The sequence below is a fragment of the Somniosus microcephalus genome, unplaced genomic scaffold (genome assembly GCF_052327205.1).
Source record: "Somniosus microcephalus isolate GS21.2 unplaced genomic scaffold, FLI_Smic_1.0 unresolved_chr2, whole genome shotgun sequence".
Lineage (NCBI taxonomy): Eukaryota > Metazoa > Chordata > Chondrichthyes > Squaliformes > Somniosidae > Somniosus > Somniosus microcephalus.
The window spans coordinates 11,676,248-11,820,426 of NW_028225180.1; the positions used below are offsets into that span (position 1 = coordinate 11,676,248).

The 144,179-nt window shown below is 51.2% G+C and overlaps 1 protein-coding gene across 1 annotated transcript; it reads left to right on the top strand.

Annotated features, from left to right (window-relative positions):
- Positions 1–1,589: 1,589 nt before the first annotated feature.
- Positions 1,590–100,529, top strand: LOC147092114 (T-cell differentiation antigen CD6-like). The gene is made up of 16 exons (XM_085975555.1): positions 1,590–1,660; positions 1,779–1,838; positions 3,145–3,227; positions 25,664–25,975; positions 26,815–27,129; positions 31,830–32,129; positions 43,679–43,726; positions 45,542–45,676; positions 57,254–57,364; positions 58,784–58,894; positions 72,844–72,933; positions 82,003–82,122; positions 86,223–86,342; positions 89,257–89,364; positions 93,248–93,369; positions 95,709–100,529. The coding sequence occupies exons 1-15, from the start codon at positions 1,590–1,592 to the stop codon at positions 93,343–93,345; spliced, it is 2,082 nt and encodes a 693-aa protein (XP_085831681.1). The 3' UTR covers positions 93,346–93,369; positions 95,709–100,529.
- Positions 100,530–144,179: the final 43,650 nt, after the last annotated feature.

Consider the following 144,179-nt stretch of genomic DNA (forward strand, 5'->3'; position numbering starts at 1 on the left):
TTGTAGGGCTGGAGGAGGTTACAGAGATAGGGAGGGTGGTAGGGCTGGAGGAGGTTACAGAGATAGGGAGGGTTGTAGGGCTGGAGGAGGTTACAGAGATAGGGAGGGTTGTAGGGGCTGGAGGAGGTTACAGAGATAGGGAGGGTTGTGGGGCTGGAGGAGGTTACAGAGATAGGGAGGGTTGTAGGGCTGGAGGAGGTTACAGAGATGGGGAGGGTTATAGGGGCTGGAGGAGGTTACAGAGATAGGGAGGGTTGTAGGGCTGGAGGAGGTTACAGAGATAGGGAGGGTTGTTGGGCTGGAGGAGGTTACAGAGATAGGGAGGGTTGTGGGGCTGGAGGAGGTTACAGAGAATGGGAGGGTTGTTGGGCTGGAGGAGGTTACAGAGATAGGGAGGGTTGTGGGGCTGGAGGAGGTTACAGAGATAGGGAGGGTTGTAGGGCTGGAGGAGGTTACAGAGATAGGGAGGGTTGTTGGGCTGGAGGAGGTTACAGAGATAGGGAGGGTTGTAGGGGCTGGAGGAGGTTACAGAGATAGGGAGGTTTGTAGGGGCTGGAGGAGGTTACAGAGGTAGGGAGGGTTGTCGGGCTGGAGGAGGTTACAGAGATAGGGAGGGTTGTAGGGGCTGGAGGAGGTTACAGAGATAGCGAGGGTTGTAGGGCTGGAGGAGGTTACAGAGATAGGGAGGGTTGTAGGGGCTGGAGGAGGTTACAGAGATAGGGAGCGTTGTCGGGGCTGGAGGAGCTTACAGAGATAGGGAGGGTTGCAGGGGCTGGAGGAGGTTACAGAGATAGGGAGGGTTGTAGGGCTGGAGGAGGTTACAGAGATAGGGAGGGTTGTAGGGCTGGAGGAGGTTACAGAGATAGCGAGGGTTGTAGGGCTGGAGGAGGTTACAGAGATAGGGAGGGGTGTAGGGCTGGAGGAGCTTACAGAGATATGGAGGGTTGTAGAGGCTGGAGGAGGTTACAGAGATAGGGAGGGTTGTAGGGCTGGAGGAGGTTACAGAGATAGGGAGGGTTGTAGGGCTGGAGGAGGTTACAGAGATAGCGAGGGTTGTAGGGCTGGAGGAGGTTACAGAGATAGGGAGGGGTGTAGGGCTGGAGGAGCTTACAGAGATATGGAGGGTTGTAGAGGCTGGAGGAGGTTACAGAGATAGGGAGGGTTGTAGGGCTGGAGGAGGTTACAGAGATAGGGAGGGTTGTAGGGCTGGAGGAGGTTACAGAGATAGCGAGGGTTGTAGGGCTGGAGGAGGTTACAGAGATAGGGAGGGTTGTAGGGGCTGGAATAGGTTACCAAGATAGGGAGGGTTGTTGGGCTGAAGGAGGCTACAGAGATAGGGAGGGTTGTAGGGGCTGGAGGAGGTTACAGAGTTAGGGAGGGGCGCCAATGGTGGAGTGATTAAAATCGGGGAGTGGGTATGCGCAAAATGCCAGAATTGGTGGAGCGCAGAGATCTCGGAGTGTTGTAGGGGCTGGAGATGCTTACAGAAATAGGGAGTGGGCCAGGCCATGGAGGGATTTGAAAACAAGGATGGGAATTTTCAAAACCGAGGCAGGCTTATGATACCAGTTTTGCTGCCAGTAAGTAGCATGTGCGATGGAAGAGATGTGAGCCATCCATGCCAGCTCAGAGTGCATTGCGAGGTCAAGAACGTCAACAGGTGAAGGAGGTCACAGGGCAGGGGTAGAAAGAAACCAAGGATGGTCTTGATTGGTGAGAGCTGCAAGAGAGAGGAATTCTGCTTCAATTCCCTGTTCACGCCAGATCTTCTCTTTCAGATTTGAATTCTTTGAACACAATGGATTCACCGACTGTGACCCCAACCATCCCACTTCCTGGTAAGAATGTCCTATCAACAATCTTTCCCCCCCCCCCTCCCACCCCCGACTCTCTGCTTTGCACACGAGACCATTCTCAGCGGCGCTCGGGGTGCCAACAGCAATACCAGTGCAGGAAACTCTCGATTTACCAGCACCTAAATAACCGGAAATCTCGGTTAACCGGCAAAATTCAGGAGTAGGTTCAGGTAAGTTTTACTTCATATTAGTGGCCGTTCCTCGATCTGTGGCTGTGCAATCAGGGTTCCTGCACATGTTGCTAAGCAACAGGGAAGCCTGGATTTGTTGCTGTGTACGGAGCTCTCGTACTTTTTAACTATACGTCTCTGTAATCCAGACTTTTTGATAAACCGGCACCACGCCGGTCCCGTCGGTGCTGGATAAAAAAAGAGTTTCCTGTACTAACATCAGCAGTATGGAGGCAGGGCCTAGCGTCGCAGCGGGGCCCTGTTACGGAGGTGGAAATAGGCGGCCCTTGGCGATGGGGGGCGGATGTGTGTGGTCGGAAACTCATCGCGGGGTCGGGTCCGACGCCGAGGCTACGAAAGGTCCGGCCTCAGCTTCAGGCAGTTGCCAGGGAGGAGGGGGTGGAGTCGGTGGCCAAGGAGTTTGTGGCGGGGACCAAAAAAAAACAATGGGCCGTACATTCCGATGTCCCTACGGGCGGGTACGAGCTGCGTACACAAGAATGCTCTCGACAGATCGGACGCCGGCCCGGGAGAAGGGCCTCTGCGGGCAGAGAGTTCCGCTTCCTGGAGAACCTCCGCCTGCAAGAAATCCTTAGAAACCTTACGCCTGGTAAAGAGTTGAAAAAATAATCAAAAAAAGTAAAAAAATGTTCACTCATTTATAATTTTTAAATACTTTTAAAAAAGGTAAGTTTATTTTTAGCCCCATAAAAAACGCGAATTATTTTTTTCACAAAATTAAATTTTTGTTTAAGATATTTAATTTATTGTAATTTCAACTCGTTTTAAAAATGTGATGGTTTTTAAAAACATTTATTTAATGTTTTACTGTGTTTTATGGGGTGATCTCCATTCATATATTGGACAGGTCTATCTGTCAAAGTGTATGAAGGGAGATTCCCTTCTCCTATTGGCTCCCCATGGCCCGCGTGCCCCTGGGATACCTGGGCCCTGCGCATTTCCAGTTTGGAGAAGCCCAGGAGCGGAAGTGTCCGGACCTCAGCAGCCCTCGGGTAAGTTCATAGATTTTTATCCAGATCGGAGGCCTCCGCACGCAGGAAGCCTCCGATCAGAAAATACAGGCCCATGGCTTCGGTTTTTCCAATGTTTAGTTGAAGGAGAATGCTGCTCATCCGGTACTGGCTGTTGGACAAGCAGTCGGACTGTGGAGGGGTAAACACCATTCTCTTCACTAATGCAGGTAACATTCGCGCCACAGAAGTGCCAGGCAATGACTATCTCCAACAAGCGAGAGTCTAACCACCTCCCCTTGACATTCAATGGCATTACCACCGCCGAATCCTCCATTATCAACATCCTGGGGAAACCATTAACCAGAAACTTAACTGGACCAGCCACATAAATACTGTGGCCACAAAAGTAGGTCAGAGGCCAGGTGTTCTGTGGCGAGTGTCTCACCTCCTGACTCCCCAAAGCCTTTCCACCATCTACAAGGCACAAGTAAGGAGTGTGATGGAATACTCTCCACTTGCCTGGATGAGTGCAGCTCCAACAACACTCAAGAAGCTCGACAACATCCAGGACAAAGCAGCCCGCTTGATTGGCACCCTATCCACCACCTTAAACATTCACTCCCTCCACCACCGGCGTACCGTGGCTGCAGTGTGTACCATCTACAAGATGCACTGCAGCAACTCACCAAGGCTTCTTCGGCAGCACCTCCCAAACCCGCGACCTCTTCCACCTTGAAGGACAAGGGCAGCAGACGCATGGGGACACCACGACCTCCAAGTTCCCCTCCAAGTCACACACCACCCTGACTTAGAAGTAGATCGCCGATCCTTCATCGTCGCTGGGTCAAAATCCTGGAACTCCCTCCCTAACAGCACTGTGGGAGTACATCACCACACGGACAGCAGCGGTTCAAGAAGGCGGCTCACCACCACCTTCGAGGGCAACACCCAGATGCCATAAGCGAATAAAAAATGTTCAAAAAAATTCTAAGAAAGGGTTAACCGCGGTTCAACAGAGCTTAGCACTAAAATGCAGCCTAGCAAGGCGCAATACTGGAAAAACTATTAAGTGGAATTAAACTTGACAATTAACAATCATTCTTTGCTACGCATGACCACAGCTCGAGAGTGAATAGCGAGATAGCAAGTTTCATATCTCGATGTTCATCTTGTGGTTTCAACAACAGAATAATCATGACCATTGGTCATGCTACACCTGCGGTCAGTCAACCGAAAAACAGTGTAGGTACTGTTCCGGCCAGCGCTGTATTCCCTTAACCCTGTCGAGCCAAGTTGCCCCAAATACTTTCGAAACCCACAATGCTGGTCGCCACTTTATAAAAATGATATAGAGGCACTAGAATGATTTACTAGAATGATACCAGACCTATGTTATACCTATCAGGAAAGGACATAAGAATATAAGGGCCCAGAAATTCCAGAACGGGGCTTGCAGCGCGTGCAAGCCCCGTATTTACACTTAGCCCGCGCTACTGCCGATCAGCTCCAGGGACGCCTGGAATTGGTGTTTCCAGAAGAAGAATCCCGGGCAGCGTATGACGTCACGCCGCCCAGGAGTGCAGCCAGCGCGAAGCCAGGAGCGTGCAGTGTAAGTGGGACACGCCCCTTGAGGTCTCCGTTTCACTGGACACGCCCCCAATGTTTCTGTCAAGCTGCTTACCATTTTTACATGCAAAGCAGCAGTTTAAATAGGTTTTTGGAAGTTTTTTGAAGATTTTGGTAACTTTCATAAACTTTTTAAAATGTTTACATTATTTTGAGTAATCTGAAGTAGTTTTAAAGAGAATTAAAGCAATTTAAAGACTTTTAAAAGCCCTAAAAGAATTTTTTAAATTCCATTTATTTATTTAGCAATGTCGTCGTCATACGTGTCTTCACACTGTTCCCTTTGGGGAACTGCATGAAGTGGTGGAAGGATTTATGGCCATGATTAACGCTCATTCCGTGACCGTAACCATCTTTGAACCAGCCATTAGGGCGCTTAGTCCTATGGCGGGAGGGTTTTACGGGCTCTCACAAGCTATACAAGGAGGGGGGGCCACCCACACCCACGGACGCAAATATCCCACTGGATGTCAACCCAGAATTTAGAGCCGGAGCTCCGACTCCACTTGCCGGGACTGTCTGGAGCGGGGTTCGAAACCCTACCCTGATCTGGCCCAGCGGCGGGGATCCTACCGCTATGACAAAGGCCCAATCCAATTAGCAACGTGAAATGGCAGCATAGGGCTCCAGTCACGGGGAGGGAAAAGGCGCAGGAAACGTATGGGTGTCACCTTTTGTGCGGAGTGGGCCTTTTGCGTAGCAGTAAGCATCCCCGCCGCTGGGCCAGAAGGAGTAGGGTTTTGAACCCCACTCCAGACAGTCCCGGCAAGTGGAGTCGGAGCTCCAACTTTAAATTCTGGGTGGACATCCAGCGGGATGCTTGCGTCCGTGGGTGTTGGTGGCCCCCCCCCCTCAGATGGGTTGTGGGAGCCCGTAAAACCCGCCCGCCATAGGACTAACCACCCTAATGGCTGGTTCAAAGATGGTTACGGTCACAGAATGAGCGTTAATCACGGCCATAAATCCTTCCACCACTTCACACAGTTCCCCAAAGGGAACAGTGTGAGGATACGTACGATGATGACCTCTTGCGCAATGCACCTCCTTGGACCCTCAGTCGCAGATGCGAGGGGGCAAGTTGTGCAATTGTTAAATTTTTTATTTTATTGACATGTAAAATGTTGGCCCAGTAATTCCCTTCCAAATGCGCTAGTACGGTTGGGGTACTTACGCATCTGGCCGGATGAAATGCCGGTTTTCAGCATGCACAGTGCATGTGGGGAAAACCGGCATTTCATGTCCTCTGAACGAAGGGGTTCAGAGGCAGAACGCGTGCGACTGCACAGGCAGCGCGTGCGCAGTATAATTCGCCGCTTTCATTAATGCTTTCAGTGAGGTCCAGTCATTACAACTTACACATGAAAAAAGCATGGGTACAGTTGCTCCAGAGGCTGCGGAGGAAGATATTTCTTATCGTGGAGCTTCTGAAAGTATGTATGTCTGTATATATTCCTTTGCATGTTATGTATATATTCCTTTACTTATGTGTATGAATGTATTATTTAATTATGACTTTCAGAGAAAGTAACTTATTGGAAAATCATAATTAAAAATATACATTCATACACATTAGTAAAGGAATATAAAACATACATACATATACGTAAAGGAATATATGTGGACATACATACATAACTCATTCTCACATTCCATTCACACAGCCACAATTGCTCCTTCTACCTACCGTTCTGAAAACCCGTTTAAAAAAAAAAAAAATTAAAGTTTAAAACTTAGTTAAAATTTCTTAAAATAACTTCCCTCCCTTTCCCAAACCTAAATATTGCATTTCATAAGCTCCTCCATAAAATATATCTCCTTCCCCAGCCAATGAAAAACTTTACACTTGCTTTTTTTAAGTGCAAGTTCTAGGGACTTACCCTCACTGAATCCATCAGTGAAATCTACAAAGTTCACTGCGCAAGCGCTGCCTGTGCAGTCGCACGCGCTGTGAATAGACCTCGGGTCTGGAAATGCCGGCGTTCCCCGCATGCGCTGTTCCTGCTGAACGCCGGCATTTCCAACGGCCAGATGCGTGAGTAACCCGACCGTACTCACGCTTCTGGCCTGGAATTTCTGGCCCAATAAATAGGAGCAGGAATAGGCCCCTTGGCCCCTCGAGCCTGCTCCGCCATTCAATAAGATCAGGGCTGATCTTGGGCTCAAAGCCACTTCCCAGCCCGCTCCCCATAACCCTTCACTCCCTTATCTTGCAAAAATCTGTCTATCTCCACCTTAAAGGTATTCAATGACCCAGCCTGCACGGCTCTCTGGGGCAGAGAATTCCACAGATTTACGACCCTCTGAGAGAAGAAATTCCTCCTCATCTCAGTTCTAAAAGGGTGACCCTTTATTCTGAAACTATGCCCCCGAGTTCTAGGTTTCCCCACGAGGGGAAACATCCTCTTTGCGTCTACCTTGTCGAGCCCCCTCAGTATCTTATATGTTTCAATAAGATCACCTCTCATTCTTCTAAATTCCAATGAGTATAGGCCCAGCCTGCTCAACCTTTCCTCATAAGTCAACCCCCCCCCTCAGGAATAACCGAGTGAATCGTCTCTGAACTGCCTCCAATGCAAGTATAGCCTTCCTTTTCTCTTGAAGGGGATGACCAAATCGAGGTCTTTAAGATTATGAAAGGTTTGGATAGAGTAGATACAGGGAGAGTGTTTCCACTTGTGGGGAAGAGCAAAAGTAGAGGCCATCGATACAAGATAGTCACCAAGAAATCAAATAGGGGCACTCAGGAGAAACCTCTTTACCCAGAGAGGGGCGAGAATGTGGAACTCGTCACCACAGGGAGTGGTTGAGGTGAATAGTGTAGATGCATTTAAGGGGAAGCTAAATAAGCACAAGAGGGAGAAAGGAATAGAATCATAGAATGATACAGCACAGCAGGAGGCCATTCTGCCCATCGTGCCTGTACTGGCTCTATGAAAGAGCTATTCAATTAGTCCAACTCCCTCTGCTCTTTCCCCATAAGCCCGGCAATTTTCCTTCCCTTTCAAGTATTTATCCGATTCCTCTTTTGAAAGTTACTATTGAATCTGCTTCCACCGCCCTTTCAGGCAGCGCGTTCCAGATCACAACAACTCGCTACCACCAGGAGTGGTTGAGGCAAACAGCATAGATGAATTTAAAGGGGAGGCTGGATAAACACGTGAGGGAGAGAGAGTGCAGCGGAGGTTCACCAGACCGATTCCTGGGATGGCAGGACTGTCGTATGAGGAGAGATTGGGTCGACTCGGCCTGTATTCACCAGAGTTTAGAAGAATGAGAGGGGATCCCATTGAAACGTATAAAATTCTGACAGGGCTAGACAGACTGGATGCAGGGAGGATGTTTCCCCTTGGCTGGGGGGGGGGGCGGTCTAGAACGAGGGGTCACAGTCTCAGGATACAGGGTAGGACATTTAGGACTGAGGTGAGGAGAAATTTCTTCACTCAGTTGGTGCTGAACCTGTGGAATTCTCTACCACAGAAGGCTGTGGAGGCCAAGTCACTGAATATATTTAAGAAGGAGATAGATTTTTAGACACAAAAGGCATCAAGGAGTATGGGGAGAGAGCAGGAATATGGTATTGAGATAGAGGATCAGCCTTGATCATATTGAATGGCGGAGCAGGCTCGAAGGGCCGAATGGCCGACTCCTGCTCCTATTTTTCTCTGTTTCTATCAGGAATAGAAGGATATGCTGATAGGATGAGATGAAGAGGGGTGGGAGGAGCCTCGTGTTGAGCATAAACACCAACATGGACTGGTTGGGCCGAACGGCCCATTTCTGCGCTGTGGGCTCGATGTCATTCGATGTGAGGACTTCAAGCTCGCTAATAGTAACACAGGGTCCACTCCCTGTAGCAACACAGGGTCCACTCCCCTTAGCAACACAGGGCACTCTCCCCTTAGCAACACAGGGCGCACTCCCCATAGCAACACAGGGCACTCTCCCCATAGCAACACAGTGCACTCTCCCCATAGCAACACAGGGCCCTCTCCCCATAGCAACACAGGGCCCACTCCCCATAGCAACACAGGGCCCTCTCCCCATAGCAACACAGGGCCCTCTCCCCATAGCAACACAGGGCCCTCTCCCCATAGCAACACAGGGCCCTCTCCCCATAGCAACACAGGGCCCTCTCCCCATAGCAACACAGGGCCCTCTCCCCGTAGCAACACAGGGCCCTCTCCCCGTAGTAACACAGGGTCCACTCCCTGTAGCAACACAGGGTCCACTCCCTGTAGCAACACAGGGCCCACTCCCCTTAGCAACACAGGGCACTCTCCCCATAGCAACACAGGGCCCTCTCCCCGTAGCAACACAGGGCCCCCTCCCTGTAGCAACACAGGGCGCACTCCCCATAGCAACACAGTGCACTCTCCCCATAGCAACACAGGGCCCTCTCCCCATAGCAACACAGGGCCCTCTCCCCATAGCAACACAGGGCCCTCTCCCCATAGCAACACAGGGCCCTCTCCCCATAGCAACACAGGGCCCACTCCCCTTAGCAACACAGGGCGCACTCCCCATAGCAACACAGGGCACTCTCCCCATAGCAACACAGTGCACTCTCCCCATAGCAACACAGGGCCCCCTCCCCATAGCAACACAGGGCCCTCTCCCCATAGCAACACAGGGCACTCTCCCCATAGCAACACAGGGCCCTCTCCCCATAGTAACACAGGGTCCACTCCCTGTAGCAACACAGGGTCCACTCCCCGTAGCAACACAGTGCACTCTCCCCATAGCAACACAGGGCCCTCTCCCCATTGTAATGATATCAGCAAATAGTGATGTTATTTGCCTGTTTGATTATCATGTCTTACCAGCATAGTTGCCTGATTGATTACTTATGCCTGATCAGCAGAGGTCATGTGACAGAGACAAGCAGTTTGGTTTAGTTTCAGTTTCGTTCTAGATGGATTTCTAACATGATGTCTCCTGTAAATGCTGTTAACTGAGTTGAACATACTTCAGATAAAAAGTCATTCTCTTTCATAAATGTCTCGTCATTGAACCCACAAAGAAATCAATACACAACACAGGGCCCTCTCCCCATAGCAACACAGGGCCCTCTCCCCATAGCAACACAGGGCGCACTCCCCATAGCAACACAGGGCACTCTCCCCATAGCAACACAGGGCCCTCTCCCCATAGCAACACAGGGCCCTCTCCCCATAGCAACACAGGGCCCACTCCCCATAGCAACACAGGGCCCTCTCCCCATAGCAACACAGGGCCCTCTCCCCATAGCAACACAGGGTCCCCTCCCCATAGCAACACAGGGCCCCCTCCCCATAGCAACACAGGGCCCAAACGCCATAGCAACACAGGGCCCACTCCCCATAGCAACACAGGGCCCACTCCCCATAGCAACATAGGGCACATTCCCCATAGCAACACAGGGCCCAATCCACATAACAACACAGGGCCCACTCCCCATAGCAACACAGGGCCCTCTCCCCATAGCAACACGGGGCCCTCTCCCCATAGCAACATGTAATGTATGTACCTTCAAGGGGGAGAACTACTTTTTACAGCTCCTGTATCCTGTAGTACCGGCAGTGACCACACCTGTATATAAGCCCTGAGTAGTGATCTGTACAGTCAGTTGCAGCTTGAACCCTCATTCAGTAAACACCTGTTGATCGTTCCCTGCAGTCTGTTGTCTGATTATTGAAGGACACAACATTAAGATACACGGATATAACATTGGCGACGAGGCAGATTCGAACCTACCTGCAACTCTGCATCACCTCCCAGGGATTCGCTCCTGGAGAACAGTGGAAGGAGGTCGAGTCCAGAAGCACAGGCGTCGACCACGGGCAACCGCCCAGTCATCCAGCGGAGATTTGAGCATCACAGGGGAGGCTGTCGAGAGCCAGGCTTGGCTTTCCAGTCACGGTGGTCCAGCGAAACGGGCTGGCAACAGGTACTGCGCAGACCCTTCCCGGACAGCGGCGGCTAGAGCCGACCGAGCGGCACAGAAAAAGGCTGAGCAGCGTCGACGGGGGAGAGAGAGAGGGCAGAGCGCACAGGCCGCAGCCGGTGTTCAGGACCGAGCGGCGTCAACGGGGAGAGAGATGAGAGAGAGCAGAGCACAGCTGGTGTTCAAGGGCCGAGCAGCGTCAACGGGGGAGAGAGGCGCGCAGGAAAACGCGAGGCGCTGCCATTGCCACGAGGACCGCAGAGAGCGGCGTTGGCAGCAGCGCAGGAGCAGCGCACAAAACCCACACGGCGTCACCATTTGCCACGAGGACTGCCGAGAGCGGCGTTGGCAGCAGCGCGGGAGACGCCATTTTAAGCCGCAGCGGGGAAGAAAGGAAAGCGCGGGAGACGCCATTTTAAGCCGCAGCGGGGAAGAAAGGAAAGCGCGGGAGATGCCATTTTAAGCCAGTCTAACCACACCCAAAAATGCCGAAGAGTGGCAGTATCACAGCGTTCGACAATGAAGTCGAAGATTGGATGACATATGTCGAATGCATAGAAGTGTACTGCAAGGTGAATGAAATGCCAGATGACAAGAAAGCTCCCATTGCACCCATTGTTGAATTCAATGGGTGCAAAAACGTATGGCTTACTATGAAACCTAGTAACCCCAGAGAAGCCAGTAGAAAAGGATTTTGAAAACATAGTGTCAATCCTACAGGACCACTTAAACCCCACACCGCTGCTGATAGCAGAAAGATTTAAGTTTCACGAAAGGAACCAGCATAAAGATGAAAGTAATGCTGAGTATTTAACGGAACTGCGCAAGCTATCGAAACATTGCCAGTTTGGAACGGGACTAGCAGATACTTTAAGGGACAAGTTTGTGTGTGGGCTTCAAAGTGAAGGAACCCAGAAACGGCTTCTATCAGAAAAGGATCTTACGCTGGACAAGGCTTTCAGCATTGCAGTATCACACGAAGCAGCAGCACGGGGCACTGCAGAGATACAATGGAGACCACAAGAATATGGCACAAATGAAATGTCATACGGAACAGTGAAGTGCTATCGCTGCGGCAGAACAACACACGACCATAATGATTGCTGGTTCAAGGACAAACTGTGCAGACAGTGTGGAAAAGTAGGACACAGCAAGAGTCTGCAGGTCGGGAAAGAAAACCAGCAGCAAGAAATCTCCACAGGAGAAGTACAAGAAGGTACATAAGGTGACGGAGAGTAGTTCAGACGAACAGAAGAGTGATACAGACTCCGGAAGCAAGGAGCTGGGTTGTCTGAAACTACATAATGTGATCAAAACGGAGGATCACCAAACTATCTGGGTCACGCTCAAGATAGCAGGAGTCCAAGTGAAAATGGAATTGGACACAGGATCAGCCCTAACAGTCATAAACTGAAGGGATGACAAGCGGCTATTCTCACATATACCCTTGAGAGATACAAAGATTGTCTTGAAGATGTACACGGGGCAAAAAGTCTACCCCAAAGGAAAAATAAGGGTGAACGTTATATATAATGGCAAGGAAACACCAAAAATGGACCTATATGTATTGCCAGATGGAGGACCACCACTACTAGGACGTGAATGGATCTGGAAGATACAGCTAGATTGGCATTCCATACAAGCACTGACTGTAGATGCCAAAAAGGATGACGATGTCACACCTGGTCGACTGTCAAAAATGCTAACTGACGCACAAGAAGTGTTCCAGCAGGGACTCGGAACACTAAAAGGCATAACAGTGACGATCAAAATAGAGGATAATGCAAGCCCAAAGTTTTTTAAGGCCAGACCGGTACCTTATGCGATCCGCCCAGCCGTCGAAGCAGAGCTGGAAGGTTTGGAACGTTCAGGAGTACTGTCCAAAGTGGACTGGAGCGAGTGGGCTACACCCATTGTTCCTGTAATGAAGAGGTCGTTGAGTAATACGCCTGGGGAACCAAAGAAGGTTCGCATCTGTGGGGACTTTAAGGTGACAGTGAACCCAGTCCTTCACACTGTACAATATCCGCTTCCACGGATTGAAGATATTTTCGCCTCGCTATCTGGAGGGAAACGCTTCACTAAGATTGATCTGGCCCAGGCGTACCTGCAAATGGAGGTAGAAGAAGCCTCGAAACAGTACCTCACGATCAACACTCATAAAGGTCTCTACCAATACAACCGGCTGGTGTTCGGGGTAGCATCAGCTCTGGCTATTTGGCAAAGGGCAATGGAACAAGTCCTGCAAGGGATTCCAGGGGCCCAGTGTTATTTGGACGACATCCTGGTCACGGGCAAAAATGACAGTGATCACCTCGCCAACCTGGAGCAGGTGCTCACTAGATTCAAGAAATATGGGCTCCGAGCTAATCGCCACAAATGCGAGTTTTTCCAGAAGCAGATCTCGTATTGTGGCCACGTTGTTGATGAAGAGGGGTTACATAAGTCCCCTGAAAAGATTGAGGCAGTAGTCAAGGCTCCAGCACCAGAAATTGTGTCACAACTGAGGTCGTTCCTCGGGCTGGTGAACTACTACCATAAGTTCTTGCTGAATTTGTCTACCGTAATACACCCACTGAACACCCTACTGCAAACGGGGGTACCATGGAAGTGGAGTGATGAATGTAAACGAGCTTTCCAGAAGAGCAAAGCATTGATCACATCAAAAGAGGTGTTGGCTCATTTCAACCCAGCACTACCAATTCGGTTGGCGTGTGATGCATTGGAGCGGTGCTGTCGCACAAATTCCCAGACGGGTTGGAGAGGCCAATAGCCTTTGCGTCTCGGTCACTAACCTCAGCCGAGCGTAACTACGCCCAGATTGACAGGGAGGCCCTCAGCCCAGTGTGGGGAGTGAAAAAGTTCAATCACTATCTGCACGGGCAGAAGTTCACCTTGCTGACTGACCACCAACCACTTGTCTCCATCTTTAATCCAAAGAAGGGCGTTCCGGTGATGACTGCGCAATGGCTACAAAGATGCTCCCTTTTTCTAGGGGCGCACCAATATGAAATCGAGTATAAGGGCACGAAACTGCATGGAAACGCTGATGGGCTATTGTAGGGGGATTTTCCTCTCTCTCTTGCCCGTTCTGGCCCCCTGCCAGGCTTCGTGCAAGAATTACCCTTGAGTGGTTCGACCCACCCCCCCCTACGGTTCTAGACCTTGGACTTAGATGCAGAGAACAGTAGTGCAGAGAAGAGGACTCAATAGACCAGGCTAAATAGCACGAAATGGATGCTTTTATTTTTGAACAGTTTGAAGCATTACAAAATACATGTCATAGGCACAGATTAAAATAACTACAATCATGCACAAATTTATGAACTTGACTCTATGGAAATGGGGAACACACGGCACATCGTAAAAGGGGAAACACATTACGATTTCCCTTAACTCCCTCCCCTATACCTAAACTAAGTTTCGACCTGGGGAACTTGGGATCATGCTCACCACTCTCGAAATCGCGAAAAGGGGTTCGCAGACCTTTTGACACCGCTTCCCGTCGTCACGTGGATTGCGAATCTTCTGGCGCAGTCGATATTCTCTCCTCCCTCGAGGCGGTGGGGTAGACCTAGCCTCGATGAGCGCTCGTCAAGGTTGAGATCCACTAAGTCGATTTGGGTTCATGGAGCAGACCCAGATGCAGGCTATGCACATGGGAGAATCTTGTGGCCTAGATCGCCAGTCCTCCAGAGGGTTTCTTCTCCGTCGGCCTGGGTCGTCGATGATCTCCCGACCCCAGTACCCGGGCCACCCTCGTCGCCTTCTCGTCGTGGCCGAGCCTTGTTTGGCTGAACACCGGCCACGTTGTCCTTTTTCCGAAACCGTCCGTCTTTAAAAAGACAAAAACGTTTTCATCGATCTGCCGAAGTGGAAGAGGCGCCGATCCGGGCACCGTCCGCCCTTCGTTCGTTCCTCGTAGAAGAAAGTTCTTGAAGAAATGGAAGCCTGAAGTCGCCCAACAGGAAGCCGTGGCAGTGAAGAAGAAGTAACTTAGATGGACTTTCAATCCATAGTTATACTCTTTTGGGACAGTCTTATCTCCCGCCAAATCATAGTCCTGTCTTTGTATTAATTTTGGCGGGCAGAAATCTCTGCAGGGGCGCTTTGTCTTGTAACGGAGCCGGTGATAACTTGAACTGGCCTTCCTGGCCGATAATGTCTGTTAATGTCCTTTGCATTGTCACCGCGGCTCGGTTCGCATATTGATCGGTCCGGACATTTTCCTTGATGGCTGCTAAACGGTTTTTCCTTTGTACGATAAATGGGTATAAGTGTTTTTACATTGTCCGCCCATATCTTGATGGGCCCCATCCTGTACTTATAATCCATTGAATATGTATGCTGTTGCTCTGAGTTTCGGTTCCCAGATACTGGCTTTCGTGGGCTCACTGTCTTCAATCCACAAGCCTGTCTGGCTTGCAGTAACAGAAATAAAATGGTTCATAAACTGATCACGGGGCCTGGCGGCCATTTTGTATGCCCTTTTTATCAAAGGTTTTTCTGTGCAAGCTTACTTTGGTCAATAAACAGTCTTATTTTATCCAGTTTTCTTGCGTGATTTTTGCTGAAAATTGCGAATCTTACAGCTATCACGCCTGCCACTGCCTACTGCGGAGGAAGCACCAGCAGTGGATCCAGTCGAAATATTTCATTCGACTATAATTGAATGCTTGCCAGTAACTAACGCTGGTATAGAGAAGGAGACCCGAAATGACCCGACACTGTCTCGGGTATATGATTTGACGGTGAAGGGATGGCCAGCACATGGCGACTCACTGTTGCCAGCATTCTCATCCAGAAGAGAACAGCTGTCAGTATGCCAGGGGACCTTGATGTGTGGATCCCGAGTGGTAATTCCACCCAAGTTAAGGGAGAGAGTGCTCAATGAGCTTCACGAAGGTCATCTGGGAGGGGTGAAAATGAAAAGCCTTGCTAGGGCTTATGTGTGGTGGCCGGGGATCGATCAGCAAATCGAGGACCTGACAAAGAGCGGCTCAGGATGCCAGAAGGTCCAAAATGCACCACCACATGCCCCTCTACACCCATGGGAGTGGCCCTCATCTCCATGGCAACGGGTGCATATTGATATTGCTGGTCCATTCATGGACTCAATGTTTTAATAGCCGTGGATGCGCACTCTGTGGTAAACCACTGTTATACCTGCCTGTGTGGGTGTTTGTATTCCACTGTGTACATGTCTGTACATGCCTCGGCTGACTCCTCCCACGAGTCCAGGTATAAAGGTGACTGCTCCACAGTCCCTCTGTATTCTGGACTGGCCGACCACTCGAGGCACACCTTCGTTCTCTTGTTAATAAAAGCCTGTTAGTTACTCGCTTAACCTCAGTCTTTTGAGTAATTAATAGCGCATCAATTTTATTAACAAGATTTTTATAATGGAGAAGATCCTCACACCAGCATGCCTGGACTTAGACCATCGGGAGGCGGACGCATCCATCAAGTTTGCTCACTGGCTTAGGTGTTTTGAAAGATTCCTGATCGCCTCCGCCGCAACGGTCAAATCGGATGAGGACAAACTGGATGTCCTGACCTCCAAAGTGAACCACCGAGCGTACTCGGTCATCCAGGACGCGACCTCGTACACGGCTGCTCTCAAGCTCCTCAAGGACCAGTACAGGCGCCCAGTGAACGAGGCGTACGCCAGGCACCTCCTGGGGAGTCGTAAACAACAACCTGGGGAATCGACCGAGGAATACCTTCAGGCACTGTCTGTGCTTGGCCGGGCCTGTGGTTGTAAGGATGTAAAGGCCGCCGTGTACACAGAGGAACTTATCCGGGACGCTTTTGTAGCGGGCCACAGATCCAATTACATCTGACAGCGACTGTTGGAGCAGAGTGACCTCAACCTCAACAAGGCCTCTGAACTCGCACTATCATTGGACGCAGCCTACCGGGGCACGGATGCCTACTCCTCTGCACCGTGGACGCCGCGGGGAACGACAGCCTGGGACACGGTAGGACCGTCTCATAGCGCCGTGCCACCCCAGCCACATCCCAGCAACGGCCCAACTACCGCAGCAGTGTCCCAAGGCCAGAAATGCTACTTCTGTGGCCAGGCCAAACACCCCAGAGCGCGCTGCCCGGCGAAAAATGCGATCTGCTCGGGCTGCGGGAAGAAGGGACACTACGCCAGCGTCTGCAGGGCCAAAGCCACCCCGATCCCCAGCAGCGCCGCGTGTGGGCCATGCGGGCCGCCATCTTGGGCCTCCCCAGCCATGTGCGAACCACCGGAACAGCAGCCATTTTGGACGCCTCCAGCCACATGGGGATCATGGATGCCGCCATCTTGGACACCAGCCGGGACGCAGCAGGCCCCCAACACCGCCTCATCTGATACCCGCAGCGACACACCGACCCCTACGCTGGCCTCCATTACGCTGGACCAAGCGAGACCGCACCAACTGGCCCGGTCCACAATGGACATTAAGGTAAATGGTCACGAAACAACCTGCCTTTTTGACTCTGGGAGCACGGAGAGCTTCATCCACCCCGACACAGTGCGGCGTTGCTCTCTCCCAGTCCTGCCTGCGCACCAGCGGATTTCTATGGCCTCCGAGTCCCAGTCAGCGGACATTGGCGGCTACTGCGTGGTGACACTCTTAGTAGACGGGACCGTGTACGATAATTTTAAACTTCAGGTCCTGCCCCACCTCTGCGCTGCCGTTCTACTGGGGTTAGATTTTCAGTGCCACCTTAAAAGTGTTACGATGGCGTACGGTGGACCCCTCCCCCCACTCACAGTCTGCAGCCAGCAGCTTCCAAATTGCCCGCCGCGCACCAGGTGCAACCTCTCCACACTCAGAGTCACCCCCCCCCCCACTGTTTGCTAACCTCACCCCCGACTGTAAGCCCATCGCCACAAAGAGCAGGCGATACAGTGCTGGGGACAGGGTTTTCATTAAAACCGAAGTGGAGCGGCTCCTGAAGGAGGGGATTATTGAGGGCAGCACCAGCCCCGAGCGAGCCCAGGTTGTGGTCGTTAAGACCGGCGAGAAGCAGCGCCTGGTCATCGACTACAGCCAGACAATAAATCGCTACACCCTGCTGGACGCTTACCCACTCCCCCGCATAGCTGATATGGTCAACCAGATCGCGCAGTACCGCGTCTTCTCGACCATTGACCTGAAATCAGCGTACCACCAGCTCCCTATCCGCCCTGAGGACCGCCAGTATACTGCCTTTGAGGCAAACGACTGCCTCTATCACTTCCTTAGGGTTACCTTTGGCGTCACCAACGGGGTCTCCGTCTTCCAAAGGGAGATGGACCGGATGGTCGATCAAAATGCGTTGCAGGCCACTTTCCCATATCTGGACAATGTGACCATCTGCGGCCATGACTTGCAGGACCATGACGCAAACCTCGAAAAATTCCTCTGCACCGCCCAACTCCTGAACCTGACGTATAACAAGGAGAAGTGCATATTCCGCACAACCCGCCTCGCCATCCTTGGCTGTGTTGTGGAACACGGAGTCATCGGTCCCGACCCCGACCAGATGCATCCCCTTATGGAACTCCCACTGCCCCACTGCCTCAAGGCCCTGAAGAGGTGCCTAGGGTTTTTCTCCTATTACGCCCAGTGGGTCCCCTACTATGCGGACAAGGCCCGTCCGCTGATCAAGTCCACCTCTTTTCCCTTGACGGCAGGGGCCCGCTTAGCCTTCCACCGTATCAAGGAAGACATTGCCAAAGCCACCATGCACGCAGTGGACGAATCCATCCTCTTCCAGGTGGAAAGCGACGCATCCGACTTTGCCCTGGCCGCTACCCTTAATCAGGCGGGGAGACCCCTGGCCTTCTTTTCACGAACCCTCCAAGGCCCGGAGACCAGACACTCCGCTGTTGAGAAGGAGGCCCAGGCTATTGTGGAGGCTGTGCGTCATTGGAGGCACTACCTGGCCGGAAAACGATTTACCCTGCTCACTGACCAGCGTTCAGTTGCTTTTATGTTTAACAACAAGCAGAGGGGCAAAATCAAAAATGACAAGATCTTGAGGTGGAGAATCGAACTTTCCAACTACAATTACGAGATCTTGTACCGGCCCGGGAAGCTCAATGAACCCCCGGATGCTCTATCGCGTGGCACCTGCGCCAGCGCGCAGATCGATAGACTGCGGGCCCTCCACAATGACCTCTGCCACCCGGGGGTCACCAGGTTCTTCCACTTCATCAAGGCCCGCAACCTGCCTTACTCCATTGAGGAGGTCAGGACCATGACCAGTGATATACCTATCAATTCATCCAATGAAAAGCGACGAGTTAAGAAAGTAACTATAGGTTTTTATTGGCTAAATAACAGAGCCCACCCTCGTGGGTGATCGGATCCAACAAGGAGGAATACCAGCCAGTCGACCACCTTTATACCTGGGCAGGTAGGTGGAGCCATGGGCGGAGTCAGCAGTGGTCAGCCCAGGTATAACAGCGTGACAAGAGGCGACCTCGTATAGTGATACAACAGTGTGAACAGTGATAACGATATAACAGTGATAACTATAGTGTAACGATAGTGAACTATAAAAGTGGTTTACCACATTCACCCCTTGTTTAGATTTGAGTCCGGCGGGGTGAAGTGTACTACCAGTTCTGGTAAGTCAGTCTGTCCGGAGGCCTCGTAAGCCTTTCTGATCGTCGCAGCGGCGGTGTTGCATTCTCCGGTGTTGATGCTGGTGTCTGCGTGGTCGGCGGAGGCTCGTGGGGTTCCGGCATGCCGTCTACCTGAGCTGGAATTGGGGGGGTGTGGGGGGGGGGTAAAAGGTGGTGTCTCCGGAATGCCCGAGGGTAAGGAGACTGTGTCCTCCCGCCCGTCCGGGTAAGCCACATAGGCGTACTGGGGGTTGGCGTGCAGGAGGTTCACCTTCTCGACCAGGGGGTCCGTTTTATGGATCCTCACGTGCTTTCGCAGCAGGACGGGCCCCGGGGAGGTCAGCCAGGTTGGTAGTGTGGTTCCCGTAGTCGACTTCCTGGGGAAAACAAACATTCGTTCATGGGGGGTGGCGTTAATGGCAGTGCAAAGTAGTGACCGGATGGAGTGCAGGGCTGCCGGGAGGACTTCCTGCCAGCGGGAGGTTGGGAGGCCCTTAGACTTTAAGGCTAAGAGGACGGCCTTCCATACCGTCGCGTTCTCTCTTTCTACCTGGCCGTTCCCTCGGGGGTTGTAGCTGGTGGTCCTGCTTGCAGCAATACCTCTCGCTAGTAGGAACTGACGGAGTTCCTCGCTCATGAAGGAGGAGCCCCGGTCACTATGTATATAGTTTGGGAACCCGAACAAGGCGAAGAGGTCGTTCAGGCATTTGATGACCGTGGTACTGGTCATGTCTGGGCAGGGGAAGGCAAAGGGGAAACGGGAGTACTCATCAACAATGTTGAGGAAGTACACATTACGGTCAGAGGACGGGAGGGGCCCCTTAAAGTCGATGCTCAGGCGCTCGAAGGGGCGGGTGGCCTTGATCAGGCTTGCTCTGTCCGGCCTAAAGAAGTGCGGTTTGCACTCGGCACAGGTCTGGCAGTTCCTGGTCATGGTCCTGACCTCCTCGATGGAGTATGGCAGGTTGCGGGCCTTAATGAAGTGGTAAAGTCTGGTGACCCCGGGGTGGCAGAGGTCGTTGTGGAGGGTCTGAAGTCTATCACTTTGCGCGCTGGCGCATGTAATTCGTGACAGAGCATCAGGGGGATCGTTCAGCTTACCTGGCCGGTACAAGATATCATAATCATAGGTGGATAGTTCGATTCTCCACCTCAATATCTTGTCATTCTTGATTTTGCCCCTCAGCTTGTTATTAAACATAAAAGCGACCGAACGCTGGTCGGTGAGGAGGGTAAATCGTTTGCCTGCCAGGTAATGCCTCCAGCGTCGTACCGCCTCCACAATCACTTGGGCCTCCTTCTCGACCGACGAGTGTCGGATCTCAGGGCCCTGTAGGGTCCTTGAGAAGAAGGCCACTGGTCTCCCCTCCTGGTTAAGGGTAGCGGCTAGGGCGAAGTCGGATGCATCGCTCTCCACTTGGAAGGGGATGGACTCGTCCACTGCGTGCATTGTGGCCTTGGCGATGTCTCCCTTAATGAGGGAGAAGGCTGCGCACGCTTCCTCCGTAAGGGGGAAGGATGTGGACTTCATGAGGGGTCTGGCTTTGTCTGCATAATTGGGCACCCATTGGGCATAGTAGGCGAAGAGCCCCAGGGTTCTCTTCAGAGCCTTTGGACAGTGGGGGAGGGGTAGCTCCATGAGGGGACGCATTCTTTCGGGGTCGGGGCCGATGACTCCGTTCTCTACTACACAGCCGAGGATGGCAAGGCGCGAGGTGTTAAACACACATTTCTCCTTATTGTAGGTGAGGTTCAGCCATTGGGCCGTACGGAGGAATCTCTCCAGATTAACGTCATGGTCCTGCCGGTCGCGGCCGCAGATGGTGACGTTATCTAGGTAGGGGAACGTGGCGTGCAGCCCGTTCTGGTCAACCATCCGGTCCATCTCCCTTTGGAAGACCGAAACCCCGTTGGTGACGCCGAAGGGAACCCTAAGGAAGTGGTAGAGGCGGCCGTTCGCCTCGAAGGCTGTATACTGGCGGTCCTCAGGGCGGATAGGGAGTTGGTGATAGGCCGACTTAAGGTCGATGGTGGAGAATACCCGGTACTGCGCAATCTGATTGACCATATCAGATATGCGGGGAAGGGGGTATGCGTCCAGCTGGGTGTACCTGTTTATGGTCTGGCTGTAGTCGATGACCAGGCGGTTTTTATTGCCGGTCTTAACGACCACGACCTGGGCACGCCAGGGGCTGGTGCTCCCCTCGATGATGCCCTCCTTCAGGAGACGCTGCACCTCAGAGCTAATGAAAGCTCTGTCCCCGGCACTGTACCGCCTGCTCTTGGTCGCGACGGGTTTGCAGTTGGGGGTGAGGTTAGCGAACAGGGAAGGTGGCGGGACCTTGAGGGTGGATAGGCCGCAGATGTTACGCGGTGGGCGGTTTAAAATCTGTTGATTGTCGATTGCCTGTATCAAAGATGGCCGCCCCATGACTCACATGTGGGGATGCTGGCCTCTGTTGCCTTGAAGGAAGATGGCCGCCCCCACAGCTCGCATGAGGCACTGCTGGCCTCTGATGATCCACCTCTGCAGGCCTTAGCGAAGTGGCCTTTCTTCATACAGTTTGAGCAGGTAGAGTTCCTGGCTGGGCAGCGCGACCTCGGGTGTTTCGCCTGGCCACAGAAGAAGCAGCCGGCGGCCCGATCGCGGGCGCGGGGGTCCGATGTCGGAGCCGGTACCGGGGGTGGCGGTCTCGATCGGGTCCGGGACGCCGACGCTGAGGTAGGTCCCAGGGGGGGTGCTGCGGGGGGTATCGCGGTCGGGGTCGGTCCCAAGTCCCAGGGTCGCGAGTTACAGTACCTTGAGTAGGCCTCGAGGTCCCGATGGGCCACTTCTAGAGAGAGAGCGAGGGCTGCAGCTTTGTCCAGGTCGAGGTCCCTTGCTTCCAGTAGTCTTTGCCGTGAGTAGTCGGACCACAGGCCTTTCACGAAGGCATCGCGGACATTGTCTTCAGTATTTTCTGCCGCCGTTACCGCTTTAAAGTTACAGTCTCTGCCGAGTGCTTGTAGCACCCGTAAAAATTCCTCCACGGGCTCTCCTGGCTGTTGCGGGCGGGATCTTAGGAGGTGTCTGGCATACATGGAATTTACCGGGGTTTGGTACTGTCTCTTCAGCCGGTTGATGGCGTCCTCGTATGTTTTGAGGTCCCGGATGAGTGCGAATACTTTAGGGCTCACTTGGGCGTTCAGAACTCTTAGCATGGATTTCTGAGGCATGCCGGATTCTCCCAGGTAGGCTTCGAAGCAGCTCAGCCAGTGTTCAAAGTCGAGGGCTGAGTTTGCTGCCTGTGGATTTAGATCCAGGTACGGTGGTCTGAGGGCTCGCAGCCAGGCAGGCTGCTGTGGCTGTTGTAGCTGGGCGTCTGGCTGGTCGCTTGGCTGGTCGTTTGACTGTCCAGGTGTCGACATTTGAAAATTTAGCCAATAAAATTGATATACCTATCAATTCATCCAATGAAAAGCGACGAGTTAAGAAAGTAACTATAGGTTTTTATTGGCTAAATAACAGAGCCCACCCTCGTGGGTGATCGGATCCAACAAGGAGGAATACCAGCCAGTCGACCACCTTTATACCTGCGCAGGTAGGTGGAGCCATGGGCGGAGTCAGCAGTAGTCAGCCCAGGTATAACAGCGTGACAAGAGGCGACCTCGTATAGTGGTACAACAGTGTGAACAGTGATAACGATATAACAGCGATAACTATAGTGTAACGATAGTGAACGATAAAAGTGGTTTACCACAACCAGGAACTGCCAAGTCTGCGCTGAGTGCAAACCGCACTTTTATAGACCAGACAGGGCTCACCTGATAAAAGCCACTCGCCCCTTCGAGCGCCTGAGCGTTGATTTTAAAGGGCCTCTCCCCTCCTCCGACCGCAATGTGTACTTCCTCAACATTATTGATAAGTACTCCCGTTTCCCGTTCGCCATCCCCTGCCCGGACATGACCAGTGCCACGGTCATTAAATGTCTGAACGACCTCTTCACCCTGTTCGGTTTCCCCAGCTATATCCATAGCGACCGGGGCTCATCGTTTATGAGCGACGAATTCCACCAGTACCTGCTCGCTAGGGGTATTGCCACAAGCAGGACCACCAGTTACAACCCCCGGGGGAATGGACAGGTGGAAAGAGAGAATGCGACAGTTTGGAAGGCCGCCCTGCTAGCCTTAAAGTCTAGGGGCCTTCCGACCTCCCGCTGGCAGGATGTGCTCCCCGATGCGCTCCACTCTATTCAGTCACTGCTCTGCACTGCCACTAACACCACCCCTCATGAGAAAATGTTTGTCTTCCCAAGGAAGTCCACATCGGGGACATCGCTACCGCCATGGCTGACGTCCCCAGGGCCGGTCCTACTGAGAAGACACGTGAGGACCCATAAAATGGACCCCCTGGTCGAGAGGGTCGACCTCCTCCACGCCAACCCCAGTATGCTTACATTGCGTACCCGGACGGGCGGGAGGACACAGTCTCCATACGAGACCTCGCACCCTCGGGGGCCGCAGTAACCCACTACCCACTACCACCCCCCCCACGATCCAATATCCAACCCCAGCAGACGGCACGCCTGGGCCCCGCGACCCGCTCGACACCCACGAGGACTACACACCAGTGCCCCAGCCTATGCGGGACTCGACGCCGGAAGCTTCACTACCCCTGCCGTCGCCACGTCGATCACAGCAGCAGACAAGACCTCCGGAGAGACTCCAATACACAAACTTTTAATACACTTCACCCCGCCGGACTCATTTTTAAACAAGGGGTGAATGTGGTAAACCACTGTTATACCTGCCTGTGTGGGTGTTTGTATTCCACTGTGTACATGTCTGTACATGCCTCGGCTGACTCCTCCCACGAGTCCAGGTATAAAGGTGACTGCTCCACAGTCCCTCTGTATTCTGGACTGGTCGACCACTCGAGGCACACCTTCGTTCTCTTGTTAATAAAAGCCTGTTAGTTACTCGCTTAACCTTAGTCTTTTGAGTAATTAATAGCGCATCACACTCGAAATGGCCTGAGGTGATCAAAATGTCCTCCACCACCACGGAGAAAACTATTGTAGTCCTACGGACCATTTTTGCCAGGAACGGCTTGCCAGAGCAGATTTGCTCTGATAACGGACCACAGTTTGTGTCCGAAGAGTTTCGAACATTTATGAAAAGGAATGGGGTAAGGCATTACACATCCGCCCCGTATCATCCAGCCACAAATGGATTGGCTGAGAGGTTCGTACAAACCTTTAAAAAAGCAGTAAAGGCCATGTGCGATGACGACATTCCACTGCAGCATAAGGTGGACAATTTCCTGTTAACCCACAGAAATGCGACACATGCAGTCACCAACCAGGCCCCGACCATGATGTTCTTTAACCGAAGGTTGAGATCTCGTCTGGATTTGCTCAGACCAAATGTATGAAGAAATGTTGAGAGTAAGCAATTCCAGCACATCAATGAGAAGCCGACAAGGAGCTTCAATATAGGGCAACCAGTCTTGGCCTGCGACTACCGAACAGAGAAATGGCAACCAGGAACGATATGCACACGGCAGGGGCCATTAATGTACACAGTGGATGTTGGGGAGAACATTGTGAGACGCCATGCTGACCAGATCCTAGAGTCACAGGAACGAGTCAACCCCATGTCTCGGCCATACGTACCTGGTGAGGAACCCGACCTACATGTCGCATCTATCTCAGAAACAATAGCATTGGAAGCTGATGAATCAACTGACGACAAGGTGTTAGAATCGCCTCCGCACCAAGAGCGAGACACTCGGGAAAGGCGTTATCCAGAAAGAATCAGGAAGCCTCCCCAAAGACTGAATTTATAAATAGACTATTTTCAGTTAATGTTGCATGTTAAAAGTGTTAATTGTAATTAGTTTGATATTTAATTGTTAAATGAGTGTTATGGTACTGTTAATCTAAAAGGGGAGGAATTGTAATGTATGTACCTTTAAGGGGGAGAACTACTTTTTACAGCTCCTGTATCCTGTAGTACCGGCAGTGACCACACCTGTATACAAACCCTGAGTCGTGATCTGTACAGTCAGTTGCAGTTTGAACCCTCATTCAGTAAACACCTGTTGATTGTTCCCTGCAGTCTGTTGTCTGATTATTGAAGGACACAACATTAAGATACACGGATATAACACAACAGAGGGCCCACTCCCCATAGCAACACAGGGCCCACTTCCCATAGCATCAAAGGGCCCACCCCCCGTGGCAGCACTGGGCCCAACCCCCATAGCATCACAGGACCCTTTCCCCATAGCAACAGAGGGCCCACTCCCCATAGCAACAGAGGGCCCACTCCCCATAGCAACACAGCACCCATCCCCCATAGCAACAGAGGGCCCACTCCCCATAGCAACAGAGGACCCACTCCCCATAGCAACACAGCACCCATCCCCCATAGCAACACAAGGCCCACTCCCCATAGCTTCCTGGGTCTGTCTCGGATCCCATCCCTCCGGAGCACTGACCTGGTTTAACTCCGATTCCTTTCAGAGGTGCCGGTGCGGCTGGCGAATGGAACGAGTGAGTGTTCGGGAAGGGTGGAGCTGTTCCACGAGGAGGCCTGGAGACCCCTGTGCCGGGAGTTCTGGGAGACCAAGGAAGCCAACGTCATCTGCGGGCAGCTGGAGTGCGGCTCGGCCTCGACCCTCGACCAGAGAGGGAGCGGAGAGGGCCTCGTCCCCTTCTGGGTCGTCCTGATGAACTGCACGGGGCAGGAGGAGGACTGGAGGGAGTGTCCCACCCAGATACTACCTGCCTCAGCCAACTGCGACAGGAACCTCGCCGCGGAAGTCAGCTGTACAGGTACGTGAAGTGGCCTGCTCTTGTGGGCTACCAGTAAAGGGGAGGAAATGAAAGAAGGAAGGAACAAAGGGAGGAAGGGGGGGTTGGCTGCCTGTTGCTATGGAGGGTGCCTCTGTTGCTATGGGGGTGTGGGCCCTCTGTTGCTATGGTGGGGGGTGGGCCCTCTGTTGCTATGGTGGGTGGGCCCTGTGTTGCTACGGGGGGTGTTCACTGTGTTGCTATGGGGGGTGGGCCCTCTGTTGCTATGGGGGGTGGGCCCTCTGTTGCTATGGTGGGGGGTGGGCCCTCTGTTGCTATGGTGGGGGGTGGGCCCTCTGTTGCTATGGGGGGTGTGCCCTCTGTTGCTATGGTGGGCCCTCTGTTGCTATGGGGGGTGGGCCCTCTGTTGCTATGGTGTGGGTTGGGCCTCTGTTGCTATGAGGGGTGGGCCCTCTGTTGCTAAGGTGGGGGGTGGGCCCTCTGTTGCTATGGGGGGTGGGCCCGCTGTTGCTATGTGGGAGGTGGGCCCTCTGTTGCTATGGGGGGTGGGCCCTCTGTTGCTATGGGGGGTGGGCCCTCTGTTGCTATGGGGGGTGGGCCCTCTGTTGCTATGTGGGGGGTGGGCCCTCTGTTGCTATGGGGGGTGGGCCCTCTGTTGCTATGGGGGGTTGGGCCCTCTGTTGCTATGGTGGGCCCTCTGTTGCTATGGAGGCTGGATTGTGTCCTATGTCTCTACAAGATGCTACCTTCCTCCTTCCTACGTCCCTGTCGTGTCCTATGTCCCTCGAATGCCCTCTGTCACTATGACCCTATGTTGCTACGACCTATGACCCCGGCCCCCGTCTCATTCCCCTCCTCAGAGCACAAGGAGATGCGCCTGGCAGGCGGGGGCAGCCGATGCGCCGGGAGAGTGGAGATCCTGTCGCACGGGAGGTGGGGGACGGTCTGCGACGACTCCTGGGACCTCCGTGACGCCGCCGTGGTCTGCAGGCAACTGGGCTGCGGCTTCGCCATCGCCACAGTCAACGCCTCGGGCTTCGGGAATGGCCAAGACCCCATCTACCTGGACGAGGTGAGCTGCAGCGGGACGGAGGCCTACCTGTGGACCTGCCCATCGGAACCTTGGCTCCGGCACGACTGCGGCCATAAGGAAGATGCTGGGGTGGTGTGTTCTGGTGAGCGGCCATTTTGTTCATTCGCCCCCTCCTTATTTATCTATGCTGCCTTAGTAACACGTGCACTTCCTGTCTGTGTCACTTAACTTCCTGTTGAGGGGGATGCGCTCTGTGTTGCTATGGGGGGTGTTCCCTGTGTTGCCATGGGGGTTGGTCCCTGTGTTGTTATGAGGGATGGGCCCTCTGTTGCCATGGGGGGTGGGCCCTGTGTTGCTATGGGGGGGTGGGCCCTGTGTTACTATGGGGGGTGGGCCCTGTATTGCTATGGGGAGTGGGCCCTGTGTTGCTACGGGGGGTGGTCACTGTGTTTCTATGGGGGGTGGTCCATGTGCTACGGGGAGTGGTCACTGTGTTGCTACGGGGGGTGGTCGCTGTGTTGCTTTGGGGGGTGGGCCCTGTGTTGCTATGGGGGGTGGGCCCTGTGTTGCTAGGGGGGGTGGGCCCTGTGTTGCTATGGGGTAGTGGGCCCTCTGTTGCTACAGGGTTGATCACTGTGTTGCTATGGGGGGTGGTCCCTGTGTTGCTATGGGGGTGTGGGCCCTCTGTTGCTATGGGGAGTGGGCCCTCTGTTGCTATGGGGATTGGGCCCTGTGTTGCTATGGGGAGTGGGCCCTCTGTCGCTATGGGGAGTGGGCCCTCTGTCGCTATGGGGAGTGGGCCCTCTGTTCCTACGGGGGGTGGTCCCTCTGTTGCTATGGGGAGTGGGCCCACTGTTGCTATGGGGAGTAGGCCCGCTGTTGCTATGGGGAGTGGGCCTTCTGTTGCTATGGGAGGTGGCCCCTCTGTTGCTATGGGGAGTGGGCCCTCTTGCTATGGGGAGTGGGCCCGCTGTTGCTATGGGGAGTGGGCCTTCTGTTGCTATGGGGGGTGGCCCCTCTGTTGCTATGGGGAGTGGGCCCTCTTGCTATGGGGAGTGGGCCCGCTGTTGCTATGGGGAGTGGGCCCGCTGTTGCTATGGGGAGTGGGCCCGCTGTTGCTATGGGGGTGTGGCCCCTCTGTTGCTATGGGGGAGTGGGCCCTCTGTTGCTATGGGGAGTGGGCCCTGTGTTGCTGTGGGGATTGGGCCTGCTGTTGCTATGGGGGTGTGGCCCCTCTGTTGCTATGGGGGTGTGGCCCCTCTGTTGCTATGGGGTAGTGGGCCCTCTGTTGCTATGGGGAGTGGGCCCTGTGTTGCTGTGGGGATTGGGCCTGCTGTTGCTATGGCGGTGTGGGCACTCTGTTGCTATGGGGAGTGGCCCCTCTGTTGCTATGGGGTATTGGGCCCTCTGTTGGTGTGGTGAGCGGGGCCCTCTGTTGCTATGGGGAGTGGGGCCTCTGTTACTATGGGGTGTGGGCCCTCTGTTGCTATGGGGAGTGGGCCCGCTATTGCTATGGGAGATGTGCTCTACGTTATCTTTTTATCAATCTTTCCATTCAAAATGCCTAAGTCCCCATTAATAATTGGGTTCACCTGTTTAAACTCTTCGCTGCGATTGCTGGTGACTGGATTCCCACTAATTCACTCAAAATGTTTTCTGAATCTGTTTTTTAACCAGCCATTTAATTTTTTTCTCAGAACAGTCATCACCACTTCCAACGTCCCTGGTTTAAAATAGGCAGTCCCTTATATCACCCAAATAGGGGTAATCAATAACCATTTACATTTACATCAATTTCAAAGTCGCCGGTTACAGACAGGTGAAATGGGCAGACACCTGGCAGACGAAATTTAACGCAGAGGTGTGAGGTGAAGCATTTTGGGAGGAAGAATGAGGAAAGGCAATATGAACTAAATAGTACCATTTTAACGGGGGCGCAGGAACAGAGAGACCCGGGGGGGAGGTGGGGGGTGAACGTACAGCACACTTTAGGAAGGATGTCAAGGCCTTGGAGAGAGTGCAGAGGAGATTAACCAGAATGGTACGAGGGATGAGGGACTTCAGTTATGTGGAGAGACTGGAGAAGCTGGGATTGTTCTCCTTAGAGCAGAGAAGGTTAAGGGGAGATTGACCAGAATGGTACCAGGAATGAGGGGCTTCAGTTATGTGGAGAGACTGGAGAAGCTGGGGTTGTTCTCCTTAGAGCAGAGATGGTTAACTGGAGATTTAATGAAAGGTTTTGATAGAGTAAATAAGGAGAAACTGTTTCCACTGTCAGGAGGGTCAGTAACCAGAGGACACAGATTTAAGATAATTGGCTAAAGGTCCAGGGGGGGAGATGAGGAGAATTTTGTTCACGCAGCGAGTTGTTGTGATCTGGAATGCGCTGCCTGAAAGGGCGGTGGAAGCAGATTCAATAGTAACTTTCAAAAGGAGAATCGGATAAATACTTGAAATAGGAAGGAAAATTACCTGGCTTATGGGGAAATAGGAGGGGGGGAGTGGGATTAATTGGATAGCTCTACCAAAGAGCCAGCACAGGCACGATGGGCAGAATGGTCACATTCTTTGCTGTATCATTCTATGATTCTATGATACAGTGCACCTATATTGTTGAGGCTCTGCGTGTAATGGGTTGCATCAATGACATGATGAACAAAGAATATTAATCGGATTTTTGAGTACTTCCCAGCCATCAAACTGGCCTCCCATCTTCCACCCTCCAGAAACTTTAATACATCCAAAATCCCTGCTAACTCACACCAATTCCAGTTCACCATCACCCCTGTGCTCGCTGACAAACATTGGCAGCACATCGATTCTAAAATTCTCATCCTTTTTTCCAATCTTAGCATGGCCTCGTCCCCTCCCTCCCTATCTCTGTAACTCCTCCAGCCCCTACAACCCTCCCTATGTCTGTAACCTCATCCAGCCCCTACAACCCTCCCTATCTCTGTAACCTCCTCCAGCCCCTACAACCCTCCCTATCTCTGTAACGCCATCCAGCCCCTACAACCCTCCCTATCTCTGTAACATCCTCCAGGCCCTACAAACCTCCCTATCTCTGGAACCTCCTCCAGCCTCTACAACCCTCCCTATCTCTGTAACCTCCTCCAGCCCCTACAACCCTCCCTATCTCTGTAACGTCATCCAGCCCCTACAACCCTCCCTACCTCTGTAACCTACTCCAGCCGCTACAACCCTCCCTATCTCTATAACCTCCTCCAGCCCCTACAACCCTCCCTATCTCTGAAATCTCCTCCAGCCTTAAAACCCTCCCTATCTCTGTAACCTCCACCAGCCCCTACAACCCTCCCTACCTCTGTAACCTCCTCCAGCCACTACAACCCTCCCTATCTCTGTAATCACCTCCAGCCTCTAAAACCCTCCCTAGCTCTGTAACCTCCTCCAGCCCCTACAACCCTCCCTATCACTGTAACCTCCTCCAGCTCAACAACCCTCCCTATCTCTGTAACCTCCTCCAGCCCCTACAATGATCCCTATCTCTGTGACCTCCTCCAGCCCCTACAACACTCCCTATCCCTGTAACCCCCTCCAGCCCCTACAACCCTCCCTATCTCTGTAACCGCCTCCAGCCGCTACAACCCTCCCTATCTCTGTAACCTCCACCAGCCCCTACAACACTCCCTATCTCTGTAACCTCCTCTATTCCCTACAACCCTCCCATCTCTGAAATCTCCTCCAGCCTTAAAACCCTCCCTATCTCTGTAACTTCCTCCAGCCCCTACAACTCTCCCTATCTCTGTAACCTCCTCCTGCCCTGCAACCCTCCCTATCTCTGTAACCTCCTCCAGCCCCTACAACACTCCCTATCTTTGTAACCTCCTCCAGCCCCTACAACCCTCCCTATCTCTCTAACCTCCTCCAGCCCCTACAACCCTCCCTATCTCTGTAGCCTCCTCCAGCCGTACAACCCTCCCTATCTCTGTAACCACCTCCAGCCGCTACAACCCTCCCTATCTCTGTGACCTCCTCCAGCCCTACAACCCTCCCTATCTCTGTAACCTCCTCCAGCCCTACAACCCTCCCTATCTCTGTAACCTCCGCCAGCCCTACAACCCTCCCTAACTCTGTAACCTCCTCCAGCCCCTACAACCCTCCCTATCTAAACACCTCCAGCCCTACAACCCTCCCTATCTCTGTAACCTCCTCCAGCCCCTACAACCCTCCCTATGTCTGTAACCTCCTCCAGCCCCTACAACCCTCCCTATCTCTGTAACCTCCTCCAGCCCCTACAACCCTCCCTATCTCTGTAACCTCCTCCAGCCCCTACAACCCTCCCTATCTCTGTAACCTCCTCCAGCCCCTACAACCCTCCCAGGTCCCCGTGCTGCTCCAATTCTGGACCCTTGTTCATCCCCCGATTTTAATCGCTCCACCATTGGCGGCCGTGCCTTCAGCTGCCTTGGTCCTAAGCTCTGGAATTCCCTCCCTAAACCTCTCCTCCTCTCTCTCTCCCTCTTTAAGACATTCCTTAAAAACCTAACTCTTTGACCAAGCTTTTGCTCACCTGTCCTAATATCTCCTTATGTGGCTCGGTTTTGTCTCAAAATCGCTTCTGCAGAGCGTCTTGGGACGTTTTACTAGGTTAAAGGCACTATTCTGTGCTATTCTTTGATTCTATATAAACGTACTTTGTTTTTGCTGTATTATTGATTATCCAATAAACTCCAACCGTCAACAAGTAGCTAAACCTTCACCAAAACAGTACTGGTTCTGTAGCGCCCCCCACAGGGGATGTAATTAAAACATGACTCGTTTACATAGGGATTTTAATTGCGGAAATCTGTTTTTCTTTCTTTTCCCCCCATCTCTCGTCAGGGCACCGAGAAATCCGGCTGACCGGAGGCCACGACCCCTGCTCAGGCCGTGTGAGCGTCCGTGACCAGGGCACGTGGGGCTCGCTGTGCGACGTGGTCTGGGACCTGGCCCTCGCCCACGGGGTCTGCCGGTACCTGGGCTGCGGCAACGCCTCGAGGCTCGACAGGAGCTACAGGCTGTCCGGCAACCACATGTGGAGCGACATGTGCCACGAGAATGACAGCGAGATACCCGCCTGCCTCCAGTGGCTGCAAAGGAGTGTGTGCCAGGCAGACCAGGCAGCCGGGGTGGTCTGCACCGGTAAAAAATACTCGCGGGCACTCGATGTACTTCTGCACGGTTCAGTTGTCACATTAGGAAGGAAGTCAAGGCTTTAGAGAGGGTGTAAAGGAGATTGACCAGAATGGTACCAGGGATGAGGGACTTCAGTTATGTGTAGAGACTGGAGAAGCTGGGGTTGTTCTCCTTAGAGCAGAGAAGGTTAAGGGAGATTGACCAGAATGGTACCAGGGATGAGGGACTTCAGTTATGTGGAGAGACTGGAGAAGCTGGGATTGTTCTCCTTAGAGCAGAGAAGGTTAAGGGGAGATTGACCAGAATGGTACCAGGGATGAGGGACTTCAGTTACGTGGAGATATTTAGCGCAGAGAAGCTTAAGGGGAGATTTGATAGAGGTGTTCAAAATCATAAGGGGTTTTGATAGAGTAAATAAGTACAAACTGTTTCCAGTGGGAGGAGGGTCAGGAACCAGAGGACACACAATCTAAGTTAATTGGCAAAAGAACCAGAGGGGGAGATGATAAATGTTTTAACGCAGCGAGTTGTTGTGATCTGGAACGCGCTGCCTGAAAGGGCGGTGGAAGCAGATTCGATAGTAACTTTCAAAAGGGGAATTGGATAAATACTTGAAGGGCAGTGGGATTAATTGGATCAGTCTACCAAAGAGCCGGCACAGGCACGATGGGCCGAATGGCCTTCTTCTGTGCTGTATCGTTCTATAATTCTATGGGGGAGAAATTGGGTATGTAGCGCCACCTATTAGCGCCTAAAGAGGGCAGTCAGTGGCTGTAGCGCCACTGGCCGCGCCTCCCGCGATATTCAGCGGGGGCGCTAATGGTGGCGTTAGCCTGTTGCGCTGCGCTGCCACCGATGATGTCATTAGCACCCCGACCGTGCCCGGTTCACGGGGCCTTGCTGTGCCGGCAGTGGCACAAGTTAAGGTGGAGGTGCGGGGCGGCCGCCTTTTTCGGCAGCCGCCTGCCAGCACCTCCGTCCCCGGCCTCCTGACCCCGCACCCCCCCCCCCCCCCCCGCGGCATTGCCGGCTGTTTCCCGAGAGCCCGGCACTTCTCCACGGTGCCGGGCTCTTTTGCCGGCACTCGCGATCGGGGATCGCGCTGTTGAAGGCCCCTCCCCCTTAACAATGGGAGGAAGGCCTGCAGTACCGCAGCGTGCCGTGCCACAGCGTGTGGCGCTGCGGCACGTTGCGCTGCGATATTCAGTTTCAGCGCCCTAAGAGAGACGCGCAGTGCTGAAACTGAATTTCTGACGTTCGTTAATGCTCCGAACGCTGCGCAAAAATCAGCGCCCAGGCAAACTTGGCGCCTCAACCCAATTTCTAGGCCTATGAGTCATTAATCTACGGCCCAGCTTTGGTTGAAGAAGTAACGGTGTCTGAATGGCGCTCACGTTATTCACATGCAAATTGCCTATCCACTTTCGGCCAGGAAGTGTTAGCGCCTGATTTAACTATTGCCACAATATGTCCGATAGCCTCGCGAAGACGGCAGCACGTCCTCAGCCTTCCCATGAGTTGGTGAAGTTGCTGCCTTTGGGCATTGGGAACACAGGAACAGGAGGAGGCCCATTCAACCCCTCGGGCCTGTTACACAGGAACAGGAGGAGGCCCATTCAGCCCCTCGAGCCTGTTACATTGGAACAGGAGGAGGCCATTCAGCCCCTCGGGCCTGTTACACATGAACAGGAGGAGGCCATTCAGCCCCTTGAGGCTGTTACACAGGAACAGGAGAAGGCCATTCAGCCCCTCGAGCCTGTTACACAGGAACAGGAGAAGGCCATTCAGCCCCTCGAGCCTGTTACACAGGAACAGGAGAAGGCCATTCAGCCCCTCGAGCCTGTTACACATGAACAGGAGGAGGCCATTCAGCCCCTCGAGCCTGTTACATAAGAACAGGAGGAGGCCATTCAGCCCCTTCGAGCCTGTTACATAGGAACAGGAGGAGGCCATTCACCGTCGAGCCTGTTACACAGGATCAGGAGGAGGCCATTCAGCCCTCGAGCCTGTTGCACAGGAACAGGAGGAGGCCATTCAGCTCCTCGAGCCTGTTACATAGGAACAGGAGGAGGCCCATTCAGCTCCTCGAGCCTGTTGCATAGGAAAAGGACAAGGCCATTCAGCCCCTCGAGCCTGTTACACAGGAACAGGAGGAGGCCATTCAGCCCCTTGAGCCTGTTACAGGCAGTAGAGGCCAGTTCATTAAATATATTCAAGAAGGAGTTGGATATATTTCTTAAGGCTAAAGGGATCAAGGGGTATGGGGAGAAAACGGACCGGGTACTGAAATTGGATGATCAGCCATGATCGCATTGAATGGTGGAGCAGGCTCGAGGGGCCGAATGGCCTACTACTGCTCCTATCTTCTATGTTTCTATGTTCCTATGTTACACAGGAACAGGAGGAGGCCCATTCAGCTCCTCGAGCCTGTTACACAGGAACAGGAGGAGGCCCATTCAGACCCTCGAGCCTGTTACACAGGAACAGGAGGAGGCCCATTCAGCCCCTCGAGGCTGTTACACAGGAACAGGAGGAGGCCCATTCAACCCCTCGGGCCTGTTACACAGGAACAGGAGGAGGCCCATTCAGCCCCTCGAGCCTGTTACACAGGAACAGGAGGAGGCCCATTCAGCCCCTCGAGGCTGTTACACAGGAACAGGAGGAGGCCCATTCAACCCCTCGGGCCTGTTACACAGGAACAGGAGGAGGCCCATTCAACCTCTCGAGCCTGTTACCATAGGAACAGGAGGAGGCCCATTCAACCCCTCGAGCCTGTTACATAGGAACAGGAGGAGGCCCATTCAACCCCTCGAGCCTGTTACACAGGAACAGGAGGAGGCCCATTCAGCCCCTCGAGGCTGTAACATAGGAACAGGAGGAGACCCATTCAGCCCCTCGGGCCTGTTACACAGGAACAGGAGGAGGCCCATTCAACCCCTCGAGCCTGTTACACAGGAACAGGAGGAGGCCCATTCAACCCCTCGGGCCTGTTACATAGGAACAGGATGAGGCCATTCAGCCCTCGAGCCTGTTACATTGGAACAGGAGGAGGTAATTCAGTCCCTCGGACCTGTTACACATGAACAGGAGGAGGCCATTCAGCCCCTTGAGCCTGTTGCACAGGAACAGGAGAAGGCCATTCAGCCCCTCGAGCCTGTTACATAAGAACAGGAGGAGGCCATTCAGCCCCTTCGAGCCTGTTACACAGGGACAGGAGGAGGCCATTCAGCCCCTCGAGCCTGTTACACAGGATCAGGAGGAGGCCATTCAGCCCTCGAGCCTGTTACACAGGAACAGGAGGAGGCCATTCAGCTCTCGAGCCTGTTACATTGGAACAGGAGGAGGCAATTCAGTCCCTCGAGCCTGTTACATTGGAACAGGAGGAGGCCATTCAGCCCCTCGGGCCTGTTACACATGAACAGGAGGAGGCCATTCAGCCCCTTGAGCCTGTTACACAGGAACAGGAGAAGGCCATTCAGCCCCTCGAGCCTGTTACATAAGAACAGGAGGAGGCCATTCAGCCCCTTCGAGCCTGTTACACAGGGACAGGAGGAGGCCATTCAGCCCCTCGAGCCTGTTACATAGGAAGAGGAGGAGGCCATTCAGCCCCTCGAGCCTGTAACACAGGATCAGGAGGAGGCCATTCAGCCCTCGAGCCTGTTACACAGGAACAGGAGGAGGCCATTCAGCTCCTCGAGCCTGTTACATAGGAACAGGAGGAGGCCCATTCAGCTCCTCGAGCCTGTTGCATAGGAAAAGGACAAGGCCATTCAGCCCCTGGAGCCTGTTACACAGGAACAGGAGGAGGCCATTCAGCCCATCGAGCCTGTTACACAGGAACGGGGGAGGCCATTCAGCCCCTTGAGCCTGTTACAGGCTGTAGAGGCCAGTTCATTAAATATATTCAAGAAGGAGTTGGATATATTTCTTAAGGCTAAAGGGATCAAGGGGTATGGGGAGAAAACGGACCGGGTACTGAAATTGGATGATCAGCCATGATCGCATTGAATGGTGGAGCAGGCTCGAGGGGCCGAATGGCCTACTCCTGCTCCTATCTTCTATGTTTCTATGTTCCTATGTTACACAGGAACAGGAGGAGGCCATTCAGCCCCTCGAGCCTGTTACACAGGAACAGGAGGAGGCCATTCAGCCCCTTCAGCCTGTTATACAGGAACAGGAGGAGGCCATTCAGCACCTCGAGCCTGTTACACAGGAACAGGAGGAGTCCTTTCATCCCCTCAAGCCTGTTACATTGGAACTGGAGGAGGCCATTCAGCCCCTTGGACCTGGTACACAGGCACAAGAGGAGCCCATTCAACCCAACCGATCCTGTATACAGGAATAGGAGGAGGCCCATTCAGCCCACTCGAGCCTGTTACACAGGAATAGGAGGAGGCCCATTCAGCCCACTCGAGCCTGTTACACAGGAACAGGAGGAGGCCATTCAGCCCGCTCGAGCTTGTTCTGCCATTCAACGAGCTCATGGCAGATCTGTATCCCAATTTCATCGACCTGCCCTGACTCCATATCCCTTAAAACCCTTGTCTAGCAAAAAAATAAACTATCTATCCCTGACTTAAGACTATTAATTGAGCTGGCATCTACTGCTTTTTGTGAGCGAGAGTTCCACACTCTACCACCCTTTGTGTGAAGAAGTGCTTCCTAACTTATCTCCTGAAAGGCCGGGCTCTGATTTTAAGGGGATGTCCCCTTTGTCCTAGACTGCCCGCACCAGCGGAAACAAGTTTTCTCCCTATCTAACCCTATCAACTCCTTTCAAAGATCCTAAAGAATTTAGGGAGCTAGGTAGCAGATTAAAGAGCATGATCTCAAAGGTTGTAATCTCTGGATTACTCCCGGTGCCACATGCTAGTGAGTATAGGAATAAAGGGATAGAGCAGATGAATGCGTGGCTAAAGAGTTGGTGCAGGAGGGAGGGCTTTAGTTTCCTGGATCACTGGGTCTGCTTCTGGGGAAGGTGGGACTTGTACAAGTCAGACAGGTTGCACCTGAACCAGAATGGGACAAATATCCTTGCGGGGAGGTTTGCTAGCACTGTTGGGGGGGGTTTAAACTAACTTGGCAGGGGGATAGGATACAGAGTGGAGCTATAATAGGGGGTGATGTACAGCCAAATATAGAGGAAAAAACAAGTCAGCCTGGAAGGCAGAGCAAATATGTAACGGCACAAGGGAGTAGGGCAAGGCTGGATGGCATTTATTTTAATGCAAGGAGTCTTGCGAATAAGGTGGATGAACTGAAGGTGTTGATGAACTCATGGGAGTATGATATTGTTGCTATCACGGAGACATGGCTGAGGGAGGGTCAGGACTGGCAGCTCAATATTCCGGGGTATAGAATCTTCAGGCGAGACAGAGGGGGGGGGTAAAAGAGGAGGGGGTGTTGCAATATTAATTAAGGAGTCAATTACTGCTGTAAGGAGGGATGATATATTAACAGGTTCCTCTAATGAGGCCATATGGGTAGAACTTAAAAACAAAAAGGGGGCAAGCACTTTGCTGGGAGTGTACTATAGGCCCCCAAACAGTCAGGGGGAGATAGAGGAACAGATATGTAGGCAAATCTCAGAGAAATGTGCAAATAATAGGGTAATAATAGTGGGGGATTTCAACTTCCCCAATATTAACTGGGATAGTCAGAGAGTGAAAGGCTTAGAGGGTGCAGAATTCTAAAGTGCATCCAGGAGAGCTTTTTGAGCCAGCATGTAGAAAGTCCTACAAGAGAGGGGGCGGTACTGGACCTAATTCTAGGGAATGTGGCCGGGCAAGTGGTAGAAGTGTTAGTAGGTGAGCACTTTGGTGACAGTGACCATAATTCGGTGAGATTTAAGGTAGTCATGGAAAAGGACAGAGATGGATCGGAAATAAAGATTCTAAATTGGGGGAAGGCCGATTTTAATATGATAAGGCAGGATCTGGCCAAAGTGGACTGGGATCAGCTACTTGTAGGAAAATCCACATCGGAGCAATGGGAGTCTTTCAGAAAGGAAATTGAGAGAGTACAATGGCAACATGTTCCCGTAAAGGTCAAGGGTGGGACCAACAAGCCCAGGGAACCTTGGATGTCAAGGGATATACGAGAATCTATTAGGGAAAAAAAGGGGGGCTTTTGGCAGATACAAAGGACTAAAGACAGAGGAAGCCCTAGAGGAGTATAAAAAGTGCAGGGGGATACTTAAAAAAGAAATTAGGAGAGCGAGGAGGGGCCATGAAATAACACTGGCGAGCAAAATAAAGGAAAATCCTAAGGTGTTTTATAAGTATATTAAGGGCAACAGGATAACTAGGGAAAGGGTAGGGCCCATTAGAGAACACAGTGGCAATCTGTGTGCGGAGCCAGAAGATGTAGGTGGGGTTTTAAATGAATTTTTTGCATCTGTGTTCACTATGGAGAAGGACGATGTAGACATAGAAATCGGGCAGGGGGACTGTGATATACTTGAACATATTAGCATCGAGAGGGAGGAGGTACTAGCAGTTTTAGCAGGCTTAAAAGTGGATAAATCCCCAGGCCCGGACGAGATGTATCCCAGGCTGCTGTGTGAGGCAAAGGAGGAGATTGCAGGGGCTCTGACACAAATTTTCAGAACCTCTCTGGCCACAGGGGATGTGCCAGGGGACTGGAGAACAGCTAACGTAGTACCATTATTCAAGAAGGGTAGTAGGGATAAACCAGGGAATTACAGGCCAGTGAGCCTAACATCTGTGGTAGGGAAATTATTCGAAAAAATTCTGAGGGACAGAATTAGTCTCCACTTGGAGAGGCAAGGATTAATCAGGGATAGTCAGCATGGCTTTGTCAAGGGAAGATCATGTCTGACTAATTTGATTGAATTTTTTGAGGGGGTGACTAGGTGTGTGGATGAGGGTAGTGCAGTGGATGTGGTTTACATGGATTTCAGTAAGGCTTTCGATAAAGTCCCACATAGGAGACTGGTCAAGAAGGTAAGAGCCCATGGGATCCAGGGTGCCTTGGCACATTGGATCCAAAACTGGCTTAGTAGAAGAAGGCAGAGGGTGATGGTCGAAGGTTGTTTTTGTGACTGGAAGCCTGTGTCCAGTGGGGTACCGCAGGGATCGGTGCTGGGTCCCTTGCTGTTTGTGGTCTACATTAATGATTTGGATGTGAATGTAAAAGGTATGATCAGTAAGTTCGCAGATGACACGAAAATTGGTGGGGTGGTAAATAGCGAGGAGGGAAGCCTCAGGCTACAGGACGATATAGATGGGTTGGTCAGATGGGCGGAACAGTGGCAAGTGGATTTTAACCCTGAAAAGTGTGAGTTGATGCATTTTGGACGGACTAACAAGGCAAGGGAATACACAATGAATGGTAGGACCCTAGGAAGGACAGAGGATCAGAGGGACCTTGGTGTGCATGTACATAGATCCCTGAAGGCAGCAGAACAGGTGGATAAGGTGGTTAAAAAGGCATATGGGATACTTGCCTTCACTAGCCGAGGCATAGAATATAAGAGCAGGGAGGTTATGATGGAGCTGTACAAAACGCTAGTTAGGCCACAGCTGGAATACTGTGTGCAGTTCTGGTCGCCACACTATAGGAAGGATGTGATTGCTTTGGAGAGGGTGCAGAGGAGATTCACCAGGATGTTACCTGGGCTGGAGCGCTTCAGCTATGAGGAGAGACTGGACAGGCTGGGGTTGTTTTCCTTGGAGCAGGGAAGGCTGAGGGGGGACCTGATTGAGGTGTACAAAATTATGAAGGGCATAGATAGAGTAGATAGAAAGGAACTTTTCCCCTTAGTGGAGGGGTCAATAACCAGGGGCATAGTTTCAAGGTAAGGGGCAGGAGGTTTAGAGGGGATTTGAGGAAGAACTTTTTCACCCAGAGGGTGGTTGGAATCTGGAACTCACTGCCTGAGGCAGGAACCCTCACAACATTCAAGAAGCATTTAGATGAGCACTTGAAACGCCATAGCATACAAGGCTACGGACCAAGTGCTGGAAAATGGGATTAGAATAGACAGGGCTTGATGGCCAGTGCGGACGCGATGGGCCGAAGGGCCTCTTTCTGTGCTCTATAACTCTGAAAAAACCTCAATCAAATCGCCCCTGAACCTTCTATATTTTCAGGGTATACTAGCCTAGTTTATTTAATCTCTCCTCGTGGCCTCGCCCTTGGAGCCCTGGTATCATTCTGGTGAATCTGTGCTGCACTCCCTCCAAGGCCAATCTATCCTTGCTAAGGTGTGGTGCCCAGAACTGTACCCAGTCCTCCAGATGTGGTCTAACCAGGGCTTTGTGTAGCGCAACTTCCACCCCTGTGTATTCTAGCCCTCTATTGATAAAGGCTAACATCCCATTAGCCTATTTGATTATTGCATTAATTGCCCATTAACTGCGCCGCAAAGTTAACGCTAGTAATTAGAAGCGTAAGCAAACTTTTAACAAGGTGGTAATTGTTTGTGACTTCCAATCAACCCCTTTCCCTCAGAAAGTGGACAATTTAAACTATGGAGTCTCATCTCTTAAGATTGTGAATTGTTCATAGAGTCCTAGAATGGTACCGCACAGAAGGCGACCATTCGGCCCATCGTGCCTGTGCCGGCTCTGTGATAGAGCTGTCCAATTAGTCCCACTAACAACACTGTGGGAGTACCTTCAAAAACACAGACTGCAGCGGTTCAAGAAGGCGGCTCACCACCACCTTCTCAAGGGCAATTAGGGATGGGCAATAAATGCCGGCCCTGCCAGCGACGCCCACATCCCATGAACAAATTAAAAAATAGAATTCACCCACTCTTATTCACCCGCCTTCTCAGTCCAACCTATGTTAAGTTCTCACAGTCCTTACTCTCAGGGAAATATCTGTACACTGACTGGTGTCTCTCACTCCCCTCTCCCTCAGGGAGATATCTGTACACTGACTGGTGTCTCTCAGGGAAATATCTGTAAACTGACTGGTGTCTCTCAGTCCCTCTCTCACAGGGTGATATCTGTACACTGACTGGTGTCTCTCAGTCCCCTCTCTCTCAGGGTGATATCTGTACACTGACTGGTGTCTCTCAGTCCCTCTCCATCAGGGAGATATCTGTACACTGACTGATGTCTCTCAGTCCCTCTCTCACAGGGTGATATCTGTAAACTGACTGGTGTCTCTCAGTCCCTCTCCCTCAGGGAGATATCTGTACACTGACTGGTGTCTCTCAGGGAAATATCTGTAAACTGACTGGTGTCTCTCAGTCCCTCTCTCACAGGGTGATATCTGTACACTGACTGGTGTCTCTCAGTCCCCTCTCTCTCAGGGTGATATCTGTACACTGACTGGTGTCTCTCAGTCCCCTCTCCCTCAGGGTGATATCTGTACACTGACTGGTGTCTCTCAGTCCCCTCTCCCTCAGGGTGATATCTGTAAACTGACTGGTGTCTCTCACTCCCCTCTCTCTCAGGGAGATATCTGTACACTGACTGGTGTCTCTCAGTCCCTCTCCCTCTCAGGGAAATATCTGTAAACTGACTGGTGTCTCTCAGTCCCTCTCCCTCTCAGGGAAATATCTGTAAACTGACTGGTGTCTCTCAGTCCCTCTCCCTCAGGGTGATATCTGTAAACTGACTGGTGTCTCTCAGTCCCTCTCCCTCAGGGTGATATCTGTAAACTGACTGGTGTCTCTCAGTCCCTCTCTCACAGGGTGATATCTGTAAACAGACTGGTGTCTCTCAGTCCATCTCTCACAGGGAGATATCTGTACACTGACTGGTGTCTCTCAGGGAAATATCTGTAAACTGACTGGTGTCTCTCAGTCCCTCTCTCACAGGGTGATATCTGTAAACTGACTGGTGTCTTTCAGTCCCTCTCTCTCAGGGTGATATCTGTACACTGACTGGTGTCTCTCAGTCCCCTCTCTCTCAGGGAGATATCTGTACACTGACTGGTGTCTCTCAGGGAAATATCTGTAAACTGACTGGTGTCTCTCAGTCCCTCTCTCACAGGGTGATATCTGTAAACTGACTGGTGTCTTTCAGTCCCTCTCTCACAGGGTGATATCTGTTCACTGACTGGTGTCTCTCAGTCCCCTCTCTCTCAGGGAGATATCTGTACACTGACGGGTGTCTCTCAGTCCCCTCTCTCTCAGAGAGATATCTATACCCTGACTGGTGTCTCTCAGTTCTTTCTCTCAGGGAGATATCTGTACACTGACTGGTGTCTCTCAGTCCATCTCACTCACGGAGATATCTGTACACTGACTGGCGTCTCTCAGTTCTTTCTCTCAGGGAGATATCTGTACACTGACTGGTGTCTCTCAGTCCATCTCACTCACGGAGATATCTGTACACTGACTGGTGTCCCTCTGTCCCTCTCTCTCAGGGAGATATCTGTACACTTGACTGGTGTCTCTCAGTCCCCTCTCTCTCAGGGAGATATCTGTACACTGACTGGTGTCTCTCAGTCCCTCTCTCTCAGGGAAATATCTGTACCCTGACTGGTGTCTCTCAGACCCCTCTCCCTCAGGGAGATATCTGTACACTGACTGGTGTCTCTCAGACCTCTCTCTCTCAGGGTGATATCTGTACACTGACTGGTGTCTCTCAGTCCCCTCTCCCTCAGGGAGATATCTGTACACTGACTGGTGTCTCTCAGACCTCTCTCTCTCAGGGAGATATCTGTACACTGACTGGTGTCTCTCAGTACCCTCTCTCTCTCAGGGTGATATCTGTACACTGACTGGTGTCTCTCAGTACCCTCTCTCTCTCAGGGTGATATCTGTACACTGACTGGTGTCTCTCAGTACCCTCTCTCTCGCAGGGTGATATCTGTACACTGACTGGTGTCTCTCAGTCCCCTCTCCCTCAGGGAGATACCTGTACACTGACTGGTGTCTCTCAGACCTCTCTCTCTCAGGGAGATATCTGTACACTGACTGGTGTCTCTCAGTACCCTCTCTCTCTCAGGGTGATATCTGTACACTGACTGGTGTCTCTCAGACCTCTCTCTCTCAGGGAGATATCTGTACACTGACTGGTGTCTCTCAGTACCCTCTCTCTCTCAGGGTGATATCTGTACACTGACTGGTGTCTCTCAGACCCCTCTCTCTCAGGGTGATATCTGTACACTGACTGGTGTCTCTCAGTACCCTCTCTCTCTCAGGGTGATATCTGTACACTGACTGGTGTCTCTCAGTACCCTCTCTCTCTCAGGGTGATATCTGTACACTGACTGGTGTCTCTCAGACCCCTCTCTCTCAGGGTGATATCTGTACACTGACTGGTGTCTCTCAATCCCTCTCTCCCCCTCACAAAGATATCTGCACACTGACTGGTGTCTCTCAGACCCCTCTCCCTCAGGGAGATATCTGTACACTGACTGGTGTCTCTCAGTACCCTCTCCCTCAGGGAGATATCTGTACACTGACTGGTGTCTCTCAGACCCCTCTCCCTCAGGGAGATATCTGTACACTGACTGGTGTCTCTCAGTACCCTCTCTCTCTCAGGCTGATATCTGTACATTGACTGGTGTCTCTCAGGGACTATCTGTACACTGACTGTAATATCTTACTGTACTTACAACCTCACTAGGTTCGAAAGGAGCCCCTCCGAATGTCACCACGGACAGGATTACAACAGGTACAAAGTTAGGCGACTCTGATCGAAAGAGGTGCTCAGTACTGGGGAGAATAGTCAATAGTCTGCTTTAAACTCGTTGATTTTAGTTGGCTAGATGCAAAAATTACAATTTGCATCAGCATCTGTGGGTTAGAGAGATTGGAAATCAGTCAGGGTTCCTGCTCCTGATCACTGTCCAGTGACACCTGGGTTAGAGAGGAAATCAGCCAGGGTTCCTGCTCCTGATCACTGCCCAGTGACCCCTGGGTTAGAGAGGAAATCAGCCAGGGTTCCTGCTCCTGATCACTGTCCAGTGACCCCTGGGTTAGAGAGAGAGAGGAAATCAGTCAGGGTTCCTGCTCCTGATCACTGTCCAGTGACCCCTGGGTTAGAGAGAGAGAGGAAATCAGTCAGGGTTCCTGCTCCTGATCACTGTCCAGTGACCCCTGGGTTAGAGAGAGAGAGGAAATCAGTCAGGGTTCCTGCTCCTGATCACTGTCCAGTGACACCTGGGTTAGAGAGAGAGGAAATCAGTCAGGGTTCCTGCTCCTGATCACTGTCCAGTGACCCCTGGGTTAGAGAGAGAGGAAATCAGCCAGGGTTCCTGCTCCTGATCACTGTCCAGTGACACCTGGGTTAGAGAGAGAGGAAATCAGTCAGGGTTCCTGCTCCTGATCACTGTCCAGTGACCCCTGGGTTAGAGAGGAAATTAGCCAGGGTTCCTGCTCCTGATCACTGTCCAGTGACCCCTGGGTTAGAGAGGGGAAATCAGCCAGGGTTCCTGCTCCTGATCACTGCCCAGTGACCCCTGGGTTAGAGAGGGGAAATCAGCCAGGGTTCCTGCTCCTGATCATTGTCCAGTGACCCCTGGGTTAAAGAGAGAGGGAAATCAGCCAGGGTTCCAGCTCCTGATCACTGCCCAGTGACCTCTGGGTCAGAGAGAGGGATAATCAGCCAGGGTTCCTGCTCCTGGTCACTGTCCAGTGACCCCTGGGTTAGCGAGAGGGGAAATCAGCCAGGGTTCCTGCTCCTGATCACTGTCCAGTGACCCCTGGGTTAGAGAGAGAGGAAATCAGCCAGGGTTCCTGCTCCTGATCACTGACCAGTGACCCCTGGGTTAGAGAGAGAGGAAATCAGCCAGGGTTCCTGCTCCTGATCACTGCCCAGTGACCCCTGGGTTAGAGAGGGGAAATCAGCCAGGGTTCCTGCTCCTGATCATTGTCCAATGACCCCTGGGTTAGAGAGAGAGGAAATCAGCCAGGGTTCCTGCTCCTGATCACTGACCAGTGACCCCTGGGTTAGAGAGAGGAAATCAGCCAGGGTTCCTGCTCCTGGTCACTGTCCAGTGACCCCTGGGTTAGAGAGAGTGGAAATCAGCCAGGGTTCCAGCTCCTGATCACTGTCCAGTGACCCCTGGGTTAGAGAGAGTGGAAATCAGCCAGGGTTCCAGCTCCTGATCACTGTCCAGTGACCCCTGGGTTAGAGAGAGGGGAAATCAGCCAGGGTTCCCGCTCCTGATCACTGTCCAGTGACCCCTGGGTTAGAGAGAGTGGAAATCAGCCAGTGTTCCAGCTCCTGGTCACTGCCCAGTGACCCCTGCCGGAAAGTGTGTGTGCGGTAATCGGGTGAGGTCAGAATTGTGCTCGTCGGTGATGCCTTTATAGTCAAATATCCCATCGACAATGTCCCAATTATCGGAGGGGGCGTTGGGAACTATGGGACGGTAGCCAGCGGAAGAAACAGGACCAACAGGAGAAGGGGAGGATGGAAACAGGAAGGAGGGCTCGCGAGTGAGTCCTCTGCTGAATAACCTTCTTTCTCCTGATTTCCTTTCAGCATCGGTGGGGGTTAAGGAGGCCCCACCCCACAGAGACATCTTCTTGCTGCTCATCATTGGCCTGCTAGTGACCCTGCTGGTGATTCTCGCTGTCCTGTTCATGGTTAACTACTTCAGGATGAAACGGAGGATGGGTGTGTATCAGTCCGTCTGTTCCCCCCAATAGAAAGATCCCACTCTCCGTACGCTCCAATTCTAAAATTCTCAAACTCCTCTTCAAATCCCTCCATGTCCTCGCCGCGCCCCCACCATCTCAACGACAGCACATTGCATTTATACAGCTGCCTTGAACGTAGTAAACCGTCCCAATTCGCTTCACAAGAGCGATTCTCAAACAGATTCTGACACCGAGCCACAGAAGGAGATATTAGGGCCGGTGACCGAAAGCTTGGTCAAAGAGCTAGGTTTCAAGGATCTTCCTCAAGGAGGAGGGAGAGGCGGAGAGCTTCAGGAAGGGAATTCCAGCGCTCAGGGGCCCAGGCAGGTGAAAGCGCGGCCGCCAATGCTGGAGTGATTAAAATCGGGAGGATGCGCAATAGGCCAAGATAGGAGGAGCGCAGAGATCTCGGAGAGTTGTAGGGGCTGGAGGAGGTTACAGAGATAGGGAGTGTTGTTGGGGCTGGAGGAGGTTACAGAGATAGGGAGGGTTGTAGGGGCCGGAGGAGGTTACAGAGATAGGGAGTGTTGTAGGGGCTGGAGGAGGTTACAGAGATAGGGAGGGTTGTAGGGGCTGGAGGAGGATACAGAGATAGTGAGGGGTGAGGCCATTGAGGGATTTGAAACCAAGGATGAGAAATTTAAAATCGAGGCGTTGCCGGACCGGGAGCCAATTAAGGTCAGCGAGCACAGGGGGTGATGGGTGAAATAATCTCTAACCTCCTCCAGCCCCTACCAACCTCCCTACCTCTGTAACCTCCTCCAGCTCCTACAACCCTCCCTATCTCTGTAACCTCCACAAGCCCCTACAATCCTCCCTATCTCTGCAACCTCCTACAGCTCCTACAACCCTCCCTATCTCTGTAAACTCCTCCAACCCTGCAACCCTCCCTATCTCTGTAACCTCCTCCAGCTCCTACAACGCTCCCTAACTCTGTAACCTCCTCCAGCTCCTACAACCCTCCCTATCTCTATAAACTCCTCCAGCCCTACAACCCTCCCTATCTCTGTAAACTCCTCCAGCACCTACAATCCTCCCTATCTCTGTAACCTGCTCCAGCCCCTACAATCCTACCTATCTCTGTAACCTGCTCCAGCCCTTCAATCCCCACTATCTCTGTAACCTCCTAGAGCCCTACAACCCTCCCTATCTCTCTAACCTCCTTGAGCCCCGACAATCATTTCGATCTCTGTAAACTTCTCCAGCCCTACAACACTTCCTACCTCTGTAACCTCCTCCAGCTCTGCAACACTCCTTACCCCTGTAAACTCCTCCAGCCCCTACAACCCTCCCTATCTCTGTAACCTCCTCCCGCCTGCACAATCCTCCCTATCTCTCTAACCTCCTGCAGCCCTAGAACCCGCCCTATCTCTGTAACCATCACCAGTCCTACAAGCCTCCCAATTTCTGTAACCTCCTCCAGTCCTACAAGGCACCCTATCTCTGTAAACTCCACCAGCCCTACAAACCTCCCTCTCTCTGTAAACTCCTCCAGCCCCTAAAACACTCCCGATCTCTGTAACCTCCTCCAACCCTGCAACCCTCCCTATCTCTGTAACCTCCTCCAGCCCCTACAACTCTCCCTATCTCTGTAACCTCCTCCAGCCCTGCAACCCTCCCTATCTCTGTAAGCTCCTCCAACACTACAATCCTCCCTATCTCTGTAAGCTCCAACAGCCCTACATCCCCCCCATCTCTGTAACCTGCTCCAGCCATTCAACCCCCACTATCTCTGTAACCTCCTACAGCCCTAAAACCCTCCCTATCTCTCAAACCTCCTTGAGCCCCGACAATAATCTGAATCTCTGTAACCTTCTCCAGCCCTACAACACTCCCTAACTCTGTAACCTCCTCCAGCCCTAGAAACATAGAAACATAGAAGATAGGAACAGGAGTAGGTCACTCGGCCCCTCGAGCCTGCTCCGCCATTCAATGAGATCATGGTTGATCATCCAAATTCAGTACCCTGCTTTCTCCCCATATCCCTTGATCCCATTAGCCTTAAGAAATATCTCCAACTCCTTCTTGAATATATTTAATGACTTGGCCTCCACTGCCTTCTGTGGTAGAGAATTCCACAGGTTCACCACTCTCTGGGTGAAGAAATTCCTCCTCATCTCAGTCCTAAATGGCTTAACCCTTATCCTTAGACTGTGACCCCTGGTTCTGGACGCCCCGGCCATCGGGAACATCCTTCCTGCATCCAGACTGTCCACTCCTGTTAGAATTTTATAAGTTTCAATGAGATCCCCTCTCATTCTTCTAAACTCCAGCGAGTATAAGCCCAATCGACCCAATCTCTCCTCATACGTCATTCCTGCCATCCCAGGTATCAGTCTGGTGAATCTTCACTGCACTCCCTCCATGGCAAGAACATCCTTCCTCAGATAAGACGACCAAAACTGCACACAATACTCAAGGTGTGGTCTCACCAAGGCCCTGTACAACTGCAGCAAGACATCCTTGTTCATGTACTCGAAACCTTTCGCTACGAAGGCCAACAAATCATTTGCCTTCTTAACCGCCTGCTGCACCTGCATGCTTACCTTCAGTGACTGGTGCACAAGGACACCCAGGTCTCGTTGCACTTCCCATTCTCCCAATCTATTGCCGTTCAGATAATAATCTGCCTTCCTGTATTTGCCACCAAAGTGGATAACCTCGCATTTATCCACATTATACAGCATCTGCCATGCTTCTGCCCAATCACCCAACCTGTCCAAATCATACTGGAGTTACTCGGCATCCTCCAACAACCCTCCCTATCTCTGTAACCTCCTCCAGCCCTGCAACCCTCCTTATCCCTGTAATCTCCTCCAGCTCCTACAAACCTTCCTATCTCTGTAACCTCCTACCGCTCCTACAATCCTCCCTATCTCTGTAACCTTCTCCAGCCCTACAACACTCCCTATCTCTGTAACCTCCTCCAGCACCGACAACCCTCCCTATCTGTGTAACCTCCTCCAGTCCTATAATCCTCCCTATCACCCCCTCCAGCCGCTACAAACATCCCTATCTCTGTAACCTCCTCCAGCCCCTACAAGCCTCCCTATCTCTGTAAACTCCACCAGCCTTACAACCCTCCCTATCTCTGTATCCTCCTCCTGCCCTACAACCCTCCCTATCTCTGTAACCTCCTCCAGCCCTACAAACCTCCCTATCTCTGTAAACTCCCCCAGTCCCTACAAACTTCCCTATCTCTGTAACCTCCTCTAGTCCCTACAACCCTCCCTATATCTGGAACCTCCTCCAGCCCTACAACCCTCCCAATTTCTGTAACCTCCATCAGCCCCTACAACACTCCCTATCTCTGTAATCTCCTCCAGCCCTCCAACCCTCCCTATCTCTGTAACATCCTCCAGCCCCGACAACACTCCCTATCTCTGTAACCTCCTCCAGCCACTACAACCCTTCCTATCTCTGTAAGCTCCTCCAGCCCTTAGAACCCTCCCTATCCCTGTAACCTTCTCAAGCCCCTACAACCCTCCCTATCTCTGTAACCTCTCCCAGATCTACAACCGTCCCTATCTCTGTAACCTCCTCCAGCCCCTACAACCCTCCCTATCTCTGTAATTTCCTCCAGCCCTACAACCCTCCCTATCTCTGTAACCTCCTCCAGCATTACAACCCTCCCTATCTCTGTAACCTCCACCTGTCCTTCAACACTCCCTATCTCTGTATCCACCTCCTGCCCGACAACCATCCCTATCTCTGTAACCTCCACCAGCCCTACAACCCTCCCTATCTCTGTATTTTCCTCCTGCCCTACAACCCTCCCTATCTCTGTAACCTCCTCCAGCCCCTACAACCCTCCCTATCTCTGTAAGCTCCTCCAGCCCCTACAACCCTCCCTATCCCTGTAACCTTCTCCAGCCCCTACAACCCTCCCTATCTCTGTAAACACTCCCAGATCTATAATCCTCCCTATCTCAGTAACCTCCTCCAGCCCCTACAACCCTCCCTATCTCTGTAATTTCCTCCAGCCCTACAACCCTCCCTATCTCTGTAACATCCACCAGCCCTACAAACCTCCCTATCTTTGTATTCTCCTCCAGCCCTACAAACCTCCCTATCTCTGTAACCTCCTCCAGCCCCTACAACACTCCCTATCTCTGTAACCTCCTCCAGCCCTACAAACCTCCCTATCTCTGTAACCTCCTCCAGTCCCTACATCCCTCCCTATCTCTCTAACCTCCTCCAGCCCTACAACCCTCTCTATTTCTGTATTCTCCTCCAGCCCTACAACCCTCCCTATCGCTGTAACCTCCACCAGCCCCTACAACCCTCCGTCTCTGTTACCTCCTCCAGCCCTACAACCCTCCATGTCTCTGTAACCTCCTCCAGCCCCTACAACCCTCCCTATCTCTGTAACCTCCTCCAGCCCTACAACCCTCCCTATCGCTGTAACCTCCACCAGCCCCTACAACCCGCCCTATCTCTGTTATCTCCTCCAGCCCTACAACCCTCCATATCTCTGTAACCTCCTCCAGCCCCTACAACCCTCCCTATCTCTGTAACCTCCTCCAGCCCTGCAATCCTCGCTATCACTCTAACCTACTCGAGCCCCGACAATCCTCTCGATCTCTCTAACCTTCTCCAGACCTGCAAACATCCCTATCTCTGTAACCTTCTCCAGCCCTACAACACTCCCTATCTCTGTAACCTCCTCCAGCACCGACAAGCCTCCCTATCTCTGTAACATCCCCCAGCCCTACAACCCTCCCTATCTGTGTAACCTCCTCCAGTCCTTTAATCCTCCCTATCACTCTTACCTCCTTCAGCCCCTACAAACCTCCCTATCTCTGTAACCTCCTCCAGCCCCTACAACCCTCGCTATCTCTTTAACCTCCTCCAAAACTGCAACTCTCCCTATCTCTGTAACATCCTCCGGTCCCGCAATCCTCACTATCTCTGTAACCTCCTACAATCCTCTCTATCTCTGTAACATCCTCCAGCCCCGACAACCCTCCGTATCTCTGTAACCTCCTCTAGTCCCTACAACACCCCCTATCTCTTTAACCTGCTCCAACCCTACAACTCTCCCTATCTCTGTAACCTCCTACAGTTCTACAACCCTCTCTATCTCTGTAACCTCCTCCAGCCCCTACAACCCTCGCTATCTCTTTAACCTCCTCCAAAACTGCAACTCTCCCTATCTCTGTAACATCCTCCGGTCCCGCAATCCTCACTATCTCTGTAACCTCCTACAATCCTCTCTATCTCTGTAACATCCTCCAGCCCCTACAACCCTCCCTATCTCTGTAACCTCCTCTAGTCCCTACAACACCCCTTATCTCTTTAACCTGCTCCAACCCTACAACTCTCCCTATCTCTGTAACCTCCTACAGTTCTACAACCCTCTCTATCTCTGTAACCTCCTCCAGCCCCTACAAACCTCCCTATCTCTGTAAACTCCTCCAGTCCTTACAACCTTTCCTATCTATGTAACCTCCTCCAGCCCCTACAACCCTCCCTACCTCTGTAACCTCCTCCAGCCCCTACAACCCTCCCTATCTCTGTAACCTCCTCCAGCCCCTACAACCCTCCCTATCTCTGTAACCTCCTCCAGCCCCTACAACCCTCCCTATCTCTGTAACATCCTCCAGCCCTACTACCCTCCCTATCTCTGTAACCTCCTCCAGCCCTACAATCCTCACCATCTCGTTAACCTCCTCCAGCCCTACAACCCTCCCTATCTCTGTAACCTCCTCCAGCCCCTACAACCCTCCCTATCTCTGTAATCTCCTCCAGCCCTACAACCCTCCCTATCTCTCTAACCTCCTCCAGCCCCTACAACACTCCCTATCTCTGTAGCCTCCTCCAGCCCTACAACCTTCCCTATCTTTGTAACATCCTCCAGCCCCTACAACCCTCCCTATCTCTGTAGCATCCTCCAGCCCCTACGACCCTCCCTATCTCTGTAACCTCCTCCAGCCCTACAATCCTCACCATCTCGTTAACCTCCTCCAGCCCTACAACACTCCCTATCTCTATAACCTCCTCCAGCCCTACAATCCTCACCATCTCTGTAACCTCCTCCAGCACTACAACCCTCCCTATCTCTGTAACCTCCTCCAGCCCTGCAATCCTCGCTATCACTCTAACCTACTCGAGCCCCGACAATCCTCTCGATCTCTCTAACCTTCTCCAGACCTGCAAACATCCCTATCTCTGTAACCTTCTCCAGCCCTACAACACTCCCTATCTCTGTAACCTCCTCCAGCACCGACAAGCCTCCCTATCTCTGTAACATCCCCCAGCCCTACAACCCTCCCTATCTGTGTAACCTCCTCCAGTCCTTTAATCCTCCCTATCACTCTTACCTCCTTCAGCCCCTACAAACCTCCCTATCTCTGTAACCTCCTCCAGCCCCTACAACCCTCGCTATCTCTTTAACCTCCTCCAAAACTGCAACTCTCCCTATCTCTGTAACATCCTCCGGTCCCGCAATCCTCACTATCTCTGTAACCTCCTACAATCCTCTCTATCTCTGTAACATCCTCCAGCCCCTACAACACTCCCTATCTCTGTAACCTCCTCTAGTCCCTGCAACACCCCCTATCTCTTTAACCTGCTCCAACCCTACAACTCTCCCTATCTCTGTAACCTCCTACAGTTCTACAACCCTCTCTATCTCTGTAACCTCCTCCAGCCCCTACAAACCTCCCTATCTCTGTAAACTCCTCCAGTCCTTACAACCTTTCCTATCTATGTAACCTCCTCCAGCCCCTACAACCCTCCCTACCTCTGTAACCTCCTCCAGCCCCTACAACCCTCCCTATCTCTGTAACCTCCTCCAGCCCCTACAACCCTCCCTATCTCTGTAACCTCCTCCAGCCCCTACAACCCTCCCTATCTCTGTAACATCCTCCAGCCCCTACTACCCTCCCTATCTCTGTAACCTCCTCCAGCCCTACAATCCTCACCATCTCGTTAACCTCCTCCAGCCCTACAACCCTCCCTATCTCTGTAACCTCCTCCAGCCCCTACAACCCTCCCTATCTCTGTAATCTCCTCCAGCCCTACAACCCTCCCTATCTCTGTAACCTCCTCCAGCCCTACAACCCTCCCTATCTCTCTAACGTCCTCCAGCCCCTACAACCCTCCCTATCTCTGTAGCATCCTCCAGCCCCTACAACCCTCCCTATCTCTGTAATCTCCTCCAGCCCTACAACCCTCCCTATCTCTCTAACGTCCTCCAGCCCCTACAACCCTCCCTATCTCTGTAGCATCCTCCAGCCCCTACACCCCTCCCTATCTCTGTAACCTCCTCCAGCCCTACAATCCTCACCATCTCTGTAACCTCCTCCAGCCCTACAACCCTCCCTATCTCTGTAACATCCTCCTGCCCCTACACCCCTCCCTATCTCTGTAACATCCTCCTGCCCCTGCAACCCTCCGAGATCTCTGCGCTCCTCCAATTGCGGCCTCTTGCGAATCCCCTGATTTCCATCGCTCCACTTTTGGCAGGCGTGCCTTCAGCCGTCTGGGCCCCTAAGCCGTGGAATTCCTTCCCTGAACCTCTCCACCTCGCTACCTCCTCCTTTTACATGCTCCTTAAAACCCGCCTCTTTTACCAAGCTGTTGGTCACCTTTCGCTTATATATCCTTATGTCGCTCGGTGTCAAATTGTGTTTGATAATCGCTCCTATGGAGCGCCTTGGGATGTTTTACTACATTAAAGGCGGCTGTATCAATGCAAGTTGTTGTTGGTAAAAACCCCACCCACCTGTGTCCAGCAGCAGTGGTTGGGGGTGCCGCCCCCTCAGTCTGTGGCTGGATTTGACCCACAGTTCACAGAAGGTGTAAAGTACAAACCACCTGCACTGCCCACTCCATCCCCACCAGTCACCTGTGCCCTAAGCTCCTGCCAACAGGAGCGGCAGAATGTACAAGGTTCACTTAGACAACCGTTTCCACGTAAGAATGTTTTTGAATGAAGGACAGAACTTGGATTTCTCTTCTTCTTTGGCAGTTTTTTGATGGGGTAACAGAGAGGGTTGATGAGGGCACTGCGGTTGATGTAGTATACATGGACTTCTAAGTGGTGTTCGACAAAGTGCCACATAATAGGCTTGCTAGCAAAGTTGAAGCCCATGGAATAAAAGAGACAGTGGCAGCATGGATACGGAATTGGCTAAGTGACAGGAAACAGAGAGTAGTGATGAACGGTTGTTTTTTGGACTGGAGGAAGGTATCACCGACCTCAACTCCATTCACCGGCCCTATCGCCATATCCCTTGATGCCCCTACTAGTCAGAAATCTTTTGACTTCTGTTTTGAATATACCCAATGGCTACCCCTGGGGTAGAGAATTCCAAAGATTCACCACCCTGTGTGAAGAAATTTCTTCTCATCTCAGTCCTGAATGGCTGAGGCTGTGGCCCCTGGTTCTTGACTCCCCAGCCACGGGAAACATCCTCGCTGCATCCACCTTATCAAGCCCTGACCCCACTAACAGTTGCTAGTTACTTCCCCTCAACAAACGTTAGACTAATATAATTTCCTAGTTTATCTCTTTTACCCTTCTTAAATAATCTTCTTCTGAGGCAGTCCCTCGGAACCGAGGATGTCTTGCTTCCACACTAAAAATGAGTTCTCAGGTGACTGATGAGTCCAATGCGGGACCTACAGTCTCTGTCACAGGTGGGGCAGATGGCGGTTGACGGGGACGGGTGGGTGGGGTGCTTGGGTTGACGTGCGCTCCTTGTGCTCCTTGCGCTTGGCTTCCGCTTGTTCCCGGCGAAGAGACTCGAGGTGTTCAGCGCCTTCCCGAATGCTGCTCCTCCACTTTGTGCGGTCTTGGGCCAGGGATTCCCAGGTGTCGGTGGGGATGTTGCACTTTTTTCCAAGGAGGCTTTGAGGGTGTCCTTGAAGCATTTCCTCTGCCCACCTGGGGCTCTCTTGCCGTGCCGGAGCTCCGAGTAGAGTGTTTGTTTTGGGAGTCTCGTATCGGGCATGCGGACAATGTGACCCGTCCATCGGAGCTGATCGAAGCTTCAACATTTCTATAGCGCCTTTCACCACCTTAGGACGTCCCAAAGCCCTTTACAGTCAATTAAGTACTTTTTTTGAAGTGTGGTCACTGTTGTAATGTGGGTAATGTGGCAGCCAATTTGTGCATAGCAAGCTCCCACAAACAGCTATGTGATAATGAGCAGATTGGCTGTTTTAGTGATGTTGATTGAGCGATTAATATTGGGCCCCAGGTCACCGAGGTGAGCTCCCCTGCGGTACTTACAATAGTGGGCGTGGGCTCTTATACCCGAGAGGGTAGACGCGGCCTCGGTTTATTGTCTCATCCAAAAGCCGACACCTCTGACAGTGCAGCACTCCCTCAGTACTGCCCCTCCGACAGTGCAGCGCTCCCTCAGTACTGCCCCTCCGACAGTGCAGCGCTCCCTCAGTACTGCACCTCCCACACTGCAACGCTCCCTCAGTGCTGCCCCTCCGACAGTGCAGCGCTCCCTCAGTACTGCCCCTCCGACAGTGCAGCGCTCCTTCAGTACTGCCCCTCCAACAGTGCAATGCTCCCTCAGTACTGCCCCTCCGACAGTGCAGCACTCCCTCAGTACTGCCCCTCCGACAGTGCAGCGCTCCCTCAGTACTGCCCCTCCGACAGTGCAGCGCTCCTTCAGTACTGCCACTCCAACAGTGCAATGCTCCCTCAGTACTGCCCCTCTGACAGTGCAGCGCTCCCTCAGTACTGCCCCTCCGACAGTGCAGCGCTCCCTCAGTACTGCCCCTCCGACAGTGCAGCGCTCCCTCAGTACTGCCCCTCCGACGGTGCAGCGCTCCCTCAGTACTGCCCTTCCGACAGTGCGGCGCTCCCTCAGTACTGCCCCTCCGACAGTGCAGCGCTCCCTCAGTACTGCCCCTCCGACAGTGCATTGCTCCCTCAGTACTGCCCCTCCGACAGTGCAGCGCTCACTCAGTACTGCCCCTCCGACAGTGCAGCACTCCGTCAGTACTGTCCCTCCGACAGTGCAGCGCTCCCTCAGTACTGCCCCTCCGACAGTGTGGCCCCTCCCTCAGTACTGTCCCTCCGACAGTGCGGTGCTCCCTCAGTACTGCCCCTCCGACAGTGCAGCACTCCCTCAGTACTGCCCCTCCGACAGTGCAGCGCTCCCTCAGTACTGCCCCTCCGACAGTGCAGCACTCCCTCAGTACTGCCCCTCCAACAGTGCAGCACTCCCTCAGTACTGCCCTTCCGACAGTGCGGCGCTCCCTCAGTTCTGCCCCTCTGACAGTGCAGCACTCCCTCAGTGCTGCCCCTCTGACAGTGCAGCGCTCCCTCAGTACTGCCCCTCTGACAGTGCAGCGCTCCCTCAGTATTGCCCCTCGGACAGTGCAGCACTCTCTCAGTACTGCCCCTCCAACAGTGCAGCGCTCCCTCAGTACTGTCCCTCCAACAGTGCAGCGCTCCCTCAGTACTGCCCCTCCGACAGCACGGCGCTCCCTCAGTACTGCCCCTCCGACAGTGCGGCGCTCCCTCAGTTCTGCCCCTCTGACAGTGAAGCACTCCATCAGTACTGGCCCTGCGACAGTGCGGCGCTCCCTCAGTACTGCCCCTCCGACAGTGTGGCGCTCCCTCAGTTCTGCCCCTCCGACAGTGCAGCACTCCCTCAGTACTGCCCCTCCGACAGTGCAGCGCTCCCTCAGTACTGCCCCTCCGACAGTGCAGCACTCCCTCAGTACTGCCCCTCCAACAGTGCAGCACTCCCTCAGTACTGCCCTTCCGACAGTGCGGCGCTCCCTCAGTTCTGCCCCTCTGACAGTGCAGCACTCCCTCAGTGCTGCCCCTCTGACAGTGCAGCGCTCCCTCAGTACTGCCCCTCTGACAGTGCAGCGCTCCCTCAGTATTGCCCCTCGGACAGTGCAGCACTCTCTCAGTACTGCCCCTCCAACAGTGCAGCGCTCCCTCAGTACTGTCCCTCCAACAGTGCAGCGCTCCCTCAGTACTGCCCCTCCGACAGCACGGCGCTCCCTCAGTACTGCCCCTCCGACAGTGCGGCGCTCCCTCAGTTCTGCCCCTCTGACAGTGAAGCACTCCATCAGTACTGGCCCTGCGACAGTGCGGCGCTCCCTCAGTACTGCCCCTCCGACAGTGTGGCGCTCCCTCAGTTCTGCCCCTCCGACAGTGCAGCACTCCCTCAGTACTGCCCCTCCGACAGTGCGGCGCTCCCTCAGTACTGCCCCTCTGACAGTGCGGCACTCCCTCAGTATTGTCATCGGGAATGTCAGCCTGGATTATGGGGCTCGAGTGTCTGGAGTGGGATTGGAACCCACGACCTCTGACTCCGAGGCGAGAGCGCTCCCCACTGAGCCATGGCTGCCACTATTTGTTTGGGGTTGAATCGAGGCCAGCCCAGTGGGAAATTGGCAGCCATTTCTGGCAGCTGCCAGGAAGCCTCACAAAACGTCAAGGAGAGGTTGTAAATATCTTCGTCAGCCTGCAAGCTGAGAGTGGCCACTATCTGGGAATGATGATGGAGGTGGGGGTTGAGGGTTTTTGATAGGCCGTCTTTAACGCTGACTGATTCTCTGCTTCCAGTGATGCACCTTGCCCACCCCACCCGCAACGACTCCACCATCTCGACCAATGAATACAGGGAGGTGTCCGCTGTGCCAGCAACCAACCACTTCAAACCCCCGTCGCAGAACGGTACGTGCAGAGTGCGCCGAGACGCCCCGCCTTTCACTGAGGCTCCGCGGCAACAGGGCTCGGACTGACCCCCCCGTTTACAGTCAGACAGTTTGGACCGCCTCTCCCAGCCAAGGGGATTAACACTTTCACCTCTTTCCTTTTCTAGTGAAGAGATCCCCAATCCCTTTCGTATTGGTTGTGTATTTACCGATCTCTTGCGCATCCAAGCTTGCACGTACCAATCTCTAATGGATACCATTTGCTGTAGCAATCTCTGTGTGCCCGAGTTTGCATAGAATCATAGCACAGCACAGAAGGAGGCCCTTCAGCCCATCGTGCCTGTGCCGGCTCTTTGGTAGAGCTATCCAATTAATCCCACTCCCCCTGCTCCTTCCCCATCGCCCAGTAAAGTTTTCCAATTCAAGTATTTACCCAATTCTCTTTTGAAAGTTATTATAAATCTGCTTCCACCGCCCTTTCAGGCAGCGCATTCCAGATCACAACAACTCGCTGCGTAAAAATATTTATCATCTCCCGCTCTGGTTCTTTTTGCCAATTACCTTAAATCTGTGCCCTCTGGTTACCGACATTCCTGCCACTGGAAACAGTTTCTCCTTATTTACTCTATCAAAACCTTTGATGATTTTGAACACCTCCATCAACTCTCCCCTTAACCTTCTCTGCTCTAAGGAGAACAATCCCAGCTTCTCCAGTCTCTCCACATAACTGAAGTCCCTCATCCCTGGTACCATTGTGGTCAATCTCCCCTTAACCTTCTCTGCTCTAAGGAGAACAATCCCAGCTTCTCCAGTCTCTCCACGTAACTGAAGTCCCTCATCCCTGGTACCATTCTGGTCAATCTCCCCTTAACCTTCTCTGCTCTAAGGAGAACAACCCCAGCTTCTCCAGTCTCTCCACCTAACTGAAGTCCCTCATCCCCGGTACCATTCTGGTCAATCTCCCCTTAACCTTCTCTGCTCTAAGGAGAACAATCCCAGCTTCTCCAGTCTCTCCACGTAACTGAAGTCCCTCATCCCTGGTACCATTCTGGTCCATCTCCCCTTAACCTTCTCTGCTCTAAGGAGAACAATCCCAGCTTCTCCAGTCTCTCCATGTAACTGAAGTCCCTCATCCCTGGTACCATTCTGGTCAATCTCCCCTTAACCTTCTCTGCTCTAAGGAGAACAATCCCAGCTTCTCCAGTCTCTCCACGTAACTGAAATCCCTCATCCCCGGTACCATTCTGGTCAATCTCCCCTGCACCCTCTCCAAGCCCTTGACATCCTTCCTGAAGTGCGGTGCCCAGAATTGGACCCAATACTCCAGCTGGGGCCTAACCTATGTGCCAAGCTTTTATCTATACCCAGCTTGCCTGTACCAATCTCTATCTATAACATTTACATGCATCAAATCTTGTGCACCCGGTTTGTGTTGCAGTTCCTTTGGCTGCAGTCAGGATTAATGAAGACTCGGATTCCTTTGGAGATGACTATGAAGACTACAACACCTTTGCGCCCAACCACGCTGTCAATTTCTCCACCTTTAAATGTAAGCATTGGTTCTTGAGCGGGGCCGGAGACCGGTGACAGCGACCGATGGTCAGTAACAGGGACAGGTCCCAATAACGGGAACTACCGAGAACACCCGGCATCGATTGTCAATGTGGCAGCCGGGCGGGAAACTGGCATGAGGGAGCTACCCACATGGGCAGGAAGTTACCCTCCGGGCGAAGGGCATTTCACTGGGTGGGAGTGTGACAGAGTGACCATATTGGTCTATGGTTTAGGATTACTGTAGCACGTTACTAGGCCATCTGCCAGGATTTGAGGAGATTTGCATCTATGGTAGTGTCAGTCGATTCCTGCTTAAATCCATGTCCTCTGGTTACCCACCCTCCTCCCACTGGAAACAGTTTCTCCTTATTTACTCTAACAAAACCACTCATGATTTTGAAAACCGCTATCAAATCTCCCCTTAACCTTCTCTGCCCTAAGGAGAACAACCCCAGCTTCTCCAGTCTCTCCACATAACTGAAGTCCCTCATCCCTGGTACCATTCTGGTCAATCTCCCCTTAACCTTCTCTGGTCTAAGGAGAACAACCCCAGCTTCTCCAGTCTTTCCACATAACTGAAGTCCCTCATCCCCTGGTACCATTCTGGTCAACCTCCCCTTAACCTTCTCTGGTCTAAGGAGAACAACCCCAGCTTCTCCAGTCTCTCCACGTAACTGAAGTCCCTCATCCCCTGGTACCATTCTGGTCAATCTCCCCTTAACCTTCTCTGCTCTAAGGAGAACAATCCCAGCTTCTCCAGTCTCTCCACGTAACTGAAGTCCCTCATCCCCTGGTACCATTGTGGTCAATCTCCCTTTAACCTTCTCTGGTCTAAGGAGAACAATCCCAGCTTTTCCAGTCTCTCCACGTAACTGAAGTCCCTCATCCCCGGTACCATTCTGGTCAATCTCCCCTTAACCTTCTCTGCTCTAAGGAGAACAACCCCAGCTTCTCCAGTCTCTCCACATAACTGAAGTCCCTCATCCCTGGGACACAAACTAGGGGTTGTATTCCCTGGAATTTAAAAGATTAAGAGGCAATCTTATTGAAGTTTTCAGGATATTAAGGGAAACAGATAGGGTAGATAGAGAGAAACTATTTCCGCTGGTTGGGGATACTAGGACTAGGGGACATAGTCTAAAAATTAGAGCCAGACCTTTCAGGAGTGAAGTTAGGAAACACTTCTACACACAAAGGGTGGGAGAAGTTTGGGACTCTTTTCCGCAAAGGGCAACTGATTTTAAATCTGAGATTGATAGATTTTTGATAACCAAGGGTCTAGAAGGATTTGGGGCAAAGGCAGGTACATGGGGTTAGGTCACAGATCAGCCATGATCTCATTGAACGTCAGAACAGGTTCGAGGGCCTGGATGGCCTCCTCCTGTTTCTACTTTCCTATGTTCCTATTGACGTAAGAAAACTACAAGGCACGTGGTCTAAGCGTTAAACAAAGCTTTAGTCAACTGTTTTACAACATGGAGGTCTAGTTGTGTCCTTCACTAGTTCCTGTTAAGAATGTCCTGCGCAAGCTGGGCCCGTGCCTGAATATTTATACTCTCCCTGGACAGCGCCACCCGTAGGCCGCTCAGTATTATTTCATAAGTCTTTCTTTCATGAATGACTGATTCATGTCACCTATGTTTCACGATCTTAACCTCAAGTTCACCAATCAATAAAAGCTCATGGGGCAGGTACAAAAAGGCTCGTGGAATGTTGACCCTTATCTCAAGGGGCCTAGCATACAAACGGTGAGGAAGGGATGCCTCAGTTGTACTTCTTCTTAGGCAGTCCCTCGGAACCGAGGATGACTTGCTTCCACGCTAAAAATGAGTTCTCAGGTGACTGATGAGTCCAATGCGGGACCTACAGTCTCTGTCACAGGTGGGGCAGATGGTGGTTGAAGGGGCGGGTGGGTGGTGTGCTTGGGTTGACGTGCGCTCCTTCCGCTGTTTGCGCTTGGCTTCTGCTTGATCCCGGCGAAGAGACTCGAAGTGTTCGGCGCCCTCCCGGATGCTTCTCCTCCACTTTGTGCGGTCTTGGGCCAGGGATTCGCAGGTGTTGGTGAAAATGTTGCACTTTTTCAAGGAGTGTAGTGGCGCTTCTTAGTTTCCAAACAGGCAGCCACTGAGCTGTGGGGTTTTTTAACAACGAGTAGATGCGTGTCGAAATAAAACGTTCCCAAACGTAGCTTTGTCTTTTAAACTGTTTACTATAACACTTAACAAACGGAATTACAAAGCAAACACGTATAAACGAACACGGTCAAAAACTGTACTGCTCCAAACCTCACAGCTTCTGCCTCCTTCAACCACGTGCAGTTTAAACTGTAAAATGGCTGCACCCATGTGTGGCTTAGGGACTGTTCCATTGTGGCAAGAATGAAGGGGGTGTCTCGGACTATACTACTGGAGCAAGAACATAGGGGGTTTCTTAATACAATAAGTCGGTCAGGTAAATTAACTGCATTATGCCATTTAGCCACTATTTTAAAGTATTTTCTTAAGCTTTTATGGCTCTTACATTCCGGCCCCTAATTGACTAGGCACATGAAGCATATCAATTACTCAAACATTAAGAGTCATAAACTAATGAGTTCAACATATTTACAATATAAGTGTCCACTTTTTTCGTTCGGGAACCTTTCACGCTGCTTCTTGTAGCAGGCAGAGCTTTGTGATCGGTCTTTCCAGGGTACTGGTCTTGGTTTGCAAACAAACGCGATGAACGACGCCTCTGGAGTCTGGCATGGTCTTAATTATTTTTCCCATCAACCAAGAATTTCTAGGGGCTGAATCATCCACAATTAAGACAATGTCTCCGACAATGAAGTTCCTCTTTATTTTGGACCATTTTTGACGCTCCTGTAGCAGAGGTAAGTATTCTCTTGTCCATCTGGTCCAGAAAAGGTCTGACATATACTGAACTTGCCTCCACTTCCGACGGGCATACAGATCTTCCTTTTTGAAGACTCCCGGGGGCATGGCTGGCTGTGTTTTCAACAACAACAGGTGGTTCGGAGTCAGGGCTTCGAGGTCATTGGGATCATCTGATGTCTTAGTTATCGGTCGGTCATTAATGATGGCTTCGACCTCGCACAGAACGGTTTGGAGTCCCTCGTCGTCAAGCGCTTGCTGCTTCAGTACAGAACTGAGTAGTTTTCTTACGGTGCGTATCTGTCTTTCCCAGACACCTCCGTGGTGGGATGCAGCCGGAGGATTGAAGATCCACTTAATTCCTGTTTGCATCATGGCTTCCTGTATTTTAAGCTGATTCCAACCTTCAATAGCTTCCCATAGTTCTCTCTCCGCTCCGCCGAAATTAGTGCCATTATCAGAACGCATAATGGACACCTGTCCTCTTCTACAGACAAAGCGCCGCAAGGCGTTAATACAGGAATCAGTGTCAAGCGTGTGTGCCACCTCAATATGAACAGCTCTGATGGTCAAACAAGTGAAAAGCACACCATATCTCTTGACAAGGCTCCGTCCTCGCTTTACCTCGAAAGGTCCGAAATAGTCCACCCCTACGTTTGTAAATGGGGGCTTGTCTGGTAACAAACGGTCTTCAGGCAGGTCTGCCATTTTCTGCTCCCCAGCTCTAGCGTGTAACCGTCTGCAAACAATGCATTCAGAGAGTATTTTTCTTATTACGGAATTAGCTCCTGGAATCCAGTATCTTTGTCTTAGCTTCGCAAGCACGTGATTCCTCCCACTGTGTCCAATACTCTGGTGTATATGCTGAAGAATGAGGGTAGCAACCCGGAGGTCCTTAGAAAGGATAGCAGGATGCTTGGCCTCCTCTGGCATAGCAGATTTGTTTAGTCTCCCTCCCACCCTCAGTACTCCATCTTGCAGTGTAGGGTCCAGCTTGTAGATATGACTACCTTTCTTGATTGGAGTATTTCGCTGTAGAGCTTCGATTTCTTCTGGGTATCTTTGTCTTTGACTGAAGCGAACTATCTCCTTCTCAGCCTTGGCCAAATCCTCCACGGTCAATGAATTCTTGCCCAATGTGGTCTTGTGATGATGCGTATACTGCTGTAGAAGCATTCTCTGCTTATCAGGGTTACTTTCAGACTGACTGATAGTGGCTCGGTACTCTTTTCTCTTACCGCTCAGGTGTAGCAGCAACTCTTTCAACCTTAGAAACCATGCAACTGCTTTCCTCAACTGGTGCCATCCTGAGAAATGGTTAACAAGCTTGTTCACTGTGTCAAAGTTCTCTTTCGTATTTATGAGATTTACTGTGACTGATCTCTTGACTTCGACGTCGTCTTCAGCAATCTGACTTGGCATATCTGGTCTTTCTGGCCATGATCTCTCTGTTTCCAGCAGATAACTTGGGCCTTGTATCCAAGTTTCACTCCTCATGAAGTTTTCAGCCTTCAATCCTCGTGAGGCTTGATCTGCTGGGTTTAATGAGGTGTTTACGTACCTCCATTGAGATGGTTGTGTAGCTTCTCTAATGGATGAGATTCTGTTTGCTACGAAGGTCTTGAAGCGTATCTTCTCATTCTCTATATACTTCAGCACCGTCGTGCTATCCGTCCAGAAGACAGATTCTTCTAATGGGAGCTGTAACTCTTTCCGCATCACCTGGTCAACTTTAACTGCAACAACCGCTGCCGTCAATTCCAGTCTCGGGATGGTGACCTGCTTCAGCGGAGCCACCCTGGATTTCCCCATGAGGAAGGCACAATGTTTCTGGCCCTGTTGATTTGTCAGCAAGAGGTAAGTAGCCGTGCCATAGCCGTCCTCACTGGCGTCCGAGAAATGATGTAGTTGAGCCGTCTTTGTAACTCCGAAACTCGCGGGCTTGATGCATCTACTGACGTTGAAGCTAGAAAGTTGTTGCAAATCTGTCAACCATCTGTGCCATCTCTGAGTTTGACCTTCTGGGATATCTTCATCCCATCCTCTCTTGTCTCTACACAGCTCTCGTAGCATCAGCTTCACCGGCAGAATGAGTGGTGCCAGGAATCCAAGAGGGTCGTAGATGGAACTGACCACGGAGAGAATCCCTCATCTTGTGGATGGTCTTTCGTTCACCATTATCCTGAAGTTGAACGTGTCTGACTCGATGCACCATTGTACACCAAGAGCTCTCTCGATAGGAAGGACATCGTGGCTCAGGTCCAGATCTTTGACTTCAGTGGCTCTTTCCTTTTCTGGGATAGAAGCTAGAACTGCTCTGCTGTTGCTTATCCACTTAGTCAGATGGAATCCTCCATTCGAACACAGAGTTCTAAGGTCTCTTGACAGTGCGATGGCATCGTCTTCTGTTGACACGGACTTCAGACAGTCGTCGACATAAAAGTTTCTGAAGATTGTCTCCACAGCCTCTGATGGTGCTTTGCCTTTGCCATCTTCTGCAGTTTTTCTGAGAGCGTAGCTTGCACAGCTGGGAGATAATGTGGCTCCGAACAAGTGTACGGCCATTCTACATTCCACCATCGCTTGACTAACGTCGCCATCTGGCCACCAAAGGAAGCGCAGAAGATCAGCATCTTCATCAGGGATTCTAACTTGGTAGAACATTGATTCTATGTCTGCCATCATGGCAACGAGCTCTTGTCTAAACCTAGTCAAGACGCCAATGAGGGTATTAGTAAGATCAGGACCTTGAAGCAGCTGGTCATTCAGTGAAGTTCCTCTGAATGAGGCGGCGCAGTCAAACACTACACGGATCTTTTTCTTCTTTGGGTGATACACCCCGTGATGAGGAATGTACCAGACCCTTCCATCGTCTCTGTTCAACTGTTCCTCGGGCACCTTTACAGCATAGCCTTTCGCTATGATGTTTCTCATGAAGTCTTTGTAGTCTGCGTGAAAGTCGGGGTTCTTGTTCAGCTTTCTCTTTAGACTGATGGCGCGTTGCTCTGCTATGCAGCGATTGTTCGGCATCTTCGCGGTCTGTCTTCTCAGTGGCAAACCAATGTGATAGTGGCCATCAATGAACTGTGTAGACCTTGTCATCAAACCCATGAACTGATGGTCTTCTTGTGACATCTCTGTCTTTTCCTCACAGCTGCGTTCTGAGAAGTCTGCGTTGAACTGCTGTATCAACAGCTCTTCAATGCTTGCGATAGAGATGCGATTAACTGTGACGTTTTGTCGTTCCTCCTTGTTCGACTTGTGGCCATCATCTCTCCTTACCGGTCCATTGACTACCCATCCAAGGGCTGTCCTGACGGCATAGGGTCCGTCATCCTTGCTGTTTATCACCTGCCATGGCTCCATAGATTTGTAGGCATTGGTTCCAATTAATAGGCCAATTTCTGCTTCAATGTATGGGAGGCGCACCTTTTCTAGGTAAGGCCATCTATCCACATCCTTCTGCAGGGCTAGGTTCCCTATTCTAACAGGAATCTCCCTCTGTGTGAAAACATTAGGCAGGTCTATGAAGTCCTTCTCTTCAAGTCCACACACTTCTAGGTCTGACAGGATATAACTTTGCATTGACTTCTCATGACCCATGGTGCGTAATAGGATTTCTGCTGTTCTGCCTCTAACGTTCAGCTGTCGCATGAGTGATTCTGTGCAGAACGTTGCTGAACTACCTGGATCCATGAAGGCGTAAGTCTCCACAAGCTTCTCGCTCCTCTTAGACTTGATCTTTACTGGTACGATGGCAAGAATACAGTCACTGTCACCGGCCCCAGTGAGTCCACAAGTCTCTGGTTCTAGCGACACCAGAGCACTTGAAACAACCTTCTCGTCGGTATTGTTTTCTTCACTCTTCTTAGAGACTTGTTCTTCTTTATGGATATGCAGCAGACTGGGATGTTTCCGAGTGCACTCTCTGCATGTTGTTCTTTGCTTACAGTTTCTACTCAGGTGCCCCCGAGAGAGACATCCAAAGCATAGGCCGTTGCACTTCAGGAATTCGATTCTGTCCTTATGTGGCTGTGCTTTGATGTCGCTGCAGAAATCCAATGTATGATTCTTCTGGCAGAATAAGCATGGCTTCTGAAAGGCATTAGCAGACGTCACTGTGCTGCTCTTTTTGGGAGATGAGTTCTGGGGCCTTTCTTCCTCGGCCTGGGTGACGATAGTTGCAAAGCTGCTTCCCCTGGAACCACCTTTCCTGAGAGTCTTTGATTCAACAGGCTTGGCTTTCACTCTTCCATCGGTGGTCGGGCTGACATCTTGGATGTTTCCAAACAATGGGTCCCTAGCAATTTTAGCCTGTTTGTCTATGAAGTTCACTAAGTCTGCAAACCTGGCTCTACTTTTCCGTCTCTCCATTATCTCAAAGGCTGTTCTTCTCCATTGTTCTCTCATCCTGTAAGGAAGCTTAGAGATGATGATTCTCATAGTCGTAGGATTGTCCATCTCTTCCACGAATTCAACATCCTCCATGGTGTTGCGACATCCTATGAGGAAAAGAACATATGCGTTCAATGCCTCTCCGTCCTCCGATCTGATCTGTGGCCACTTGGTAGCCTTTTCGATATATGCAGTGGCTATCTTCAGCTCGTTACCATAGTGCTCCTGCAGCAACTTCCTGGCTTCTATGTATCCCCGGTCTGGTCTCATGTGTTCACAGCTTCTGACCAGGTCTTGTGGCTTACCACTGGTGTACTGTCCCAGGTAGTACAACTTATCACTGCTGCTCTCTGTTTTGGAGTCAATGGCTTGTTCAAAGGATCTGATGAAGGGCTTATACTTGAGTGGGTCGCCTTGGAACACTGGTATGTCTCTTTGAGGGAGTCGAAACAGATTCTGTTGTTTTACAAGCATCTCTGTAATTTCGTTCTGACGTTGCATCACTCGGTATAGGCTTCTCCCTGTGTCTTCAGGCCTCTGGTGGTCATCAGCAGGGTCTAGTCTAGACTGTCTGACGTCTGGGGTAGCATCACGTGCTCCTGTTAGTGGAGAGGCCACTCTTCCACGCCGTAATGCCAGGGGATTGCCTTCGGGCTCTGTTGTAACTCTTGAAGGTGCCCTGGATCCAACTCTATGTGACGACGTTGACTGGCAGTGGCTCCCGCCATCCCGTGAGCCTTCATAATCTTCGTACGCACTCAACCTGGCGTCTGAGACCTCGATAGCTGTTTTTATCTCCAGCTGTTCTTTCTTTGCCTGCACCTGGGCCCGTTGGGCCTGCAGTTGGGCCTCTTGGACCTGCAGTTGGGCCTCTTCCCGTTCAAGAGCTTGCTTCTCCGCTAAAGATGCTGCGCGCGCCATCAACGCCACCCGTTCGGCCTCCGCTCTCATGCGTCGCGACGAGCTTGTGGTAGAAGCGACTGACCTGCGTCCAGAAACAGAGCTACCTTCTTTTCGATTTTTGCTCGGTCTGGCGGAAGTCTCTGAAATGCTATCGTCTGGTCCGACTTCATCGTCAACTTTATCTTTCTCTGCTGTATCAGCGTCTTGACGAATCTTTAACATCCACTGTTCCGTGGCCTTGATATAGTCCTTAATGCTGGTTGATTTAAGATCAAACCAGTTGTGCTGATCAGCGTTTCCCTCTTCTTCAGGCAGAAGTGCTAATACATCTTCATTGAGTACATTAAATTCTTCATGCAGCTTGGAGAAATCGTAATACATCATGTCTTCAGCTTTCTTAATATTAGCATTATCTTCCATGAGACGATCGATTATCTTCATTTTTCCAGTTATCTGAGCTAATTTAGCCTTCCTTGCACCTATGCTTCTATGTAACTTCTCTTCCATTGCCTTTGGGGTGAGCTTTATTTCCCTCTTTTGGCCAGCAATCTTTCTGGCTGATGGAAGCTCCTGGCTCCGTAAGGCCTCGGCCATTTTACCTGCAGCTCTTATTTAGCTTCTCAATAGAATGAACAAAGCAAGTAGCAGTCACTGTACCTTCGCTTTCTTATATTGTCGTCTGGCTCCGTGACCATTCGGGTATACGTTCGCCGACGATTCCGTCCCTTCCTTCTTTAGGGAGCAAGTTTTTGACTAATGTAGTGGCGCTTCTTAGTTTCCAAACAGGCAGCCACTGAGCTGTGGGTTTTTTTAACAACGAGTAGACGCGTGTCGAAATAAAACGTTCCCAAACGTAGCTTTGTCTTTTAAACAGTTTACTATAACACTTAACAAACGGAATTACAAAGCAAACACGTATAAACGAACACGGTCAAAAACTGTACTGCTCCAAACCTCACAGCTTCTGCCTCCTTCAACCACGTGCAGTTTAAACTGTAAAATGGCTGCACCCATGTGTGGCTTAGGGACTGTTCCATTGTGGCAAGAATGAAGGGGGTGTCTCGGACTATACTACTGGAGCAAGAACATAGGGGGTTTCTTAATACAATAAGTCGGTCAGGTAAATTAACTGTATTATGCCATTTAACCACTATTTTAAAGTATTTTCTTAAGCTTTTATGGCTCTTACAAGGAGGCTTTGAGGGTGTCCTTGAAGCGTTTCCTCTGCCCACCTGGGGCTCTCTTGCCATGTCAGAGTTCCGAGTAGAGCACTTGTTTTGGGAGTCTTGTATCGGGCATGCGGACGATGTGACCCGTCCATCGGAGCTGATCGAGCGTGGTCAAAGCTTCGATGCTGGGGATGTTGGCCTGAGCGAGAACACTGACGTTGGTGCGCCTATCCTGCCAATGAATTTGCAGGATCTTGCGGAGACAGCGTTGGTGGCACCTCTCCAGCGCATTGAGGTGCCTGCTGTACATGGTCCATGTCTCTGAGGCATACAGGAGGGCGGGTATCACTGCTGCTCTGTAGACCATGAGCTTGGTGCCAGGTTTGAGGTCCTGGTCTTCAAACACCCTCTTCCTCAAACGACCGAAGGCTGCACTGGCACACTGAAGGCGGTGTTGGACTTGTTGACAGTAGGCTCCCGAGGCATGGAAAGTGGTCCACGTTGTCCAAGGCCTCGTCGTGGAATTTGATAATCGGGGGGCAGTACTGTGTGGCGGGGGCAGGTTGGTAGAGGACCTCAGTTGTACAGAGCCTTGGTCAGACCCCATCTGGAGCACTGCATTCAGTTGCGGACACCTCACCTCAGGAAGGCCTTGGAAGCAGTGTTCCCTGTCATTGTCTTTTGAGCTGCTCGGCCCATTCAAAATTCCACGCACGCGCGATTATATTCAATGTAAAAGCCGGCTCACCAGCTATGGAGGACCCCTACATCGCTGTGTGGCCGCGCAGCTTAAAGGAAAACTTGCATTTATATAGCGCCTTTCATGACCACCGGACGTCTCAAAGTGCTTTACAGCCAATGGAGTTCTTTTTTGAAGTGTGGTCACTGTCGCAACGTGGCAGCCAATATGTGCACAGCAAGCACCCACAAACAGCAATGAGATAGTGACCAGATAATCTGTTTTTGTTATGTTGATTGAGGGATGAATATTGGCCACAGGACGCCGGGTAGAACTCCCCTGCTCTTCTTCGAAATAGTGGCCGTGGGATCTTTTACATCCACCTGAGCGGGCAGACGGGGCCTCGGTTTAATGTCTCATCCAAAACACGGCACGTCCGATGGTGCGGCGCTCCCTCAGTACTGCCCCTCCGATGGTGCGGCGCTCCCTCAGTACTGCCCCTCCGATGGTGCGGCGCTCCCTCAGTACTGCCCCTCCGACAGTGCAGCTCTCCCTCAGTTCTGCCCCTCCGACAGTGCAGCACTCCCTCAGTACTGCCCCTCCGACAGTGCAGCACTCCCTCAGTACTGCCCCTCCAACAGTGCAGCACTGACCCCTCCGACAGTGCAGCTCTCCCTCAGTTCTGCCCCTCCGACAGTGCAGCACTCCCTCAGTATTGCCCCACCGACAGTGCAGCGCTCCCTCAGTATTGCCCCACCGACAGTGCAGCGCTCCCTCAGTATTGCCCCACCGACAGTGCAGCACTCCCTCAGTATTGCCCCTCCGACAGTGCAGCGCTCCCTCAGTACTGCCCCTCCGACAGTGCAGCGCTCCCTCAGTACTGCACTGGAGTGTCAGCCTAGCTTTACGTGCTCAAGTTGCTGGAGTGGGACTTGAACCCACAACCTTCGGACTCAGAGGCGAGTGGGCGGCCCACTGAGCCACAGCTGACACATTGTTTGGAGGGGGTGCATCGCAGATTCACCAGAATGACACCAGGGGGGTAAAATGGTTAGGTTAGGAGGACAGGTTGGCATAGAGTAGGATTCGATAGGGTCGATAGGGAGAGGCTGGGATTGTTTTCTTTGGAACAGAGGAGTCTGAGAGCAGACCTAATTCCCCTCTATAATATTATGAGGGGCCCAGATCGAGTGGATAGGAAGGACCTATATCCCTTAGGAGAGAGATCAGTAACCAGGGGGCACAAATTGAAAGTAATTGGGGGAAGGATTAGAGGGGAGTTGAGGAGAAATCTCTTCACCCAGAGGGTGGTGGGGGGGGGGGTCTGGAACTCACTGCCTGAAAGGGTGGGAGAGGCAGAAACCCTCATCACATTTAAAAAGTACTTGGATATGCACTTGAAGTGCCGTAACCTACAGGGCTACGGACCAAGAGCTGGACAGTGGGATTAGGCTGGATCGCTCTTCGTCGGCCAGCACGGACACGATGGGCCGAATGGCCTCCTTCTGTGCCATAAATTCCTATGATTCTATGAAAACTATTTCCTTTGATGGGGGAGTTCAGAACAAGGGGGGGCAAAACCTTAAAATTAGAGCCAGGAGGGATATCAGCAAGCACTTCTTCACACAAAGGGTAGTGGAAATCTGGTATTCTCTCCCACAGCAGGCTGTAGATGCTGGGGAACAATTGAAAATTTCAAGACAGATCAATAGATCTTTGTTGGGTAAGGGTATTGGCGGATATGCAGCAAAGGCAGGTAAATGGAGTCCAGGTACAGATCATCCATGATCGAACTGAATGATGCAGCAGGCTTGAGGGGCAACATGGCCTCCTCGTGTCCGTAATGTCGCAATGTTACAACTCTATCATGGACTCTACCCACCCATTTAATCTCCTCCCACAGCCCATGTACACTCCACCCTATCATGGACTCTACCCACCCATTTAATCTCCTCCCACAGCCCATGGACACTCCACCCTATCATGGACTCTACCCACCCATTTAATCTCCTCCCACAGCCCATGTACGCTCTCCCCTCTGATGGACTCTACCCACCCATTTAATCTCCTCCCACAGCCCATGTACACTCCACCCTATCATGGACTCTACCCACCCATTTAATCTCCTCCCACAGCCCATGTACGCTCTCCCCTCTGATGGACTCTACCCACCCATTTAACCTCCTCCCACAGCCCATGTACACTCCACCCTATCATGGACTCTACCCACCCATTTAATCTCCTCCCACAGCCCATGTACACTCTCCCCTCTGATGGACTCTACCCACCCATTTAATCTCCTCCCACAGCCCATGGACACTCCACCCTATCATGGACTCTACCCACCCATTTAATCTCCTCCCACAGCCCATGTACACTCTCCCCTATCATGGACTCTACCCACCCATTTAATCTCCTCCCACAGCCCATGTACACTCCACCCTATCATGAACTCTACCCACCCATTTAACCTCCTCCCACAGCCCATGTACACTCTCCCCTATCATGGACTCTACCCACCCATTTAATCTCCTCCCACAGCCCATGGACACTCTCCCCTCTGATTGACTCTACCCACCCATTTAATCTCCTCCCACAGCCCATGTACACTCTCCCCTATCATGGACTCTACCCACCCATTTAATCTCCTCCCACAGCCCGTGTACACTCTCCCCTCTGATGGACTCTACCCACCCATTTAATCTCCTCCCACAGCCCATGGACACTCCACCCTATCATGGACTCTACCCACCCATTTAATCTCCTCCCACAGCCCATGGACACTCCACCCTATCATGGACTCTACCCACCCATTTAATCTCCTCCCACAGCCCATGTACACTCTCCCCTATCATGGACTCTACCCACCCATTTAATCTCCTCCCACAGCCCATGTACACTCCCCCCTATCATGGACTCTACCCACCCATTTAACCTCCTCCCACAGCCCATGTACACTCTCCCCTCTGATGGACTCTACCCACCCATTTAATCTCCTCCCACAGCCCATGTACACTCCACCCTATCATGGACTCTACCCACCCATTTAATCTCCTCCCACAGCCCGAGTACACTCCACTCTATCATGGACTCTACCCACCCATTTAACCTCCTCCCACAGCCCATGTACACTCTCCCCTATCATGGACTCTACCCACCCATTTAATCTCCTCCCACAGCCCATGTACACTCCACCCTATCATGAACTCTACCCACCCATTTAACCTCCTCCCACAGCCCATGTACACTCTCCCCTATCATGGACTCTACCCACCCATTTAATCTCCTCCCACAGCCCATGGACACTCTCCCCTCTGATGGACTCTACCCACCCATTTAATCTCCTCCCACAGCCCATGTACACTCTCCCCTATCATGGACTCTACCCACCCATTTAATCTCCTCCCACAGCCCGAGTACACTCCACCCTATCATGAACTCTACCCACCCATTTAATCTCCTCCCACAGCCCGTGTACACTCTCCCCTCTGATGGACTCTACCCACCCATTTAATCTCCTCCCACAGCCCATGGACACTCCACCCTATCATGGACTCTACCCACCCATTTAATCTCCTCCCACAGCCCATGGACACCCCACCCTATCATGGACTCTACCCACCCATTTAATCTCCTCCCACAGCCCATGTATACTCCACCCTATCATGGACTCTACCCACCCATTTAATCTCCTCCCACAGCCCATGTATACTCCACCCTATCATGGACTCTACCCACCCATTTAATCTCCTCCCACAGCCCATGTACACTCTCCCCTCTGATGGACTCTACCCACCCATTTAATCTCCTCCCACATTGGCTGTAAAGCGCTTTGGGATGTCCTAATGGTGTGAACAGCACTATAGAAATGCAAGTTCTCTGTTTCTGTCCTTCATGTCTTTTATTATCTGTTGTTTACATCCAGATTCTTTCCGTAACCAACCCGAAAGGAGGACTCCCCCCAGCAACGCCCCAGCGACATTCCCAGCGGGTCAGATGGCCTCAAACGATAAAGGTAGGCTTGAGGACAGTGTGGAGGCCTCTTTCGCTCCGAGCTCTCTCCTGGGTTCCCCTGGATCTGCTGTGTTCCCCTGGGACAATGTTCAGGCTAAAAGGGGCGGGAACTGCAAAGGTCAGGCAGAAAGGGGCGGAGACTGCAAAGGTCAGGCTATAAGGGGCGGGGACTGCAAAGGTCAGGCTATAAGGGGCGGGGACTGCAAAGGACAGGCAGATAGGCGCGGAGATTGCAGAGGTCAGGCAGATAGGGGCGGAAACTGCAAAGATCAGGCAGATAGGGGCGGAGACTGCAAAGGTCCCGCTATAAGGGACGGGGACTGCAAAGGTCATGCAGAAAGGGGCGGAGACTGCAAAGGTCAGGCTATAAGGGGTGGAGACTGCAAAGGTCAGGCTATAAGGGGCGGGGACTGCAAAGGTCAGGCTATAAGGGGCGGGGACTGCAAAGGTCAGGCTATAAGGGGCGGGGACTGCAAAGGACAGGCAGATAGGCGCGGAGATTGCAGAGGTCAGGCAGATAGGGGCGGAAACTGCAAAGATCAGGCAGATAGGGGCGGAGACTGCAAAGGTCCCGCTATAAGGGACGGGGACTGCAAAGGTCATGCAGAAAGGGGCGGAGACTGCAAAGGTCAGGCTATAAGGGGTGGAGACTGCAAAGGTCATGCAGAAAAGGGTGGAGACTGCAAAGGTCAGGCTATAAGGGGCGGAGACTGCAAAGGTCATGCAGAAAGGGGCGGAGACTGCAAAGGTCAGGCACAAAGGGGCGGGAACTGCAAAGGCCAGACACAAAGTGGCGGGGACTGCAAAGGTCAGGCTATAAGGGGCAGAGACTGCAAAGGTCAGGCAATAAGGGGCGGAGACTAGAGGTCAGACTATAAGGGGCAGAGACTGCAAAGGTCAAGCTATAAGGGGCAGAGACTGCAAAGGTCAGGCTATAAGTGGCGGGGACTGCAAAGGTCAGGCTATAAGGGGCGGAGACTGCAGAGGTCAGACTATAAGGGGCAGAGACTGCAAAGGTCAGGCTATAAGGGGCGGAGACTGCAAAGGTCAGGCTATAAGGGGTGGAGACTGCAAAGGTCAGGCTATAAGGGGCGGAGACTGCAAAGGTCAGGCTATAAGGGGCGGAGACTGTAGAGGTCTGGCTATAAGGGGCGGAGGCTGTAGAGGTCAGGCTATAAGGGGCGGAGACTGTAGAGGTCTGGCTATAAGGGGCGGAGGCTGTAGAGGTCAGGCTATAAGGGGCGGAGACTGTAGAGGTTTGGCTATAAGGGGCGGAGACTGCAAAGGTCAGGCTATAAGGGGCGGAGGCTGTAGAGGTCAGGCTATAAGGGGCGGAGACTGCAAAGGTCAGGCGATAAGGGGCGGGGACTGCAAAGGTCAGGCTATAAGGGGCGGAGACTGTAGAGGTCTGGCTATAAGGGGCGGAGACTGCAAAGGTCAGGCTATAAGGGGCGGAGACTGCAAAGGTCAGGTTATAAGGGGCGGAGACTAGAGGTCTGGCTATAAGGGGCGGAGACTGTAGAGGTCTGGCTATAAGGGGCGGAGACTGTAGAGGTCTGGCTATAAGGGGCGGAGACTGTAGAGGGCTGGCTATAAGGGGCGGAGACTGTAGAGGTCAGGCTATAAGGGGCGGAGACTGTAGAGGTCTGGCTATAAGGGGCGGAGACTGTAGAGGTCTGGCTATAAGGGGCGGAGACTGTCGAGGTCAGGCTATAAGGGGCGGAGACTGTAGAGGACTGGCTATAAGGGGCGGAGACTGTAGAGGTCTGGCTATAAGGGGCGGAGACTGTAGAGGTCAGGTTATAAGGGGCGGAGACTGTAGAGGTCTGGCTATAAGGGGCGGAGACTGTAGAGGTCTGGCTATAAAGGGTGGACACTACAAAGATCAGGAAAAATATGATGGAGTCCACTAAGGTCATGCAAAAAGGGGCAAGGCCCGGATCACCGGTACTGTAATGTTACCCTGGGATTTCTGGGACGAAGCGATTTAAAAATTCTCAGTGTCATGTTCAAATCCCTCCATGGCCTCACCCACCCCCTCCCTATCTCTGTAACCTCGTCCAGCCCTACAGCCCTCCCAGATCTCTGCTCTCCTCCAATTCTGGCCTCTTGGACATCCCACTAATTTCCATCGCTCCACCATTGGCGGCCGTGCCTTCAGCTGCCTGGGCCCTAAGCTCTGGAATTCCCTCCCTAAACCTCTCTGCCTCTCTCTCTCTCTCTCCTCCTTTAAGATGCTCCTTAAAGCTTACCTCCTTGACCAAGCTTTTGTTCACCTGCCCTAATATCTCCTTATGGTGGAACGATGACCCTGGGATTTGTTTTGCACGTCCAGGAGATTACGTGGCTGCGGGAGGGTAGGGGTGGTGAAGTAGAGTTCAGTCATGATAGGTTTTAAGGACAAAGGAACTTAATTCCAGAGGTGAGGTGAGAGTGACTGCCCCTTGACATCGAGAGAGCATTAGACCGAGTGGGGCATCAAGGAGCCCGAGTAAAACTCAAGTCAATGGGAATCGGGAATCAGGGGGAAACTCTCCACTGGCTGGAGTCACACCCAGCACAAAGGAAGATGGTTGTGGTGGTTGAAGGTCAATCATCTCAGCTCCAGGACATCACTGCAGGAGTTCCTCAGTGCAGTGTCCTAGGCCCAACCATCTTCAGCTGCTTCATCAATGAACTTCCCTCCAACATAAGGTCAGAAATGGGGATGTTCGCTGATGACTGCACAGTGTTCAGCGCCATTCACAACTCCTCAGATAATGAAGCAGTCCATGTCCGCATGCAACAAGACCTGGACAACGTTCAGGCTTGGGCTGATAAGTGGCAGGTTATATTCGCGCCACAGAAGTGTCGGGCAATGACTATCTCCAACAAATGAGAGTCTAACCACCTCCCCTTGACATTCAATGGTATTACCATCGCCCAATTCCCCACCATCAACATCCTGGGGTTCACCATTGATCAGAAACATAACTGGACCAGCCACAAATACTGTGGCAACAAGAGCAGGTCAGAGGCCAGGTGTTCTGCGGCGAGTGTCTCACCTCCTGACTCCCCAAAGCCTTTCCACCATCTACAAGGCACAAGCCAGGAGTGTGATGGAATACTCTCCACTTGCCTGGATGAGTGCAGCTCCAACAACACTCGAGAAGCTCAACACCATCCAGAACAAAGCAGCCTGCTTGATTGGCACCCCATCCACCACCTTAAACATTCACTCCCTCCACCACCGGCGTACCGTGGCTGCAGTGTGTACCATCTACAAGATGCACTGCAGCAACTCGCCAAGGCTCCTTCGGCAGCACCTCCCAAACCCTTGCGCCTCGAAGGACAAGGGCAGCAGGCGCATGGGAACATCACCACCTCCAAGTTCCCCTCCAAATCACACACCATCCTGACTTCGAAGTATATCGCCGATCCTTCATCGTCGCTGGGTCAAAATCCTGGAACTCCCTCCCTAACAGCACAGTGGGAGTACCTTCACCACACGGACTGCAGCAGTTCAAGAAGGAGGCTCACCACCACCTTCTCAAGCGGCAATTAGGGATGGGCAATAAATGCTGGCGTTGCCAGCGACGCCCAGATCCCATAAATTAATTTTTTTTGAATCTTAAAGGAGGAGAGAGAGAGTTAGAGAGGTGGCGAGGTTTAGGGAGGGAATTCCAGAGCTTAGGACCCAGGCAGCTGAAGGCACGGCCACCAATGGTGGAGCAATGGAAATCACAGGATGAGCAAGAGGCCAGAATTGGAGCAGCGCTGAGATCTCGGAGTGTCCTGGCACAGTGGGGGTTATGGGTGAAACAGGGCTCGGTTTACGTGAATGCAAATTCTGTCACTGATTTTTAAAAATGAGGGTGGGAGGAGGCGCGTGTGGAGCATAAACATTGGGATAGACCAACTGGGCCGAATGGCCTGTTCCTGTGTCGGGGGTTCTACGTCATTCTAGGGGATGGCGTCGTGAACCTCGAACCCCTCTTTCCGATGGCCGTTTTGATCTTCTCTCTCAGGCCACGAGCTCGGCTAACCCTTTCCTCACTGCTGTTTGTAGTGTACATTAATGATTTAGATATGAACGTACTGTAGGAGGTATGATCAGGAAGTTCGCCCATGACACGCACATTGGTGGAGTGGTAAATAGTGAGGAGGGAAGCCTCAGGCTACAGGAGGATATGGACGGTTTGGTCAGACGGGCAGAACAGTGGCAAATGGAATTTAACCCTGAAAAGTGTGAGGTGATTGGGAGGAGTAACAAGGAAAGGGAATACACAATGGCCCAGAAATTCGGGTCGGATCTTCCCGCGGCTGCAAGCCTCCGACCTGCGCTTACCTAGCACGCCGGCCGTTGAGCTGTGGACCCCCGTGGAATTCCGATCCTGGGCCTGCTCCAACTGCCGGCGCGCAGTGCTTGCGTATCCCAGGGGCGCAGCTAGTTCGATGCGTCCCCTGGGATCACGTGGGCCATGGGGAGCCAATTGGAGCAGGGAATGCCCATTCATAAGTTTGATAGGAAGAGCTGTCAAAACTTAGAAATACTACGGGCCCCAAAACATCACTAAATCTTCAAATAAATTTTTTTTAAATCACATTTTTTGAATAAACTATAAATTACATGAAATAACTATTTTAAACAATAATTTACATTTTTGAAAAAAATAATTTTATTTTCTAACAGGGCTAAAAATAAACTTACCTTTCTTTAAAGTATTTAAAAATAATAAACCTGTGGAAAAAATGTTTTAATTTTAATTAATTCACCACTTACCTTGTAAAAAGCAGGCTTTACGCCTGCTTTTTAAATGTGTAAATTCTGGAGACTTACCCTCCCGGGAAAACCTGCAAAAACAATGTAAGTTCCATGCGCACGCGCTGCCTCTCCGGCGCACGCGTTCCACCTCTGAACACCTTCTTTCACGGAAACGGAAGTGCCGGTTTCCCGCGCATGCGCAGTGCATGCAGGAAACCGGCACTTCCACGGGTGAGTACCCCGTGCGTACTCACCCGTGCAGACCCGAAGCTCTGGGCCAATGAATGGTAGGACCCTAAGAAGATCAGAGGATCAGAGGGACCTTGGTGGACATGTACATAGATCCCTGAAGGCAGCAGGACAGGTAGATAAGGTGGTTAAGAAGGCATATGGGATACTTGCCTTCATTAGCCGAGGCATAGAATACAAGAGCAGGGAGGTTATGATGCAGCTGTGCAAAACAATAGTTAGCCCACAGCTGGAATACTGTGTTCTTCTTAGGCAGTCCCTCAGAACCGAGGATGACTTGCTTCCACATTAAAAATGAGTTTGCAGGTGGCTGATGAGTCCAATGCAGGACCTACAGTCTCTGTCACAGGTGGGGCAGACGGTGGTTGAAGGGGCGGGTGGGTGGGGTGCTTGGGTTGACGTGCGCTCCTTGTGCTGCCTGCGCTTGGCTTCCACTCACTCCCAGCGAAGAGACTCAAGGTGTTTGGCGCCTTCCCGGATGCTTCTCCTCCACTTTGTGCGGTCTTGGGCCAGGGATTCCCAGGTGTCGGTGGGGATGTAACACCTTTTCAAGGAGGCATTGAGGGTGTCCTTGAAGCGTTTCCTCTGCCCACCTGGGGCTCTTTTGCCATGTTGGAGCTCCGAGTGGAGCGCTTGTTTTGGGAGTCTTTTATCGGGCATGCGGACGATATGACCCGTCCATCGGAGCTGATTGAATGTGGTCAAACCTTCGATGCGCCTATGCTGCCAATGGATGTGCAGGATCTTGCGTAGGCAGCGTTGGTGATACCTCTCCAGTGCTTTGAGGTGCCTGCTGTACTGTGTGCAGTTCTGCTCATCACACTATAGGAAGGATGTGATTGCATGGAGAGGGTGCAGAGGAGATTCACCAGGATGTTACCTGGGCTGGAGCGCTTCAGCTATGAAGAGAGACTGGACAGGCTGGGGTTGTTTTCCTTAGAGCAGAGAAGGCTGAGGGGGGAATCTGATGAGGTGTACAAAATTATGAGGGGCATAGATAGGGTAGATAGGAAGGAACTTGAACCCTTAGTAGAGGGGTCAATAACCAGGGGGCATAGTTTCAAGGTAAGGGGCAGGAGGTTTAGAGGGGATTTGAGGAAAAACATTTTCACCCAGAGGGTGGTTGGAATCTGGAACTCACTGCCTGAAAGGGTGGTAGAGGCAGGTTACAGAGGGGTTGTAGGGGGTTATAGAGATAGGGAGTGTTGTTGGGGCTGGAGGAGGTTACAGAGGGTTGTAGGGCTGGAGGAGGTTATAGAGATAGGGAGGGTTGTAGGGCTGGAGGAGGTTACAGAGATATGGAGGGTTATAAGGGCTGGAGGAGGTTACAGAGATAGGGAGGGTTGTAGGGCTGGAGGAGGTTACAATGATCGGGAAGGTTATATGGTTGGAGGAGGTTACAGAGATAGGGAGGGTTGTAGGGCTGGAGGAGTTTACAGAGATAGGAAGGGTTGTAGGGCTGGAGGAGTTTACAGAGATAGGAAGGGTTGTAGGGCTGGAGGAGGTTACAGAGATAGGGAGGGTTGTAGGGCTGGAGGAGGTTACAGTGATCGGGAAGGTTATACGGTTGGAGGAGGTCACAGATATAGGGAGGGTTATAGGGCTGGAGGAGGTTACAGAGATAGGGAGGGTTATAGGGCTGGAGGAGGTTACAGAGATAGAGAGGGTTGTAGGGCTGGAGGAGGTTACAGAGATAGGGATGGTTGTAGGGGCTGGAGCATGTTACAGAGATCGGGAGGGTTGTAGGGGCTGGAGGACGTTACAGCGATAGATAGGTTTGTAGGGGCTGGATGTGGTTACAGAGATAGGGAGGGTTGTAGGGCTGGTGGAGGTGACAGAGATAAGAAAGGTTGTAGAGCTGGAGTAGGTTACAGAGATCGGGAGGTTTGTGGGGGCTGGAGGAGGTTACAGAGATAGGGAGGGTTGTAGGGCTGGAGGAGGTTACAGAGATAGGGAGGGTTGTAGGGGCTGGAGGAGGTTACAGAGATAGGGATGGTTGTAGGGCTGGAGGAGGTTACAGAGATAGGAAGGGTTGTAGGGGCTGGAGGAGGTTACAGAGATAGGGAGGGTTGTAGGTCTGGAGGAGGTTGCAGAGATAGGGAGGGTTGTAGGTCTGGAGGAGGTTACAGAGATAGGGAGGGTTGTATGGCTGGAGGAGGTTACAGTGATAGGGAGGGTTGTAGGGCTGGAGGAGGTTACAGAGATAGGAAGGGTTGTAGGGGCTGGAGGAGGTTACAGAGATAGGGAGGGTTGTAGGTCTGGAGGAGGTTACAGTGATCGGGAAGGTTATACGGTTGGAGGAGGTTACAGAGATAGGGAGGGTTGCAGGGCTGGAGGAGGTTACAGAGATAGGGAGGGTTGTAGGGCTGGAGGAGGTTACAGAGATAGGGAGGGTTGCAGGGCTGGAGGAGGTTACAGAGGTCGGAAGGGTTGTAGGGCTGGAGGAGGTTACAGAGATAGGGAGGGTTGTAGGGCTGGAGGAGGTTACAGAGATAGGGAGGGTTGTAGGGGCTGGAGGAGGTTACAGAGATCGGGAGGGTTGTAGGGCTGGAGGAGGTTACAGAGATAGGGAGGGTTGCAGGGCTGGAGGAGGTTCCAGAGATAGGGAGGGTTGTAGGGCTGGAGGAGGTTACAGAGATAGGGAGGATTGTAATGACTGGAGGAGGTTACAGAGATAGGGAGTGTTGTAGGGCTGGAGGAGGTTACAGAAATAGGGAGGGTTGTAGGGCTGGAGGTGGTTACAGAGATAGGGAGTGTTGTAGGGCTGGAGGAGGTTACAGAGATAGGGAGGGTTGTAGGGGCTGGAGGTGGTTACAGAGATAGTGAGGGTTGTAGGGGCTGGAGGAGGTTACAGAGATAGGGTGGGTTGTAATGACTGGCGGAGGTTACAGAGATAGGGAGGATTGTAGGGCTGGAGGAGGTTACAGAGATCGGGAGGGTTGTAATGACTGGAGGAGGTCACAGAGATCGGGAGGGTTGTAGGGCTGGAGGAGGTTACAGAGATAGGGAGGGTTGTAGGGCTGGAGGAGGTTACAGAGATAGGGAGGGTTGTAGGGCTGGAGGAGGTCACAGAGATCGGGAGGGTTGTAATGACTGGAGGAGGTCACAGAGATCGGGAGGGTTGTAGGGACTGGCGGAGGTTACAGAGATAGGGAGGAGGTTACAGGAATCCTCACAACATTCAAGAAGCACTGAGATGAGCATTTGAAATGCCACAGCCTACAATGCTATGGACCAAGTGCTGGAAACTGGGATTTGAATAGACAGGGCTTGATGGCCGGCGTGGACACGCAGGGCTGAAGGGCCACTTTCTGTGCTGTATAACTCTATGACTCTATGGGGATAAATTGGGTGGAGCCGCAAACGGGGCGCCAAGCTCGCCTGGGCGCCAGATTTTGCGCTGTGATCGGAGCAGCAGCCATCGCCGGAAATTCAGCTTGAGCGGCACAAGAGGGACACGGGGCGAGGCTCGAGGCGCTCCGCGTCCCTCTTAGGGCGCTGAAACTGAATATCGCAGCGCAACATGCCACAGTACCACACGCTGCGGCACGGCGCGCTGCGGTACTGCAGGCCTTCCTCCCATTCTTAAGGGGGAGGGGCCTGCACCAGCGCGATGAGCGATCGCGAGTGCCGGCAAAAGAGCCCGGCACCGAGGAGAAGTGCCGGGCTCTCGGAAAACAGCCGGCACTGCCGCGGGGGGGAGAACAGGAGGCCGGGGACGGAGGTGCCGGCAGGTGGCCGCCGAAAAAAACGGCCGCCCCGCATCTCCACCTTAATTTGCGCCACTGCCGCCACAGGTAGGCCCCGTGAACCGGGCGCGATTTGCGAGCGGCGCTACAGAGGCGGTCGCTGCCAAATATCGCGATCGGGGCGGTAGCGGGGCGCTGCGCACACCGAGGACATCATTGGTGGCGGCGCAGCGCAACAGGCAAAGGCCGCCATTACCGCCCCAGCTAAACATCGCGGGAGGCGTGGCCAGTGACGCTAAAGCCACTAAGTGCCCTCTTTAGGCGCTAACTGGTGGCGCAGCCCACCGAATTTCTCCCCCATATGACACTCTGCTTCTTCCCACTGCAGGTCGAAGGTCGGATCCACGCTACCAGAGGCAAGAGGACAAGGTCAGCTCTTCCGAGGAGGAGGGGGCCAGGGCCGCCAGCACCAATGGAGGACGCGGGACGTCGAAACCCGGCTCTCACCGTGAGCGCGCTCCCTTCATGAATTAGCAGCGGTTTGGCGGAGGGGAAATCCCTTTCCATTCTTCTCAGACCAAGACACCTCTGATGTTCCTCTCACTCTCCAATCAATGTTACATGTTGCAGCTCATCCAAAACTCTGCTCGCTCCACAATCTAACTCGCAACGAATCCTGTTCGCCCATCACCGCACCACCCCCCTCTGCTCGCCGACTTACATTGGACCCCAGTCCAGCAACGCCCTGGTTTTCAAATCCCTGTTTTCAAATCCCTCCATGGCCTCGTTCCCCTCTCCCTATCTCTGTAACCTCCTCCAGCCCTACAACCCTCCCGATCTCTGTAACCTCCTCCAACCCTACAACCCTCCCTATCTCTGTAACCTCCTCCAGCCACTACAACCCTCCCTATCTCTGTAACCACCTCCAGATCTACATCCCTCCCTATCTCTGTAATCTCCTCCAGCCCTACGACCCTTCCTATCTCTGTAACCTCCTCCAGCCCTACAACCCTCCCTATCTCTAATCTCCTCCAGCCCTACAACCCTCCCTCTCTGTAACCTCCTCCAGCCCCGACAAACCTCCCTATCTCTGTAACCTCCTCCAGCCCCTACAACCTTCCCTATCTCTGTAACCTCCTCCAGCCCCTACAACCCTCCTTATCTCTGTAACCTCCTCCAGCCCCTACAACCCTCCCTATCTCTAACCTCCTCCAGCCCTATGACCCTCCTTATCTCTGTAACCTCCTCCAGCCCCACAACCCTCCCTATCTCTGTAACCTCCTCCAGCCCCTACAAACCTCCCTATCTCTGTAACCCCCTCCAGCCCTACATCCCTCCCTATCTCTAACCTCCTCCAGCCCCTACAACCCTCCCTATCTCTGTAACCTCCTCCAGCCATTCAACCCTCCCTATCTCTGTAACCTCCTCCAGCCCTACAGCCCTCCCTATCTCTAATCTCCTCCAGCCCTCCAACTTTACCTATCTCTGTACCCTCCTCCAGCTCTACAACCCTCCCTATCTCTAACCTCCTCCAGCCCTACATCCCTCCCTATCTCTGTAACCTCCTCCAGCTCTACATCCCTCCCTATCTCTGTAACCTCTACCAGCCCCAAAAAACCTTCCCTATCTCTGTAACCTCCGCTAGCCCCTACAACCCTCCCTATCTCTGTAACCTCCTCCAGCCCAAAACCCTCCCTATCTCTGTCACCTCCTACAACCCCTACAACCCTCCCTGTCTCTGTAACCTCCTCCAGCCCAAAACCCTCCCTATCTCTGTAACCTCCTCCAACCCCTACAACCCTCCCTGTCTCTGTAACCTCCTCCAGCCCTACAGCCCTCTATTTCTAACCTCCATACCTACAACCCTCCCTATCTCTGTGCCCTCCTCCAGCTCTACAACCCTCTATTTCTAACCTCCATACCTACAACCCTCCCTATCTCTGTAACCTCCTCCAGCCCTACAACCCTCCGAGATCTCTGCACTCCTCCAATTCCGGCCTCTTGCGCATCCCGATTTTAATCGCTCCACCATTGGCGGCCGTGCCTTCAGCTGGCTCGGCCCCTAAGCACTGGAATTCCCTCCCTAAACCTCTGTCCCTCTCTCGCCTCCTTTAAGACGCTCCTTAAAACCGACCTCTCTAATCAATCCTTTGTTCACCTGTCCTAATATCTCCTTGTGTGGCTCGGTGTCAAATCTTGTTTGATAATCGTTCCTGTGAAGCGCCTTGGGACGTTTTACCACTTTAAAGGTGCTGTATAAATACAAGTTGTTGTTGTTGCTTTCTCCACCTGCCCCGCCACCTTCAATGATTTGTGCACACATACCCCCAGGTTTCTTGGTTCATGCACCCCCTTTAGAATTGTACCCTTTAGTTTATATTGCCTCTCCTCGTTCTTCCCAACAAAATGTATCACTTCGCACTTTTCTGCGTTAAATGTCATCTGCCACGTGTCCCGCCTATTCCACCAGCCTGTCGATGTCCTCCCGAAGTCTGTCACTCTCCTCCTCACTGTTCACTATACTTCCAAGTTTTGTCTCATCTGCAAATTTTGAAATTGTGCCCCTGTACACCCAAATCCAAGTCATTGGTGTCAAGAAAAGCAGTGGTCCTAGTACCGACCCCTGGGGAACACCACTGTGTACCTTCCTCCAGTCCGAAAAACAACCGTTCACCACTACTCTCTGTTTCCTGTCACTTAGCCAATTCCGTATCCATGCTGCCACTGTCCCTTTTATTCCATGGGCATTAACTTTGCTGGCAAGCCTATTACGTGGCACTTTGTCAAACACCTCTTAGAAGTCCATGTCACAGAATCACAGAAACCCCACAGTGCAGATAGAGGCCATTTCGGCCCATCGAGCCTGCACCGACACATATCCCACCCGATCCCCGTAACCCCTACACCAACACATATCCCACCCTATCCCCGTAACCCCACATATTTTAATCTCCCTAACACTAATGGTTAATTTATCATGGCCAATCAACCTAACCCGCACATCTTTGGACTGTGGGAGGAAACCGGAGCACCCGGAGGAAACCCACGCAAACATGGGGAGAATGTGCAAACTCCACACAGACAGTCACCCGAGGCCGGATTCGAACCCGGGTCCCTGGCGCTGTGAGGCAAGAGTGCTAACCACTATGCCACCGCATTGCCCTCATCAACCCTCTCTGTCACCCCATCAAAAAACTCGATCAAGTTGGTTAAACATGATTTGTTGTTCTATTGTTGACCAATCTTCCTATAGTATTGATGTAAGCCCCCAAAGTGCGGACCAAGTGATATACAAGGTCGACGACACTGGCTTGATGAAAGAAAGACAGACCACTAATTGAAGTCAAAACGGCTTACTCAGGCCTGAGGAGAGCCTTCAGATCACGTCTGAAACGAACTCCAACAAGCTTCTCAAAGTCCACACAGTTATACAGAAATTAAGGCCCTGCCCTAGAGGCGGGGATAAGCTTATTAGCATATACAGAGTTATAGTTAAATTGTAATTATAAAACCGTGACATTCCATCCTTCCAGTCGCTTACAAATCTCACATTTCGTTATCAGTTGGTCCCGATACTCCTTGTGACCCTGGCTCTCATCTTAATTACTTTACAATCATCCTTTTGCTGTGGTCAGATGGTTTGGTCTTTTTAAATGTTTTTCTAAGATAGCAGATCTTTTCAAAGTGGGCAATCCGCAGACACTCTGTCTCTCTCTTGGTCATCTCTACAAGGCAAAAACACTTCAGTTATTCTTAAGTATTTTTTTGAAGAATAGAACTTTGTTGTGTTTTACTCTAAATAGATTCTTCAGTGGATAGTTGTTCTTATGTTCATTAATAAATAGACATTCTTATTATGAACACAGCTAGCTTTTGCTAGTTACTTTATTGAGCACATGTGGACTTGTACAGCATCTGTAGAGGCTTCCATCTTGATTGTTGCCTTGTGGGTAGCCTAGTGCCTCATGGGTAATGTAGTCTTAATATACATACAGCTGGGTAGTGTAGTCTTATACATACAGCTATATACAGCTCTACGGCTCTGCCTAGTGTCCACTATAGAATGACATGTTATTGATCATTACAGTTGTGACTTGCTTGGCTGAACCCATATATCTCTCCCTCTGTCCAAGGGGTTGTTCTGACAGTTTTAATCTCTCAGTATTTGACCCTTAGTCTTGTTTAAACTTATCTGGGTTTATACAATTTTACAGACTTCTATTGTCCAACTCAAGAGCTTGAATTAACCCATTCCCTCCACCTTATGTATTGATGTTGCAAGTGAATCCTGGTTTGTCTTGCCCTGTTATCCAATTTTTAATATCTTACTTCAGTATCTTAAGGTGAGTTGAGAGACTCTGGGATCGACCAGTTTGGATATGGGTTCAATTCCATTCAGAGAGAGAGGGGATGATTGAGAGGGACACAGACTCCCCCAGCTAGACCAGCCCAAGTGAGTGCACAGAAGTCAGAAGGTCCCAGTCAGCAACGCCCCCTAGTCTCCGCGATCGGTACCCACTGAGTGTTTACAGTGAATGTCGGGTAACAGAGAATCACCTGCGAGCAGAATGATCCCGGCTCTCCCGTCAATGATTGCTCTTTTTCCAGGGTGGAGGAGGCATCCATTGCACAGGAAATCAACAGAGAGCTCGAGCACGTCTTCTTGTGAGTGGTACGAGAACACCAGCGATATCCCAACTCAAACGCAGATGGCGACACACCTACTGGGTAAGGGAGACACAAAGAGTTGCACCTCCTGGGAAAGGAAGACACAGAGAGTCACACCTACGTGACACTGTGAGGGAGCTGGATTATCATCAGTAGAGATACAGTCAGTAACACAGGGTGCTGGGGGAGAGGGGTTACTGAGTGACAGTGCGAGGGAGCTGGATTAACATCAGTAGAGATACAGTCAGTGACACAGGGCGCTGGGGGAGAGGGATTACTGAGTGACAGTGCGAGGGAGCTGGATTAACATCAGTAGAGATACAGTCAGTAACACAGGGTGCTGGGGGTTACTGAGTGACTGTGAGGGAGCTGGATTAACATCAGTAGAGATACAGCCAGTGACACAGGGTGCTGGGGGAGAGGGGTTACTGAGTGACAGTGCGAGGGAGCTGGATTAACATCAGTAGAGATACAGTCAGTAACACAGGGTGCTGGGGGTTACTGAGTGACTGTGAGGGAGCTGGATTAACATCAGTAGAGATACAGTCAGTAACAGGGGGCGCTGAGGGAGAGGAGTTACTGAGTGACAGTGTGAGGGAGCTGGATTAATATTAGTAGAGATACAGTCAGTAACACAGGGTGCTGGGGGAGAGGGGTTACTGAGTGACAGTGCGAGGGAGCTGGATTAACATCAGTAACGATACAGTCAGTAACAGGGGGCGCTGGGGGAGAGGGGTTACTGAGTGACAGTGCGAGGGAGCTGGATTAACATCAGTAGAGATACAGTCAGTAACACAGGGTGCTGGGGGTTACTGAGTGACCGTGAGGGAGCTGGATTAACATCAGTAGAGATACAGTCAGTAACAGGGGGTGCTGAGGGAGAGGAGTTACTGAGTGACAGTGTGAGGGAGCTGGATTAATATTAGTAGAGATACAGTCAGTAACACAGGGTGCTGGGGGAGAGGGGTCACTGAGTGACAGTGTGAGGGAGCTGGATTAATATTAGTAGAGATACAGTCAGTAACAAAGGGCGCTGGGGGAGTGGGGTTACGGAGCGACAGTGTGAGGGAGCCGAAATAACATCAGTAGAGATACAGTCAGTAACACAGGGTGCTGGGGGAGAGGGGTTACTGAGTAACTGTGAGGGAGCTGAATTAACATCAGTAGAGATACAGTCAGTAACACAGGGCGCTGGGGGAGGGGTTACTGAGTGACAGTGTGAGGGAGCTGAATTAACATCAGTAGAGATACAGTCAGTAACACAGGGTGCTGGGGGAGAGGGGTTACTGAGTGACAGTGTGAGGGGCTGGATTAACATCAGTAGAGATATAGTCAGTAACACAGGGCGTTGGGGGAGGGGTTACTGAGTGACAGTGCGAGGGAGCTGGATTATCAGTAGAGATCCAGCCAGTAACACAGGGTGCTGGGGAAAGAGGGGTTACTGGGTGACAGTGTGAGGGAGCTGGATTAACATCAGTAGCGATACAGTCAGTAACAGGGGGTGCTGGGGGAGAGGAGTTACTGAGTGACAGTGTGAGGGAGCTGGAATAACATCAGTAACGATACAGTCAGTAACAGGGGGCGCTGGGGGAGAGGGGTTACTGAGTGACAGTGTGAGGGAGCTGGATTATCATCCGTAGAGATACAGTCAGTAACACAGGGTGCTGGGGGAGAGGGGTTACTGAGTGACAGTGTGAGGGGCTGGATTAACATCAGTAGAGATATAGTCAGTAACACAGGGCGTTGGGGGAGGGGTTACTGAGTGACAGTGCGAGGGAGCTGGATTAACAGTAGAGATCCAGCCAGTCCAATGATGTGCGGGTTAGGTTGATTGGCTATGATAAATTGACCCTTAATGTTAGGGGGATTAAATACGTGGGGTTACGGGGATAGGGTGGGATATGTGTTGGTGTAGGGGTTACGGTAATCGGGTGGGATATGTGTCGGTGCAGGCTCGATGGGCCGAAATGGCCTCTATCTGCACTGTGGGGTTTCTGTGATCCTGTGATTCTGTAACACAGGGTGCTGGGGAAAGAGGGGTTACTGGGTGACAGTGTGAGGGAGCTGGATTAACATCAGTAACGATACAGTCAGTAACAGGGGGCGCTGGGGGAGAGGGGTTACTGAGTGACAGTGTGAGGGAGCTGGATTATCATCCGTAGAGATACAGTCAGTAACACAGGGTGCTGGGGGAGAGGGGTTACTGAGTGACAGTGTGAGGGAGCTGGATTATCATCCGTAGAGATACAGTCAGTAACACAGGGTGCTGGGGGAGAGGGGTTACTGTGTGACAGTGTGAGGGAGCTGGATTATCATCCGTAGAGATACAGTCAGTAACACAGGGTGCTGGGGGAGAGGGGTTACTGTGTGAAAGTGTGTGGGAGCTGGATTAACATCAGTAGAGATACAGTCAGTGACACAGGGCGCTGGGGGAGGGGTTCCTGAGTGACAGTGTGAGGGAGCTGGATTATCATCCGTAGAGATACAGTCAGTAACACAGGGTGCTGGGGGAGAGGGGTTACTGAGTGACAGTGTGAGGGAGCTGGATTATCATCCGTAGAGATACAGTCAGTAACACAGGGTGCTGGGGGAGAGGGGTTACTGTGTGACAGTGTGAGGGAGCTGGATTATCATCCGTAGAGATACAGTCAGTAACACAGGGTGCTGGGGGAGAGGGGTTACTGTGTGAAAGTGTGTGGGAGCTGGATTAACATCAGTAGAGATACAGTCAGTGACACAGGGTGCTGGGGGAGAGGGGTTACTGAGTGACAGTGTGTGGGAGCTGGATTATCATCCGTAGAGATACAGTCAGTGACACAGGGCGCTGGGGGAGAGGGGTTACTGAGTGCCAGTGTGAGGGAGCTGGATTATCATCCGTAGAGATACAGTCAGTGATACAGAGCGCTGCGCGAGAGGAATAGATTTCAGTCATGCTACTGAACCTAAGGCTCTTTCACAACTCTTTCTTTTTCAGCTATTCCGCAACAGAATGTATTACAGAGCTCAGCAAGTACACTGCCGATAGATGAATATGAGAATGTGGAGGACGACGATCAGAACAATATACAGCCAGCAATACCAGGTACAGAGATAGGGCGCGGGAATGGTGAGAGTGAGTCACACAGAACATACCACAACACTCCAGAAAAAAAAATCCTAAAAACTGAAAATGCTGGAAATACTCAGCAGGTCAGGCAGCGTCTGTGGGGAGAGAAAGAGAGTTAACGTTTCAGGTCGATGAGCTTTCGTCAGAACTGGAAAACGTTAGAGATGTGACCGGTTTTAAGCAAGTACAGAGGCAGGGACAGCGGGGAGGGGTGGAAGGAACAGAAGGGAAGGTCTGTGATAGGGCGCAAGGACGGAGAGATTAAATGACAAAAGGGATGATGGTGTGAGTAAAAGGGGGATGGGAATGGGGCAAGTGAAGAAACAAAAGATGGGTCTAGAGGAGCTGTAAATGGGAACAGCAGAATCATCAACAGCTGCCATCTGAAAAAGTGGGGGCAAAGGTTATGGTCTGAAATTGTTGAACTCGATGTTTAGTCCGGCAGCCTGTAAAGTGCCTAATTGAAAGATGAGGTGCTGTTCCTCGAGCTTACGCTGAGCTTCAGTGGAACAGTGCAAGAGGCTGAGGACGGAGAGGTCGGAGTGGGAGTGAAGCGGTGAATTAAAGTGACAGGCGACCGGAAGCTCAGGGTCGCGCTTACGGACTGAACTGTGCCGTCTGTTTAATATTACACTCCACAGACCATCTTACAATCTGCGCTGTCATGGATTACTGCGTACAATTCTGGTCGCCGTATTATGAAAAAGGATATCGAGGCACCGGAGTGGGCGCAAAACAGATTTACAAGGATGATACCAGAAACGCGAGGGTGTTCCTATCAGGAAAGGATGAACAGGCTGGGTCTCAAAGGTTGAGGGGTAAAAAGAGAAAATGCTGGGACTACTCGGCAGGTCAGGCAGCATCTGTGGAGAGAGAAAGAGAGTTAACGTTTCAGGTCGATGGCCATTCGTCAGAACTGGAAAAAGTTGGAGATGGAACAGGTTTATAAACAAGTGTGGGGGCAGGGAAAGGGGGGAGGGGAAGAAAGAACAAAAGGGAAAGTCTGTGATAGGATGGATGGCAGGAGAGATTAGGAGACAAAAGGAATGATGGTGCCAGGCAACAGGTTGAGGGGTGACCTAATAGAGGTCTTTGAAATTATGAAAGGTTTTGATAGAGTGGACACAGAGAGAGTGTTTCCACTTGTGGGGAAGAGCAAAACTAGAGGCCTGTGGCGGAGCCACTAAAGGACTCAGATCATTTGTATATAATTCCCTTTAACAACGTGTTAGCTACAGCCTGAGTCTGTATCTTTATTTGTACTGTTTACTTGTATAGAGCGTGATTGCTTTAACAGCGCGGGTAAACGCGATGACGTCACGCCGTACATCACGTGATTCCCCCGCTGGCGGGAAGAATGTGATGATGTCATGACGTCAACCACGGGACCGCCCTAGCAGTCCTCGTGGAGCCTCCGAACTGATTAGCCATACACTCGATGTTCTCCTGCAGTTACTTGTTTAAACCTGTTAGTTTCCATTAAACTTCATTTTGTTTAAGCGCCTGAGTGGACCTCAGTCTTTGGATAGGAACTAGACATTCCTACAGGCCCATCAATATAAGATAGTCACCAAGAAATCCAATCGGGAATTCAGGAGAAACTTCTTTACCCAGAGAGTGGTGAGAATGTGGAACTTGCTACCACAGGGAGTGGTTGAGGTGAATAGTATGGATACATTTAAGGGGAGGCTGGACATACATATGAAGGAGAAGGGAATAGAGGGTTACACTGATAGATTTAGATGAGGAAAGACGGGAGGAGGTTCGAGTGGCGCATAAACCATGGACTGGTTGGACTGAATGGCCTGTTTCTGTGCCGTATATCCTATGTAATCCTATAGAGTCATAGGGGGAGATTCGGTTGTTAGTGCCACTGATTAACGCCTAAGAGGCCGAGAAGTGGGGCGCTAGCCAATTTCCGGGCGGGCGCAGGGCACCTAGCGCCTCGCCCCATATTGAGCATGCATTTAGCGCCAGCGCCCGCTCATGGGCGTAGGCTGATTATGACGTCATTTGAGTGTGCAACGCCTTTTGGGCACCCCGGACCGGAAATTTAGTGGTGCCCCCCTCCGTAGCGCCTGGCGCTAATAGTGACAGCTTACCTGGAACCTTACCAAGTCGCTCTCGGGCTGGAGGAGCGTTATTTAAAGGGGACTGGTGTGGTTTAAAAGCGGCAGCCATTTTTCGAGCACAACTTCCTCGAGAGCTACAAAGAGTTGCTGAGCTGCACACTGAGAGCCATTTGACCACTGAGCCAGCGCAGGCAGACGATCTTCAGCCTTCTGACCATCACCTTGCTGTTGGTGAGCCTTGACAATGGGGAACCTCCCTGTGGGCACTTATTATGGGGGCTGCATTGGAGGGGAACGTCCTGCTGCTGAATCATCTGGAAAGGGCACTGAGACGCTGGGAGAGGGGGGCGGGCATGGCCAGGCGGAGTAGGGCCAACAGACGTCGCCACAGCAGACCTTACGCTGGCAGGGTTTTCCGACAGCTGTTTTCCTACATGAACATGCCGGAGGAGCAGTGTGTCAGAAGGCTGCAATTTAGAAAGGAGGTGGTGACTGAGCTGTGCCAGCTGCTTCAGCCAGATCTGCAGCCTCAGATAAGGTGCAGGACATCTCTGTCGGTGGCTGAGAAGATGCCTGCTGGCCTGAACTTCTACGCGAGCGGCTCTTCTCAGGCTGCGCGTCAGAGGCTGATCAGAAGTAGCTTCTAGGCCCCTCTCACGGAATGCTTGCTGCCATTCCAAGAACAGAAATGGAACCGGTCTGATACCCCCAAGCCTGTGAAGGGCAAGATGCATGTAAATAGCAGGCATGGAAAGAAGAAAGTGTTTCATTACACAAAATGTGGTTCCTTCAAACATGAGAAAGCTATGGCAACAGAAAGCAAAACTAATACACTGACACATGACTGACTCTCACACCCGGGAGACTGTCCAAAACATAAATCACATTCCGACCATCTTCCTTGGCCTTGATTCCACTGCGCCAACCAAAGCATCCAATGCCCCATCAGTGAGTCGTTCCGCCCTCTGCCTCACCCTTTCCATGTCTTGATAGGCTGGTGCGCCACAGGTGGGCTCCCACCGCTTTGAAGGCCTACAAGGCAGTGAGTGTGTCTGGTGATGCCAATTGACCTGCCCCTTTAAGAGCTGGCCGGCACCAGTGTGTCTCAGGGAAAGTGATTATTGACAGCACCTTCGCTGCACCCCGCCGCCGCGAAATTGGGTTGCGCCGCCGGGTTAGCACCTTAAGAGTAGCGTGCAGCGCCTGATTTTGCACCGCAATCACCTTTAGGGGCGCTGCAACCCAATATCGCGCTAGGTGGCGCTAAATTGCACCTGGCGCTAAACTTTGCGCATCGCCAGGACTAGCGCCCCAAACGCGGCTATACCGAATTTCTAGGCCATAGAGTTATACAGCACAGAAAGAGGTCCTTTGGCCCATCGTGTCCGCACCGGCCATCAAGCCCTGTCTACTCTAATCCCATTTTCCAACACTTGGTCCGTAGCCTTGTATGCTATGGTGTTTCAGGTGCTCATCTCAATGCTTCTTGAATGTTGTGAGGGTTCCTGCCTCTACCACCCTTTCAGGCAGTGAGTTCCAGATTCCAACCACCCTCTGGGTGAAATTTTTTTTCCTCAAATCCCCTCTAAACCTCCTGCCCCTTACCTTGAAACTATGTTTAATATTACACTCAGTTTCGATAAATTACACAACTGATTCCTCTTCTGTCTCATAAATGTACTTGCTGGCGATGATGCGATTGCCTATTATATCCTCATGTTTGCTAAGGGACTTGGCTGTGGTCACCAGGCATGTTCCAGATCTTGATAATTGTCCATATTTTGTAGTAACGTCAGCTCCAGTCACCTGTGCGGCAGCCAACCATCCCGTAGATGAGTCTTCGGAGAGTGACTATGACGATATAGGGGCGTACACCCACAGCTGAAGGTCCTCGATCTCGTACAGCGAGGTAGGTACTTTGGATTGCAGCTACTCCCACTGTGGAGAAAGAAAATAAGGACATCTCCGATGAATGGCAGTCGTGGATTGCTACAGCGCAGAAGGAGGCCATTCGGCCCAGCGTGCCTGTGCCTGCCCTTTGAAAGATTGATCCAATTAGTCCCACTCCACAGCTCTCGCCCCCATAGCCCTACAATTTGTTCCTGTTCAAGTATTTATCCAGTTCCCTCTTTTGAAAGTTACTATTGAATCTGCTTCCACCGCCCTTTCAGGCAGCGCATTCCAGATCACAACCACTCGCTGCGTAAAAAACATTCCTCCTCATCGCCCCCACTGGTTCTTTTTCCAATCACCTTAAATCTGTGTCCTCTGGTTACTGACCATCCTGCCACTGGGAACAGTTTCTCCTTATTTACTCTAACAAACCCCTTCATGATTTTGAACACTTCTATCAAATCTCCCCTTAACCTTCTCTGCTCTAAGGAGAACAATCCCAGCTTCTCCAGTCTCTCCACGTAACTGAAGTCCCTCATCCCCGGTACCATTCTGGTCAATCTCCCCTTAACCTTCTCTGCTCTAAGGAGAACAATCCCAGTTTCTCCAGTCTCTCCACGTAACTGAAGTCCCTCATCCCCTGGTACCATTCTGGTCAATCTCCCCTTAACCTTCTCTGCTCTAAGGAGAACAATCCCAGTTTCTCCAGTCTCTCCACATAACTGAAGTTTCTCATCCCTGGTACCATTCTGGTCAATCTCCCCTTAACCTTCTCTGCCCTAAGGAGAACAATCCCAGCTTCTCCAGTCTCTCCACATAACTGAAGTTTCTCATCCCTGGTACCATTCTGGTCAATCTCCCCTTAACCTTCTCTGCTCTAAGGAGAACAATCCCAGCTTCTCCAGTCTCTCCACATAACTGAAGTTTCTCATCCCTGGTACCATTCTGGTCAATCTCCCCTTAACCTTCTCTGCTCTAAGGAGAACAATCCCAGCTTCTCCAGTCTCTCCACGTAACTGAAGTCCCTCATCCCTGGTACCATTCTGGTCAATCTCCCCTGCACCCTCTCCAAGGCATCCTTCCAAAAGTGTCTGATGCCCAGAATTGGACACAATACTCAGTGAGTTATAAAGGTTAAGCATAAACTCCTTGCTTTTGTAATCTATCCCTCTATTAATAAAGCCAAGAGTCCCATATGTTATTTTCTAACAGCCTTCACAACTTGTCCTGCCACCTTCAAAGATTTGTGTGTGGTCCTTTAAAAATATTTTAAGGCATTGATACAGATGCAAGGTTTTGCTGTTTAATGGTGTGGTTGGTTTTGATGGTCTTGGAGAGTTGCTGTCCCTACCTACTGCAGTCACCTTTACTGAAACGTTAGAAGGTTAAATATTCCTTTCTTTAGCTGTGGCTCAGTGGGTAGCGCTCTCGCCTCTGTGTCAGAAGGCCGTGGCTCTGCTCCAGAAACTTAATGCAGGCCGATACTCCCCAGTGCCAGTACTGAGGGAGCGCTACACTGTTGGAGTTGCGGTCTTTTGGGATGAGAGGTAAAACCGAGGTCCCCCGTCTGCCCTCAGGTGGATTTTTTAAAATTCGCTTATGGGATCTGGGCGTCGCTGGCAAGGCCAGCATTTATTGCCCATCCCTAATTGCCCTTGAGAAGGCGGTGGTGAGCCTCCTTCTTGAACCGCTGCAGTCCGTGTGGTGAAGGTGCTCCCACAGCGCTGTTAGGGAGGGAGTTCCAGGATTTTGACCCAGCGATGATGAAGGATCGGCGATATATTTCCAAGTCAGGATGGTGTGTGACTTGGAGGTGGTGGTGTTCCCATGCGCCTGCTGCCCTTGTCCTTCTAGGTGGAAGCGGTCGCGGGTTTGGGAGGTGCTGCTGAAGAAGACTTGGCGAGTTGCTGCAGTGCCTCTTGTAGATGGTACACACTGCAGCCACGGTGTGCCGGTGGTGGAGGGAGTGAATGTTTAAGGTGGTGGATGAGGTGCCAATCAAGGGGGCTGCTTTGTCCCGGACGGTGTCGAGCTTCTTGAGTGGATCCAAGGGCCAATATCGGAAGACGAGCAGGGGGGCGGGGGGGGGGGAGGGGAGGGGAGGGGGTGGGGGGAGACCTCTCTGGTGTCTTATTTATCCATCAACCAACAGCACTAAAAAAAAAAGCGATTCTCTGGTCATTATCTCGTTGCTGTTTGTGGGAGCTTGCTGTGCACAAAGGGGCTGCCGCATTTCCTACATTACAACAGTGACCACACTTCAAAAAGTACTTTATTGGCTGTGAGGGACTTTGGGACGTCCGGAGGTGGTGAAAGGTACGGTAGAAATGCCAGTTCTTTCTTTTCTTTTTTAAGATCGTGAAAACATTCGCCAGAGGAGGCTGCAGCTTTTGGAATGGGACGGTTAAAGAACGTCGCTTTTATCTCTAGCCCTCAACTGACCTGCAAAGGCCCATCGAACACCTGGTCCAAGCGCGTCTCCAGGACCAAGTCTGCATCAAGGCCCATCAGCAATTCCACTTCCAGCTTCCCGTCAAGCTCATTTCCACCTCAATCTCAAACTTCTCCTCGACTTCTTCCTGTAATTCTAACTACATCCATCTCCAGCTTCCCGTCAAGCTCATCTCCATCTCAATCTCAAACTTCTCCTCGACTTCTTCCTGTAATTCTAACTCTACGCCCATCTCCAGCTTCCCGTCAAGCTCATCTCCATCTCCATCTCAAACTTCTCCTCGACTTCCTACTGTAATTCTAACTCTACGCCCATTTCCAGCACTCTCTCTAACTCTACACCCATCTCCAGCTCTCTAACTGTGATTCAATCTCCAGCACTCTAACTCAACATCCATCTCCAGCTCTCCCTCTAACTCAACATCCACCTCCAGCTCTCCCTCTAACTCAACATCCACCTCCAGCTCTCCCTCTAACTCTAGGTCCATCTCCAGCTCTCCCTCTAACTCTAGGTCCATCTCCAGCTCTCCCTCTAACTCTAGGTCCATCTCCAGCTCTCCCTCTAACTCTAGGTCCATCTCCAGCTCTCCCTCTAACTCTAGGTCCACCTCCAGCTCTCCCTCTAACTCTAGGTCCATCTCCAGCTCTCCCTCTAACTCTAGGTCCATCTCCAGCTCTCCCTCTAACTCTAGGTCCATCTCCAGCTCTCCCTCTAACTCTAGGTCCATCTCCAGCTCTCCCTCTAACTCTAGGTCCATCTCCAGGTCTCCCTCTAACTCTAGGCCCGTCTCCAGCTCGCCCTCTACATCCATCTCCAGCTCTTTCGTTAACTGAAGCTCCATCTCCAGTTCCAGACACTAACCCGTTCTCTGTTCAAGGTGAACCTCTTACACAAAGAATGTGTCCGTATTTGACAGCCGCAATCATTGAGATAGAACCACGATGCTCAAAAGGGCCACAACTTCAGTTTCCAAAATTATACTGATATCTTTATTATTATCCCATGGGTGCATTTAACAAATATGCCGCGGTTTGAGGGAATTGGTGGGAGCTGACCGAAGAGGCTCAGGTTAACCTCGGACTCCTTTGCAGTGGGAAGGAGGTCATTTAAGGTTCGCACCTGGGCAAATTATCGGAGTCAGTGACCATGAACCAATCCCATTCGGGAAGGTAGTACTAAGTACAGGTCCATGCCGGTGTTTAAGCTCCACACGAGCCTCCTCCCACCCCTCTTCAACTCATCCCATCAACATATCCTTCTATTCCTTTCTCCCTCGTGTTTATCTAGCTTCCCCTTAAATCTATCTCTGCTATTCGCCTCAACCACTCCCTGTGGTGGTGAGTTCCACATTCTCACCACTCTCTGGGGAAAGAAATTTCTCCTGAATTCCCAAATGGATTTATTATTGACTATCTTATATTTATGGCCCCCAAGTTCTGGTCTCCTCCACAAATGGAAACATCTTCTCTACGTCTACCCTATCGAAACCCTTTCATAATCTTAAAAACATCCATCAGTTCAGCCCTCGGCCTTCTCTTTTCAAAGAAAAGAGCCCCGGCCTGTTCAGTCTTCCCCGATAGGTATAACCTCTCAGTTCTGGTATCATCCTAGTGAATCTTTTATTGCACCTTCTCCAGTGCCTCTATGCCTTTTTTAGAATATGGAAGGTGCTGGTGATTGCTGCACCGAAGCCTCCACCTGGCCTAGTGCCTTGGTTTCCAGGCACCGTCGTTTCCCACTACACCACCTTCCAGCGAGCTCCCTCGAGCCAGTCAACCACTCGGCCAGTCCCATCTGCCAGCGATGTTCCCCCCTTTGTTTTTAAATCCCTCTATGGCCTCGCCCCTCCCTATCTCTGTAACCCCCTCCAGCCCTTACAATCCTCCCTATCTCTGTAACCTCCTCCATCCCCTACAACCCTCCCTATCTCTGTAAACTCCTCCAGCTCCTACAACACTCCCTATCTCTGTAACCTCCTCGAGCCCCTACAACCCTCCCTATCTCTGTAACCTCCTCCAGCCTCTACAACCCTCCCTATCTCTAACCTCCTCCAGCCCCACAACCCTCCCTATCTCTCTAACCTCCTCCAGCCCCTACAACCCTCCCTATCTCTAACCTCCTCCAGCCCCACAACCCTCCCTATCTCTCTAACCTCCTCCAGCCCCTACAACCCTCCCTATCTCTAACCTCCTCCAGCCCCACAACCCTCCCTATCTCTCTAACCTCCTCCAGCCTCTACAACCCTGCCTATCTCTGTAACCTCCTCCAGCCCCTACAACCCTCCCTATCTCTGTAACCTCCTCCAGCTCCTACAACCCTCCCTATCTCTGTAACCTCCTCCAGCCCCTACAACCCTCCCTATCTCTAACCTCCTCCAGCCCCACAACCCTCCCTATCTCTGTAACCTCTTCCAGCCTCTACAACCCTCCCTATCTCTCTAACCTCCTCCAGCCCTACAACCCTCAGATCTCTGCGCTCCTCCAATTCTGGCCTCTTGAGCATACCCTGATTTTAATCACTCCACCATTGGCGGCCGTGCCATCAGCTGCCTCGGCCCTAAGCTCTGGAGTTCCCTCCCTAAACCTCTCTGCCTCTCTCTCTCCTCCTTTAAGATGCTCCTTAAAACCTCCCTCTTTGACTCAGCTTTTGATCACTTGTCCTAATGTCTCCTTGGTGTCACCTTTCATTTGATAATCGCTCCTCCGAAGCACCTTGGAACGTTTTTGCTATGTGAAAGGTGCTGTGTAAATGGGAGTTTTTGTTGTTCCTTCACCATATTTGGAATAGAGTTGGTGCTGAAGAGTTGCGGGGTGGATGATCCCTAACTTGGGAAACGTGCTAAAGTGCGAGCTATTGAGCGAGGCATTGGGGACCCGCGAGGGTATCATTTCCCACCTCGGTCCTCCGTGACCGTGCCGCCGGTGCACTCTGTAAAACCGCAGTACCTCGGCCAATGGTTCTCTGTCCATTCAAAGTATTGAACGGAAATGCTGAGCTGGGTGGCTGAGTCAGGAGACCCCCCCACCCCTGCCTCCCCAACCACCCGCCGCTGCGCCCCCCTCCGCCACACCTCCCGCACATCATATTCAAAGCCCCCACCCTCACGTTGGAAGAATGCACCTCCTCAATAGTTGGTGGTGCCTTCATACACTAATATGGGGTGACGAATCTGGGATAGCTGCCCCTGGGTGGGGTCACTGGGTCAAACTCTGACCTTTCACCCCCCCCCCGGGACCTGGCGTCAAGCCCAGCCCCAGATAGAGGGCGGTGAAGGGTTCCTCTCTCTTTGATGGGGAGCTGGGTGGGGGCAATGGGACTGAACGTCTCTGCGGTGGGACTCCCATTTCAGTGCCTGCACCATCACAGATATGGCCCTAACTGGAACAGGTCACCAATCTGTCACACAAAAATGTAAGGATGATGTCAATCATATTATAGACTGCACGAATGTTTTCTGTCAATAATATATAATTCTGTGTATTCAAATGGTTTACAGAGCTCAGGGTCGACTCGAGAGAGAATAATCCAGTGCCCTGTGTTACTGACTGTATCTCTTCTGATGTTAATCCAGCTCCCTCACACTGTCACTCAGTAACCCCTCTCCCCCAGCACCATGTTACTGACTATCTGTACTGATGTTAATCCAGCTCCCTCACACTGTCATTCAGTAACCCCTCTCCCCCAGCACCCTATGTTACTGACTGTATCTGTACTGATGTTAATCCAGCTCCCTCACACTGTCACTCAGTAACCCCTCTCCCCCAGCACCATGTTACTGACTATCTGTACTGATGTTAATCCAGCTCACTCACACTGTCATTCAGTAACCCCTCTCCCCCAGCACCCTATGTTACTGTCTGTATCTCTACTGATGTTAATCCAGCTCCCTCACACTGTCACTCAGTAACCCCTCTAACCCAGCATCCTATGTTACTGACTATCTGTACTGATGTTAATCCAGCTCCCTCACACTGTCACTCAGTAACCCCTCTAACCCAGCATCTTATGTTACTGACTATCTGTACTGATGTTAATCCAGCTCACTCACACTGTCACTCAGTAACCCCTCTCCCCCAGCACCCTATGTTACTGACTGTATCTCTACTGATGTTAATCCAGCTCCCTCACACTGTCACTCAGTAACCCCTCTCCCCCAGCACCCGATGTTACTGTCTGTATCTGTACTGATGTTAATCCAGCTCCCTCACACTGTCACTCAGTAACCCCTCTCCCCCAGCATCCTATGTTACTGACTGTATCTGTACTGATGTTAATCCAGCTCCCTCACACTGTCACTCAGTAACCCCTCTCCCCCAGCACCCTGTGTTGCTGACTGTATCTGTACTGATGTTAATCCAGCTCACTCACACTGTCACTCAGTAACCCCTCTCCCCCAGCACCCTGTGTTGCTGACTGTATCTGTACTGATGTTAATCCAGCTCACTCACACTGTCACTCAGTAACCCATTTCAGCTGGGTCCCAGCTCATTCCCAGCATGAGTTTAAACTAGTTCCGTATACCCTGCGCTCAGTGAACATCCAGAACACACCAGATGATCTTTATTTTTTTATAACCTTCTAAAATGTATGTTTTATTCTGAGAATATAGGCCGGTGGAATGTAAAGTGTCTATAATCCTTGTGTACTGATGAACTGTTTGTATATAAACCGATTTGGAGGGGTTCTACATTATTTTTGTTGTACTAATAAAACTTTGAACTCTTCTCCTTCTGCTTTTAATCTGCTTTTTATTCTCTGCACTGGCTACAGGCAAACAAATCACATAACAGCTGACAGAAAGGTCATGGAGGGTGCAGAGCAGATTGACCAGAATGGTACCAGGGATGAGGGACTTCAGTTACATGGAGAGACTGGAGAAGCTGGGATTGTTCTCCTTAGAGCAGAGAAGGTTGAGGGGAGATTGACCAGAATGGGACCAGGGATGAGGGACTTCAGTTACGTGGAGAGACTGGAGAAGCTGGGATTGTTCTCCTTAGAGCAGAGAAGGTTAAGGGGAGATTGACCAGAATGGTACCAGGGATGAGGGACTTCAGTTATGTGGAGAGACTGGAGAAGCTGGGATTGTTCTCCTTAGAGCAGAGAAGGTTAAGGGGAGATTGACCAGAATGGGACCAGGGATGAGGGACTTCAGTTACGTGGAGAGACTGGAGAAGCTGGGATTGTTCTCCTTAGAGCAGAGAAGGTTAAGGGGAGATTGACCAGAATGGTACCAGGGATGAGGGACTTCAGTTATGTGGAGAGACTGGAGAAGCTGGGATTGTTCTCCTTAGAGCAGAGAAGGTTAAGGGGAGATTGACCAGAATGGTACCAGGGATGGGGGACTTCAGTTATACGGAGAGACTGGAGAAGCTGGGATTGTTCTCCTTAGAGCAGAGAAGGTTAAGGGGAGATTTGATAGAGGTGTTCAGAATCAATGAGTGTTTTGATAGAGTAAATAAGGAGAAACTGTTTCCAGTGGCAGAAGGCTCGATGACCAGAGGACACAGATTTAAGATGATTGGCAGAAGAACCAGAGGCGACATTTTGTTCACGCAGCGAGTTGTGATCTGGAACGCGCTGCCTGAAAGGGCGGTGGAAGCAGATTCAATAGTAACTTTCAAAAGAGGGAATTGGATAAATACTTGAAGGGGAAAAATTTGCAGGGCTTTGGGGAAAGAGCAGGGGGAGTGGGACTGACTGGAGAGCTCGACCAAAGAGCCAGCACAGCCAAGGTGAGCCGAATGGCCTCCTTCTGTGCTGCATCATGCTATGGCGCTTCTTGGTTCAATCTACCGCTGGAGTCCTCGTTAGTCACGCCAGGGCATGGGAGTAGACTGCGGGCAGAAGATTTGTGATCCCAGCCACAAAACTGGTCCACCTTGGACCTAACATAGAAACATAGACGATAGGAGCAGGAGTAGGCCATTCGGCCCCTCGAGCCTGCCCGCCATTTAATGAGATCATGGCTGATCATCCAAATTCAGTACCCTGTCCCTGCCTTCTCCCCATATCCCTTGATCCCTTTAGCCTTAAGAAATATATCTAACTCCTTCTTGAATGTATTTAATGAGTTGCCTTCTGCCTTCTGTGGTAGAGAATTCCACAGGTTCACCACTCTCTGGGTGAAGAAATTCCTCCTTATCTCAGTCCTAAATGGCTTACCCCTTATCTTTAGACTGTGACCCCTGGTTCTGGACTCCCCCGCCATCGGGAACATCCTTCCTGCATCTAGTCTGTCCAGTCCTGTTAGGATTTTATAAGATTCAATGAAATTTATAAGTTTCAATATCGCAGGTTTAATATGTATCCATGTTCATTTCATTTAATAAATAGTGCAATTATGATTCTCTTCAGTCATGCGAACATCATTCTCCTGCTAATGTGTGATTCCTGTTACTTAGATTAACTGTTTAATATATGTCCACTGTTAATTTAGGAGTTAGGGGAACTTGTAGTGTATGTATCTTTGAGAGAACTACTTTTACAGCTCCTGTATACTGTAGTACCGGCAGTGACCACACCTGTATATAAGCCTTGAGCATGCCTCTGTACCCCCAGTCTTGAGACTACCCTACTCCAGTAAACACCTGTTGATTGTTAAGTTACAGCATCCGTGTAGTTATTGAAAAACATCATACTCTCAGAATCACGGATCTAACAGTGGCGAAGAGAGTGTCGATTCGAATCTACCTGCAGCTCTGCATTTCCCTTCGAGGATTCGCTCCGGGAGGGCGGTGGAAGAAGTCGAGGCCAGAAGCACGGGCGTCGACCGCTAGCAACCGCCCAGTCGTCCGGCAGAGAGTGAACATCGCAGGGGAGGCTGTGGAGAGCCGGGCTTGGTTACCCAGCCACGACAATCAGCAACAGACTGACAACAGTTACAGCGCAGACCCTTCCCGGACAGTGGCGGCTGGAGCCGACCGACGGCAGAGAAAAAGCCGAGCAGCGTCGACGGGGTAAGAGAGAGGGTGAAGCGCACAGGGCGCAGCCGGGGGTTGAAAACCGAGTGGCGTCGAGGAAAAACAAAACGGAGAGAGAGAGGGTAAAGCAGCAGCCGGGTTCAGGACCGAGCGGCGGAAACGGGAAAGGCGCACAAAAAAAAAAATCCGCAGAGCACAGCCAGGGCTCAAGGGCTGAACAGTGTCCACGGGGAGCAGGGAGAGCGTGGGAGACGCCATTGAGCCGCGGAGAAGGAAGAGCGCGGGAGGCGCCATTTTTAGAAGCTGCAGCGGAGAAGGGCGAGCGCGGGAAGAAAGGAAAGCGCGGGAGACGCCATTTTGTGCCAGTGGAGCAGGGAGAGCGCAGGAGACGCCATTTTTGACAGTTAAATCACACCCAGGGATGCAGAAGAGTGGCAGTATCTCTACGTTCGACAATGAAGTCGAAGATTGGGTGACATATGTGGAACGTATTGAGGTGTACTGCAGGGCGAATGAAGTGCCAGATGCTAGGAAAGCACTGGTTTTGTTAAATTCCATGGGTGCAAAAACTTATGGCTTACTGCGAAACCTAATAACCCCAGAGCAGCCCATGAATAAGAATTTCGAAAGCATAGTAGAAATCCTACAGGACCACTTAAACCCCACACCGCTGCTGATAGCAGAAAGATTTAAGTTCCATAAAAGGAACCAACATAAAGACGAAAGCAATGCTGAGTACTTAACGGAACTGCGTAAGCTATCGAAACACTGCCAGTTTGGAGCGGGACTATCAGATACGTTAAGGGACAAGTTTGTGTGTGGGCTTCAAAGTGAAGGCACCCAGAAATGGCTTCTATCAGAAAAGGATCTTACGCTGGACAAGGCTTTCAGTATGGCAGTATCACATGAAGCAGCTGCAAGGAGCGCTGCAGAGATACAACGGAGACCGCAAGAATATGGCACCAATGAAATGACCTATGGAACAGGGAAGTGTTATCGCTGCGACAGAACAACACACGACCAGAAGGATTGTTGGTTCAAGGACCAAGTGTGCAGAGTGTGGAAAAGCAGGACACATAGCAAGAGTCTGCAGGTCTGGGAAGAAAACCAACAGCAAGAAATCTCCACAGGAGAAGTACAAAAAGGTACATAAGGTGATGGACAGTAGTTCAGATGAACAGAAAAGTGATACAGACTCCGGAAGCAAGGAGCTGGGTTGTCTGAAACTACATAAGGTAACCAAAATGGAGGATCACCAGACTATCTGGGTTACACCCAAGATAGACGGAGTCCAAGTGAAAATGGAATTGGACACAGGGTCAGCCCTAACAGTCATAAACCAAAGGGACTACAAGCAGCTATTTTCACATATACCCTTGAAAGCTACAGAGATTGTCTTGAAGACGTACACGGGGCAAAAAGTCTACCCCAAAGGAAAAACAAGGGTGAAAGTGATATACAAAGGCCAGGAAATACCTAAAATGGACCTATATGTATTGCCAGATGGAGGACCACCACGACTAGGACATGAATGGATCCGTAAGATACAATTAGATTGGCATTCCATACAGGCACTGAAGGTTGAGGCCAAAAATGATGACGACGTCACACCTGGACAACTGTCAAAAATGCTAACTGACGCAAAAGAAGTGTTCCAGGAGGGACTCGGAACACTAAAAGGCATAACAGCAATGATCAAAATAGAGGAAAATGCAAGCCCAAAGTTTAAGGCCAGACCAGTGCCTTATGCGATCAGACCAGCCGTCGAAGCAGAGCTGGAAGGGTTGGAACATTCAGGAGTACTGTCCAAAGTAGACTGGAGTGAGTGGGCTACACCCATCATTCCTGTAATGAAGAGGTCGTTGAGTAATATGCCTGGGGAACCAAAGAAAGTCCGCATCTGTGGGGATTTTAAGGTGACAGTGAACCCAATCCTTCACACGGTACAATATCCACTTCCACGAATTGAGGATATTTTCGCCTCGCTATCTGGAGGTAAACGCTTCACCAAAATTGATCTAGCCCAGGCGTACTTGCAAATGGAGGTAGAAGAAGCCTCGAAACAATACCTCACGATCAACACTCAAAGGTCTCTACCAATACTTAAGATAAAAAATCACGGGATTAGGGGTAATATTCTGGCATGGATAGAGGATTGGCTATCTAACAGAAGGCAGAGAGTTGGGATAAATGGTTCATTCTCAGACTGGCAATCAGTAACTAGTGGTGTTCCACAGGGGTCAGTGCTGGGTCCCCAACTCTTTACAATCTATATTAATGATTTGGAGGAGGGGACCGAGTGTAACTTGGGTACTGTTGGGGGAGATGACTTATCAGGGGAAGGCACCAGCAGCCAGGTTCAGGGCACCATGACTGGCTCTGCTGCACAGAAGGGCGGGAAAAAGAGGGATAGGGCTATAGTGATAGGGGATTCAATTGTAAGGGGGATAGATAGGAGTTTCTGTGGCTGAGACCGAGACTCCAAGATGGTATGTTGCCTCCCTGGTGCAAGGGTCAAGGATGTCTCGGAGCGGGTGCAGAGCATTCTGAAGGGGGAGGGGGATCAGCCAGTTGTCGTGGTACATGTAGGTACCAACGATGTAGGTAAAAAGAGGGAGGAGGTCCTACAAGCTGAATTTAGGGAGTTAGGAGCTAAATTGAAAAGTAGGACCTCAAAGGTAGTAATCTCTGGATTGCTACCAGTGCCACGAGCTAATAAGTTTAGAGAGAGTAAGATAGATAAGCTAAATACGTGGCTTGAGCAGTGGTGCAAGGGAGAGGGATTTAAATTCTTGAGGCATTGTAACCAGTTCTTGGGGAGGAGTGACCTGTACCAAGGGGACGGTCTACACCTGAACTGTGAGGGAGCCGATGTCCTCGGGGTAATATTTTCTAGGGCGGTTCGGGAGGATTTAAACTAATTTGGCAGGGGGATGGGAACCTAGGTAGTGGAAAAGAGGGAAGTCATATGAAGTCAAAAATAGATGGTAGAAAGGTGAGAAGCAATAAGCAAAGGAGAGAAACACAAAGGGCCAAACTAATTCATAATGAGAGTGTGAAAAAAGCAAGCCTGAAGGCTTTGTATCTTAATGCTAGAAGCATTAGGAACAAGGTGGATGAATTAGTTGTGGAAATAGAGGTAAACAAGTATGATTTGATTGGGATTACAGAAACGTGGCTGCAGGGTGGGCAAGGCTGGGAACTTAACATCCAGGGATATACAATATTTAGGAAGGATCGGCAAAAAGGTAGGGGAGGTGGGGTAGCATTGCTGGTAAAGGAGGGGATTAATGCAATGGAAAGGAAGGATATTAACTCGGATGAAACGGAATCTGTATGGGTAGAAATGAGAAATAGCAAGGGGAGGAAAACGTTAGTGGGTGTGATATATAGGCCTCCAAATAGTAATATGGAGGTGAGGGAAGGCATAAAAAGGGAAATTAGAGAAGCGTGCGATAAGAGCACAGCTGTCATCATGGGTGACTTTAATTTACATATTGATTGGACTACCCAAATTAGTAAAAATTCTGAGGAGGAGGAATTCCTGGAATGTTTTCGGGACGGTTATCTGGACCAATATGTCGAGGAGCCGACTCGAGATCAGGCCATTTTAGACTGGGTATTGTGCAATGAGAAGGGACTTATCAGCAATCTTCTTGTACGAGGCCCCTTGGGTCAGAGCGATCATAATATGATCGAGCTCTCAGTCGAGATGGAGAGTGAGGAAATTGAATCAGAGACTAAGGTCCAGAACTTAAATAAAGGGAATTACGAGGGTATGAGACGGGAATTGGGTAAGATTGATTGGGTGGTGTTTCTGGGGGGATTGACAGTGGATAGACAATGGCAAGCATTCAAAGATAGAATGGAAGAATTCCAGAACATGTTTATACCGGTTTGGCATAAAAATAAACCTAAAAAGGTGACTCAACCGTGGATAACGAGGGAAATTAGGGACAGCATAAAATCAAAAAAAAGGGCATATCAACTGGCAAAAAAAAGCACCAGACCGGAAGATTGGGGGCAGTACAGGATACAGCAAAAGAGGACAAAGGGATTCATCAGGAAGGGGAAAATAGAATACGAAAGTAAACTTGCAGCAAACATAAAGACAGACTGCAAAACCTTTTATCGGTATATCAGGAGGAAAAGACTGGTAAAATCCCAAGTCGGTCCCTTGCAGTCCGATTCGGGAGAATATATAATGGAGAATAAGGAAATGGCAGACCAATTAAACTCATACTTTGGTTCTGTATTCACAAAGGAGGACACAAATAACCTCCCAGGAATATCGGCAAACATAGGGACTAATGAGAGGGAGGAGCTGACAGAAATTAGTATCTCTAGGGATATGGTGTTGGGTAAGTTGAGGGGACTGAAGGCCGACAAATCCCCGGGGCCTGATAAACTACATCCTAGGGTACTTAAGGAGGTGGCCCTGGAGATAGCAGATGCTCTAAGGATCATCTTCCGGAACTCCATTGACTCGGGAACAGTACCCGTGGATTGGAGGGTAGCTAATGTTACCCCAATATTTAAAAAGGGGGGTAGAGAGAAAGCAGGGAATTATAGACCAGTAAGCCTTACATCGGTTGTGGGCAAAATGCTAGAGTCCATTATTAAGGATAAAATAGCGGAGCACTTGACAAATGGGGAAAGGATTGGACAGAGTCAACATGGATTTACAAAGGGTAAATCGTGTTTGACTAATCTGCTGGAATTTTTTGAGGAAGTAACTGGTAAAATAGATGGGGGAGAGCCAGTGGATGTGGTGTACCTTGACTTCCAGAAAGCCTTCGATAAGGTTCCACACAAAAGATTATCATGCAAAATTAAGGCTCATGGAATTGGGGGCAAAGTATTAACGTGGATAGAGAACTGGCTGGCGGATAGAAAACAGAGAGTTGGAATAAACGGCTCGTTTTTGGAGTGGCAGGCAGTGACCAGCGGGGTGCCGCAAGGATCTGTCCTGGGACCCCAGCTGTTCACAATATATATAAATGATCTGGATCAGGGAATTGGATGCAATATTTCCAAATTCGCTGACGACACTAAACTAGGAGGAGGGGTGGGCTCTGATGAGGATGTCAGGAGGCTACAGTGCGATTTGGACAGGTTGGGGGAATGGGCGGATACGTGGCAGATGCACTATAATGTGGATAAATGCGAGGTTATCCACTTTGGGGGTAAAAACAGGAGGGTAGATTATTATCTAAATGGCAATAGATTGGGAGATGGGGAAGTGCAGAGGGACCTGGGTGTTCTTGTGCACCAGTCACTGAAGGAGAGCATGCAGGTGCAACAGGTGATTAAGAAGGCAAATGGTATGTTGGCCTTCATATCAAGGGGGTTCGAGTATAGGAATAGGGATACCTTACTACAGCTGTACAAGGTGCTGGTGAGACCGCATCTGGAGTATTGTGTACAGTTTTGGTCGCCCCATCTGCGGAAGGATGTTCTTGCCATGGAAAGAGTGCAACGGCGATTCACCAGGCTGATACCTGGAATGGCGGGAATGACCTACGAAGAGAGATTAAATAGTTTGGGCTTGTACTCACTGGAGTTTAGAAGATTGAGAGGGGATCTCATCGAAACATATAAAATTATGGCAGGCCTGGACAGGCTGAATTCAGAGAGAATGTTTCCAATGGCCGGGGAGCACAGAACCAGGGGCCACAGTCTAAAAATAGCGGGCAAATCATTTAAAACAGAGATGAGGAAGAATTTCTTCACTCAAAGAGTGGTGAGCCTGTGGAATTCCCTGCCACAGAGGGCTGTGAAGGCTAATTCAATAAATATTTTCAAGAGAGAATTGGATATATTTCTGAAGGCTAAGGGGATTAAGGGTTACGGAGAAAAGGCGGGGACGGGGTACTGAACTGGTAAGATCAGCTATGATCTCAGACGAAGATCAGCCATGATCTCATTCAATGGCGGAGCAGGCTCGAAGGGCCGAATGGCCTACTCCTGTTCCTATCTCTATGTTTCTATGTTTTCTATGTAACATATCAAAGTTTGCAGATGATACTAAGATGGGAGGGAAAGTAGTGAGTGAGGAGGACATAAAAAACCTGCAAGGGGACATAGACAGGCTAAGTAAGTGGGCAGAGATTTGGCAAATGGAATACAATACTGGAAAGTGTGAGGTTATGCACTTTGGCAGGAAAAATCGTAGAGCAAGTTATTATCTTAATGGCAAGAAACTGGAAAGTACTGAAGTACAAAGGGATCTGGGGGTCCTGGTGCACGAAACTCAAAAGGTTAGTATGCAGGTGCAGCAAGTGATTAAGAAGGCCAATGGAATGTTGGCTTTCATTGCTAGGGGGATAGAATATAAAAATAGGGAGGTATTGCTTCAGTTGTACAAGGTATTGGTGAGACTGCACCTGGAATACTGCATACAGTTTTGGTGTCCATACTTAAGAAAAGACATACTTGCTCTCGAGCCAGTACAAAGAAGGTTCACTCGGTTAATCCCGGGGATGAGGGGATGGATATATGAGGAGAGGTTGAGTAGATTGGGACTCTACTCATTGGAGTTCAGAAGATTGAGAGGTGATCTTATTGAAACATATAAGATTGTGAAGGGGTTGGATCGGGTGGATGAGGGGAGGATGTTCCCGATGATGGGTGAAACTAGAACTAGGGGGCATAATCTTAGAATAAGGGGCTGCTGTTTCAAAACTGAGATGAGGAGGAACTACTTCACTCAGAGGGTGGTAGGTCCATGGAATATGCTGCCCCAAAAAGCTGTAGAAGCTACATCATTACATAAATTTAAAACATCAATTGACAGTTTCCTAGACGTTAAGGAAATAAAGGGTTATGGGGAGCGGGCAGGAATTTGGACATGAGTCTAGGTTCGGATCGGTCATGGCCCTGTGGGTAGCGGAGCGGGCCCAGGGGCCGTGTAGCCTGATCCTACTCCTATTTCGTGTGTCTAATTCTGTTAGATTCAGGAGATGGTTCTGTGATAGTAGATTGGCGGTTAGGATCAGATCAGCCATGATCTTATTGAATGGCGGAGCAGGCTCGAGGGGCCGATTGGCCTACTCCTGCTCCTATTTCTTATGTTCTTATGTTCTTAATACAACCGGCTGGTGTTCGGGGTAGCATCGGCTCCGGCTATTTGGCAAAGGGCAATGGATCAAGTCCTGCAAGGGATTCCAGGGACCCAGTGTTATTTGGACGACATCCTGGTCACGGGCGAAAATGACAGTGATCACCTCGCCAACCTGGAGAAGGTGCTCACCAGATTAAAGGAATATGGGCTACGAGCTAATCGCCACAAGTGCGAGTTTTTCCAGAAGCAGATCTCGTATTGTGGCCACGTCATCGATGAAGAGGGGTTACATAAGTCCCCTGAAAAGATTGAGGCAGTAGTCAAGGCTCCAGCCCCAGAAAATGTGTCACAACTGAGGTCGTTCCTCGGGCTGGTAAACTACTACCATAAGTTCTTACCAAATTTGTCTACGGTATTACACCCACTGAACACCCTAGTGCAAACAGGGGTACCATGGAAGTGGAATGATGAACATAAATGAGCTTCCCAGAAGTGCAAAGAATTGATCACATCAAAAGAGGTGTTGGCCCATTTCAACCCAGCACTACCAATTCGTTTGGCATGTGATGCATCACCCTATGGTATTGGAGCGGTGCTGTCGCACAAATTCCCAGACGGGTTGGAGAGGCCAGTAGCCTTTGCGTCTCGGTCACTAACCTCAGCTGAGCGCAACTACGCCCAGATTGACAGGGAGGCCCTCAGTCTAGTATGGGGAGTAAAACAATTCAACCACTATCTGCACGGGCAGAAGTTCACCTTGCTGACTGACCACCAACCATTTGTCTCCATCTTTAATCCAAAGAAGGGCATTCCGGTGATGACTGCACAACAGTTACAAAGATGGTCCCTTTTTCTAGGGGCGAACCAATATGAAATAGAATATAAAGGCACGAAACAGCATGGAAACGCTGATGGGCTATCACGCCTGCCACTGCCTACTGTGGAGGAAGCACCAGCAGTAGATCCTATCGAGATATTTTATTCGTCAATAATTGAACGATTGCCAGTAACTAACGCGGATATAGAGAAGGAGACCCGCAATGATCCGACGCTGTCTCGGGTATATGATTTGACGGTGAGGGGCTGGCCAACACATGTCGACTCACTGTTGCCAGCATTCTCATCCAGAAGAGAACAGCTGTCAGTATGCCAGGGGACAGTGATGTGTGGATCCAGAGTGGTAATTCCACCCAAGTTAAGGGAGAGAGTGCTAAATGAGCTTCATGAAGGTCATCTGGGAGGGGTGAAAATGAAAAGCCTTGCTAGGGCTTGTGTGGTGGCTGGGAATCGATCAACAAATCGAGGACCTAACCAAGAGCTGCTCAGGATGCCAGAAGGTCCAAAATGCACCACCACATGCCCCTCTACACCCATGGGAGTGGCCCTCCTCTCCATGGCAACAGGTGCATATTGATTTTGCTGGTCCATTCATGGACTCAATGTTCTTAATAGCAGTGGATGCTCACTCGAAATGGCCTGAGGTGATAAAAATGTCCTCAACCACTACAGAGAAAATGATTGCAGTCCTACGGACCATATTTGCCAGAAACGGCTTGCCAGAGCAGACTTGCTATGATAATGGACCACAGTTTGTGTCCGAAGAGTTTCGGAAATTTATGAGAAGGAATGGGGTAAGGCATTACACATCCGCCCCGTATCATCCAGCCACAAATGGACTGGCTGAGAGGTTCGTACAAACCTTTAAAAAGGCGATAAAGGCCGTGTGCGACGATGAAATTCCACTACAGCATAAGGTGGGCAATTTCTTATTAGCCTATAGAAATGCGACACATGCAGTTACCAACCAGACCCCGGCCATGATGTTCTTTAACCGAAGGTTGAGATCTCGTCTGGATTTGCTCAGACCAAATGTGCGAAGAAATGTTGAGGATAAACAATTCCAGCACATCAATGAGAAGCCGACAAGAAACTTCAACGTAGGACAACCAGTCTTGGCCCGTGACTACCGAACTGAGAAATGGCAACCCGGAATGATATGCACAAGGCAGGGGCCATTAATGTACACAGTGGACGTCGGGGAGAACATTGAGAGACGCCACGTCGATCAGACCTTAGCGTCACAGGAACGAGTCAACCCTATGTCTCGCGTACCTGGGGATGAACCCGACATACCGGTAGCATCTACCTCAGAACCAGTAGCAATGGAAACCAATGAACTAACCGACGAAAAGGGGCCAGAATCGCCTCCGCACAAAGAACAAGAATCGCACGAAAGCCGCCCCAAAGACTGAATCTATAAATGGACTATTGTTGTTTAATGTGCATGTTAAAGTGTTAATTGTTATTTGAATATTAGGGGTACTACTAATCTAAAAGGGGAGGAATTGTAGTGTATGTATCTTTGAGAGAACTACTTTTACAGCTCCTGTATACTGTAGTACCGGCAGTGACCACACCTGTATATAAGTCTTGAGCATGTACCCCCAGTCTTGAGACTACCCTACTCCAGTAAACACCTGTTGATTGTTAAGTTACAGCATCCGTGTAGTTATTGAAAAACATCATACACTCAGAATCATGGATCTAACAGAACTGACAGGCGTTTCTGTGGTGGCAGACGTGATTCCAGGATGGTATGTTGCCTCCCTGGTGCCAGGGTCATGGATGTCACTGAGCAGCTGCAGAACACTTTGAGGGGGGATGGTGAACAGCCACAGGTCGTGGCCCATATCGGTATAAACGACATATCTCTAACCTCCTCCAGTCCTACAACCCTCCCTATCTCTAACCTCCTCCAGCCCCTACAATCTTCCCTATCTCTGTAACCTCCTCCAGCCCCTACAATCTACCCTATCTCTAACCTCCTCCAGCCCCTACAACCCTCCCTATCTCTGTAACCTCCTCCAGCCCCTACAACCCTCCCTATCTCTGTAACCCCATCCAGTCCTACAATGCTCCCTACCTCTAACCTCCTCCAGCCCCTACAACCCTCCCTATCTCTGTAACCCCATCCAGTCCTACAATGCTCCCTACCTCTAACCCCCTCCAGCCCCTACAACCCTCCCTATCTCTGTAACCACCTCCAGCCCAACAAACTTCCCGATCACTATTACCTCCTCCAGCCCTACAACACTCCCTATCTCTGTAACCTCCGCCAGTCCTACAACCCTCCTGTAGGGGGTTTCTCTTGCTCGTTCTGGTCTCCTACCAGGCTTCGTGCAATAATTACCCTTGAGTGGTTCGACCCACTCTTCCCTACGGTTCTAGACCTTGGACTTAGGTGCAGGGAACTGTAGTGCAGAGAAAAACTCAATAGACCAGGTTGAATAGCACGAAATGGATGCTTTTATTATTAAACAGTTTGCAGCATTACAAAATACATATCATAAGCACAAATCAAAGCGACTACGAGCATGCACATATCTATAAACTTGATTCCATGGAAATGGGAAACACACGGCACATCGAAAAAGGGGAAACACATTACGATTACCCTTACCCTCTCCCTCCCCTTATACCTAAACTAAGTTTTGACTTGAGGAACTCGGGATCATGCTCACCACTTTCAAACTCGCGAAAAGGAGGGGTTCGCAGCCTTTCTGGCACAGCTTTCCGTCGTCACGTGGATTTGGAAACTTCTGGCGCAGCTTGTTTTTCTCTCTCTCTCTCTCAGGCGATGAGGCAGTGGACACAGCCTCAGTGAGCGCTCGTCATGGCTGAAATCCACTAAGTCTGTTGTGGATTTGGATTCATGGAGCAGGAAAACACCCCGAGAATGGGATGTTGAGGCACGGGAGCGCTAGGCCCGGAATGTCCTTTCCCTCCGGCCTGGATCGTCGGTTTTCCTGAGGGTGTCTTCTTCTTCGGCCTGGGTCGTCGATGATCTCCCGACAACGGTACCCGGGCCACCCTCGTCGTCTTCTCGTCGTGGCCGAGCCTTGTCTGGCTGAACACCGACCACGTTGTCCTTTTCCGAAATGTCCGTCTGAAACGTCCTGATCGAATTCTGAAGCTACCGAGGAAGAAGAGGCACTGATGGACTTTTTCAAAATCCATAGTTATACCCTTTTGGGCCAGCCTTATCTCCCGCCAGATCACAGTCCAGTCTTTGTAATATTTTTGGTGGGCAGAAATCTCTGCAGGGGCGCTTTGTCTTGTAACGGGAGCCGGTGATAGCTTTAACTGGCCTTCCTGGCCGATAATGTCTTTTACTTTGTCACCGTAACTCGGTTCGCATATTGATCGGTCTGGAGATTTCCCTTGATGGCTGTTAAACGGTTTTTCCTTTGTACATTAAATGGGTTTAAGTGTTCATGCATTGTCCGCCCATATCTTGATGGGCCCCATCCTGTTTGCCTGAAACTGTCTTGTACTTAGAATCCAATTGAATATGTATGCCCATTTCCCTGAGTTTCGGTTTCCCGATACTGGCTTTCGCGGGCTTACTGCTCTCAATCCACAAGCCTGTCTGGCTTGCAGTAACAGAAATCAAATGGTCCAAGAAACTGATCACGAGGTCCGGCGGCCATTTTGTATGCCCTTTTATCGAAGGTTTTATCGGTACAAGCTTCTTTTGGTCAATAAAGCTGTGTTATTAATCCTGTTGTCTCGTGTGATTATATAATGAAAAATTTCGAATCTTACACTCCCTACATCAGTAACCTCCTCCAACCCTACAACACTCCCTATACCTGTAACCTCCTCCAGCCCTACAACCCTCCCTATCTCTGTAACCTCCTCCAGCCCTACAACCCTCCCTATCTCTCTAACCTCCTCCAGCCCTACAACCCTCCCTATCTCTGTAACCTCCTCCAGCCCTACAACCCTCCCTATCTCTGTAACCTCCTCCAGCCCCTACAACACTCCCTATCTCTGTAACCTCCTCCAGCCCTACAACCCTCCCTATCCCTGTAACCTCCTCCAGCCCTACAATCCTCCCTATCTCTGTAACCTCCTCTATCCCCTACAACCCTCCCTATCTCTGTAACCTCCTCCAGCCCTACAACCCTCCCTATCTCTGTAACCTCCTCCAGCCCTACAACCCTCCCTATCTCTGTAACCTCCTCCAGCCCTACAATCCTCCCTATCTCTGTAACCTCCTCTATCCCCTGCAACCCTCCCTATCTCTGTAACCTCCTCCAGCCCTACAACCCTCCCTATCTCTGTAACCTCCTCCAGCCCTACAACCCTCCCTATCTCTGTAACCTCCTCCTGCCCTGCAACTCTCCCTATCTCTGTAACCTCCTCCAGCCCTACAATCCTCCCTATCTCTGTAACCTCCTCCTGCCCTGCAACTCTCCCTATCTCTGTAACCTCCTCCAGCCCCTACAACCCTCCCTATCTCTGTAACCTCCTCCAGCCCCTACAACCCTCCCTATCTCTGTAACCTCCTCCAGCCCTACAAAACTCCCTATCTCTGTAACCTCCTCCAGCCCTACAACCCTCCCTATCTCTGTAACCTCCTCCAGCCCCTACAACCCTCCCTATCTCTGTAACCTCCTCCAGCCCGACAACACTCCCTATCTCTGTAACCTCCTCCAGCCCTACAACCCTCCCTATCTCTGTAACCTCCTCCAGCCCTACAACCCTCCCTATCTCTGTAACCTCCTCCAGCCCCTACAACCTTCCCTATCTCTGTAACCTCCTCCGTCCCTACAACCTTCCCTATCTCTTGTGATCTAGACCGAAGGGTGTTTTGATGCAGGAACAGGAGAACACAAGCACAATCACAAGATTGGTCTAATAAAACACAGCTAATTGCTGGTTTTCATTTAGCAAACGGGGAAAAGGTTCACGTCTGGCACAATCCAAAATCATAAGACGTTCACATAAAATAAATCCATTTTCTTGTCTTGGCTTTACCCTCAGGTACCGGCCTGGTCTTGGCTTTACCCTCAGGTACCGGCCTGGTCTTGGCTTTACCCTCAGGTACCGGCCTGGTCTTGGCTTTACCCTCAGGTACCGGCCTGGTCTTGGCTTTACCCTCAGGTACGGGCCTGGTCTTGGCTTTACCCTCAGGTACCGGCCTGGTCGTGGCTTTACCCTCAGGTACCGGCCTTGTCTTGGCTTTACCCTCAGGTGCCGGCCTGGTCTTGGCTTTACCCTCAGGTACCGGCCTTGTCTTGGCTTTACCCTCAGGTACCGGCCTGGTCTTGGCTTTACCCTCAGGTACCGGCCTGGTCTTGGCTTTACCCTCAGGTACCGGCCTGGTCTTGGCTTTACCCTCAGGTACCGGCCTGGTCTTGGCTTTACCCTCAGGTACCGGCCTTGTCTTGGCTTTACCCTCAGGTACCGGCCTTGTCTTGGCTTTACCCTCAGGTGCCGGCCTGGTCTTGGCTTTACCCTCAGGTACCGGCCTGGCCTTGGCTTTACCCTCAGGTACCGGCCTGGTCTTGGCTTTACCCTCAGGTACCGGCCTGGTCTTGGCTTTACCCTCAGGTACCGGCCTGGTCTTGGCTTTACCCTCAGGTACCGGCCTTGTCTTGGCTTTACCCTCAGGTACCGGCCTGGTCTTGGCTTTACCCTCAGGTACCGGCCTGGTCTTGGCTTTACCCTCAGGTACCGGCCTGGTCTTGGCTTTACCCTCAGGTACCGGCCTTGTCTTGGCTTTACCCTCAGGTACCGGCCTTGTCTTGGCTTTACCCTCAGGCACCGGCACACAACAGTACAAGAGCAATCTACTCAGGCACTGGCCTTCTCCTCAAGCACTAGCTTCAAGGAGTTCTTGCGCTGCTTCAGTCGCAGCAGGGACTGGCCTGGTCCTCTCTCAGGACCCCTTTCTCTGGCCCTGAAGGGATGCAGCAGTTGGTCTTTTAAACTAGTGAGTTAATGGGCAGATTTGCCTCAGGTGTGTTGGAGGTAGGTGGGGCCTTCCTGAATTGGAGTGAGAGGGGGACTTTGTCTCCATCTGGTGGCCACATACCATCCATCCCCCAGTAAACCGCCCCCATAGCTCACACTCTGTAAACTCCTCCAGCCCCTACAACGCTCCCTATCTCTGTAACCTCCTCCAGCCCCTATAATCCTCCCTATCTCTGTAATCTCCTCCAGCCCCTAGAACCCTCCCTCCTCATCTTTATAACCTCCTCCAGCCCTTACAACACTCCCTATTTCTGTAACCTCCTCCAGCCCCACAACACTCCCTATTTCTGTAACCTCATCCAGCCCTACAATCCTCCCTATCTCAGTAAACTCCTCCAGTCCTAGATCACTCCCTATTTCTGTAACCTCCTCCAGCCCCTACAATCCTCCATATCTCTGTAAGCTCCTCCAGCCCTACAACTCTCCCTATCTCTGTAACCTCCTCCAGCCTCCACAACTCTCCCTATCACTGTAACCTCCTCCAGCCTCTACAACTCTCCCTATCTCTGTAACCTCCTCCAGCCTCTACAACTCTCCCTATCTCTGTAACCTCCTGCAGCCCCTACAACCCTCCCTATCTCTCTAACCTCCGGCAGACCAACAACCCTCCCTATCTCTGTAACCTCCTCCAGCCTCTACAACTCTCCCTATCTCTGTAACCTCCTCCAGCCTCTACAACACTCCCTATCTCTGTAACCTCCTCCAACCCCTACAACCCTCCCTATCTCTCGAACCTCCGGCAGACCAAGAACCCTCCCTATCTCTGTAAAATCCTCTAATTCTGGCCTCTTGAGCATCCCCTGATTTTAATCGCTCCACCATTGGCGGCCGTGCCTTCAGCTGCCTCGGCCCGAAGCTCTGGAGTTCCCTCCCTGAACCTCTCTGCCTCTCTCTCTCCTCCTTTAAGATGCTCCTTAAAACCTACCTCTTTGACTCAGCTTTTGATCACTTGTCCTAATGTCTCCTTGGTGTCACCTTTCATCTGATAATCGCTCCTCTGAAGCACCTTGGAACGTTTTTGCTATGTGAAAGGTGCTGTGTAAATGGGAGTTTTTGTTGTTGTTCCTTTACCATATTTGGAATAGCGTTGGTGCTGAAGAGTTGCGGGATGGATGTATTGCATCTTGACCGAACAGTAATGAATAGAGGAGATGGAATGAACCTTTTACTATTTACTGAGTAAGTGGGTGGACATTACAGCACATTGTCTGCATGGCAGAACCCGAAACTGAAAGTGAAAGACAAAGTAAAACCGAGCCCCCCAGCACCCCCTTCAGGTAACACTCGGGAACTGGGACAAACTTCATTGAAGCAAAACTCAAAACACAACACTCCTTTCCCCCAGATAAAACCCCTTAGTCCTCCAGGCGTCTGGGACGGAATCTAACCCGACTTGAGCGCCGCTGGACAGGCATAGTCGGGGTGCCACTGCTAGCCACAGGAAAACCTTCCTCCATGGCTGATGACTCCATGACACCTTCTGTCGATGTGGCTTCCGTCGTTGTTGCAGGAAGCAGGCTGTCACTGCCTGGCAGAGGTGGCGGAGACAATGGCCTAGCCTGTGATGTCTCTGTTACTCTCACCGGAGTACAACCCCGTAGCTGGTCTACGTGGCGTCTGTGTAGCTGGCCATCAGGTGTACGGATGCTGTACGACAGGGGACCCGTGGCCTGCTCCACCACGGCAGTCTTCCATTTGTCTCCTCCTGCATAGCAACGGGCAAACACAGTCTCTGCGGCTCGAACTGCCTGGCGGCGCCCTGGTGCTTCTTAGCCAGCTCCTCTTGCTTTGTGTGCATCTCGTCCCTGTAGTCCGGGTGTAGCCGGTCCAGTGCAGTCGCCAGCCGGTGACCCATCAGCATCTCGGCAGGGCTCTTCCCCGTTGCTGAGTTTGGTGTGGTATGCTGTGATAACAGGAACCTGGCCAATCTGGTTTGCCAGTCCCCCACCGATATCCTCACCAGTGCCTCTTTTGTGGTTTGCACCATCCTCTCTGCCTGCCCATTAGAGGAGGGGTGATAGGGCGCTGTGGTCACGTGGCGGATCCCGTTTCTGCCTGCAAAAGCCTTGAACTCCGCTGACGTGAAGGCTGCTCCATTGTCCGAAACCAGCACGTCGGGGACCCCATGTGTGGCATACAGCAAATGCAATGCGTTGATCACTGCACTGGATGTCATGGAGCTCATGATAGCCACCTCCAGCCATTTCGAATGAGAATCCACCGCTATCAAAAAGACCTTCCCTTGAAATGGCCCTGCAAAGTCAATGTGGAGTCTTGACCATTTACGAGTGGTCCACTCCCAGGGGTGAAGGGGAGCCTTGGATGGGCTATGGCGAGTCAGCTGACATGTCTCACAGCTCTTTACCACCTCCTCCACGTCTCGGTCCAATCCCGGCCACCAGACGTAGCTTCTCGCCAACGCCTTCATGTGCACAATCCCAGGGTGTGAGTCATGCAGCATTTTCAGCACCTCCTCTCTTGCGGCGGCAGGAACCACCACACGGCTTCCCCAGAGCACGCAGTTCTTGTGTGCAGACATTTCATGGCGCCTCTGAACGAAGGGCTTGAAATGCTCCTCCTGGACCTCGGCGGGCCAGCCATGCAGCAGCCAGCGTAGCACCCATGATAAGACTGGATCTTTCTGTGTGAGGCTGCCAATCCGCTGGGCATGGAGTGGGCCCCCCGGAACCTCCTCCAGTAGCAGCACCTCCAGGGGTGGTGGCGTCTCAGCCATCGGCCGGTTCAAAGGCAAGCGACTCAGAGCATCAGCATTAGCCAGCATCTTCCCAGGCCTGTAGCAAAGTTCATAACTGTAGGCCCCCAACATCAGACTCCACCGAAGCATACGCGGTGATATGATCTGGGGCATGGGCTTGGAGTGATGCAGGAGCCCCAAGAGTGGCTTGTGGTCTGTGTAGATGACGAACTGTCTCCCTAACAGGTACTGGCTGAACTTCTTTACCCCAAATATGATGGCTAGGGCCTCCTTGTCAATCTGAGCGTAATTACGTTCTGTTGTTGAGAGTGTTCTTGAGGCAAAACTGATAGGCACTTCCCGGCCATCTGGCTCTATGTGACCCAACAGAGCTCCCAGCCCGTATGGTGAGGCATCACACACCAACACCAATGGCTTGTTTTCATCATAGTGTGCCAGAACCTTATCTGCTTGTAGCAGTTCCTTTGCCTGTCTGTAGGCTGTTTCATGAGCTGAGGTCCAGTTCCACACTGTTGCTTGGTCTAACAGCCTGTGCAGTGGCTCTAAGATTGTGGCTTTGCCCTTGAGAAAACAACTGTAGAAGTTTAACAGTCCGAGGAATGCCTGCAGTTCGGTCTTGTTCTTGGGGGTGGGAGCGCTCCTGATAGCCTCCACCTTCTCCGTAGTCGGATGCACACCGTCTTTGTCCACTCGGAATCCCAGGAACTCCACCCCATTGGCAGCGAACACACATTTCTCCTTCTGAAGGCGTAGTCCTACCTCAGCCAGCCGGCGTAGTACTTCCTGCAGCCGCTCATCATGGGCTTCCTGTGTCTTGCCTGTAATCAGTATGTCATCCAAGTAAGGCTGAACTCCCGGAACACCAGCCAACAGGGTGTCCATGAACCTCTGAAAGATTGCCACAGCCGTAGACACCCCAAACTGCAGCCTTGTGGCTCGGAAAAGTCCTCTGTGGGCTCCAGAGCCCAGGTAAGGCCTCAGTGCGTCGGCGGGAATCGCGGGCTGAGCGGCTGTATAAAGGCTCCAGAGCCCAGGTAAGGCCTCAGTGTGAGAATCGGCGGGAATCGTGGGCTGAGCGGCTGTATAAAGGCTCCAGAGCCCAGGTAAGGCCTCAGTGTGAGAATCGGTGGGAATCGCGGGCTGAGCGGCTGTATAAAGGCTCCAGAGCCCAGGTAAGGCCTCAGTGTGAGAATCGGTGGGAATCGCGGGCTGAGCGGCTGTATAAAGGCTCCAGAGACCAGGTAAGGCCTCAGTGCGAGAATCGGTGGGAATCGCGGGCTGAGCGGCTGTATAAAGGCTCCAGAGCCCAGGTAAGGCCTCAGAGCGAGAATCGGTGGGAATCGCGGGCTGAGCGGCTGTATAAAGGCTCCAGAGGCCCAGGTAAGGCCTCAGTGCGAGAATTGGTGGGAATCGCGGGCTGAGCGGCTGTATAAAGGCTCCAGAGCCCAGGTAAGGCCTCAGTGTGAGAATCGGTGGGAATCGCGGGCTGAGCGGCTGTATAAAGGCTCCAGAGACCAGGTAAGGCCTCAGTGCGAGAATCGGTGGGAATCGCGGGCTGAGCGGCTGTATAAAGGCTCCAGAGACCAGGTAAGGCCTCAGTGCGAGAATCGGTGGGAATCGCGGGCTGAGCGGCTGTATAAAGGCTCCAGAGCCCAGGTAAGGCCTCAGAGCGAGAATCGGTGGGAATCGCGGGCTGAGCGGCTGTATAAAGGCTCCAGAGGCCCAGGTAAGGCCTCAGTGCGAGAATTGGCGGTAATCACGGGCTGAGCGGCTGTATAAAGGCTTCAGAGCCCAGGTAAGGCCTCAGTGCGTTGGCGGGAATCGCGGGCTGAGCGGCTGTATAAAGGCTTCAGAGCCCAGGTAAGGCCTCAGTGCGAGAATTGGCGGTAATCGCGGGCTGAGCGGCTGTATAAAGGCTCCAGAGACCAGGTAGGTTTACTAATCTCCAGTTTGGGAACTCGGAGGGAAGGAGAGAGGTAAAAAGTAATCCAAGTGTGACGTCACCAGAAAGCAGGTAAGTGATTGGTTGGTGAGTATTTCTCCCTTTTTAAGCTTAAATCTCTTTGGTTTATAGTTTCTAAGGTGTGATATTCACCATCTAGAATTAATTACATAGAATGGGAGATCAGGTGATGTGTTGCTGCTGCAATATGTGGGAGCTGGTGGACACCATTGATGCTCACGGTGATCACATTTGCAGTAAATGTTGGCTGCTCGAGGAATTCCGGCTCCGTGTTGAAGAGCTGGAGTCCGAGCTTCAAACACTGAGACACATCAGGGAGGGGGAGAATTACCTGGACTCTGTGTATCACGAGGTATTCACACCAATTAGATTAGTTAATTCAGATGTAGTCTGTGGCCAGGGTCAGGATGGTGTGACTAGAAGTGAGGCAGGTACGGGGATCCAGGAGGTAGTGTTGGAGGAGCCGCAGCCCTTGCTCTTGTCCAACAGGTTCGAGGCTCTTACTCCCTGTGAGGTTGGGAACAGGGACTGCGGGGAGGATGACCAACCTGGCCACAGCACCGTGGAGCGGGGGGCCATTCAAGTGGGGGGAGTTAAAAGAAATGTTGTAGTGGTAGGGGATAGTATCGTTAGGGGGATAGATAGAGTTCTTTGCAGCCGAGAGCGAGAGTCCCGAAGGCTGTGTTGCCTGCCCGGTGCCAGGGGTAATGACATCACCTCTGGGCTGGAGAGAAATTTGGAGTGGGAGGGGGAGGATCCAGTTGTCGTGGTCCATGTTGGTACCAACGGCATAGATAGGACAAGGAAGGAGGTTCTGCTGAGGGAGTTTGAGCAGCTAGGGGCCAAATTAAAAAGCAGAACCACAAGGGTAATAATCTCTGGATTATTACCTGAGCCACGAGCGAATTTGGCTAGGACAAATAAAATTAGAGAGTTAAATGCGTGGCTCAAAGGCTGGTGTGGGAGAAATGGGTTTTGCTTCCTGGGACACTGGACAGGCCCCGAACACACAATCCGATCACGGAGCATATTGTCTAACTGGTCACCAAAATTACAATGTAATGAGCGTTTCATCAACTCAGCAATGTAACTTGAAATAGATTGTCCAGGCTGTTGTTTACAATTGTGAAAATGGAAACGCTGCACAATCTCTGAAGGTTGTGGGTTAAAATGTTTCTGCAGCTTCTCAATCAAATCAGCATAATCCACCTCACTAGGTTTATGAGGAGCGACCAATGAACGCAGGACGGAGTAAGTAGCAGCTCCGCATACAATTAGCAACATTGAGCGCTTCTTCTCTTCTTTGTCAATATTATTGGCCTCAAAGAAACACCCCAGTCTTTCTGCGTATTCCTCCCATGAACTGTCCTTATCCCCAGAGAACTCTTCAATACGTCCCAAGGTCATCGTAGTTTTAATGTGCATTGTCCCTTTAAGATCCACGGACTTTTTTCTTTTTTTAAAAATTATTTTTCTCCTCCAGCCAGAGTTACGGTAGCTACACTCACGGTAGTTGCCTGGCCCGCACAATACTCTGTCCGCCGTCTACGTCACAGCTAGCCAACTATCAAAATGCCATTGATGTTGCTAGCTGAGTGGCCCGCTCGCCGCAATTTCCAATATCACGGCTGTAGGTTCGCATGTCTATCTCCGTCCTTCTAGAGAGTGGACATTACAGCACATTGTCTGCATGGCAGAACCCGAAATTGAAAGTGAAAGACAAAGTAAAACCGAGCCCCCCAGCACCCTCTTCAGGTAACACCCGGGAACTGGGACAAACTTCATTGAAGCAAAACTCAAAACACAACAGGATGATCCCTGACCTGGGAAATGTGCTAAAGTGCGAGCTATTGAGCGAGGCATTGGGGACCCGCGAGGGTATCATTTCCCACCTCGGTCCTCCGTGACCGTGCCGCCAGTGCACTCTGTAAAACCGCAGTACCTCGGCCAATGGTTCTCCGTCCATTCAAAGTATTGAACCGAAATGCTGAGCTGGGTGGCTGAGTCAGGAGACCCCCCTGTTAAATCCGTGAATCTTTAGGTATGGTGTTCTTCAATAAATAGATGGAGACCGCAGATGAACAATCAACAGGTGTTTACTGGATGAGGGTATTCTAAAAACTAACAGTACAGATCCCTACTCAGGGTTTATATACAGGTGTGGTCACTGCCGGTACTACAGTATACAGGAGCTGTAAAAGTAGTTCTCCTCTTAAAGGTACATACACTACAATTCCTCCCCTTTTAGATTAACAGTACCATAACATGCATTTAACAGTTAACACTTTTAACATGCACATTAACTGAAACAGTCCATTTATAAATTCAGTCTTTGGGGCGGCTTCCTGATCCTTTCTGTATAGCGCCTTTCCTGAGTGTCTTGCTCTTGGTGCGGAGGCGATTCTGGCCCCCTGTCGTCGGTTACTTCATCAGCTTCCGATGCTACTGTTTCTGGGGTAGATGCTACCGGTATGTCGGGTTCATCACCAGGTACGCGAGACATGGGGTTGACTCGTTCCTGTGACGCTAGGATTTGGTCGACATGGCGTCTCACAATGTTCTCCCCAACATCCACTGTGTACATTAGTGGCCCCTGCCGTGTGCATATCGTTCCTGGTTGCCATTTCTCTGTTCGGTAGTCGCGGGCCAAGACTGGTTGTCTTACATTGAAGCTCCTTGTCGGCTTCTCATTGATGTGCTGGAATTGCTTATTCTCAACATTTCTTCGTACATTTGGTCTGCGCAAACCCAGACGAGATCTCAACCTTCGGTTAAAGAACATCATGGCCGGGGTCTGGTTGGTAACTGCATGTGTCGCATTTCTGTGGGCTAACAGGAAATTGTCCACCTTATGCTGCAGTGGAATGTCGTCATCGCACATGGCCCTTACTGCCTTTTTAAAGGTTTGTACGAACCTCTCAGCCAATCCATTTGTGGCTGGATGATACGGGGCGGATGTGTAATGCCTTACCCCATTCCTTCTCATAAATTTCCGAAACTCTTCGGACACAAACTGTGGTCTGTTATCAGAGCAAATCTGCTCTGGCAAGCCGTTCCTGGCAAATATGGTCCGTAGGACTGCAATCATTTTCTCCGTAGTGGTGGAGGACATTTTGATCAACTCAGGCCATTTCGAGTGCGCATCCACTGCTATTAAGAAAATTGAGTCCATGAATGGACCAGCAAAATCAATATGCACCCGTTGCCATGGAGAGGAGGGCCACTCCCATGGGTGTAGAGGGGCATGTGGTGGTGCATTTTGGACCTTCTTGCATCCTGAGCAGCTCTTTGTTAGGTCCTCGATTTGTTGATCGATCCCCGGCCACCACACATAAGCCCTAGCAAGGCTATTCATTTTCACCCCTCCCAGATGGCCTTCGTGAAGCTCATTCAGCACTCTCTCCCTTAACTTGGGTGGAATTACCACTCGGGATCCACACATCACTGTCCCCTGGCATACTGACAGCTGTTCTCTTCTGGATGAGAATGCTGGCAACAGTGAGTCACCACGTGTTGGCCATCCCTTCACCATCAAATCATATACCCGAGACAGTGTCGGGTCATTTCGGGTCTCCTTCTCTATACCCGCGTTAGTTACTGGCAAGCGTTCAATTATAGTTGAATAAAATATTTCGACAGGGTCCACTGCTGGTACTTCCTCCGCAGTAGGCAGTGGCAGGCGTGATAGCCCATCAGCGTTTCCATGCTGTTTCGTGCCCTTATATTCTATTTCATATTGGTTCGCCCCTAGAAAAAGGGACCATCTTTGTAGCCGTTGCGCAGTCATCACCAGAACGCCCTTCTTTGGATTAAAGATGGAGACAAGTGGTTGGTGGTCAGTCAGCAAGGTGAACTTCTGCCCGTGCAGATAGTGGTTGAACTTTTTCACTCCCCACACTAGGCTGAGGGCCTCCCTGTCAATCTGGGCGTAGTTGCTCTCGGCTGAGGTTAGTGACCGAGACGCAAAGGCTACTGGCCTCGCCAAGCCGTCCGGGAATTTGTGCGACAGCACCGCTCCAATACCATAGGGTGATGCATCACACGCCAACCGAATTGGTAGTGCTGGGTTGAAATGGGCCAACACCTCTTTTGATGTGATCAATTCTTTGCACTTCTGGAAAGCTCGTTTACATTCGTCATTCCACTTCCATGGTACCCCCGTTTGCAGTAGGGTGTTCAGTGGGTGTAATACTGTAGACAAATTTGGTAAGAACTTATGGTAGTAGTTCACCAGCCCGAGGAACGACCTCAGTTGTGACACATTTTCCGGTGCTGGAGCCTTGACTACTGCCTCAATCTTTTCAGGTGACTTATGTAACCCCTCTTCATCAATAACGTGGCCACAATACGAGATCTGCTTCTGGAAAAACTCGCATTTGTGGCGATTAGCTCGGAGCCCATATTCCTTTAATCTAGTGAGCACCTGCTCCAGGTTGGCGAGGTGATCACTGTCATTTTCGTCCGTGACCAGGATGTCGTCCAAATAACACTGGGTCCCTGGAATCCCTTGCAGGACTTGATCCATTGCCCTTTGCCAAATAGCCGGAGCTGATGCTACCCCGAACACCAGCCGGTTGTATTGATAAAGACCTTTGTGAGTGTTGATCGTGAGGTATTGTTTCGAGGCTTCTTCTACCTCCATTTGCAGGTACGCCTGGGCCAGATCAATCTTAGTGAAGTGTTTTCCTCCAGATAGCGAGGTGAAAATATCTTCAATCCGCGGAAGCGGATATTGTACCGTGTGAAGGACTGGGTTCACTGTCACCTTAAAGTCCCCACAGATGCGAACCTTCTTTGGTTCCCCAGGCGTATTACTCAACGACCTCTTCATTACAGGAATGATGGGTGTAGCCCACTCGCTCCAGTCCATTTTGGACAGTACTCCTGAACGTTCCAAACCTTCCAGCTCTACTTTGACGGCTGGGCGGATCGCATAAGGCACCGGTCTGGCCTTAAAAAACTTTGGGCTTGCATTTTCCTCTATTTTGATCGTCGCTGTTATGCCTTTTAGTGTTCCAAGTCCCTCCTGGAACACTTCTTGTGCGTCAGTTAACATTTTTGGCAGTTGTCCAGGTGTGACGTCGTCATCCTTTTTGGCCTCTACCGTCAGTGCTTGTATGGAATGCCAATCTAACTTCACCTGACGAAGGAGCAACGCATCGGACCTGTGAGGGAGCAGTGACCGGCGGCAGAGCTTAAATACCGGCAGTTGCGAGGTGAGTCCCGACCAGAGCATCGGACCTGTGAGGGAGCAGTGACCGGCGGCAGAGCTTAAATACCGGCAGTTGCGAGGTGAGTCCCGACCAATTCAGCAGCAGAGGAGAGAGGTAAAAAGTAATCCAAGTGTGACATCAACAGGAAGCAGGTAAGTGATTGGTTGGATTGGTTGGTGAGTATTTCTTTCTTTCTCCTTTTCATTACAAGCTTAAATTCTGCGGGTTTTTTTTCTAGGGTCTCTGTGGTGTAGTGGGGACAGTTGGTAAATAAGCGCCCTAGAGTATATCTTTAACTGGTTGTACTTAATAAGGCCTTTCTGGTGCAGAGTGACTGTTGGTAAACCATTTAACTGGTGTAATTAGAGGGATTGATTGAATTTAAATCCAATTAATTAAAGGGGATACTAGTATCTAAAATCGGGTAGAGGGTGTCCATAACTAACAATAAAAAGTTTAATTAATTACATAGAATGGAGCAGGTGATGTGTTACTGTTGCGAGATGTGGGAGCCGGTAGACCCCATTGAGGCTCACGGTGATTACATCTGTGACAAGTGTCTGCTGCTACAGGATCTCCAGCTCTGTGTTGATGAGCTGGAGTCTGAGCTTCAGACACTGAGACACATCAGGGAGGGGGAGAAGTACCTGGACTCAGTGTACCAGAAGGTGGTCACACCTATGAAGTTAATTAATTCAGATGTAGCCCATGGCCAGGGTCAGGACGGTGTGACTACGAGCGAGGCAGGTACGGGGATCCATGAGATAGTGTTGGAGGAGCCGCAGCCCTTGCTCTTGGCCAACAGGTTCGAGGTTCTTACTCCCTGTGTGGACAGGAGCAGGGACTGCAGGGAGGATGAGCAACCTGGCCACAGCACCGTGGAACAGGGGGCCATTCAAGAGGGGGGAGTAAATAGAAATGTTGTAGTGGTAGGGGATAGTATTATTAGAGGGATAGATAGAGTTCTCTGCAGCCAAGAGCGAGAGTCCCGTAGGCTGTGTTGCCTACCCGGTGCCAGGGTAAAGGACATCTCCTCTGGGCTGGAAAGAAACTTGCAGTGGGAGGGGGTGGATCCAGTCGTTGTGGTCCATGTTGGTACAAACGACGTAGATAGGACTAGGAAGCCGGTTCTGTTAAAGGAGTATGAGCAGCTAGGGGTCAAATTAAAAAACAGAACCTCAAGGGTAATAATCTCTGGATTATTACTTGAGCCACGAGCGAATTTGGCTAGGACAAATAAAATTAGAGAGTTAAATGCGTGGCTCAAAGACTGGTGTGGGAGAAATGGGTTTTGCTTCCTGGGACACTGGCACCAGTACTGGGGCAGGAGGGAGCTGTTCCGTTGGGACGGGCTTCACTTGGCCAGTGCTGGGACTAGAGTCCTGGCGGATCATATAACTAGGGCTGTAGAGAGGGCTTTAAACTAACTACTGGGGGGGAGGTTCCTAGATTGCAAATAAGAAAAATGACAACAGAGAAGGTCATAGACTTAGGTAGCAGTGGGGAAATTAAAAACCAGAGCGTGTCAGGAAGGGGCAGAAGGTATGGAGTAAAAGTTAAAGTAAGGAAAAGGGCAAAGGCAGGAACTAAGTGTCACAAAACATATTTGAAAGTTCTCTATCTGAATGCACGTAGCATTCGTAACAAAATAGATGAGTTAATGGCACAAATAACTACATATGGGTATGATCTTGTGGCCATTACAGAAACATGGCTACAAGGTGACAATGCCTGGGAATTAAACATACCAGGTTATTTAACGATCAGGAAGGACAGGCAGGAAGGAAGGGGAGGTGGGGTGACTATGTTAATAAAGGAAGGAATCACTGTAATACAGAGAAATGATATTGGGTCAAAAGATCAGGATAATGAAACAGTTTGGGTGGAGATAAGGAATAATAAGGGGAAAAAACCACTAGTGGGCGTAGTCTATAGGCCTCCGAACAGTTGCAATTCGGTTGGACGGAGTATCAATCAGGAAATAGTTGAGGCTTGTAATAAGGGAACATCTATAATTATGGGGGATTTTAACTATCATATTAATTGGACAAATTAAATTGGGCAGGGCTGCCTTGAGGATGAGTTCATTGAGTGTATTAGGGATGGGTTTCTTGAGCAGTATGTAACTGAACCGACCAGGGGGCAAGCAATCTTAGATCTGGTCCTGTGTAACGAGACGGGATTAATTAAAAATGTCCTAGTAAAGGATCCCCTTGGAATGAGTGACCATAACATGGTTGAATTCCATATTCAATTAGAGGGTGAGAAGGTTGGATCTCAAACAAGCGTGCTAAGCTTGAATAAAGGAGACTATGAAGGTATGAGAGCGGAATTGAGTAGAGTGGATTGGGAAAATAGATTAATGGGTAAGACGATACATGATCAGTGGTGTACATTTAAGGAGTTATTTTACAACTTCCAAAAAATATATATTCCACTGAAAAGAAAAGGGTGTAAAAGAAAAGACAGCCATCCGTGGCTAAGTAAAGAAATTAAGGATAGTATTCGACTAAAAACAAGGGCATATAAGGTAGCCAAATCTAGCGGGAGGATAGAGGATTGGGAAAACTTTAAAAGACAGCAAAAAATAACAAAAAGATTGATTAAGAAAGGGAAGATAGATTATGAAAGTAAATGAGCAAAAAATATAAAAACAGATAGTAAGAGTTTTTATAGTTATATAAAAAGAAAAAGGGTGGCTAAAGTAAATGTTGGTCCCTTAGAGGATGAGACCGGGAAATTAATGGTGGGAAATATGGAGATGGCAAAAACACTGTGAGTATTTTGTATCAGTCTTTACAGTAGAGGACACTAAGAATATCCCAACACTGGACAAACAGGGGGCTATAGGTGGGGGAGGAGCTAAACACGATCAAAATCACTAAGGAAGTGGTACTCGGTAAAATAATGGGACTCAAGGCGGATAAATCACCTGGACCTGATGGCTTACATCCTAGGGTCTTGAGGGAAGTGACGGTAGGGATTGTGGATGCATTGGTAATAATTTTCCAAAACTCCCTGGACTCAGCAAAGGTCCCGGCAGACTGCAAAACTGCTAATGTAACACCCTTATTTAAAAAGGGCAGTAGACAGAAGGCTGGAAACTATAGACCGGTTAGCCTAACATCTGTGGTAGGTAAAATGTTGGAGTCCATTATTAAGGAGACAGTAACAGGACATTTGGATAATCATAATTTAATAGGACAAAGTCAGCATGGTTTTATGAAGGGGAAGTCATGTTTGACAAATTTGCTGGAGGTCGTTGAGGAAGTAACATATAGGGTGGATAAAGGGGAACCAATGGACGTAGTGTATTTAGACTTCCAAAAGGCATTTGACAAGGTGCCACACAAAAGATTATTGCTTAAGATAAAAATTCACGGGATTGGGGGTAATATTCTGGCATGGATAGACGATTGGCTATCTAACAGAATGCAGAGAGTTGGGATAAATGGTTCATTCTCAGACTGGCAATCAGTAACTAGTGGTGTTCCGCAGGGGTCAGTGTTGGGTCCCCAACTCTTTACAATCTATATTAACGATTTGGAGGAGGGGACCGAGTGTAACATATCAAAGTTTGCAGATGATACTAAGATGGGAGGGAAAGTAGTGAGTGAGGAGGACATAAAAAACCTGCAAGGGGACAGAGACAGGCTAAGTAAATGGGTAGAGATTTGGCAGATGGAATACAATACTGGAAAGTGTGAGGTTATGCACTTTGGCAGGAAAAATCGTAGAGCAAGTTATTATCTTAATGGCAAGAAACTGGAAAGTACTGAAGTACAAAGGGATCTGGGGGTCCTGGTGCACGAAGCTCAAAGATTTAGTATGCAGGTGCAGCAAGTGATTAAGAAGGCCAATGGAATGTTGGCTTTCATTGCTAGGGGGATAGAATATAAAAATAGGGAGGTATTGCTTCAGTTGTACAAGGTATTGGTGAGACCGCACCTGGAATACTGCATACAGTTTTGGTGTCCATACTTAAGAAAGGACATACTTGCTCTCGAGTCAGTACAAAGAAGGTTCACTCGGTTAATCCCGGGGATGAGGGGATGGACATATGAGGAGAGGTTGAGTAGATTGGGACTCTACTCATTGGAGTTCAGAAGAATGAGAGGCGATCTTATTGAAACATATAAGATTGTGAAGGGGTTGGATCGGGTGGAATACGGAGAGGATGCTCCCGATGATGGGTGAAACTAGAACTAGGGGGCATAGTTTTAGAATAAGGGGCTGCTCTTTCAAAACTGAGATGAGGAGGAACTACTTCACTCAGAGGGTGGTAGGTCCATGGAATATGCTGCCCCAAAAAGCTGTAGAAGCTACATCATTACATAAATTTAAAACAGAAATAGACAGTTTCCTAGAAGTAAAGGGAATTAAGGGTTACGGGGAGCGGGCAGGAATTTGGACATGAGACTAGGTTCGGATCGGTCATGGCCCTGTGGGTAGCGGAGTGGGCCCAGGGACCGTGTAGCCTGATCCTGCTCCTATTTCATGTGTCTAATCCTGTTAGATTCAGGAGATAGTTCTGTGATAGTGGATTGGTGGTTAGGATCAGATCAGCCATGATCTTATTGAATGGCGGAGCAGGCTCGAGGGGCCGATTGGCCGACTCCTGCTCCTATTTCTTATGTTCTTATGTTCTAATGTAACTGTATCTTCCGGATCCATTCACGTCCTAGTAGTGGTGGTCCTCCATCTGGCAATACGTATAGGTCCATTTTTGGTGTTTCCTTGCCGTTGTATATCACGTTCACCCTTATTTTTCCTTTGGGGTAGACTTTTTGCCCCGTGTACATCTTCATGACAATCTCTGTATCTCTCAAGGGTATATGCGAGAATAGCCGCTTGCAGTCCCTTCGGTTTATGACTGTTAGGGCTGATCCTGTGTCCAATTCCATTTTCACTTGGATTCCGTCTATCTTGAGCGTGACCCAGATACTTTGGTGATCCTCCATTTTGATTACATTATGTAGTTTCAGACAATCCAGCTCCTTGCTTCCGGAGTCTGTATCACTTTTCTGTTCGTCTGAACTACTCTCCGTCACCTTATGTACCTTTTTGTACTTCTCCTGTGGAGATTTCTTGCTGCTGGTTTTCTTTCCCGACCTGCAGACTCTTGCTATGTGTCCTGCTTTTCCACACTGTCTGCACACTTGGTCCTTGAACCAACAATCCTTCTGGTCATGTGTTGTTCTGCCGCAGCGATAACACTTCACTGCTCCATATGACATTTCATTGGTGCCATATTCTTGCGGTCTCCGTTGTATCTCTGCAGCGCCCCATGCGGCTGCTTCGTGTGATACTGCCATACTGAAAGCCTTGTCCAGCGTAAGATCCTTTTCTGAAAGAAGCCGTTTCTGGGTTCATTCACTTTGAAGCCCACACACATACTTGTCCCTTAACGTATCTGCTAGTCCCATTCCAAACTGGCAGTGTTTCGATAGCTTGCGCAGTTCCGTTACATACTCAGCATTACTTTCGTCTTTATGCTGTTTCCTTTTGTGAAACTTAAATCTTTCTGCTATCAGCAGCGGTGTGGGATTTAAGTGGTCCTGTAGGATTGCCACTATGCTTTCAAAATCCTTATCCACTGGCTTCTCTGGGGTTACTAGGTTTCGCAGTAAGCCATACATTTTTGCACCCATGTAATTCATCAATACCAGTGCTTTCCTGGCAGCTGGCATTTCATTCGCCTTGCAGTACGCTTCAATACGTTCTACATATGTCGCCCAATCTTCGACTTCATTGTCGAACGCTGTGACGCTGCCACTCTTCGACATCCCTGGGTGTGGTTAGACTGGCTAAAAATGGCGTCTCCCGCCCTCTCCCTTCTTCTCCGCTGGCTCAAAATGGCGTCCCCCGCGCTTCCCTTTCTTCCCCCGCGGACGCTGCTCAGCCCTTGAGCACTGGCTGCGCTCTGCCGTCTCTCTCTTTTTGTTTTCCGTCGACGCCGCTCAGTCTTCAACCCCCGGCTGCGCCCTGTGCGCTTTACCCTCTCTCTTACCCCGTCGATGCTGCTCGGCCTTTTCTGTGCCATCGGTCGGCTCCAGCCGTCGCTGTCCGGGAAGGGTCTGAGCCTTACCTGTTGCGCTGGATCGTCGTGACTGGAGAACCAAGCCCAGCTCTCAACAGCCTCCCCTGCGATGCTCAATCTTTGCTGGATGACTGGGCGGTTGCTTGTGGTCGACGCCCGTGCATCTGGCCTCGACTTTCTTCCACTGTCCTCCAGGAGCGAATCCCTCGGAGGAAATGCAGAGTTGCAGGTAGGTTCGATTCTGCCTCGTCGCCACTGTTAAATCCGTGAATCTTTAGGTATGGTGTTCTTCAATAAATAGACGGAGACCGCAGATGAACAATCAACAGGTGTTTACTGGATGAGGGTATTCTAAAAACTAACAGTACAGATCCCTACACAGGGTTTATATACAGGTGTGGTCACTGCCGGTACTACAGTATACAGGAGCTGTAAAAGTAGTTCACCTCTTAAAGGTACATACACTACACCCCCCACCACTGCCTCCCCAACCACCCTCCGCCGCCCCCCCTCCACCACACCTCCCGCACCCCAGACTTCGTATTCAAAGCCCCCACCCTCACGTTGGAAGAATGCACCTCCTCAATTGTTGGTGGTGCCTTCATACACTAATATGGGGTGACGAGGCTGGGATAGCTGCCCCTGGGTGGGGTCACTGGGTCAAACTCTGACCTTTCACCCCCCAGGAACTGGGGTCAAGCCAAGCCCCAGATAGAGGGTGGTGAAGGGTTCCTCTCTCTTTGATGGGGATCTGGGTGGGTGCAATGAGACTGAATGTCTCTGCGGTGGGACTCCCATTTCAGTGCCTGCACCATCACAGATATGGCCCTAGCTGGAACAGGTCACCAATCTGTCACACAAAAATGTAAGGATGATGTCAAACATATTATAGACTGCATGAATGTTTTCTGTCAATAACATATAATTCTTTGTATTCAAATGGTTTACAGAGCTCAGGGTCCACTCAAGTGAGAGAATAATCCAGTGCCCTGTGTTACTGACTGTATCACTTCTGATGTTAATCCAGCTCCCTCACACTGTCACTCAGTAACCCCTCCCCCCAGCACCCTGTGTTACTGTCTGTATCTCTCCTAATGTTAATCCAGCTCCCTCACACTGTCACTCAGTAACCCCTCTCCCAGCGCCCTGTGTTACTGACTGTATCCCTCCTAATGTTAATCCAGCTCCCTCACACTGTCACTCAGTAACCCCTCTCCCAGCGCACTGTGTTAGTGACTGTATCTCTTCTGATGTTAATCCAGCTCCCTCACACTGTCACTCAGTAACCCCTCCCCCCAGCACCCTGTGTTACTGTCTGTATCTCTACTGATGTTAATCCAGCTCCCTCACACTGTCACTCAGTAACTCCTCTCTCCCAGCGCCCTGTTTCACTGGCTATATCTCTACTGAAGTTAATCTCGCTCCCTCACACTGTCACTCAGTAACCCCTCCCCCCAGCACCCTGTGTTACTGGCTGTATCTCTACTGATGTTAATCTAGCTCCCTCACACTGTCACTCAGTAACCCCTCTCCCCCAGCGCCCTGTGTTACTGACTGTAGTGTATGTGCTTTAAGTCAGAACTACTTTTTACAGCTCCTGTATACTGTAGTACCGGCAGTAACCACACCGGTATATAAGCTGTGCGCATGCCTCTGTACCCCAGTCTAGAGATTACCCTCCTCCAGTAAAGACCTGTTATTTGTTTATGTACAACATCCGTGTAATTATTTATCCACTGAACCACGGATCTAACAGTGGCGACGAGTGTTGATGCGAATCTACCTGCAACATAAAAAAAATTTTTTTTTTTAAATAGTCGAGTCCAGGAACACGGGCGTCGACCGCGAGCAACCGCCCAGCAGTCAGTCAGAGGTCCAACTTCGCTGGGGAGGCTGTGGAGAGCCGGGCTTGGTTCCCCAGCCACAACGAGCAGTAAGAGACCGACGACAGGTCCAGAGCAGACCCTTCCCGAGCAGCGGCGGCTGGAGACGACCGACGGCAGAGAGAGAGAGCCGGGCAGCGTCGATGGGGTAAGAAAGAGGGTGAAGAGGGCAGGGCGCAGCCGGGGGTTGATCACCGAGCGGCGTCGAGGAAAAATACTGCAAACCGGAGAGAGAGAAGGTAAGAAACAGCCGGGTTCTAGACTGAGCGGCGTCGACAAATATCAAGAGAAGAACGCGCAGAGCACAGCCAGGGATCACGGGCTGATCAGGGTCCGCGGGGCGAAGCAAGGGGAGACACCATTGAGCCGCGGAGAAGCAGGGAGAGCGCGGGAGACGCCATTGAGCCGCGGAGAAGCAGGGAGAGCGCGGGAGGAGTCATTGAGCCGCGGAGAAGCAGGGAGAGCGCGGGAGGCGTCATTGAGCCGCGGAGAAGCAGGGAGAGCGCGGGAGGCGTCATTGAGCCGCGGAGAAGCAGGGAGAGCGCGGGAGACGCCATTGAGCCGCGGAGAAGCAGGGAGAGCGCGGGAGGCGTCATTGAGCCGCGGAGAAGAAGGAAGAGCGCGGGAGACGCCATTTTGCGAAGCCGCAGCGGAGAAGACGGGCGAGTGCGGGAAGGAAGGAAAGCGCGGGAGACGCCATTTTGTGCAGCGGAGAAGAAGGGGAAGCGCAGGAGGCACCATTGGTGATAGTTAACGCACAACCAAGGATGCCGAAGAGTGGCAGTATCTCTACGTTCGACAATGAAGTCGAAGATTGGGCGACATGTGTGGAACGTATTGAGGTGTACTGCAGGGCGAATGAAGTGCCAGATGCTAATTAAGCACTGGTTCTGTTAAATTCCATGGGTGCAAAAACATATGGGTTACTGCGAAATCTAATAACCCCAGAGAAGCCGGTAAACAAGAATTTTGAAAGCACAGTAGAAATCCTACAGGACCACTTAAACCCCACACCGCTGCTGATAGCAGAACTATTTAAGTTTCATAAAAGGAACCAACACAAAGACGAAAGCAATGCTGAGTACCTAACGGAACTGCGCAAGCTATCGAAATACTGCCAGTTTGGAGCGGGACTAGCAGATACGTTAAGGGACAAGTTTGTGTGTGGGCTACAAAGTGAAGGAACCCAGAAACGGCTTCTATCAGAAAAGGACCTTACGCTGGACAAAGCTTTCAGTATGGCAGTATCACACGAAGCAGCCACAAGGGGCGCTGCAGAGATACAACGGAGACCGCAAGAATATGGCACCAACGAAATGACCTACGGAACAGGGAAGTGCTATCGCTGCGGCAGAACAACACATGACCAGAAAGATTGTTGGTTCAAGGACCAAGTGTGAAGACAGTGTGGGAAAGCAGGACACATAGCAAGAGTCTGCAGGTCTGGGAAGAAAACCAACAGTAAGAAATCTCCACAGGAGCAGTACAAAAAGGTACACCAGTGTAAGATTCGAAATTTTCAGCAAAAATCACGCAAGAAAACTGGATAAAATAAGACTGTTTATTGACCAAAGTAAGCTTGCACAGAATAACCTTTGATAAAAGGGCATACAAAATGGCCGCCAGGCCCCGTGATCAGTTTCTGAACCATTTTATTTCTGTTACTGCAAGCCAGACAGGCTTGTGGATTGAAGACAGTAAGCCCGCAAAAGCCAGTATCTGGGAACCGAAACTCAGAGAAACAGCATACATATTCAATGAATTCTAAGTACAGGATGGGGCCCATCAAGATATGGGCGGACAATGCAAAAACACTTATACCCATTTATTGTACAAAGGGAAAACCGTTTAGCGGCCATCAAGGAAAATCTCTGGACCGATCAATATGCGAACCGAGCCGCGATGACAATGTAAAAGACATTAAAAGACATTATCGGCCAGGAAGGCCAGTTTAAGTTATCACCGGCTCCGTTACAAGACAAAGCGCCCCTGCAGAGATTTCTGCCCGCCAAAATTAATACAAAGACAGGACTATGATTTGGCGGGAGATAAGACTGTCCCAAAAGAGTATAACTATGGATTGAAAGTCCATCTACGGAACGGCAACAACTTCGAACTTGACTTCACGGCTGCTTCTTCTTGGATGACTTCAGACTTCCATTTTCTTCAAGAACTTCTTCTACAAGGGACGAACGAAGGATGGACGGTGCCAGGATCGGCGCCTCTTCCACTTCGGTAGATGCGGAATCGATGAAGACGTTTTCGTCTTTTTAAAGACGGACGACTTCAGTAAAAAGACAACGTGGTCGGTGTTCAGCCGAACAAGGCTCGGCCACGACGAGAAGACGACGAGGGTGGCCCGGGTACTGGGGTCGGGAGATCATCGACGACCCAGGCCGACGGAGAAGAAACCCTCTGGAGACCCGGCGATCCAGGCCGGAAAGATTCTTCCATGTGCATGCACTTCTTCAGCAGCCTGCAGCTGAGGTCTGCTCCATGAACCCAAATCCACGATAGTGGATCTCAACCTTGACGAGCGCTCATCGAGGCTGTGTCTACCCCACCGCCTCGAGGGAGAGAGAATATCGACTGCGCCAGAAGCTTCCAAATCCACGTGACGACGGAAAGCGGTGCCAAAAGGCTGCGAACCCCCTTCTTCGCGATTTCAAGAGTGGTGAGCATGATCCCAAGTTCCCCAGGTCGAAACTTAGTTTAGGTATAGGGGAGGGAGTTAAGGGTAACCGTAATGTGTTTCCCCTTTTACGATGTGCCGTGTGTTCCCCATTTCCATAGAGTTAAGTTCATAAATTTGTGTATGATTGTAGTAACTTTAATCTGTGCCTATGACATGTATTTTGTAATGCTTCAAACTGTTTAAAAATAAAAGCATCCATTTCGTGCTATTCAACCTGGTCTATTGAGTTCTTTCTCTATACTACTGTTCTCTGCATCTAAGTCCAAGGTCTAGAACCATAGGGGGAGTGGGTCGAACCACTCAAGGGTAATTATTGCACGGAACCTGGCAGGAGACCAGAACGAGCAAGAGAAACCCCCTACAGAAATGGCGACCGCGGCAGGACCTTGGCAGCAGGAAAGTAGTGTGTTAGATCAAGGTCTGAAAAAACGAGATGTGATGGATGAAAGAATAGCCGATTATGTTTTTGGAAAAGTTAACCTCACAAAGCAATGGATATCTGACCTGTTGAGAGATAGGCGCCCGCTAGACGCAGCCATCAAGTGGACAGCGGGTAAAGAGCATAAGAAATCTGTGGAGAAGGCAGTCTGGCTGATGTGCTACAAAAAGCAAGTCCAGCTTTTGGACCAGGTCATTGCAGCACAGACGGCCCAGATCAACGGTTTGCTTAAAGACGTAAAGGAGAAGGTTGCGGGAGGTCAGCAACTGATTGAAGCGCTTAACGCGCTGAATCAGGAACGCCACTCCACAACTCGCTGCCACGAAACCCGGGTAGAATATTTAAAATGTCAGGTCATTGAAGCCAAGGCCAGTGAAGGTAGAATGAGAGACAGGTGTTTCCGTCTAGCCAAGCAGATAGAGGCCCAAGAGGAAAACTTCTGGGAGCCAGGGCAGCATATAAGATGGCCATGGAGGATAGATCTGAGAGCACCGACCACAGCGCTTGCCGAAGGGAGCAAGAGGACCTGAGAATGGCCCTAGCCAAGGCAAACGGGTTGGTGTGTCTCATAAATCCACCAGCGAGTCAGCTATTGCTAGCCAAGGAATCCAAAAGACCGATTCCACAAGAGCCAGTTGGGATACCGACTCCCGAACCCTCTGTGCCTCCTGCTTATGATGAGTCTTGGACTCCGGGAAAGGAGACGGAGACGGTAGAGGAAGAGAGTTCTGAGGTAGAGCAACCCCAGATAGTAGAGTCAGGGCCAGCGCCGATGTGTCCAATGAGACACCGGAGGCTCAGTCCAAATGCAGAAAATGACGATGACGGACCCCTTGAGAGTCAGATCGTAATGCCCCATAGCGCCCGACAGCTAAGAGAAATGATAAGTCACATCCCAAAACTCTCTGAGTCAGGAGATCCCTCCGTGCATTTCAGGGACGTGGAGCAGATCGCCGCAGTCAACGACTGCGACGGGGTTGAGCAGTCGAAAATGCTGCTGTTCTCCCTGGACAGTTCGCTCCTCCAGTGCCTCCCTGACGAGAGCAAGAGAGGGCACAGGGACTATGAGTTGCTACGGGATGAGATCCTGGAGATCATGGGAGAGGGGGACGGAACTCCGTTCCTCCGTTTAGAAAAGACAGTGCAGCTAGAGGGAGAACCCCCACGGGTTTTCGCCGACAGGTTGTGGCCAGTGTATCGGCGCAGCTGCCCGGGCGGGCCGGCCCGGGCCGGGCTGGATAATGAACAGAGAGCTCATTGGCTTCAGTGCCTGGTAGCAGGTTGCTTGCCAGTAGTGAGGGAGCAGGCCAAAGCATGGTTTGACCCCACTAACGCCCGCTCCACGGAGGATCTAGTACTAGATCAGCTCACGATCAGTTATAGGAACAACAAGGGCAAGAAAACGCCTGTTGTAAAAGGAAAGGTGCATGAGGTGAAGCCCGCAGCCTCTGCTAAAAGGGAATGGCGTCAGGAGGGAAATGGCCCTCCCCAAGCAAACAGCAGTTGTTACGGGTGTGGGAAGGAGGGTCATTGGCGCAAGGACTGTAGGAATCCATGGAAGGATAAGAGAGAGAGAGCGTTTGCCGCAGCCCAAGACCGAGCCCAAGCCCAAGTCGCCCACGGTCAGATCGTTTACCCGGCACCAGCACAAGCACAAGTCCAGACCGCTGCCCCAACACCAGTCCAGAACCCAACCGTAGCCCCCGCCCCAACCACAGGGGGTGGTGCGGTTGTGGATCCCACTGCGATCGAGTCAGTCTTGGAGGCTATGCGGTCTCTGATGACTTGGCAGGGGAAGGTAGCGGTCGCCAACAGCCCTATCGCTCCCGAGACCCCAACCGAAACACCTAAATGACTGACGCCCGCGCAGCCCGTCTACTTGTGTCCGCTCCGCTATGACGCCTGGAGAAGACCTGTGGTGGAGATGGAGGTGGAAAGACAAAAGGGTAGTTACCTGTTGGATACGGGAGCTTTGTGTACCGTGATCCACACAGATAAACCTTTCGCCTCACCTCTGTCCGCCCAGGCTCCATACTCAGTAGCGGGTTTCACAGGCAGAGAACAGGCTGGCACGTACTCCCTCCCGCTCTCCATTCAGTTGGGAGCACTCCACACCACATGGACGTGCATCCTATTGAAGTGGAATGAGGGGGGTGGAAAAGGCATCCTCGGGGCTGATTTCTTGGTGGAACACGGAATCCTCGTGGACCTGAGAAATCACTGTCTCTGGGGAGCCGAGAGCGGTTTAGGTAAGGTAGTCGTAATCCCAGGGAAGGAAGAAAAGGGGGCCCTGTGCACCATGAAGCCGTCAGGAGGTTACGATCTCGAGCCCATGGTAACGAACGTCCCAACGGACTTGCAGGCGTGTGTGTCGGAAAATCTGACCGCGTTTGCCACCCACAAGCACGACTGTGGGAGAGTCACTGGGTTTGAAGTCAGCGTAGACGGGGACCCCATGATCCGACCCCAAAAGCAGTATAATTTCCCCAAGGAGGCAGAACCCGACATGGAGACAGCAATATCTTCATTGGTGCAGCAGGGCGTATTGAGAACAATAGCCACTCACGTGAACTCCCCATTATGGCCGGTAAAGAAGCCGGACAATTCTTGGAGAGCCACGGTGGACTACAGAGTCCTCAATAGTAACATCCCAGCCTGCGCGCCCACGGTAGCAGCAGTTGCAGACCTAATAGGGAGTATTCCAGCATCGGCGACCACGTTCACGGTGCTGGACATCTCGAACGGTTTCTGGTCTATCCCGCTGCGGCGGGAGGATCAGTACAAGTTTGCCTTTACTTTCAAAGGGCAACAGTACACTTGGAACTGCTTACCACAGGGTTTTCACAACAGCCCCAGCATTTTCCATCAATGCATGGCGGGGAGTTTAAAAGAGTTTAGCCAGCCCAACCAGATAGTACAGTATGTGGACGACTTACTCCTGTTCACGGACACCAGGGAGGAGCACGGCCCACTATTAGCCGAATTGTTGGAACTGTTAGAAAGGAAGGGTTTCAAAGTAAACCCAAAGAAAGCCCAGATCGGCCAGCAGGAAGTCAAATTCCTAGGTCTGGCCATACGCGCTGGGGAAAGAGCCATAGATAAGGCCAGAAGGGAATCAATACAAGATCTGCCGATTCCCAACACAGTAACGGGTGTAAGGTCCTTTTTGGGATTGACCGGGTACTGCAGAGATTTCATCGAGGTCTATGCTGCCACAGCAGCCCCGCTACTTCGACTCTTACACAAGGGAGTCGAGTGGTCTTGGGATGAGGGGTGCCAGGCAGCATTCGAGAAGTTGAAAAGAGATCTGCAGACCGCGCCAGCCCTAGGGGCCATAGATGGGGGAGAGGAGTTCTTCCTGGAGGTAGCCGCTAGTGGGGACAACCTGAGCGCAGTGTTGCTCCAGGAGCGGCACGGCAAGCTGAGACCAGTAGTTTATTCCTCCAGGGTGCTCACGGATGTAGAGAGGAGTTTCTCCAATTGCGAACGGCATCTCCTGGCCACGCATTGGGCTGTGAACAGATCAGTGATCTTCACAGGAACCTCTCCCATCACGCTCCTCACCCATCACACCCCCACAAAGGTGCTTCTGGATGGAAGGATTAGGGATGGGACCGTAAGCAGCGCTCGGATTGCGCGCTGGACCCTCCTCCTTTCCCAGATGGATCTCAAAGTTAAAGGCCTCTGCACGCCAAGGCTCGCAGCCAACATGGCATATCCCGGGACAGCCCATCGATGTTCCGTAGAAGGGGTATGGGAGGTCAACATAGGTTTACGGGCCGGGATACATCCCACAGGCCGCGAAATCTACGTAGACGGTTCTAGCACTGTATCTGCTGGCGAACGACTCACAGGGTGTGGAGTTTATGACCCTGCGGCAAACATTGCCCTGGCAATTAAGCTCCCCAGCACTATGAGCGCACAGCAGGCTGAACTGTCCGCGGTGGCGTACGTGGTTACCCACCCCGAGATTTTCCCAACCCCATACACGATTTGCTCAGACAGCATGTTCACCTGCAATTCGTGTACAGAGTACCTCGCCATCTGGTCCTGACGCGGATATACCTCCGCGGACGGGCGGCCTTTAACAGTTAAGCCCTTGCTGGAAAAGATCCTAGCAGCTGTGGGGGAGAAAGGGGAGGTGTTCATCCATAAGGTGAAGGCTCACTCCACCACAGAACCCCGCGGCCAGGGCAACCAGCAGGCGGATGCGCTAGCCAGGGAGGGTGCCCGCAACGGCACTCTCTGGGACCCCTATGGACCCGGACCCGTGGCGGCGATCCAAGGCAGGGAGGGAATTCCAGGGAACACAGGGGTGACACCGCCCCCAGACCTAAAGACCGTCCAAACCCTGGAGCCCGCCCTAAAAGCAGTCCTAAAAGCCATCACAGAAGGCAAGCAGGTAGAGGGTCCGTACAGTGCGGCAGCCCTCACAGTCAAAGAAGGTATGCTGTTCCGAGAGGAGCAGTGGGTTGTGCCGCAGCAGCACCGGAGGGAATTCCTGCAACTGGCCCACGAGGGTCCAGGAGCGGGACACCCCGGGCTTGAGGTCACCTGGCAACGGGTAGAGCAGGCGGGATGGTGGCCGGGACTTCGGGACGATGTCCGTGAGTTCTGCGCAAGCTGTCTTGTGTGCGCTGCTAAGAACCCAGACCCCCACAAAAGGAAGGTGCCCATGGGGCACATCAGGAGGGTAGAGGGACCATGGCAGTCGATTCAGGTCGACTACATAGGGCCCCTGCCCGCCGCCCAGGGAGGCTATAAGTACTGCCTTGTCCTGGTAGATGTGTTCACCAAATGGGTAGAAGCTTCCCCGTGCAGAACAGCTACGGCACTGGGTACTGCTAAGATCTTGATTCGGGAAGTGTTCTCACGGTGGGGACTTCCCCGTTTTGTAGAGTCCGACCAAGGGAGTCAGTTCACCGGTCAAGTAATGCAGAACGCCCTCATGCTCTTGGGCATTGAGGGGAAGTGTCACATAGCATACAATCCCCAGTCATCCGGGATTGTTGAACGTATGAATCGGACCCTCAAGGAAAAGCTGAGGAAAGAGACAATGGGCTCGCCCCAGAAATGGGCGGAGGTCCTGCCTTTAGTCCTCATGGGGATCCGAGCCAGCCAGTCCAAAAGTACGGGGTATTCCCCGCACGAATTAATGACTGGAAGGATCATGCGAACACCCACCCATGTACTAGCCCTGGTGCTCACTGAGGGCCAGCTCCGAGAGGTGAAACGAGACAAATTCGTCCAAACCCTTTTGGAGCGCCTGAAACAGATTTATGGGCAGGCGGCTGGGAACATGGGAAGACAGCACCAGGGAAATAAACTATTATTGGAACCTCGAAAACAACAAGAATGGGTAGTCGGAGACCAGGTCATGGTCTGAAACTACGCCAGGGTAGGGAGTTTTGAACCACTGTACATGGGGCCTTACAGCATTGTGGACAAGGCCAGCCCCATGGTTTATGCAGTGAAGATGCCCCGACGTACCAAATGGTTTCACATCAACCAGTGTAAACTGTTTAAATCGAGTGCACAAGGGCCATCAAAGGGGACCAGGTCTGAGAACAAAGATCCTCAGCCTGTAACGGAGTCACAGGCCACACAGGCTGGAGCAGTAGCCTGCGTGAAGGGAGAGGCCATCCCATTGGAGTGGGAGGTCTCACCTTTTGAATGGGATTTAGGCAGGAGAGAGCACGAACAGCTCGACCCCGCCTTAGACCCAATCACGGAGGAGGAAGAGTCAGAGGACGACGATCCCGCCCTCGACTCAAGCTTGGGGGAGGTAGGGAATGGGGGCGGAGACTCACTACCTGTAGGGACAGGTGAGGTGGAGTCAGAAGCCACAGATCCCGACCCCGGGGGGGCGGAGCCTGAGGGAGGGGAGCTGGGGCCGGCGCCTGTGGAGGAACCACAGGCTGTGACGGTAGCAGTCCCAACCCCCGGTCCATCAGCCCCGGGAGCCCAACCCAAAGCGGCCCCTCGTAGGTCGGCTCGAGCGCCCCAGCCCAGAAAATTTTGGCCAGATTCTCCCCATCTTTCCCAACCACGGTTTAGAGCAGCCCCAGGAAGACATGATCCCCGTTCAGCAGCGACAGGCTGCGGGGGATCAAAGCCAAAGATCAGTGCAGCCCCACCGCAGGGTGTGGCGCACGACAGACCTCACAGGGATTAGGCAAGCCGCCCCACGGAGGGCGGCGCTGTACATAAGTTAAGTTAGATAATTATGGCGATAATTTAAGGAAATGTATATAGCGTTAAGATGTGTTAAGAGTACAATTTTCAAAGTCTGCCCGATATGTGTGTTTGTTTGGGAGCGGGGTCCAGGAACCCGCGCGTCCATTTAATTAGGCCAGCACCTATTGGGAGCCCGGCTACATCATTTTATTGGTTACAGAAACCTGGGATATGATGGAAAAGATTCTCATCGCGTTCATGGCGATCGGGTGCGGGTGGGCCTACCGAGGCCGCACCAAGGACGTCATTATTTTCGGGTGCTCCGGGGACACGGCCCCCATCGCAACGGATGGGACAGGGGAGCGAGAGGTTGAGGAAACCGCCACCTACTTCCACCAAGGGAGATGGCCAGGTTGGCTGGGAACGAATTCCACGGAATATTC

Excerpts from the sequence above, each read along its gene's own strand:
- LOC147092114 (XM_085975555.1), top strand. The coding sequence starts at position 1,590 with ATGTGCGATGGAAGAGATGTGAGCCATCCATGCCAGCTCAGAGTGCAT. Across the intron at positions 3,228-25,663 it reads CATTCTCTTCACTAATGCAG|AGGTGCCGGTGCGGCTGGCG; the intron begins GTAACATTCGCG and ends GATTCCTTTCAG. Across the intron at positions 72,934-82,002 it reads GATGGCCTCAAACGATAAAG|GTCGAAGGTCGGATCCACGC; the intron begins GTAGGCTTGAGG and ends TTCCCACTGCAG.